This window comes from Pteropus medius, unplaced genomic scaffold, assembly GCF_902729225.1.
Source record: "Pteropus medius unplaced genomic scaffold, Ma_sr-lr_union100, whole genome shotgun sequence".
NCBI classification, from domain to species: Eukaryota; Metazoa; Chordata; class Mammalia; order Chiroptera; family Pteropodidae; genus Pteropus; species Pteropus medius.
The window spans coordinates 4,778,977-4,918,618 of record NW_024354503.1 but is presented as its reverse complement, the minus strand read 5'-3'; the positions used below and the strand labels follow the sequence as shown (position 1 = coordinate 4,918,618).

The 139,642-nt window shown below is 47.7% G+C and overlaps 7 protein-coding genes, 1 long non-coding RNA gene, 1 other non-coding gene and 3 pseudogenes across 15 annotated transcripts in view; 5 read left to right on the top strand and 7 right to left on the bottom strand.

The window, feature by feature from the left end:
- Positions 1-3,311: 3,311 nt before the first annotated feature.
- LOC120596421 (uncharacterized) lies at positions 3,312-3,430 on the top strand (annotated as a pseudogene).
- Positions 3,431-19,134: 15,704 nt separating this feature from the next.
- Positions 19,135-19,253, bottom strand: LOC120596414 (uncharacterized; annotated as a pseudogene).
- Positions 19,254-23,110: 3,857 nt separating this feature from the next.
- ZNF683 (zinc finger protein 683) lies at positions 23,111-29,095 on the top strand (the record flags this gene model as incomplete). Its single annotated transcript, XM_039854161.1, is given in 4 exon segments — positions 23,111-23,231; positions 25,454-26,145; positions 27,430-27,558; positions 28,605-29,095. Coding segments are annotated over 4 exon segments (1,266 nt in total), but the record flags the coding sequence as incomplete, so codon positions are not given.
- A 10,797-nt stretch (positions 29,096-39,892) lies between these two features.
- On the top strand, positions 39,893-56,806 carry CRYBG2 (crystallin beta-gamma domain containing 2). Its single transcript, XM_039854429.1, has 19 exons — positions 39,893-42,391; positions 42,812-42,859; positions 42,951-43,063; positions 43,231-43,360; positions 45,200-45,339; positions 46,145-46,271; positions 46,512-46,547; positions 46,902-47,038; positions 47,187-47,313; positions 47,569-47,708; positions 47,800-47,926; positions 48,177-48,209; positions 48,331-48,443; positions 51,355-51,484; positions 52,768-52,907; positions 53,323-53,446; positions 54,916-55,074; positions 56,219-56,378; positions 56,471-56,806. The coding sequence occupies exons 1-19, from the start codon at positions 39,893-39,895 to the stop codon at positions 56,557-56,559; spliced, it is 4,572 nt and encodes a 1,523-aa protein (XP_039710363.1). The 3' UTR covers positions 56,560-56,806.
- Positions 56,807-58,038: 1,232 nt separating this feature from the next.
- Positions 58,039-61,103, bottom strand: CD52 (CD52 molecule). Its single transcript, XM_039854193.1, has 3 exons — positions 61,086-61,103; positions 59,605-59,730; positions 58,039-58,434 (listed from the first exon to the last, which is right to left on the bottom strand). Exons 1-3 carry the CDS (start codon positions 61,086-61,088, stop codon positions 58,264-58,266), a joined length of 300 nt encoding a protein of 99 aa, XP_039710127.1. The 5' UTR covers positions 61,089-61,103; the 3' UTR covers positions 58,039-58,263.
- Positions 61,104-65,244: 4,141 nt separating this feature from the next.
- UBXN11 (UBX domain protein 11) lies at positions 65,245-86,928 on the top strand. 5 transcript variants are annotated; one of them, XM_039854903.1, is made up of 15 exons: positions 65,245-65,396; positions 69,127-69,232; positions 69,989-70,017; positions 70,642-70,740; positions 73,145-73,245; positions 73,725-73,779; positions 74,251-74,327; positions 76,672-76,798; positions 83,223-83,434; positions 83,742-83,819; positions 84,843-84,960; positions 85,085-85,188; positions 86,379-86,452; positions 86,525-86,665; positions 86,745-86,928. In XM_039854903.1, the coding sequence occupies exons 2-15, from the start codon at positions 69,162-69,164 to the stop codon at positions 86,887-86,889; spliced, it is 1,431 nt and encodes a 476-aa protein (XP_039710837.1). In that variant the 5' UTR covers positions 65,245-65,396; positions 69,127-69,161; the 3' UTR covers positions 86,890-86,928. The 5 variants fall into 5 exon arrangements, with proteins under 5 accessions (XP_039710837.1, XP_039710836.1, XP_039710839.1 ...); XM_039854902.1 differs by having other exon boundaries at positions 85,064-85,188; XM_039854905.1 differs by lacking the exon at positions 70,642-70,740.
- Positions 86,929-87,660: 732 nt separating this feature from the next.
- Positions 87,661-89,176, bottom strand: SH3BGRL3 (SH3 domain binding glutamate rich protein like 3). The gene is made up of 3 exons (XM_039854907.1): positions 89,018-89,176; positions 88,226-88,393; positions 87,661-88,110 (listed from the first exon to the last, which is right to left on the bottom strand). Exons 1-3 carry the CDS (start codon positions 89,063-89,065, stop codon positions 88,045-88,047), a joined length of 282 nt encoding a protein of 93 aa, XP_039710841.1. The 5' UTR covers positions 89,066-89,176; the 3' UTR covers positions 87,661-88,044.
- Positions 89,177-90,373: 1,197 nt separating this feature from the next.
- On the bottom strand, positions 90,374-116,828 carry CEP85 (centrosomal protein 85). 3 transcript variants are annotated; one of them, XM_039854899.1, is made up of 14 exons: positions 116,683-116,828; positions 112,622-112,697; positions 109,819-109,971; positions 104,442-105,136; positions 103,540-103,673; positions 102,999-103,116; positions 101,542-101,727; positions 98,693-98,845; positions 98,317-98,471; positions 97,340-97,451; positions 96,355-96,429; positions 93,795-93,902; positions 92,441-92,666; positions 90,374-92,066 (listed from the first exon to the last, which is right to left on the bottom strand). In XM_039854899.1, exons 2-14 carry the CDS (start codon positions 112,674-112,676, stop codon positions 91,906-91,908), a joined length of 2,331 nt encoding a protein of 776 aa, XP_039710833.1. In that variant the 5' UTR covers positions 112,677-112,697; positions 116,683-116,828; the 3' UTR covers positions 90,374-91,905. The 3 variants fall into 3 exon arrangements, with proteins under 3 accessions (XP_039710833.1, XP_039710834.1, XP_039710835.1); XM_039854900.1 differs by having other exon boundaries at positions 96,379-96,429; XM_039854901.1 differs by lacking the exon at positions 93,795-93,902 and having other exon boundaries at positions 96,379-96,429.
- On the bottom strand, positions 102,100-102,201 carry LOC120596464 (U6 spliceosomal RNA). Its single transcript, XR_005651158.1, has one exon. It is a non-coding gene; the product is annotated as a U6 spliceosomal RNA (small nuclear RNA).
- Positions 116,829-118,902: 2,074 nt separating the features above from the next.
- On the bottom strand, positions 118,903-121,674 carry LOC120595987 (uncharacterized). The gene is made up of 2 exons (XR_005651048.1): positions 120,788-121,674; positions 118,903-119,829 (listed from the first exon to the last, which is right to left on the bottom strand). It is a non-coding gene; the product is annotated as an uncharacterized LOC120595987 (long non-coding RNA).
- Positions 121,675-123,786: 2,112 nt separating this feature from the next.
- LOC120596398 (uncharacterized) lies at positions 123,787-123,902 on the top strand (annotated as a pseudogene).
- Positions 123,903-133,690: 9,788 nt separating this feature from the next.
- CATSPER4 (cation channel sperm associated 4) overlaps positions 133,691-139,642 on the bottom strand; it is a 13,749-nt gene continuing 7,797 nt past the window's right edge. The window contains exons 6-12 of the mRNA XM_039854825.1: positions 137,934-138,031; positions 137,663-137,783; positions 137,322-137,455; positions 135,815-135,986; positions 134,843-135,054; positions 134,360-134,525; positions 133,691-133,744 (exon numbers count right to left, since the gene is read on the bottom strand). Of these exons, the coding sequence (XP_039710759.1) occupies positions 133,691-133,744; positions 134,360-134,525; positions 134,843-135,054; positions 135,815-135,986; positions 137,322-137,455; positions 137,663-137,783; positions 137,934-138,031 (957 nt within the window). The remainder of the gene's footprint in view (positions 133,745-134,359; positions 134,526-134,842; positions 135,055-135,814; positions 135,987-137,321; positions 137,456-137,662; positions 137,784-137,933; positions 138,032-139,642) is intronic.

Genomic DNA, 139,642 nt, shown 5'->3' with positions numbered 1-139,642 from the left:
AACAACAAAATGAGAGCTAACATGTATACGTGTTTGCCATGTGCCAGACACTGTGTCAAGATCCTACATTAGCTCATGTAATCCCCCCAAAACTTCATGATGTGAGAATTCTTGTCTCCACTTTTGAGATGAGGACACAGGAAGTGTCTGATGCCATCATCTCTACTCTTAATTACTAGGCTACACTTCATCTCAGCGCTGCCATTCAAGACAGCATCAAACTCCACATAAGCCACTCCAGAGTCAAAGCCTCCAGATGACAAGAGACTGTCCTTTTCTTCTCCTTACCACTGGGCCCCTGTGGTTTGGCCATGGAAGAAGAAGGGCAGCAGAAGAACAGATGCATGGAAGCTGTCCCTTCTCCCCCTTTAGCCTCTCCTAAATGCAAGCAGCACTTTGAGATTCTGAGAAGAGATGCCGCCACTACTATTCCATTAAAGGAGGGAATATAGAGTGAAGAAGAGAAAGAAGATCCAGGAGCCTTGATTCCAAGACTCTCAGAGCCAAAACGGACCTTGCAAATCAGCTGATTCTTTCAGATCCCAAGCTTGATATCAATCATCTTCTAGCTTATAAACCTCCAGCAACAGAGAGAGCTTACTGCTTTTGAAACCTTGCCCATCTCCTGATAGTTGAGATTGTTAGAAAAGTTTTTTTTTTCTCCCATTGAATTGAAGCTGATCTCTATAGCCTTTACCCAATGGAATCTTTAGAACAAGTCCCTCCCACTTCTGCAAAGACTCTAGGGTCAAGCTTTCTGTTCAAACCGCAGTCCCGCCTTCCTGAGTTGTGTGACCTTGGACAAATTTGTTAGAGGCTCAATGCCTCAATCTTGGTTAATTTCTCACTGTTCCTGTGGAAGTGAGCCTAAGGTCAGATTTCCCCAGCTTGATCCTCAGTGATCTACGGTCTCTTTCCATTGTCTGTGCATTACTTTGTACAATGCTTTCCAACCACACAGTGTTTTCCCATATGTTATCTCACTAGATCCTGGAAAATGGAGCTGCTGGAAAAGAAAGGAGCCGAGATGGCCTGTGGTTATCTCAATTTTGCAGGTGAGGCAGCTCTCTGGCCCCAATACCAGAATTACCTCCAAACTACACTCCTCACTCCTGTTACCACTAGCATTCCAAAGCCTTCAGATACCTCGCTCTCTTTCTTCCTGGTGTTTTCCCCTGCATACCCTTCTGCCCCAATCACTGTTTCTCTTACTTTACTGATTACTATTCATTCTTTAGGCTCTAACATAGATGTCACTTCATCCAGGGGTGTCTTTGCTTCCACCCCACTCACCCAACACCCTCTCGTGTTCTTATAGAACTCTGCACTCCTATAACAGAGTGTTTGCCCCAGTTTATCATATTTGTTTATTTGTTCTTCTCTCCCACTGGCTACTAGAATGTAAACTCCATGAGGCCAGGGACGATGTCTTTCTTTTCATTGTGTGCCTAGTGCATAGCACAAAGCTTGGAACAGAGTAACTGTTTATTAAATTTTGGTTTAATGAATAAATGAATGACTTGCCTAGGGTTCCATGCCAAAATTAGAATCCAGGTTTTATTTCTAAGTCCAAGAATTCTTTTTACCATCTTCTGAACCTAAGCTAATTCCTACCCCTAACCCTGCTGTCAGCTCCTGTCCTCACTTAATTCCTTAGAATCTTAGATCATTTATCTGGAAGGAATGTTAGAGCTCATCCATTCGACCTTTTCGTTTTATAGATTAAAAAAAAAAAAAAAAAAAAACCTAAAATCTATAGAGGTTAAGTGATTTGCCCAAGGCCATGCAACAAATTGTGGCCATCCTTCCCGATTACTAGATGGCTGCTTTCCCACTGAGTTCACCTATGAGTTTATAAACTCCTGGGACTTTTCTTGGGGGTGCAAGTAGTAGTAAATAATTTCATCCAAGTCCTTGTTTTCAAGCTCTCTAGCACTCAAAAGTCCAGACACCAAGAATCTATTCTGAGATATATCCCAGGTAGAAGTTTCAGGCAGGACAGGATGAAGCTGTGTGTGTGTGTGTGTGTGTGTGTGTGTGTGTGTGTGTGTGTGTGCGCGCGCGCGCGCGCGCACACGCGCGCACGCTCACACGTACACTTGTACATGCACTGGGGGAGGATCGTGGGGAGTTAAGGATACGGACATGAAAACCAGGCGGTGCGGCACAGACCCACTGTGGTGGGGTCCCTTGAGGCTCCACTGTGGAAACACCACTCCCTCTGCCCCTGAAGCTGACCTTTTGGGGCCAGAGATCAATAAACTGGACTTTGGCTTCAGTCCCCTTTAGCCCTCCAGTGACCACAGGCTGCTCAGAAGAGCTAGCAGGACTCAGGGTCATTAAGTAACTGTCACTCTTCCCCAGCCCCACTTGGGGCACTGCTGGGGGAGGGGCCAGGGATGGGAATTGTTATGGAAACACACAGGTATGGTTGATTCTCCCTCTGCCCACCAGAGGAGGAGTGACCTCTGTGTCTCCTTGACACCCCCCTTCTCCTTCCTCTCCTCCTCTTCTCACCCAAGATTTCCTCTTGCCATCCTTGTCCCCTCAGCACTGAGACCAAACTCCCCTCATTGAATCCCAACCTCCTTTCTGAGCCTCCGTCCTGTTTGCTGCACCCCATCCCTCACTGAAACCTTGTATTTCTCTTAGCCCAATATCTTCCAGTGACTCCCCACACACCATTATGCTGTGTAATCTTGAGATAGACAGTTCACATTTTTTCAGTCAAGGCAGTAGATGGGAGTTCCTCATTCACCATTTTCTGTATATCTCATCGCATTAACTTCTCATCTTCCATTCTCACCCCCCACCCTCCAAGAACAAATCCACTCACCGTTCTGGACATAATATTAACAAGATTCTGTTTCAGAAACACACTCACTGCCCACCCCACTCCCATCCCACCAACTTCCAATGCTCCTTGCCCACCCTCCTTCCTTACATCCACCCCAATGCCCCAGCCCACTTCTGATTGATTAGGGAGGAAGAGGAAAAGGAATCAATGAAAGAATCCAGGCCTGTTCTTATTCAAAGCTAGAGATCCAGGAGGGAGGGATATCAATTGTGGGGAAGATCAGGTTATAGTCACCACAGAGCAGGGGCTGAGGTGGTCCGTAGCGCTGGGGAGGATGGACGCGAGGGTCAGGCTATGCTCTGAAGGTTGGGAGGAGAGCTGTGGTGGAGCCGATAGAAGTGAAAGAACATCAATCGGTAAGAGCTTGGACGTGGTTCCATAGTGTAGCAGTTAGCGCGTCTGCTTTACACGCAGAAGGTCCTGGGTTTCCACTCCAGTGCAGCCACGGTCCATGGTCTACGGCCATGCCACCCTAAACGGGCCAGATCTCTTCTGATCTTGGAAGCTAAGCAGGGTCGGGCCTGGGTAGTACTTGAATGGGAGATTACCTAGGAAGACCAGATGCTGTAGGCATAAAAAAAAAAAAAAGAAAATCCGTAGGAGTTTGGCATGAGGGTGGGGTCCCCAAGACTACCCCCTCAGATAAGAAATTTACCACCCCATTATTCTTCCCAGATCTGAGAGGAGTCCTGGGTCCCTGGTACTCCCAGTGTCCATCAGGGGGCGCTCTATGCTCGCATTTCCCCTCTCCTCGCCCATCAGACCCAAGCTTCTTTGTTTATTCATTTGCTGGAAAATATTATTTGAGCACCACTATGTGCCAGGCACTGTGCACCAGACACTATGCCATTGACAGCAAAAACTCAGGCACAGAAGAGACAGACAGACAGACAAGGTCTCAGACTTTATGGGGCTAGCAGGGTAGGATTATACTGAATAATCATAATGATTTAAGGGAAAGGGGATCAGACAAAGCCTTCCTGAGAAACTGACTTTTAAACTGAGACTTAACAGATGACTAAATCTTGACCAGGTAACAATTAGGTAAAGAGATGAGGATGGGGTGTGTAGGGGTTGTTTTTCAGGCAGAGAGAACAAAGTACAAAGACCCTGAGGCAGGAGAGATCAGGGCCCCTTCAGAGGGCAGGAAAGAAGCCTGCCTGTATCAGATTGAGCTTTGGTCTGAGGTTAACCCTTTCTATTGCAGAACACACACAGCTGGAGCCCTCGAAAATTTTTTTCAATGCTCAATTTTCTTGATAATTGCATTTTTTTTGGAGAAAGAGAGGAGAGCCAACAGGTCTCTGGGGCCTTTCTAGAGTAACCAAGCTTGGGAGGGAGAAATTCTATTCATCCTCTTCCTAAACTCAGAACTTTTTGTCCAGAAGGAGTAGAACAGAAGTAGATTTAGTATGAGCTCCAGGCCGCCCCCCCACCCCACCCCCAAGGCTTTGAGGGGACCCAAGTCCTGGGCTCACATTTTTATAAAATTGTGCACAAATGAGATAATTTAATTTGAAATGTGAAATACCAGTAGCTAGTCCATTAAAAAGTAGTATGGAGGTGTGCCTGGCCATTAATACAAATGTTTTATAATGTTTGTGATATTTTTCAGCTTTTAAAATTTGTAATTTATCATGACTTGTTTTCTTATTTCAAATAAACATTCACTTGAGGCTATACATTTTATATTTATAATTTTATATTCCTTTCCCTAAAGAGGGCCTCCTAAATTGTAAAAGCTCCAGGCCCCGTAAGAGCTGGATCTGCCGGAGCGGGATTCCAGAGCCCCGTCTGCTGGCTCCAGATCTTACCCTGCCCCTGGCCCCTTTCTTTCTCTTTGATCAGTCTCTCTTACCCCTGTGGTCCACACTCCCTGGGTGGGTGGCTGTTGGGTAATGGGGATGCCAAGGAGTTAGAGGGGTCTTGTGGTTCCTATGGAGAAGCACAGTAAGGGCTACAGAGAGTTGGAACTGTCCCTCCCCAGCTCCTCCTGAACTGGTCCCCAGAAGAGGAACCACCTTGAACTATCCAAGGTGTTAAGGCCGAAATGAGTGTGAGTGCTGTTGTCCATTCATTCATTAGTTTATTCCTTTATCATGTTGACTCATCCAGCAGTTCTAAGGGGCCTTGGAGACTTTGATGTCTACTTCACAGGTGTGTTTTAGTCCTGAGTCAGAGGCATCTCCACAGACCCATTCCCAGGTAGGGCTGAAGACAAGGGTGGGGCTATTTTTTCCCTTTGTAATTAATAAGTGTCTTGTAGGGACATACATTGAGATGACATAAATATCCTGTTTCTCCCAATAGTTTTAGTATCTATTGATTAATCCTTGCCTAAATCAATCATCATTTTGATGGTTAATAAACGATGACTTTCCAATTGCATTATTTCTCTACATTTACTAGGAGAGCTTTTCCTTCCCCATTTGTTTATTTATTTATTTATATCAGAATGGACTCATGGATGCCTCATTTTTCTGTGGGCTTTGATCCATTACTATTAATTATTTTGATGCTTAAATTGCCCCCGTTTTACCAGTGGGAATCCTTCAAACTGGTTCCTGGGTCCTTGTGTCTTCAACTTTCTTTTCTTTCTGGCCGTTCTACTTCAAGCTGTTCCGGGCTCATCTAAACCTTCCCGGCCTACCACTGAGATCAGCCATCTCTTCAAAGAACCAAGTGTTTTAAAAACTGAAAAACTGAAAATGACCCACAGGAGTAGTGTTTCTATTAGTTTCAAGCGTCAAGTTTGCAGACTCCAATATCTCATGTTTGTTGAAAAGCCTTTGGTCTTAGAAAGAGTTGAGCTCAAACAGAAAGCCTGCTCGCTGGCTTTGTGACCTTAGGTTATATAAAATGGGGGTAATAGTACCTACCCTCCCCCCACCCCTAAGTTGTGAGGATGTAAATGCCAAAAAAGTAAGGACCATATTTCTCTTCTGACTGCAGCACCAAGCGAATGCCAGTGCACTGTAGAGCAGAGGTCTCCAATCTTTTTGGCACCTGGGACCAGTGCTCCTATGAGATTTCGATGCCTGATGATCTGAGGTGGAGCTGAGGTGGTGATGCTAGCTCTGGGGGAGCTGCTGCAAATACAGATGAAACTTTGCTCATTTGCCTGCCGCTCACCTCCTGCTGTGCAGCTCCGTTTCTAACAGGCCACTGATTGGAACCAGTCTTCAGCCCTTGGGGGGCGTGGATTGGGGACAAGTGCTAGAGGCTTCATAACAGTCTTAAAGGAAGAAATGCCTGAGGTGACAGGTGTAAAGTGTTAGCATTGTGCCTGGCACAGAGCCAGCCTGCAGCCAGGGGTGGTCACTTAGTTATTGGACTGTTTTTGTATGCTCAAAGTTAGAGCTAAATGTCAGGAGTGCACTGGTGATAGGTTATCTAGGGCTCTCTCTCTTTTCAGAGTAAGGGTGGGTTCTGATTAAACAAACGTAAAAAAAAAAAAAAAAAACTGGCCTAAGTGCGCTGGGAAGGAGGTCAAAGACAGGCAGTAAAGTCTGGAGGAAGTTGCAGCTAGAAATCAGTCAGCAGCTCTGGAAGGAGCGTGGCTGGGCAGGACCCTGGGGTGGAGGACCATGTGAGCACCAGATAATAGGCAGGGGACACTGTTACAGGCAGACTTCTGGGAGACGGTAAGAAGAAGCTTTGTGCTAGACTTGGGGAGACAAGTGGATGAGACCCTGCATGAAACTCCCGATCTAATGCAAGATACAGAGCCTACCCTGTGGGGCCTCCCCATCTTAAGGGGAGACCAGGACACATCCATCAAAGAGCCCCAGTCAGATGGACGAGACAAGACCCTGCCCTTGGAGATCTCATACCCTGACCTTTCCACCACCAACACTTCTCTCCCCTCCTCATTCTACTCCCTGACCCCCATCTAAATTTGGTTGGATCTTCAGACCCTTGGCTTGTCCCCTATCTGTTCAGGAGGACTTATGATGTTGCACCAGGCTACATTTATAAAAGCCTCCTCCTTTACTCAGCCTCTGGGACTTTCCTAGAAACAGGGTGGTGGTGAGAGTCTAGTTCAAAGTGGCCACCAGACTTATTCCCTCAGGGGTTATTTTGGAAGGTGACACCTTCCCCCTACTTACCACAGCCCCTTCCCAAAGCCTCCCCACCTCCCAGCACCCACAGCTGCTATGACAACTGGCGGAGCAAAACCACAAGACCAGAAGTTGAGCCAGTCTGCTCAGGAGAAGCCGACAGTGAACGATGGTGGGACACGGCTCCTGCTTGGCGCGCCCAAGTGAGCACAAGGTAGGGGGTACAGGACCAGCAGGCTTTGATGCCACAAAAGAGACACTTTACTATAGAATCTTCTACCCAGGGGTCTGTCTCTAAGGGGAACTGAACGGCAAGTTCCCAGGGACAGGAGCCCTTCTTCCCTGTACCTATTTTAAGGTGTGGAAACTAAGGAAGTGACCTGAAGAAGCTCCCAGGGCACATCAGTGACAGAATTGGGCTAGAACCCAGATTTCCCAGTTCTGTCCTATGTCTTTTTACAATCCCAATCTTCCCTTTCCAGAAATCCATAGAATTCAGAATTTTCCAAAATGTTTCCCGAGACTTCATGAAGTATATCAAAAAAACAATCAAGGCTAGTGATATATTTTTTTCTTTTAAAATTTATTGGAAAAAATGTGTGTAATAAAACTAAACACATTTCAATGATTGGTCTTTCTGTGACATAATTATTGCCTTTAATAAATGGTACAGCATATGCAAGTGTTGTGTGTGTCCCAACCGGAATGACTGAAATGCATCACCACATTCTCTTTGAGGCCGCATTTCCCGTGGGTTACTCCCAGGCAGTGACTGAACAGGCAAGGACAGGACGGCAAAGCCATCCTGGGAGGTGAGGGAGTCCTGGGAGCTGATGGTCAGTTTTGGATGAAGGATTCCCCATTGGCTCTGCTGAAATTTTCTTGGAATTGCACCACAGTCTAAGACTTTTCCTACCTAACCTCTATTCCATCCTCTGTCCTCCATGGGGTCTCACCTGCACCGTGGTCTGCCAGCTCTCACAGCTTCCTCTGGCTCCTTGCCCATTATCCCTCACAGGTAATTTGCCCGATAAATCCCTCCCACATCTAATCCCCTCTTGACATTTCTTCTCAGAGGACCTGAACTAACACATCAAGAATTTCCACAAGGTTCATGAACTGTTCTCCAAGGCATAAATGCAGTTTCACTTCAACAAATATTTCTTCATTTTCGTATTAATGCATTTACCAAACACATACTGAGTTGCATTTAAGATATTTGATAATTTTAGTATGTTTTGTAACTTGTCTTATAATTTCAGCATGTGATGCTCAATGCTTATTATCTATTCAAAATAAGAAAAAAATGTTTGATCATTTCTTGTAGCAGTTAGTTTGTGACACTTCTGTTGTTTTGTGAAAGGCTGGGCTGTCTCCTTTAATCTGGAGGTCATGACCTCCTGGTAGTGTTCTGCTAATATATTCTTACTTTATAAGTGTTCCATAGGAAATGAGTTTGAAAGAAGCTGGCCTGAACCCATCTAAAATGTGCATACATTCTTAGTTTCTGACGCTGCTCAGGGCAGTGGGCTTTAGACAGCTCCTTCTGGCCAAGGGGCAGAGCAGAGTCTGGTATTGCCAGAGTTCACAGAGAACAAATATTCCAGAATCTGTGCCTGTTTACTCTGTCCAGAGAGGAAGACCCTCAGTTTTGTAGGCCACTTCATGTTGACCCTTTTGGTCTCATTTGATGTGTTAAGAGTGACCAAATCTAGATGTGATGATATTGTTGGATGTCTTGGGGGTTTTGATCAACGTGAGAATATTTTCAAGTTAACTTAAAAGATTTTTACTATGAACGGTGTCTCAAATTTCTCTCATACACTTTCCACAAGTTGCTCATTTAGTTCTTAAAATGACTCTGTGATTCTTAGAGCACAGGCTCTGGGGTTAGGCCTGGATTCAAAATCTAGCTTGTTATGTCACTTTGGGCAAATCATTTGAAATCTCTGAGCCTTATTTTCTTTTCTGTGAAATAGAGATGCTACCTCCTCTGGCAGGATGCAGTGAGATCATGTACATTTGAGTGGTGAACTGTGCAGAGGCTGCATCAGACAAAACCTCAGAGGCCGAACGGGGGGATCTGGGAAGCCACTGCAGCATTTTCAGTCATCAGCGACAGATGAGTTTGCTTTCTCTGCCACAGTCCAAGCAGAAGACATGCTCCTGCTCTGCGCTCCTTCAACACTTTTTCTGTTTGTCTCTCAAAGCTCTTCATCATTATCCTTTATGGGGGTCTTTTCTACCCAGATTGGGAGATTCTGGTTGGCCAGAGCAGGTGCAGAGTCTGTTGAGGTTCAGACATTGCAGGCTGGAACGGATCCTGGAAGCCCATGTGTGTGATGACCGAGGAGCCCACAGGAGGATGGAATGGGGCTCTGAGTGAGAGCCACAAGGTCTGGTCAGTCAGCAAGCTCACTTGTCAGAGTCAAAGGAGCTGCTACCACAAGGGGCTCTGATGTATGCCACTTCTGTTCCTCCACCCTCTGCTGACAAAGTGGGGCCCAGAGTGGACATTCTTCTCATCACTAGGAGCAGAAAGTGGTTTTGGTGAGGTGGGTGAATTTGCTGGTTCAGTTCTTGGGGAGTCCCAAGAGTGAGTATTGGAAGTCCACAAGTCCATCCCCAGAACCTCCCAGAAATAATGCTTCTAACACCTTCCATTCATCCAGCCCTTATTCTGGGCCAGGTGCTAGGTGAAGCACTTTCCATGCACAGCCTGCTACAACCTTCTTAACAACCCAATACCTAGATCTGTTACTATTCTTCTTCTGTAGATAAGGAAATGGAAACTAAGGAGCAAGCTACAGTGGCAGAGATGGAATTTGAACTCAGTCTGGTTGACTTTGGGGCCTTGGGCTATTAATCAAAATACTCAACTGCCATAAGAGAAATAACTGAGGGAGATTTCAAGGTTAGGTTGAAATGAAACAAGTAATTTCTATTAGCATGCTCTTATTTATTCCCAGGCCTGGCGAAGCTGGGTGTTTGGATTACTTTTGCATCCTGGCTATGCTAGGCACCTACCTGGCATCTGTAAACGTCTGTCGTGTGACAGAACTATGGCAGCAAGAGAAGCTCTGAGTCAGAACTGGGAGCCTTTCTTGTACCCAAGACCTGGTACCAAGAGGAAGCTGTCTGGCTTTGGCAGTGCCTATTGGCCAGGTCTCCGAGGTCCCCCTGACCTCCAACATGAACACAGCATCTTAGCATCACAGCATCCCACCTGTTGTCCTACATTCTTTGCTCTTTGTAGATAAACAAAGATGGTAAAAAGTTCAGCAGACTTGGCTTATAATTCAGCTCTGCTATTTATGGCTGTGTGGCCTCAGACAAGTTAATTAGCCTTTCTGAGCTCAGTTTATCATCTGTAAAATAGGAGGAAAAATATCCACCTTATAGAGTTGTAGTGAGGAATAAATGAGGGAATAGATGACTAGCACTTAACTCACTAACAGAAATCTATCACAATGGGAAAGTTTCAATTCTTCTCCTCATTATTATCATTATTGTTTTATATGCTTTCTCAATCTCATGGCTTCTACAGCCTGTTGAGGAAGATTCTGGGTCCCCTTCTTGGATTCAAAGGTTGAGAAACCCAGCTCAGCTGAGCACTTGTAGCCTGCACTGCCCATCCTTAGCGGGCAGAGATGCCTTCTGGCCCTGCAGCAAGGAGGCAGGTCAGAGCTGAGCTCCAGAGCTGGACACCTGAGTTCTCTCAGCAGGGCCACCCATTTGCTGGGGGACCATGGGCAAATCACTTCCCCTCTATAAAGGTCAGTTTCCCTATTGGTGAGCAGGGAGAATTGTATCTGCCTTGCTCATCTCATTGGGCTATTGTGAGATGAACAGGCCAAGGGGACATGAAAGTCTTCATAGGGGGTCAAGCCCTGTAAGGGGTTATTGTATCCCTTGAAAGAAAACAAGGGATGTAGGAACCCAGAGAAGCCAAGCTGCCTCCTGTCTCCACAGCTCTGACTAGACCTCTTTCTCTTCATTGCCTGCTTCATTCATTCGTTCAATATGTATTGATTGAGTACCTACTATGTACCAGGTAGTTTTTTAGGTGCTGGGCATACAGCAATGAACAAAACAAAAATCTCTGCCCTCATGGTACTTCCATTCTAATGGAGTAAGTGACAAAGACCCTAAATGTAATACGTGTTCATGAATCAGGCCAGGCACCACTGACCTCAGGAAGTTTTCCCTTTGCCCCCATTCTCCGAGGTTAGACTATTGCCTCTGGCTCCTGTAGCCCAGTGATCATACTGGACTGTAATGTTCAACTTATCTGTTTCATCACAGCCTGTGGGCCCCTTGGGGTTAGGGACCTTGTCTCCTTCTCCTTTCTATCCTTGGCACCAAGCGTGAGGCCAAGAACCTGGTTGAGACTCAAGACACATTTGTTTAACAAATGAATAAATGAAATGGAGTGAGCGATTCAGACCATAGGCTTCCAGTCACTGACTCATTCGTTCCAACAGATTTTGTTAGGCAGCATCCGTGTGTGTGAGATTGGGTGGGGGTGTGGATGGGTGTGGATGTGGATACAGAAATAAGGTCTGTCTCTGCCCTGAAGGATGCTATAATCTGAAAGGAAATGGCAGGAGGAGGAAACTACCATCTACTGAGCAGGAATCAGGCCCTGAATAAATCCCTTATGTGGGTTACCTCTTTTTACCTCTCCAGCAAGGTAGGTATCAGTAACCCTGCTTTATAGGTGGAGAAAGAGGTTCATAGAGGCTCCATCACATGCCAAGGTCGCACAAGTAGGCAGTGGCTGATGTAGGTTTGAGGTCAGTCCAGGCTACCTTTTCTTCCCACTGTAATGACACAGGCAGGACATGCTGTGCACCTGAGGAGCTATCTGTCTAAACTGAGGGCTGCAGACCCTCAGAGGTGGGAGAGGTTGCTGAACTGGGGCCTGTTTTTAGAGGTTTTAGGAGGAGGAAGTTGCCCACTGAACCTTAAAGGTGAGGTAGTTGTGGGATGGGGATTAGGTGCTTTTCTGAGGGTGTGAAAGCCCTGGGGCCCGGGAGGAGAAGGTCCTTGGAAGGCTCTGAGGCTAGCCGATGGGCAGGAGAGGGTGGAGTCAGGGCTCTACCTGGGCTCCCTGCTAGAGCAGGTGCTCCTTCAAGAAGGCTCCGGGCCCCTTTCCTGTTATAAGGCATAAAGAACACTGCTTACTCTTGGTTAATGTCAGCTAGGTGAATAGATCTTCCTATCTTGACTCCTGGGGTGAGTAATCAAGTTTGTCATCTCAGCCGGATCTTAGCAAAGGACCTGCAGCCCTTCAAATCTTCTTCGTGGTACTCAAATCACCCCAGTTTTCTAGGGCGGTGTCCTGCCCACTGATCAATTCAGGGGGCTGCTTGTTGAGATAATATCTTATTGAAACAATGCCAACTTCTTTCCGCCAGCTGACTGGGAACTGGATCCTGTGCTAAAAGTAAAAAGCCTGTGTCTAGAACGCTGATAAAAAGGCCCACACTCTGGAGTTAGACACGAGTAGCTTCACAGTCATTCTCTGCCTTCGTGGCTTGATGACCTTAAGCAAATTCATATCTTCTCTAAGCCTCGGTCTTCTCGTCTATAAAAGAGGGCCACTGGTACCTAGATCGTGCAAGTCCTAATGTGGCGGTCTTTCCCCTGCCCCACTCTCTCACAGCTGGCACAATTAGTCCTATAATGCTTACTTAGCTTTGTGTTTTAAGGACTCAGAGACATGGAAATCAGAGCACACTTCTGGGAGGAGGATGCAGACTGATCTGTTTGGTGCCTCATAGGGGTACAAGCTGTGACGATCCTGATAAAATAACACAAAATAGCTTTGGTTCATGAAACTATTGTCAAGTAGTGTGCAAGGTACTTAAAATACTTCATGTTTAATACCATTGAGGTATTCCTACTCCCATTCTAAAGGTGAGGGAACAGAGGCTCAGACAGATTACATGTCTTCCTGCAAGACGACTTGAGTGAGGCAAACATATTCGCCAGGACTATGCAGATAACAGAAACTGCTATTGCCAAGTGGAAAGGGAGGTAATATTGGGCATTAAGTGCTTCCAAAATAACTGGAAGGGACATGGAACTGGTTCTAAACTAGGCCTTCAGGAATAACTCCAGAACAACTCCACAGAACTGACAAGCCAAGGGATCTGCTTCCATTGCTACACTCAGAAAGGTGGAGAATCTGTAACTGTTGGCTCCTATGACCTATGCTGGATTCACACTAGAAAAAAAAGATGCCCTAAACTTTGACACTGGGTCCTCTGCTGACACTGTTGCAAAAATGGCTGACCTGGAGACTTCGACCTTTTCACTTTTAAAAGTGAAAAAGAATTTGCTTAAGGTCATCAATTTTCATCCAAATTTCATCCAAATGTATCTAGATTAGGAAAACCATATCCATACCCTGAGTCCTAGCTGCAAGGGAGTCTGGGAAATGTAGTATCACTTTCCACCTGTGTAATACAGGAAAGCATGCTGGGAGGGAGCAAAAGATGTTGAGTCTCAAGCCACCATTTTCCACCATTATTTCTGCCAGTGCAGTGCCTGTATCGAATTTCTCTGCTTAGGGCTGTTCACATACCCTTAGGTTGATGTGGGGATGCTGACATGAAGATTTTAGTGGAGACGTCACTTGAGCCTTAGTTTTTGGAATTTCTATTCCAGCAGGAGGCATTTATGGGAAATTCTAGGAAAGCATTCCAGTATCAGGAAAGCCAGAATATCCTTTTCTCTCTTTCTCTTTTAAACCACTTTAAGATATAATACACTGTATGCAGTTTATTCATTTAAAGTGTACAATTCAGTGCTTTAAAGTATATTCACAGAGTTGTGTCACCACCATGATCTATTTAAAAATATCTTAATCACACTAAAAGCAGATACTCCTCATTTCTCCCCAGAACCGCAAGTCCTAGGCAATCATTACGTTACTTTCCGTCTCCGTAGATTTGCCTGTTCTCGGCATTTCATATAAATGAAATCATACAGTATGTTATATTTGTGGCTGGCCTCTTTCATTTAACATAATGTTTCAATGTTCATATTGTAGCGTGTGTCAGTACTTTATTCTTTTTTATGGATGAAAGATATCCCTTTGTATGAATATACCCACCTTTCATTTATTTATTCATCAATTGATGCACATTTGGGCTGTTTCCACTTTTTAGCTATATAACTAATGCTGCTATGAATATCTGTGTACAAGCTTTTGTATGAACATATGTTTTCAATTCTCTTGAGTATATATATCCAAGAGCAGACTTGCTGGGTCATATGGAAAACCTTTGTTTAACTTTTTGAAGAACCACCAAAGTGTTTTCCACAGTTGCTGCACCATTTTACATTCCCACCAGCAATGTATAAGGGTTCCAATTTCTCCACATTGTCACCAACACTTGCCTTTTATCATTAAAAAATTATAACCATCCTAGTAGGTATGAAATGATAATTCATTGTGGTTTTCATTTTTATTTCCCTAATGACTTATGTGGAGCATTTTTTAACATACTTATTGGCCATTTGTATATTTTCTTTGGAGAAATGTCTGTTCATATACTTTAACTGTTTTTAATTTTTTTTATTGGGTTGTAAGAGTTGTTTATATATTCTAGATATAAGTTCCTTATCAAAATATTATTTGAAAATGTTTTCTCCCATTCTGTGGGTTCTTTTCACTTTCTTTTTTAAAAAATAATTTATTGAGGTGAAATTCCCATAACACAAAATGAACCATTTGAAAAGTGAATAATTCACTGGCATTTAATACATTCACAACGTTGTGCAACTACTTCCTAAATCTAGTCCCAAAACATTTCCACCACTCCAAAGTAAAATGCCTTCTCATTAAGCAATTTTTCTCCATTTCTTCTTCCCCTCAGATTGGCAATAACCAATCTGTCATTGCTATGGATTTATCTTTTCTAGACATTCATATCTGATTTCTTCCAATTAGCATAGTATTTTGGAGGTTCATCCATGTTGTAGCAGTATTAGTACTTCATTCCTTTTTAATTCATGAGTAATAGTCTATTGAATATATATACTACAATTTATCCATTCATTTGTTCATGGACATTTGAACTATTTTTACCTTTTGGCTATCATGAATAGTGCTACTATGAACATGTGTGTACATGTACTTATTCGAATATCTGTTTTCAGTTCAGGTATATGCCTAGGAGTGGAATCACTGAATCATATGGTAATTCTTTGACTTTCTTAGGAAATACCAAACTGTTTCCACAGCAGCTGAACCAGTTTGCATTCCCACCAACACTCCCCACCAACAACATATGAGTGTTCCAATTTCTCTACATCCTTGTCAACCCTTGTTAATTTCCTTTTTAAAAAAAGAATTATGCCCATCTTAGTCTTTTTCTTTCTTCATGGAATTCTTTGAAGCACAAATATTTTTTAACTTTATAAAATCTAATATACCTTTTTGTCTTTTGTTGCCTGTGTTTTTGGTAGTGTAGCTAAGAAGACTTTGACTAACCCTAGGTCACAAAGATTTGTTTCTATATTTTCTTCTAAGAGTATTATGGATTTAGCTCTTACATTTAGATCTGTGATCCATTTTGAGTTAGTTTTATATATGGTATAAGAACTTTGTATATGTATATACAATTTTCTCAGCAGCAATTGTCGACCTTGTATCCTGTAATCTTGCTGAACTTACTAGTTCCAATAGATTTTTGTGAATTCCTTAGGGTTTTCTATATATAAGATCATTTCATCTGTGTATAGAAATAATTTTATTACTCCTTTTCTAATCTGGATGCCTTTTATTTCATTTTCTTGCCTAATTCTCCTTGCTAGATCCTCCAGGCAATGTTGAATATAAGTGTTAATAATGGATATCTTGTCTTGTTCCTGATCTGAGAGGGAAAGCAACAAGGCTTTCATATTAAGTACCAGCTATGTGTTTTTGTAGATGCTCTTTGTAAGGATGAGGAAATTTTCTATTCCTAGTTAGGTGCATGTTTTTATCATGAAAGGGTGTTAAATTTTGTCAAGTGCATTTTCTGCATCTATTGAGATGATTATGTGGTTTTTGTCCTTTATTCTATTGATATAATGTATTACATTAATTGATTTTTGTATATAAACCATTTCTTATATAAATTTCACTTGGTCATTGTATATAATCCTTCTTTTCCGGTGTTGGATTCTGTTTGCTCGTATTTTATTGTGGATTTTTGTATCTATATTCCTAAGAGATATTAGTCTAGTTTTCTTGTGATATCTTTGGGTTTGTTATCAGTGAAATAGTGACCTCATAAAATGAACCGGGAAGTGTTCCCTCCTCTATGTTTTTTGGAAGAGTTTGTAAAGAATTAGTATTAAATCTTTGAATGTTTGATAGAATCCATCTGGATTATATCTTTTGGAGACAGCTGGAAACGTGGGAAGGGCTGGCCTCTGAGACCTTGAGCAGAGGCAGCTGAATCTGGCATGCAGATATGTCCTGATTGGTGTGCATTTTATTTTAAAACTTCTGAAACAACTTTGAAAAAAATAAAGATTGCACATAAAAATCTTGATTTTCAAATTCTCCAGAAAAGTCAGAATCTGGCAACACTGGCCCCTAATTATGCTGAGTCATGGCAAATGGCCCCTGCTCTCTGGTTTGCTTTACTTCCATGTTAATCCTGACACCAAAGCTGAATGTCAGGTGCCATCTGTATCATATTTATTCCTGGACCACTTTATGTTAACTGCACGGCTACTGTGGGCATTTGAGTTGATGCTACCTATTTACCCTTGTTGTGTGTGTGTGTGTGTGTGTGTGTGTGTGTGTGTGTGGCTCATCTATAAAATGAGGACATTAATAATTCTTACCTTGGAAAATTTTGAGGAAGATTAAATGAGATGATTGTAAAGAAGTTTGGCATATAAGAGGTACTCAATAAATTTACTCTTTGCTTTTTCCTGGCTGCATAGTATTCTGTTGCATGGCTGTACATAATATGTAGCATTCCTCTAATGGTGGACATAGGTAGACTTCAATTTTTTCAATTCACACAAGACTGGAAAGGACATCCATGCACATGGTATGCAGTGTTGCATGTTGGTTAAGAGTATATTAGCTCTAGTGGATTTGAATCCCAGCTGTGCAACCACTTTTTATCTCCTATCCTCTTGGAATTGTTGAGATGAGAGGTTGGGTGGGATGACCTCAGATGTCATTTAAAGACATATCTGCAATTTTGTCCACAGAATGACTGGAACGTTACAGGTGGGTGCAGGGGTAGATGCAAGAGTCTCGAGGCTTCTTCTGCAAATGTGAGAGTTGGAGCATCCTATCTCATGATCTCCCCACCCTAGGGTGTGAAGACAAAGGCCAACTCATTGTACCTAACAGACTGACAGCTGGGCTGTCTCAGGAAATGAGATAAGTGGGTGTCAGGCAGAGGGAGGGAGGTGTCAACCACAGAGCAAAGCAAGGTGAGAGTACTGTGGACTGGGTTGAGCTCCCTACCCTCAACCCTGTCCTCAGAGTCACATCCCACACACCGCTGCTTAACCCTCCTTAACCCTGCTGTACCAATGATGGTCCCAGATCCCCTCCTGAGCTCCTTCTCTGGTGCCCATCAACAGTCTTCATGCAATAGAGCTTCGGGATCCATGCACTGAACTGCCCTGGAGCACAGCTGGTGGCCTCAAGGTTGGAAGTGGCAGTAGTTATGGAATGGAGAGTTTTTGAGGTTTTCAATGAGGAAGTAGGGCTCCTGACTGTGGTTCCACTGCTTCTCTTTCTTACTGTACAAGCCAGCCAGACATCTCTGGCTCTGCATTGCTCCCCAAACCCCTACCCTAAAATAATAAGCCCTGATGGTTGCACACCACTTTTTATTTCAGTAACATCCAGTCAACTTCTGATAACTGGACTGTAAATTCCAAGGTTTGGGTCCTGTTCCTATGGGCTATATTTCCAGCAACTAGTCCAGGGCTTGATACATAGTTGGCAATCAAGAAATATGTGAATGAATGAGTAAGCAAATGAATGAATGAATGACTGGTTCTTGAAGTGTCAGATGCTATTTCCTCAGCTCATTTCCACAGTCCTTAACTTGGGCCTCTGTCCATCTTGATTTGATTTTTCTGGGATCTTTTGGCCCCTGAAGGGAACCACATTTGTGGCCCCTTTTACTTCTTCTTAGGTGTCCCTCCAGTAATTCTTCCCTGAGATCTCCTTCCCTTCTGAGGATGTCACTGCCCCAGCTTGGGCCATGTGATCTTGAGCTGGTTACTTTCCTTCTCTGAGTGTCAGTTTTCTTGCCTGTGAAACAGAAATATCATGATGCATCTTGCAGAGTCATTGTGCTGACTGAGTTTAACAAAGCGTGTTGAAATGCTTTGCAGGGTTCTTGACACATGGTGAGAGTTCAATGTCAAGAGCTATTATTATTGTAGTGTGTAGACTGGGGAAGAGGACATTGGATGAGAGTAGTGATCTCCAACCAGGGGTTAATAAATAAAGCAATAAAACTGAATGTAGTTTATCTCTCCAAGTGTGCTGCCCAAATCCTCATCTTCCAAAATGAGCCAGGAATATCCATCAAGTAGGAAGCTAACTTGCAGATACTTGCCTATCTAAGCGAAGATAGGTGTACAGCATGAATAGTAACCCAGTTGAGTGTTTGTTTTGGGCCAGGCACTGTTCTAAGTGCTTTACATGAATTATCTTGAAGAATCTTTAAAAGAACTCTGTGAGGAAAGTACTATTATTATCCTCATTTGACAGATGAGAAAAGAGGCACAGAGAAGTTAAGTGACTTGCCATAAGGTCACAGAACTGGGATTAAATCCAGCAGAGCTAATATTCTTAACCATTCTGCATATATACCTCTGTATGGTGGTCCTTGCCATTCTTGTGTGGACCAGAGAAAAATTGGAGTCCACCAATAGAGGAATGCTATGTATTATGTCCAACCCTGCAATGGAACACTGTATAATCAGATAAAAGCAGGAAGCAGATGTATGTGTTCTGGCATGAAATGATGGCCACAGTTGATTGTTGGGTAGAAAAAGCTGCAGAACAGTATGTATCATATAATCTGTTTTTGTATAAAAACAAATTATTATTATTATTTTTTAGGCCAGGCAACCCTTGGTTGACCTCACAGATTGCAAGGACCTTGTCAACTCACAATCCCTCGTGTGTTTATTTATTTATTTATTTATTTATTTATTTATTTTTTATACCTGCAGCACCTGATCTTCCTAGGTGGTCTCCCATCCAAGTACTAACCAGGCTTGACCCTGCTTAGCTTCCGAGATCAGACAGGATCAGGCTTGTTCAGAGTGGCATGGCTGTAGACTGTATAAAAACAAATTTAAAAGTCCATTTACCTGTGTGTAAGTTCATAAATAAATGTCTGGAAGGATAAATACAAAACAATTCACACTGACCACTGGAAAATTGTAAAAGAGGAGATTCCATTTTTTGTCTTTATATTCTCTGTTATTTGAAATGTTTGCCACAAGTATGTATTATTTTGTCATTAACGGAAAGAAGAAAGCAAGTGCACAATGAGCCAGGAGCACCCTGCTCCAGATGCCACTATTTTCAGAGGCCTCCTGAGTGTCTCCCACTCACCCTTGAAGGCCTGTCAAGCCCACTTTCCCTCCATGAACACTGCTGAAGCTCTCTCTGGTCACCGAGAACTTGCTTTGGCCTGAGTCTCTCATCTGGGTCCAGACGTCTGCTCAGGTCCCTGGTTAGAAGGCCATGGTCCTACCCTTGTGCTACCCTCCTGGGGGATGTGAGACATGGTGACATCATAGTTAGGCCAGTGACATCACAGTGGATCTGGAAGCTGACAGGACAGAGGACCCAGGAGATGGAAGCAAGAAAAGGGTTGACAGGTAGAGGCTACTTTGGATGGAAACTTGGGGGACTATCTTCAGCCCACCTCCTAGGACATTTTTAGCCAAGCCTTTCAGGGATGGGAGATCTGGAAATTGCCAAGGTTCTTTATGTTTCTAATCAAGACGTTGTACAGACTTTTCTGAGTGTTGGAAGCAGAGTATAATGCCAGAAAGGGGTGGAGTTAGCTTACAGAAGCCCAAGTGTATGTGGATTCTCTCAGAGATGTGGGGCAGGGGTGCTTCTGTGGGTACCCAGAACCACCTTTGCCCCCTGTGATTGCAGCAAGGCTGTTGTGTGGCCTGGGGAGCTGGGAGGACTCTAGCTTTGGGGGAGTAGAGGTTTGATGGATCATGACTACAAGGGATGCTGTCGGGGGAACTCCTCTACCAATCTGAAGGATTCGAGAGGGCAGCTGGGAAAGAGAAAAGGCTGAGGAGGGTGGTGTGGGCACTGGGAACAGCATGTTGGAAGAGAGAGTGTGGGGGCTGAAACGGAGCAGTGGGGATGGCAGTGGGGCTAGCAGTGGGGTTGGGCCGACATTGCCAAGGATTAGTGGAATCTGAGGGTTGGCATTTGTTGTGTGACTGTGGGTGAGGTGCTTACACTTCAATTTCTTCATCATGGGGATAATAAAACCAGCCATACAGGCTTATTGTGAATGAGCTAAAGCTTATGAAGCCCTTAGCACAGTGCCAGACATATAAGTAAGCTGCTTGCAAAAGTAGCTACCTACTCCGATCCTTGGAATACTCCAGCCTGAACCCTGTTGCTTTATCTTCATTCTGAGCATGTATGATGCAGGATTCTTGGTTGTAAGCTGTGGAAACCATTTCAGGAGGGTTTAGGGAGAAAAAGAATTCATTTAAAAGATGTTGGGGAAGCTCCCAGAAAGTCTGGGAAGTTTGCGGAGCCAGACTTGGAAAATAGGATGGATTAAGGGAGGCTAAGAGCCCCAGAACCACACACCCCAGGACCAGCTTAGAGAGGACTCAGCAACCCTCTCTGAACCCCTTTCTTTCCTCTGCTGCCCCAGAAGCTGATATGACACTGTTTACAGAGTGGGGAGTCTCCAGTCACCTGCCACACCAGGGCTACCGGCTTCTGGTCCACAGTCTGAATGGGGGCGTCTGACTGACTAGTCCATGTTGTGCACCTGTATCATGCTGGGTCAGGGAGGTTGGAATTAAGCATGTGGCCCTTTCAGTTTTTGTAGTGAGAGATGCTTTCTGCCTCCCTTCAAATTTATGTGGGGGGAAGTTCTAAATGCTAGGCATCTAAAAAAACCCTGACATGCCTACAGGAGAAACAAAAATGAGTAGACAGTGACTCCTGTTCTTGAGACGCTCATAGACACATAGGGGCCAGCTATGTGGGCAAATAATTATGATAGGAAGTGATAGAGGCCACAGTGGAGGTAAGTACCAGCCAGGGGCTGAGCTGGCAGAGAAATATCTATAATATGCCCCGACCCACAGGGGAGAGTCTGAGATGTCCTTGTGTGTTCCAGGCCACCTGGGTGGCATGGCTGGGGTGGAGTTTGATGAATGGTTAGGGCTCTGTCACACTGGACCAGGCACTGCACAATGCAGGTACACCAACTGGGCAGAATTTGCGTGAGGCCCCAAGGGGGATGGACCACCTTCTGCTCACAAGAATAATGACATTGCTTGGCTTAAAAAACTGCTGCCTGGCCAATGGGACCTCCCCTTTGGTATCTAGTCATGTCTTACAAGCATTTTGCTGTGTCCTTGAATCATCTCTTGCCCTGTTAGGGCCTCAGTGCTCCATCTAGATTAGAGAAAAGATTCCCAGGATAGGAAGATCAGAGATGGGACAGGAGGAGGAAGACATGTTTGTTGCTTCCTGTCTTCTGCTCTACAAGTTCAGATTTCTGTCTTACCCTGGATCATTCTATGTTGTCTACTGTTGTCTCTGCCTGTTCCTGTCCTAGCCATCACTGTCACTGTCTTCTCTGTCATCATAACTGCCTGTCTCCAATGGGCCCCCATCACCAGAAGGACCCCAGGTCCATCTTTTGAGCCCTCTGTCGCTCTCCTGCTCAGCCATCTGAGTTCTCTGAGAACCAGAGATAGCAATGCTATACCTCAGCTCACCCTCACATACTGAAATTCCAGTGACCCAGTTCACAATGGCCCTCAAATTAGCACATTGTTCAGTAGAGTTGCCACATGTAGGTAAAGGATGGTGGATGGCTCCCCCTATTCAGGTCTCATGGGTCCCCAGCCTGCCTGCCTGCCTCCTCCTCCTTATTAGTGGTAACTTCAAACGTAGCACCTTCCTGTCATCTCTCACACCCCCTGGGGCCTCAGCCACAGGCAGCGCTGCCCACTTGCCAACCTCCTTCCTTCCCCAGCCAGAGGGGACTTCTGCAGAGCCAGGTGAAGAGCCTCATGAAGGTAACACCTTTTTTGGGGATATTTGTTTTGAGACCTGGGGCTGGGCAGGAAGGAGTCAGGAAAAGGGAAAGGAGTCTGGGTTATGCAGGACTGAGCCACTCGAGTGAGGGTATTATGGTCTGAAGGGCACTTGGGGTAAAGAGGAAAGCGTGGTTACTGAGGGGGAGCGGAGTGGGAACTGAAGTGATACCTGTGTTGTGTGGCCTTCAGTGAAAGGTAGCAGAGAAACCAGGTGCTAACTGAGCAGACAGCTGAGCCACTCAGGGCAGCTTCCTATCAGGCCAGTCAGGGGACCTGGGGGACTCTTGACTTACTCTCTCAGACTGTCCCTGGTGAGGGAGCTGAGTCCAGGAATTCTGGGTGGCAGGACACAGGGGTTTCTTTAGCTGCATAGAAGAGCTCTGTGGATGAGTTATGATGCAGGGGCTCCCCTTCCTGGGTGGGGAGTTCCCCTTAGTGGATAGCCCGTGGTTGATAGAATCATGGATGGAGTCATGAGTCCCTCCCAACATAGAAGAGAGTGGCTTCTCAATTCCCTGTGGCCCCTCGGATCTCTGAGCTCACTTGGGAGTAACCTCCATGAAGACCTTCCTCTCTCCTTTCTTCCTCAGGGTGGGGATCAGGCCGGCTCTGCTCCTCATCTCTCATTGTCAAGTCTCCATTCAATCCTCTTTCTGCACCTATGAGGAGAGCACCATTAACTTCTAAATGTCAGCACTGAGAGCCCTCACACGTCAGCCAGTTCAACCCTCCCATTTTGCAGATAGTGAAACTGAGGCTGGGTGGCACAGTGACTGGCTCAAAGTGTAGTGGGAGAGCCAGCCCTAGAGGCCAGGCTATTTGGAGAACCTTTGTTGCTCACCTGTGACTGACTTGTCCTAGCAGGTAGTGGGGGCATGAAGGGGGAACCCACTCCAGAACTGGATTGTTGCCACAAGACCAAGCCCTGGAGGAGCACAGGGAGCTCCCTGTCCCCCAGCCTGGACTTCCAGTCTTGCCAAGAGCACCAGGTAAAGTGGAATCTCAGCCCTATCTTTTGAGGCCAGCCTGCTTATGAAGGGAGGGAATGTTAGGAGGAAGTCGGAGAAAATCCGAAGGGACCCTGGATTCCTATTATCCCTTGGTCCTGAGCACCTTTACCCTGGCACATCATGGGGATGGGCCTTTGAGGTGCCAGAGACACTCTCCCACGCTCTAGGGGCCAGAATCTCATGTGGATCATGAGTAGGAACAAGGCCATACAGGAGGCCTTGGCCTTAGGACCCATCTTGTGGGGTTCATAGTATTTAATGAGGATTTTCTCCAAGTTCATTTTCGCTCCATTCAAAACACAGTAGATGGTCTGAGACATGGTGGACCCAGAGTGGTCAGGAAGGGCGCTGGAAGGGAGACTGTTAGGTGAGGGATTCTAGCAGCAGAGGGAAGATGATCCTGGGGTGGGCACAAAAGTCTCTGGAGAAAGAAGTCTTTGGATGAAGTAAGGGGAAGCCATTTGAGTGCAGACATGATGGGGGTGAGTGTCTCTTCCCCCTTTGGGAACCAAACCAGGGGTAGTATCATTCTAGGGACCCAGGAGTCCCCAGCCCCCATCCACTTCCCCCCTGCCCTCCAGGTCTTCCCAGTCTGCAGGCCACTTCCAGATACAGTAGATGTCCATGGCCCATCCCGTGTCAGTCGGCTGTGCCCTTTGCCATGGGCACCAGCCAGATCTGCCCTGCTGGCCTGCCCCCAGGGCCTGGACCTCTACCTATGCTCCCTGCAGCTGGCACCCCAGGGTACATCCCCACAGGGCCTCAGAGTGGACTCCTTGAGCAAGAGTAACCCCAGGGCATGGGGCTGCACCTTGGTGGAGGCTGAAGGTGAGGGGCACTATTAGATTTTGGGACAGGAAGGGGAGAGAACCCAGTGTCGCTGGTGAGTACTGAGCCTCAGGCACACTTGACTAGCACACTTTGCCCTGGAGTTCTGCCCTAGGTGTGCAGAGGGCTTTCAAGGTAGTGACACCTGAGCCAGAGGAGGTGGGCAATGGCTTTCTCAGGCATGGGTGTGGGATTTGGTATTGGTGGTGGTGCGGAGAGGGGGTGGTGAGGATGGAGCTTGTCTACCTGTTTGAGCTAGGGGGATCTTTATTATGAGAAAGGAGCACGGGCTAGGACTCGGAGAGTTGAGGCGGGGTTTTGGTGCTGCTCTTTTAGCTCCGTGATCTTGGGCACATCACTGAGGCCAGTTTCTTCTTTCATAAAAGTAGGCTCTCACTATCCCTGTGTCTTAGGCTTGTTGCATTGTAGTACCCCATTTCCTTATGCCACTGCGACCTCCTGGAAGGCAGGGACTATGCTGCTGTGCCCTTTATCCATCCCCCCAAACCTCCGCAAGAGCACAGAGCAAAACAGCTCAATAATGTTTGTTGAGTGAATAAATGAAAATCCAAACAGACAATCCACTTTCTATTTTTTATTTTTTAGTATTTTACTTTATATCACTCCTGGATTTTGCATCTCAGTCTCCCTTACTAAGCTCTTCTCTACTTACCTCCTAAATATTCACCTGCTCTGGGACAGTCCAGCCTCTTCCCTTCCCCTCTCCTCCTCCTCTCTCCTCTTCCCCTCTCCTCCTCTCTCCCCTCTTCTCTTCTTTCCTTCCTCTGCTCTTCTGTTCTCTTTACTTAGAGTAGCACTGTTTGATAGAACTTCCTGCAATAATGGAAATATTCTATACCTGTGGTGTCTAACAGCATATCTATTGAGCTTTTTAAATGTGGCTAGTGACACTGAGGAACTGAATATGTTATGGCACTTATGTTAATTAATTTAAATGTAGAAATATGTGTCAGGTGGCTGCCATTTTGGACAGAGCAGATCTAAAGTCACCCTTATGTGATATCATCTGGGCCCCTGACACCCAAATTTATGTCTCCAGCTCAGACATCTCCTTTAAAGTCCAAACCAATTCATCCAACTGCCCACCTGACTGCTCCACATGGACATCTAATAGGCTTTTTGAATCATTTTCTCTCCCTAAAATTGTTAAGCACTGAGCAAATACTAGCCACTTTTATTGGCAAGTGCAATCACAGACCAGGAAAGCCCAGAGAGGGAAAACGCCTTGCTCAAGTCACCTAACAGACTTGCAGGCGAGAGTTCTCTCCCAACACTGAGTGGGGCAGGTTAGATGGGGAGCGGAACTGTACCCCAGTCTGTGGGATCCTGACCATCTTCCCTTTCCTGCTCAGAGCACCAGCCACCAGGGCCACAGGCCAGCTCCACTGATGAAGAGAAACTCATAGCCAAGTACCCTCCAAGCAGGGACAAGATGGGAAGCCAGCCGGAAAGAGTTGGTGAAGGGGCTTCCTGCCTATCCTTGTCTCCTCGCAACAGCTCCTCTCCACCCCTCTGGCAGAATACAAAGAGCCCCAGCTCCTTGGCTTTCTGCTCCTGCCACCCGTTCACTCCCGGCTCCAAAGAACTTCCATTCTACCTCCGCCCACTCTATCCTGCGTACCCACTTCTGCCTCCACCTTACCTGTTCGTCTATGGGGAACCACCTTCTAGCCAATGCTCCCCCGCCTTCATGCTGCCCCAAGACACCTTCTACCCCACCAGGGCTATGCCCAGCATGCTGATGAGTATCAGTGAGCCTGGGCACCACAGCGCCTGGGGGGAGACCTCGCGTCTCTACCCAGGGGTTTCCCAAGCTTCTGGCCAAACCCAACCCTCCCAGGCCTGGAATCCAGGTTCTGGAGCTGCCAGGACCTATTCCCCAGGGCCAGAGCATGCTGGCAGGGCGGCTCCGGAAAAACAGGTCCCATTGGGCTCCAGAGCGGGCACCGCAGCCCTGCCTTATCCGCTGAAGAAAGAAAATGGCAAAATCCTATACGAGTGCAAAGTGTGCAGCAAGCGCTTCGGGCAGCTCTCCAACCTCAAGGTATCTGCCTCCCGGACCCCGCTGTCCCCTCAGCATCCTTTGATGACCCCCGCTTCCCATCCTGCATCTAGAATCAAAGACCTTAAAGCCGGAAGGAACAGCTGGGCAGCGTCTTGGCTGTGAACTTAGGTGATTCATTTGGCCCCTCAGTTTTACATCTGTAAGAGAAGATGTAGGATGACTACCAAAGTCCTCTCCATCCTAAAAGACTATGAGATCATCTCATTTAGGTTAAAAATGGGGGAACTGAGGCCTTTTGAGCCATACTTCTCTTGCTCAGGCCCGCTTCCACTTCCACTTTCCTTTCTAATAAAATCTTTTCTACTGTAAAAAAAAAAAATGGAGGAACCGAGGCTCCTGATGGGAAGGGTTTGCCCAAGATCACTTTGATTTGATGATGGAGTTAGGCCTTGATCTCAGTCTCAGAATCTAGTGCAAAGACCTTTCTTGAACAGTCATCCTTTCTGGATTCCCAGTTAAGCCTCCTTTTGTTTGTTCGCAGTTCAGGTGGGGGAACTGGTAGATTTTAGTGAGTCTAGACCACAGACCTGATAACCAATCTTTTTCAAGTGGGATCCCACAAATCAGCGCCAGTGCAGTTGGCGTCCAGCAGGGGGCAACCATGTGCGCATACCTGTGCGTCATCAAAGAAGGGCAGCTATGCGCTATTTGGCACCTGCTGAAGTTGAGGAAAAGTTATGGTTATTGGGAACGGTCCCTTCTGGATCCTCTAGGGCACGAGTTCTTAAACTTTAACGAGCCTCAAACTACCAGGAGAGCTAGTAAATATGTAGATAGGCTCCAGCCCCAGAGATTTTAATTCAGCTCATAGGGGCAGGGCCTGAGAATCTGCATTTCTAACATGCTGTCAGTTGCTGCTAATGCTGCAGATCCATGGACCACACTTTGAGAAGCCCTGCACAGGGTGTGTGTGTGTGTGTGTGTGTGTGTGTGTGTGTGTGTGTGTGTGTCCGCGTATATATATGTACACACATATATATATATATGCATACATACATACATTCATATATATAATACACATACATAATCCCTTATCTGGCCTTCAGACCACTGCCATCTCCCCTCTCACAGGGCAGCAGAGAATGGGGTTCTCCTGGAGAATGGAAAAGGGGCCCTGAAGGGGGTGACAGAGAGGCAAGGAGATTGAGAGGCCTCAATGCCAAAAAGGGGTCCTGTGAGGCTGGGGGTAGAGATTCGGAGAGGTTCCCAGACCCTGCTGGGGGCTCTGGGAGGCTGACAGCATTTCTCCCACACCTGGCTCAGGTCCATCTGCGTGTGCACAGTGGGGAGCGCCCATTCCAGTGTGCCCTGTGCCATAAGCGCTTCACCCAGCTCACCCACCTGCAGAAACACCACCTGGTGCATACTGGGGAGCGGCCCTACGGGTGCCTGGTAAGCCCCTCTTCCCCTTCCTTGTACTTCCGCAAGCAGGTGAAGGAGTTCCAGGCCCCCAAGTCTCCGTTCCTGCAGTCCCCGTCTCCACCTATAGTCTCCATTCCCCAACCCTCCTGAGCACGTGGAGACAGTATAGGAGATGAGGGTGGGGACAGGGAGGGAGGTGGTGAAGGGCGAAAATGACCCCTCTCAGCCTGGAAGGGCCAAGATGTGATATTGGAGGTCACCCCCGGAGTCCTGTAGCAAGGATAGAGATGTATGTCTGGTGGGGCAGGATAATAAAGTTGGGGGACCCTGAGGCATAAATACCCACTACCTTCCTCCTAGCCTAGCTGGAGGGTTAATGCCATAGTGTGAGTAAAGTATACAAGCAATTTGTATAACATCAGCTTCATGTTTGTTCCTTCCCTCTTTGAGCCTCACCACATCCTTTGGGACGTCAGAAGGGCAGGGACTCCCTGTTTTACAGGGACTCTTTCTCTGTTTCACCGAAAGCAGTATAGTGATTATAAGTCTGGGCTACATGGGTTCAAATCCTCATTCTGTCTACAAATTGCTGTGTGACCTTTGGCTAGTGGTTTCACTCCTCTGAGCCTCTCCTTTCTCATTGTTTTTATAGGAGTTGTAGTAGTATTTAATCATACTACTACATGAGACCAATTTCTGGCATGTGGCTGCTCCCAATAAATGTTAATTATGCTCACTGAAGTTGCAGCGCCACTCATAAGGGTTCTATGTGATTATCTCATTCAGTCCACCACACCCATGAGGTTAGGTATTAATAGTCGCATTTTACCAATAAGGAGAGCAAGGATCAGAGAGGGGATGTCACCTATACAAGGTCATGTGGAGAGTAAAAGAACCAGGATACTAACCCAGGTCTGCCTGGCTCCAATGTGCTAGACACTGTGGGTCCCAGGGAGGAATCTTGGGGTTGGGGAAGCTTCTGGGCCTGCGAGGTGGGGATAGGGAATAGGGAGGGGGAGCAGAGATCCTGAGTCAGCCAGATGGGCAGACCTAATGCCAGTGCCCTTTCTCATCAGATGTGCCACAAGCGCTTCAGCAGCTCCAGCAACCTCAAGACCCACCTGCGCCTGCACTCAGGGGCCCGGCCCTTCCAGTGCAGTATCTGCCCAAGTCGCTTCACCCAGCGCATTCACCTGAAGCTGCACCACCGTCTGCATGCTCCACAGCCCAGCAACCTAGCTCACACCCATCTGCCTCTGGTGTCTCTCTCCTGCCTTGCCTAGTGGCACCAAGGGGCACTAGGTCTTATGATAGCACCATCAGAGGGGCAGATGGGCTGGGATGCAGACAAGATCAACATGTCCTCAGCATTCCAGGGAAAGCAAGGACAGCCAGCCTGAGGGTGGTGGCAGGACTGTCCTGGTGGAGGGGGAAGGGCAGAGCAATAAAAGGATTTTCTTTACTACAAGTTGAGCCTTCCCGAGCTTCAACAATGAAGGGAGAAGTCCTCGTAGATTTGCCAAACTTCACACCCCATCTTGGAGCAAGTCAAGACATAGTTAGTGCTGCCCACACATGGGGTAGGTGCCTGCAGCCATCTACCTCCAGCTGGGTTTGGGTTCTGCTTCCTCTTGGGACCAGGCCTTCCATCTCAGCTCACCGATGGACAGCCCAGCCTTCTAGGACTCTGCAAGGTGCAGACTGTGCTGAATAGATGTTCTAGCATCTGTCTAGATGTGTCTCTGCTGCTTCTACCACCACCTTGTCTCAGTTATAAGAAGGCCACGGGGCCCCTCAGCTGGTACTACCTGCCATGTACATGCCAGGATCTGAGCCCCCTTTGGGGATGGAGGGGCAGAAACACAGAATATCAGTGTCCATCATGACCCAGAAGCATGATGTCCCATGTGCCAGGACCAGTCACCACAGAGGGCAAAGGGCTAGGGAGGTGCTGGGCTCAGGGAAGGAGTAGAGACCCTACAAGGAATACAGGCAGGGAAGAACTGGCGAAGAGAGCCTGGGGAACTGGGATCCTCTTGGTGGCCTTTCTTCCTGCAGTGCCAGAGGGTCCCCTCAAATGTGCAGGTGTTCCCCACCCCCACTCGAGAATTAGAGAGGCAGCATCAAGTAGTGAAGGGCATCTCCTGGGAGGCAGGAGGCCCAGGTTATATCACAATAAACAGTAGTTATTAAATAACAATAGCTGCCAATTTCCAACAGGGGACGCTGTTCGAACATCTGTAGGTTTCAGAGCGACTTTCCCACCCGGGTAATAGGCGAGATGCTGGCTGCGTTGTAGGCTGTCCAAGACAGAGAGGTAGAGGGAGATGATGAGCTATAGGGAGAGAACTCAAATAGGAAGTCCACCGTGGCAGGGCAATGGCAGGGTCAGCTCCCGCCCCTACGGGTAATCAAGGTCTGTGTTCCAAGCCTACCCAGTCACCGCTTTGACCTCAAGCCAGATGTCAACCATTTGGTTAGGCCCCGCCCCGTCGGCAAGACCACACTTATTGCCGTACCCTGTCCCCGCCCTTTTGTCCTTCGTGGGGAAGACCCTTTGCTCAGCTCCGCCTTCTAGCCCCTCTTTCCGGGTACGCCTCGTTTATACCCGCCTTGAGGGGTGCCTGGCACCTCCCGGAGACCTAAAGTAGCAGCGCGTGCAGGGCCGAGGGCAGGGCCTTGGGGAGAGGGGGCTCAGGTAGAGCGACCCCCGCTGCAGCCCAGGGTAGGGGCGGCCCCTTCAGAGCCCTTGGGAGCCCTTGGGAGCCCTTCAGAGCCCTTCAAAGCGCACCCGTTGTAACAGGGTTGGTCCCCTGCTCCTGCGGGCGGAGCCACTATTTACTCCGGGGGAAGGGCGGGAGAAGGCGTTTCTCCGCAAATGAGCGGATCCGGGTGGCCCCGCCGCCCGGAGCGGTCAGTTGCCCCGGGGCTTTTCCCTCAACATGACTGAGCAGCGCAAGGGCCTGGGGGCCCGCCTGACCCGCCGCCTCGCCTGGCTAGGGCTTCGCAGGGAGCACAGGGGGAATCAGACCCTGGACAAGGCCAGAGGCCGGGATAGGTGAGGGATTGGAGGAGGGCTGCATGGGGCGTCCCTGGTGCCTAGGGTGTGTGTGTGTGTGTGTGTGTGTGTGTGCGCGCGTGTGAGAGAGAGAGAGAAATAGAGTGTAGTAGATGTTCAAATAAGTGTATGAGGGTGTGTGCGTGTGTGTGTGTGTGTGTGTGAGAGAGAGAGAGAGAAATAGAGTGTAGTGGATGTTCAAATAAGTGTGTATGAGCATAAAAATATATGCATCGATTTTGGATATGTGAATGTGAAACCGGTCTTTATAAAGTCCTCGTGATCTTTCAAAACTTTAAAACGACGATTACAATCTCCTAAGTCAGGCTAGCCCCTGCACACAATGATTTCCTCTCCGCCAGAGACAGTGTAAAGGCAAATGGAGTAGCTCTTGCTCCTCTGTGGACTTTGATTCTCACATCACAGGCCAGTTTCCCTCTGGTCTTCGTGTGTGTTTGTCATAAGTATGACCGATTCCTGAGTCGTTTTAGCCTTCACTGCATTTGTCTTTAGATGTCACGGAGGGATTCTCCCTGTCATCCCAGATTGTAATAACAATCAACCTTTATTTGCCTCTTGCTTCCTGCCTTACCTGGATTAACTCATTTAATCCTCAGAGCAGCTCTGTGAGACAGGTATTCTGGTGATTCAGATACGAAAATGAAGGTTCAAAGAGATGAAGTCACCTACTCAACATCACATAACTGCCAAGTACTGGAGCTGGGTTACAAGCTTAAGCAGTCCAACTCCAGAGCTCACATCCTGAAGTCCTGGGCTGCTCTGTTGCCTTGAGAAACCACGGAACTGGAAGCTGGAGAGCCAGAGCTCTGTCCTAACTCTAGGTGTCTCTGGTCATGTGACCTTGAACAAATTGCTTTGTCTCTCCAAGCCGGTCACTGGTAACTGATGTTTGAGTGGAAGGCTCTGTGGATGGCTGGGTAGAATGGCTGGGAGGGGGAATAGTGAAAGGGACCCCAGTAGCTCCCTGGCCCGATATCTGAAAAGAGGGTGGGGTGTTTGTGTGTCTACACAGTTACCCAGCAATTTGTTCTGATCTGAGCTTGACACAACTGTCTTCAGTTAACCCTGTGAGGGAGGGGGTCTGGTGAGAGCAGAGTAAGGGGAGGGGTTTGTGCTGTCTCTCATTCCAAAGAGAGAGAGGAAGGGAGGGCCCAGCCACCCTATGCCAGGAAGCCTGTGTGCCTGGGAGGTGCCCACACCCTGCCAGGGCCTTGCCTGTCCCTGCTGGAAGACACGCCCTCCCCCTTTACCCTCTCTGGCAGGCACCTGCCCTATAGGCCCAGGTAGTACTGCCCCTCCCTTTCCCCATTTGAGAGGAGGTGGGGTTGGAGTGCAGGTGAGTCGGGTGTGGAAGGTAGAGGAGGGATTGCATAGGCTCCTGTGCCAGCATGATGACACATCCCATGTGTGCACTTGGACTCTGTTCTCACCAGCCGTGGGAATAGGATTCAGGTACTGAAGCAGAGACCTCTGATTTCTGCTGATTTCCTGGGGTGGGGGGCAGAGTGCATACAAGAGGCAGCCAGAGCACTTCCCCATCTTGCCACCATTAGTGTGGTGATGTCCAACTAGCCTTTGGAGTGGTATGGTCCTAGTGTCTTAATGCCAAGGCATGTTAGCTGTGTGACTCCAGGCAAGTCACTTCACCTTTCTGGGCTTTAGTTTCCTTATCTGAAAAACTGAGCGCTAATACACACCTTTTAGGATTATTGTGAGGCTTAAAGGAGATCATGTGGGTACAATACCTAGTGCTAAGCCTGGCATAGGGAGGGCCTCAGCAAATGGTGAGTTTTTGAATTATACAGACATTGTCCTTTTACTATATCCTGGCCCTGATATAGGCCTAGTCCCCACTTTTGTCCAAGTGCATTCCTGTCTCTCTCTCTGTCTCTGGGGGTGGAGTGAACAGTTGGGGGAGGGAGCAGAGAGGAGGCTGCTGCATAACTACCCCCCTTCCAAGGTTTCAGGAGCTCATCCAGCCTGTGGGCTCTGAGAGGAGTGTGAGGTGGGCCTCTGGGTCCAGTCTTGGGATTGGAGAGGAGGAGGCTACTTCATTCCCTTCCCCCTGTGCTTCCTTCCCAGGCACTGGGGTGGCCAGAGCTGCCCTGACCTGGCCCAAGATGACAGCAGCTCCAGCAATGTCAGCTTCAAGGTAGGAGAGACTACAAAGAAGAAAGCTCCGGAAAGGGCAGGCCCTGAGAACCCTGACTCATAAGTCAGGCAACTGGGGTTCACTAGTCCTCCCTCTGCCACTGATTCACTGGGTAACCGTGGGCAGATCACTCTTCACCTCTAAACCTCAGTTTTCCCCTCTGCAAAATGAAAATAATAATGCCTTTCAGGGCTGCTGTGAGAAATGAGGTAATGGATGTGGAACATTCAGCCTGGGGCCTAGGTGCTCAAGAATCATGAGCTTTTTATGCTGGGGAGGCATAAAGGGTCAGTGCCTGTTCCTTGGATCCCCTTTTTCACACTTCCTGGTATAGCTTGACCTCCTCTCATCTTTGGCTCCTTTTCCCCACTTCCTGGCATGGACCCCCAGGAGGTCCATGGACCCCCAGTAGCTTAAGCTTCTGGCCACGGTTTTCCCACCTCAGGGACCTGAGCCATGGATTGGGCTATACTGGGTGCCCTCCCCTTGGAGGAACAGAGGGTCTCCTCTGGAGGTGACTCAAACAGCCGTGTATCTCTGTAGTTCTGAATACCATTAATTATTACTAGCGCTTAATTGAGTACTCGTTATGTGCCGGTGCTCTGCCTGGATTATCTCATGCAATCTTTATAGCACTCCCAGAAAGCAGGTACTATTATTATCGTGCCCGTTTTACTCATGGGGAAACTGAGATGCAAGAGGTATTGCATCTAGGAAGTAGCAGAGCTGAGATTCAAGCCTGGGTTGCCTTGCTCAGGCCCTCACATGAATCACTGTCCCCTCCTATCTTTTGAGGTGTTCAGCCTTGGAGAATGAGAGGCTGCATCTATTTCATAGATGAGTAAATTAAAGCATTTGGGATCGGTGGCCCCTGCTCAGAGATGTTGACCCCAGACTTGGCTCCTCTGTTGCCAAGAACACAAACCTGTCTTTGAAAACTGGTGGTTTGGGGGGACGGTGTCCATATGGGTCTGGGATCCTGGGCCCTTTCCCCTCTCCCCTATAACCAGGCTTGACCCCAGGGGAAGACAGCAGACAGAGCTCAGGTTTGTCCCGTTTTCAGAGGAACTCTCTTCCCTGGCTCCCTCATGTCCCAGGTACATCTCTATGGCTAGGTACCTCCTACCAGGCATGCCTGGGAATCTCAGTGGGAGGGTACTGGGGAGGTAGCTGCAGGCTCTCTGGAAGCCTGGAGCAGGAAGAGGCCATGGGCACCCGTGGTAACCCCTAATCTCCAGACAGTTGGTTCCAAAGGACTGGAGATCTGTGGATACCTGGGAAAGCAGCCATGTCAGTGTTCTCTCTGGGCCTCGTTTTCCTCATATGTAGAATGGGAGGTGGTGAGTTAAATGCCGAAGGGCTTTCCCAGAACTCTGTCCCTTTGTCCAGCTCTCATGGCCCTGGCATCCTCTCCTGAGGGCAGCTCTGTTTGGTGTCTGAGCTCTGCTTAGCTTCTCTGGTGCCAAAGAGGACAGGTAAGGGTGATTAGGGGTGCCTGAAGGCCAGGTGGAAGAAGATGCTGTCACCAGGTCCCTGCCTCTGCTTTCCCTCAGACCCAAGCCCAAAGCTGCTCAGAATGGGACCTTCGGGAAGGGAGCCTTGATTCCTGGCTTTGGAAGCGAAGACGACACAGCTCAGGGGGAGCTGCTCAGCCCCTGGGGCGCCTACAGAGGCCAGCTGTGGGCAGTGCCTCTGACATGGCCAATTATACCTCCATGGGGCTGGAGAGCCCAGCATTGGCAGCAGAGCCTGCTGGTGCCGGGCACTCCTCATGCCCAGTGCCAGCTCCCGGATGTTTGGAACAGGGAACCCCAGACTGTGCTTGCCTGCAACCTCCATGCACAGCCCCAGAGGTCCCGCTGAATCCTGAGCCACCCAGCAACCTGGAAAACATGTTGCCCCGCCCAGCATCTTTCCCCATGGCAGAGAGGACAAAGGTCCAGCCTGCTACCCCAGGGTCAATGCTGCCAGAGCCAGCCCAGATCCTACCTGAGCGTCCCTCTTCCAGGAGGACTCGCTACGACATCACTGTCATCCTGCAGGGGTGTGGGCAGGCACCAGGGGAGGAGGGTGGGGAGCCCAAACCGGCCCAACCAGCTCTCCACCCCTTCTGCCCTGAAGAATCCAGGGGCTGGCAGAGTCCTCCCCCAGGGCCCCGCCCCATCACGGGGTGCCTGACTGACCCGCCCCAGGAGCCCAGGCTAAGGGCCCCACCACCTCAGGAGAGCCCGGCCCAGAGGCAGGAGCTCCAGGCCCGCTGGACACCTGAGTTCCCACATAGACGGTGAGTACAGGTCACAGGTCGGTCCCCATGTAGGGCAAGGGTGGGAGGAGAAACTGGCCCGGCTGCCTCTCTGGGGTCTCTGCCTTGTCTCCAGACTTCTTCAACTCCGGGCCCATTCATTTGTGAGCAGACTCTGCCAACCTCTGTCTACCTAGCCTGCCTTCCTCTCCCTCCTCTCACCCACGGCCTACCCCTCGGAGCCCACTGCTGCTCTCCTCCCTCGTTCACCTGAGGAGGGGGACATCCTGTCATAGAGAGGATGAGGGAGGGCCACCTTCTCCTCAGCAATATCCATTACCCCCTGGTTCTGTTCAGGAGACCACAGACCCTGCCTGGGAATAGGCACCCAACCAAAGTGCTGAGTGTCCTGGGGCAAGTTGCTTAAACTCTCTGGGCCTTGTGTTGGAGTAGATTTGGCAGCTGAAGGTGGTTACATGATCATGCTTTGAACTCCAGAGAACTAGGTGGCCAAAATAGCAGGGATGCTTATTAATAATGCCTCAGTCACAGCAATAATTACCCCATCTGGCTCTGTGTCGGCGCCAAGGAATAGGCACCAAGATTCTCAAACCTTGGTTTTTATTTGTGTTGAAATGACTCTCCCAAATCTGTTTAGTGGGCTCAGAGGTGAAAAGGTGGGTCCCCTAAACCTCACTGAGGAGGGGTGAACATGGGACCTCTCTAGGACCACTAGGAAGGGGCACTGGGCCTCAAACAGGGCTCTGAAAAGTTCCTAATGATGATGGTGGTGGCCGTCATTTGTGGTTTGTTTTCTAATTTAATAATCCTATTTAATCCTCACAACAGACCCATGGAATAGGACTAATCCTGCTTTGCACCCCAAGGTTATAATAGGCTCAGAGAAGTTACACCATTTGCCCAAAGTCAACTAGAAAGTGAAGGGGCCACAATTTGAACGTGGTTGCCTGTGCTCTAACCACTTCTCTACCCTGCCTCTCACAGAGGTCTCATTGGCTCAGTGCAGAGAGGCTGAGTGTGCTTGTTGTACAAATTCCAAGATTTTCTGTGACCCTGTGGAGGTGAGTTTGGCAGCACTGTGCTAGTAGAGGCAGCATCAGAAATGCCCAGGCCTCTGGGCAGGAGTCAAAATACCTGATCTTGTGTCGAGGAAGAGGGAATGTGGGACCCGGACTGACTGAGACCTACCTGGGTGCCCCAGCTGGGAAAGAAGGGCTGAGAGAGGGAAGGTGGTGGAGGAAGCAGACCTTGGAGAGGGGCAAAAGAAGCAGTAGGTTTTGCTGGGGGGACTGGGGATCTACCTGCCACCCCCTGGCTCTTTTGGGCACAGGCGGATAATGACAGACTCTGGCTGGAGGTTAGAGCTCACTTAGGAGGAAGTGGACCTCTAGGGACCCTATTGTTTTATGTCCCTAGGGCTCTGGGTGCAGGATTGGCAAATATAGCGGGGAGAGAGGTAGGACACAGTTGGATCTGCACGTGAGAATGTGTATGCATCCAAGAGTGTGCGTCTATGTTCAAGTGCATGCAAATTTCAAGAGGAGGAGGACTTGGAGCCGCGAATTGACTGTGTGCGTGTATTGTGAATGTGTGCTTGTGTCATTGTGTGTGTGTTCTGTGTGTCGCTGTGTCTCTGAGTGTGTGTAACTCTTACTCTGTGTGTGTTTGTATGTCTGACTGTGTAGTCTACATAAGTGTCCGTATATGTTTTTGTGCTTGTTCAACTCTGTGGGTCTGTGCAGGGGTCTGTCCATGTGTCAGCGTGTGCCTGTGTGATGCAGCATGTGTTTGTGGGCATGTGAGCCTATGGACTGGTTTGGCCTAGTTTGAGGGTGACTCATGGGTAAGCGGGGAGAATCCAGGACTTGTTGGGTTAGATAGAGCTCTTTCCCACACTCCCCCCGCCCCTTCCTCAGCCTCTCCCTTGCTGGCTCTATACACTTTATTTGGAGGTCACAGGTTACTCTGCCAACAAATCCACTTCTGAAGTGGGCCTTGAAGAAGAGACTGCTCTGCTGCTTTGGGAATGGGCACTTCTGCTGGCCAAGGAAAAGCATCCTGGCTCTCTGGGGTGTGTCTTCGGAGCAAGGACAAAAAGGGGGAGCTATATAGGCAGGCAGATTCCAGCATCATTTGAAGAACATTCTAGCAGTCATGACTGTCCAAGATTCAGACAGGTCAACTCTCAACTGGTGACCTCCCTGTCCCTAGAGGTATGCAAGCAGAAGTGAATGATCACATATTTATGGAATGACTGACTGTCAGGGGTGTTGTCCAGGGGTAGGGTTGGGTTGAAAGAGGCATTGCTTTCTGATTGTTGGGAGGTTCCTGACAATATCTGATCTGATTATCAATAGCTTTCTTGGAAGCTGCTCTCCTGTTGCTTTGCCAAAGCCTATAGGGCCTTCCAAATGTGGTTCCTGCTTGTATGTCTAATTCTTTGACCCCTGGACTCCTAGGATACCACCTTCATGGGAAAGTTGGCTTTGGATGAACCTAACCAGGGTGTAGGGCATCACCTAACACAATTAGCATTGAATAAGTGAATGAGTGAATGAATGAATGACTTAGAATCCAGACCTTGCCCTTTACTATTAACACCACCAGGGACTGGAAATCTTAGCAAATAACCTTGTTATTAAGGTTATTCAGAAGTGGAGGGGAGACATGGGGGCTCAGCAAGGGAGGGAAGCTCCATGAGGGGGAGTCCCAGTGAGAACAGGGGCTCTGTTGGAATAAAGGGGGCTCCTCAGTGAGGACAGGGGAGAGGGTCAGGGCCTTGGCGAAGGGCTGCACTCCAGGGCCTCAGGTGTCTGATTATGTCCTGCTCTCTGGAATTCTGGCCTAGGGAAAAGATTTGGGCCCCCCACCTTCCCCATACACAAGCCTTTTCTGGAGCCACTCAGACTCTGTCCTGGGCCAGGCTACATGCTGTCATAGCCACAGTGAGTCCCGAGTCAGGTCAGGCTTCCTTGGGCCTCAGCCTCTTTCATCTCTGCCCCTCATAAAACCTGAGTCATTGCTGGAGCCACAGGGCAAGGTCAGAGTTCTGGGTTCCACCAACTTCTTAAGGGGGAGGGTGATAGAGATGAGAGAGGGCAGTTGTGGGCATGGGTTCATTTTTGGCCTTAACTTCCCTTATCAGGGTATGGGTGCTGCCTCATGAGAGGAGGAACAGATCTGAAGACAGGCTGGAACTGAAGCTGGGGGTAAACAGGCTGACCTCTTGGGTCTTTGGGCTTGAGAATAGGATCGCCCTTGTCAGTGCAGCCTGGAAGGCATAGTGGGGGCTGGATGGCCCCTCCAGGACTGCTGTGGCCCCGTTTAAAAGTAAACTTCCAAATCATAGAGTCTCAATTTACCAGGTAAATACATTAGGAAGTTTGGTATGGTAGTTAAGCACTTAGGGCTAAGATTCAAATCTTGCCTCTGCTACTGTGTGACTCTGGACAAATTTCTTAACCTCTCTGAGCCCTTTTCCCCCTTCCTCTTCAAAATGGGAATGTTTGTTTATAATTCATTAATAATTTATTCTTTATGAGGTATCAAATGCATAGGATTCTTTTGAGGATTCCATGAGACAATGCACGTAAAGCATTTAGCATGGTGTTTGGCACAGAGTAAGCCCTCAACCAATTGCTGTTGTTGTTGTTGTTGTTACTATCAAAACAGAGACTGACTGGAAAGTTTCTAGGGAGCTTAAAGGTCTTCTCAAACAGTTATTACTATTCCCTGTTTAGTAAAGGAGGTAATGGAAACCCAGAAGGATCAAGGACAGTCAGAAAAGAAATAACCCTACCCCTAAAAAGAGTGAAGTTGAGAGGGAGAGGACCCCAGGAATGAGCTCAGAGCCTTGGCCTCAGGTGCAAGAGGGAAGATGCCTGGATATGGATTCAGATGTGAATTCAAAGCCCAGCTTGGCAGCTTGACGGCTGCATCACCTGGGCCAGCCACTCCTCTTTTCTGACCCTCGGTTTTTTTCATCTGTACGATGGGGGAAATAATCACAGAGGAGAGAATTGAGAGAAAGTGCATTCAAGTTCGAAGCGCTGGGTCCTGAGGGGCTTCATCCAGACCCACAGATGCCTGCTGACATACACATATGCTCTAGCAGTCACACCATGTGCTCATGCTAATGCACACGTGTGCACACTTGCTGGTGTTTGGTCACAATTCTCCAAGGAGACAGTATGAAGTTTATGAGCCAGCATTTCAGTTTATAAGGCGAGTTTTTGTTCTTTCTCACTTATTGGATCCTGACGATAACCCTATGAACCAAATACTCTTATTATTACAGTTTTGTGACTGGGAACCCTGAAGCTTGAAGGGAGGAGTGCCCTGCCCAGGGTCATCCCGCTAGCGAGTGACAAGGCCAGGGGAAACCCACCTTTGTTTGAGGCCAAAACCCATTTTATAATGGCAGGAACAGGGGCAGAACAGCTGACAGGTTTTCAGCTTTCTAGTTTTGGGCTCCCGGAGGACTAGATCCAGGGCTCCTTGGACAGAGCCCAAGCCCTGTCCGTAGGCCGGTGGGGTCAGACCATTTGCCTTTCTGCTCTCTCCCTTCCCTCTTTTTCCAGGCTCAGGCTTCAGCTTCATCCCTGGAAGGACCCTGGCATAGGGGATCACCCGAAAGTGGGGAGAGGAGTGGGAGAGCTGAGAGTATCATGCCCATTTTACAGATGAAGAAACAAAGATCAAATGATTTGCTTGAGGTTACCCAGGCTGACCTCAGCAGGAGTAGTTATTCTGCACTATAAAGAGCCACACTTACTACTCTGACCCTGTCTCTCTCCTTCCTGGCACCGTCTGCAGGGAGCTGGGCCACAGTGAACAAAGGATGCTTCAGAACAGGTTGCCGGGGCCCAACATGGAGGAGGCAGGAGGGCCCCCGGCTCAGGGTGAGGCCCGAGTGGTGAGTACCAGGCTGACATGGCGACAGCGGCCTCCTGCCCAGGAGGAAATCAGACACCGTTTTCACAAGGTGTCCCTGGTGTCAGGGTCCCGGATGCAAGCCCCCCGGGAGGACACGTGCGATTGCGATCACAGCAACCATGGAGAGAATGTCAATGGCTTTGCTGCACAGAAAGAAGAGACTGTGAATCACCAAGGCCCCCAGGGAGGGGCTGGCTCCAAGAGCTTCCAGAGCCATGGGCCTATTTTCTCCAGGAAGTACACATTACCCCACAGGGAGAAAAGGCTGCTGGGGAGGCTGAAAGAGGCTGTGGACCAGGGCAATGGCAGCCCCCAAGACCCCAGGACTGAGCCACCAAGCCTGGGAGCCACGGCCAGGACTGAGTTTTCGGTGCCTTTGCCTGGGCCCCGTGAACCGAGCCCCCACCCAGGTGTGGGCCTTGAAGAACGGCAGGTGACACGCACTGTGAGGACCACTGTGGTGGTGGGAGGACACGTGGACCGACGGGTGAGCAGCTCTGTGACCTTGGAGCCATCACTCCCTGGCAAGGCTCTGCCAAGGGGCCGCAGTGCTGTGCGCACGGTCCATACAGTGGTGGTGAGCCCCAGAACTGAGGGCTCGCCAGGCCAAAGTCAGGCCCGGGAGCTGCTCAGTAGCCTAGTGCCTACTGAGCGAAGCCCACCGGCCAGCCGGCTTCCCAGGCTCATGGCTGCTGTGCTGAGGAGTCCAGGTCTGGGCAGTACAGAGAGCACAGCCCTGGGGCAGCTGCCTGAGATGGAGTCAGTGCAGCCAAAAGACAGATCTGCCCTGGCCCCTGCAGGCATCTCAGAATGTGCCCACCCACCTCAGAACGAGGATGTCCCTGCCGCTTGCCTAGATCAAGACCAGGGCCGAGCCCTGGTTGCTAGGGCCCATGAGGTCCCAAGGGTGCAGGGAGCCTCCAGCCCCACGCAGCTCCCTCTCCAGACCTCTCAGGACCACGTACCAGTGCCCTCCTCTCCCAGACTCCAGACCCACACCTCCTCCCTGGGCCTAGTCCACCCCCCTGAGCAGCCTATGGTGCCTACTCACCCCAGAGCTCAGCTCACTCTTGATCCCAGGGAACCCCAGGCCCTGCCCTCTGTAAAAAGGGAAGGGCTCACAGATCCCATGGTAAGGAGTGAGGTTGTTATGGTCCCTGATATGGTCCCTGGACAACCTCTTGCTCCATCCTCTACAAGAAGGAAGGCTGTCCCCAGCCCAGGAAATCTTTCTGCTCCATCTTCCCCAAGGAATAAGGTTGTTCAGGACTCTGAAAATGTCCCTATCTTCTCCTTTACCCAGAAAGAGATAGTGCAGAGCTCTGATTTTCCTGCCGAACCATCCTCCATCCAGAAAGAGGCTGTGCAGGGTCCTAGTGCTCCTGCTGCTTCGTCCCCCAAACCAACCAAGGTTGTTCAGAGCCCAGAAGGCAGGCCTAGCACCGAGAAAGAGGCTGTCCAGGGCATTGAAGGCAGCCTTGTCCCTTTCCTCACCAAAGAAGTGTCTATTCAAGACCTGACTGCTCCTGCTGTCCCACTCCCTCAGAAGGATGAGGTTGTCCAGAGACCTGAAGGGAGCCCCATCTCATCTTCCACCTCAAAAGAGGTGGTCCAGGGCCCTAGTGCTTCTGCTGCCCCATTTTCCACTGAGAAAGTGGTTGTCCAGGACCCTACTGTTCTCCCAGCTCCCTCCTCAGTGGGCAAGATGCCCCCCAGCCCAGGGGGTCCCCCTGCCCCAGTGCCGATGGGAGCAGAGGCCAGCCTGGAGTCCCAGCTTGTTCCTGACTCCACTGAGGGCAAGGTGGTCCCAGAGCCATCGAGGGAGGAGGAGGTGGCCCTGGCGGCTGACCTGGAGATTTTCTTGGATACCCTGCGGAGCATGGAGCCCCCCAAGATCCTCCACACTCACCGGTTGCCACGAGCCCCCCGCTCTTCTTACTTGGCCATGTATGCCACGCTGCCTGCCATTGAGGAGGACCAGCCTGGACCATGGGTGCTGGAACACAGCCCTCAGGAGGTGCCCACACCGGAAGAAGAAGAGGAGGAGGAGGAGGAGGAGCCAGAGAACCCCTACCTGAGCGATGACGAGAAGCTCCAGCGCAGGAAGGAGAAAGCTGGGCCCAGCCTCTCCTGGGACTCCCGCCCGACCCGGCCCCCCCAGGCCTCTTACTCTCCTCTGGAGATGATGAAGAAGCATGTCACAGATGCTAAGGGCCCCCACTCAGAGCCAGAGTGGCAGGTGGGCAGCAGGCCCACTTCCCGTCTTGGAGGCAGCCTTCTCTTTGGTGGTCTGGAACCACTGGGCACAAAACTATCTGCTCTGGCCCCCCACGGGGCACCAGGTCTCAGGAAGGTGCCAGGACAGCTGCCCCTGCTCTGCAGTGAAAGGCCACCACCAGAGAAGCCCACATGTACCAGGCCCCCTGAGGGCTGGGTGAGTCAGGCCTTGGGTGGGCAAGGGAGGGTGCCTGGCCTCACCAGGTTTGGATGGTGTGAGGATCATGATTCTGGGAGGAAGAGTCTCCACAGGCCCGAGGTTTGGACCTGAGGTCTGGTTCAGTGTGACCCTGTGTAAGCTACATCTCTCTGGGCCTCAGTCTCCCTGTCCAAACAACAGGGGATTTGCACTGTGGATTCCAAAGGGCTCAGTGGCTCCGATCTCTTGGAAGCTGGGGAAAGGGAGCAAAAGGAACTGAGCTCCTTGGACTGCATGATGAGGCCCCTGGTGGCTGGGGACAAGTATGGCATCCTCCGTAGGGGTGGAGGCCAATAGAAGGGATGTGAGATGCTTGGAGTGGTGGGAGGCAGTAAGGAGACAACCCTATAAGACTTCTTACCACCGCCTCCATTCCAGAGTCCAGCATCGAAGACCCAGGGCAAACTGAATACCAGGCCTGGAAAGGTAGGGGGGCGGGAGGCAAGTATGTGTGGGGGGTAGCAGGAGGTGGCAGCCTGGGGACAGAGCTTGAGGACCCCCTCTGTGCCTTCTCCAGATGATCCTCTTCTCGGAGCCCGGCTGCCAAGGCAGCAGCAGGGAGGTTTGGGAAGACACTGCCGATGCCTCCAGCTGGGCCCACGTGGCCTCCATAAGGGTGGTTCGAGGCTGGTGAGTGCAGAGTGCTCAGGGAGAGACGGCCTGCTTGTGAACCTGGGGCAGTGAGGACAATGAGACGTACCCAGGCCGAGTGGCAGAAACTCCTTCAGCTCCCCAGAGACCCTGTTTTGTGGGTACATCCTCTCTCACCCAGTGATCCTGGGTTTCTGTGCCCACAGCTGGCTGCTGTATGAAGAGCCGGAGTTCCGGGGCCAGAAGCTGATTCTGCCTGAAGGAGATGTGGAGCTCGGAGCCTCAGGGCCAGCGTGGAGTACCCAAGGCATCGGCTCCCTGAGGAGGGTTGTCCGAGTGAGTAGGCCAGGGTGTGGGGCGGATGCTGCTTTTTCTACCCTGGGCCAGGGGCCCTGAGAAGGGAGACAGCCTCAGGTTGCTAGAGTTGGAATCTCTGGGAGAGAGCATATGGAGTAGGGGGCTGAAGGGGGATATATTATGAATTAACCTATAGATTCCTGACCTTGGAGCTGACTGGGGAGTGCTCAGCCTGGCTTGGGGAGGCAGGGGCCAGGCAGAGGCCAAGCCCTAGCTTGGGAAAGCAGCTTGGGAAAGTTCGAGCTGGTGCTGGAAAAGGATTCAGTTAGAACAGCAGAAATAGTTGGGGGTGGATGTGGGTGCTCACTCACTCCCAGGGCCCAGGCTCAAAGGTGCCTCAGATGTTTGTTCATTCATTGGCTCAAGGATGCTCGTTGATGTCTGTTGTGTGCCAGCCACCATGCCAAACAATGAGGGTTTGGCAGGGAGACCTGCTCTCTGCCCTGCAGGACTCAGGGTCAAACTAGGGTATCAGGGTGGGGTTTGCAGCAGGAAAGCCATATAATCAGATTAGGAGTTTAGAAACACATCCCTCTGGCTGACAGGAGATAAAAAGACTGGATGGGGATCCCAGAGGCAGGAAGACCGGGAACGTCTGGGATTTCCAGCTAAGGCACACCTCTGAATTTGAGGGAGGGAGGCGTGGTTTGAAAAAGCATAGTCAATTTTATAGTTTCATGTCTGTAAATTGGGAAAAAACCACCGTTTTCATAACACCAATTTACAAACTACAGAAATGAAGCTTGACAAAATCATGTTGGCCACTAGGGAGAAAACAGGGCAGATGGATGTTTTGTTTGGTTTGGTTTTTAATGAAAGGAGGAATAACTCCGAGTCCAGAGCTGTTGCAATCCCCCTGGTAAGAGAGGACAAGAGGTGACGAGTCTTAACTAGGACAGTGGCCCAGCCATATAAAAAGGGAAATAATTTTCAAAGCCTCTCCAGAAACACACAAATGTTTGTGGACAGTTTATTGTGAGCTTCTCACGATAAATTCATCTTTGTGTGGGAGATAACAAAGTACAAGAGGAAAACAAGGACTTTGAAGTCAGGTGAACCCAGATTCATTTGATTCATTCAGCATTGACTGGGCACCTACTGTGTTCCAGGCACATGGGAGGTACTGGGTTGCTATGGTGAACAAAAACTAAACTGCTCTATTTTTGGCCCTGCTACTTACAGACTGTGTGCCCTCAGGCCACTTAACTTCACCAAGCCTCACTTTCCTAGTCTGTGAATGGAGTAATAACTCCCAATGGGAGGACTAAGTGAGATGGGGTAGGACATACCCTTAGCACTGTGTCTTGCACTCAGTCGACACTTCATAAAGCATCTGATGGAATAAGTGAATGAAAATAGTCTTGGTGAGGAAGAAATACCCAGAATGCAGAGGGTCTGCTGCTTCCTGGGATGAGGTGCAGATGGAGCCAAGCCTGGACAGGGTCAGGAATTATACATAAAGGAAGGGTCAAAGTTAGACCTCAGGAAGCAGCTGTCCATCCCACCCATCCCTCCACCAGGCTGGAAGTCAGGCTGCCCAGAAGCAAGGAAAAATGCGTGGCACTAGGCAGGTATCTGCTAGGAACTTTGGTCTCCTGAAGGTCTAGTGCAGAACCAGCATGGTCTTTGGTCTTGGGCTTGTTTGGCTGACCTTGAGAGAACACCCCAGTCATCCTCCTGGACCCGGGGGAGATGGCCACAAAGGTTTCCCAGAAGCCCCCTGAAACCCTGCTGGACAGACTTGGAGAAGCAGATGCAGGCTGGGGTAGTCTCTGAGGGGTTTTTGTTACACTTTATTTTTCCACCCCTCTCCCACAGAACTATATTACCTCGGAAATCAGCCTGTACTCTGAGGAGGGTTTCAAAGGGGAGCAAGTGAAGCTAACTGAGGCCTTGGAGGACCCCCAGAGCCTGGGGAGGCCGCTACAGGTGTCATCTGCCACTGTCTCTGCAGGACTGTGAGTCTGGGATGTTCTGGAATCCCTTCATTTCATATTCACTGTGCTGACATGACACAGTCCCTGCCCTCAAGAAGTTCACAGTCTACTGGTGGGGACAGACAAATAAGCAGACGGTGGCAATCCAGAGTTCCAGGGCTGGGGAGCACGGAGCTGTGGGAACACAGAAAAGCACCAAACCAGCCTGAGGTCAGAGAAACTCTCCTAGAGGGGGGGACTCCTCAGCTGGGTTGAGTTGGCTCCAGAAGAAAATAAGTTCCCTGATGGCAGGGATTTGTATGCTTTGTTCACTACTGTATCACTGATGCCTGAAGCAGAGCCTGGCACAGGGTAGATGCCCCTAAATATTTGTTAATTGAATGAATGGGGAAAAGACTATATCTAGCAGAAGAAACAACACCTGCAAAGACCCAGAGATGAGACATCTTGCTTTGAAACTTCAGTCTGGCCAAAGAAAGCAGCAAGTGGGGAGATGTGAGGCCCAGCAGGAAGGCAGGGGGACAGACCGAAGGGCCTCTAGTGCAGCTGTGCTGTATTGTGAGGCTAACTGGGAACTACTAGGGGTGTTCAGGAAGGTATGTGTACTAGAAAAAACCCTCCAATTGCTGTGTGGGGCCAGGCCAGGGGAAGGGAGACTGATGGAGTAGCTGCTGCAGATTATGGGTGCCTGAAATGTTCTCCAGAGTCCACATGCCAGGGGCCTCTCCCCCCAAACCTCCTCCACTCCAAACCTTCTCTTCCATTCACCAATCTGTGTCCTGAGCATCTGGGGAGCAGCTGCCTCTCTGCCTCCCCTCCTCTCCAGGTGGCTGCTGTACCCCAAACCCTTCTTTGAAGACACTCCCTGCATCTTGGAGCCTGGAGAGTACCCCACCTCAGAGGCCTGGGGTACATCAAGCTCCAGCGTGGGTTCCCTGAAGCCCATGAGATTGGTAAGGAGTAGGTGGTCTTAGGTAGCCTTGTCCTGCAGTCTGGGGAAAGAGGCAGGACCTGGGAGCTCCTTCTCGGAACAGGATTGAAAGAGAGGGTGGATTCGCTCAAGGGGTGGCAGATAGGGAGGATATGGGGTTGGCCATTTTTAAGGATCTCAGGATCAAGTAAATCCTAGGTCACCAGCCCCATCTGCCTTTCCCTACCTCTGGGCCAGTGTCTCAGCTCTGTCTCCTTTATAGGGCTGCCCAAGAGTGGAGAAGCCAGGGGAGCCCAAGGTAAGAGTTGAGGCTTCAGGGTCAAAGAGGGCCTTTGGGTGAGGTGTGTATGTGTGGCTATCTCAGCCTGACTAGAAGATGGGAGAAGAGGGCTCCAAGGGTCAGAAACTGGGTCTGGGAGGGTGGAACCCAACAGGCTCACTGGGAACTGGCTTTTGATATGCAACTACTAGGTCAGAAAAGAGACAGGAGTTAAGTAAGGGTGGGTGTGGGAGGTTGGGGGAGGGGGGCTCAGTGAGGGAGTGGGAGGGCTTATCTAGCTCTGGGCTGGTGCTGGACAGAGCCATCTTGGGCTGGCTGGGTGCTGTTGGGTTCAGATCACTCCCCACCAACCCAACTACTCCTTTCCCCCAGGCTGTGGTGTATGAAGCCCCAGGCTTTCAAGGCCGGAGCTGGGAAGTGAGCAGAGACATCTACAACCTTCAGCAGCCAGAGGACAGCCACAGCCCCCACCTGGCTTCCGTGGGGTCCCTACAAGTTCTTGGTGGCTGGTGAGGACTCAGGACCCTTCCTTCTACCATATCTCCCCTCTGGCCTCTACCTTGGGGGTGGGGAGTGATCTGGGTTGCCTAGGGGTGGGGGCAGCTGTCTTACACATCCAGGGGTCTCTTGTGACTGAGTGTCTCTGTTTTCCCACAGCTGGGTAGGCTATGAGAAGGAGGGCTTCCGGGGCCACCAGTATCTGCTGGAGGAGGGCGAATATGCTGACTGGTCACACTGGGGGGGCTATGATGAGACGCTGACCTCCCTGCGGGTCATCCGGACGGTAAGCAAGGACAAGTGGTCCATCTCTCTGCCTCTGGCCACAGCCATACTCCGGTGGTACAATTTGTTAAGGGGAAGAATTTGTGCTCTATCAGTGTTCCCTGAGGTCTAGCCTTTCTCCCTGCAGCTGCTCCTCCCCAGGCCACACTGATCACCTCACCCCAAAGTCCCCTGGTGGGCTGCCTCCCAGGGGTCTGGGCACTCTCAGGGGTTTCTGTTGATGGGCGGGGAAAACCTGACTGTCCCTGGGGCCCAGGACTTTGCGGACCCGGCCGTGGTGCTGTTTGAGGCCATGGACTTCGAGGGGCACGGCGTAGAAGTGAGCGAGGCACTGCCGGACTTGGAGCTGGCGAGACACGGCCCACACACGCAGGCTATCCACGTGCTCAGCGGCGTGTGAGTGACCCCGGGAGCGGGGTGGGACCCGGGTGGTTCCAGCGTAGGTGCCGGCTCCATCCCGCTGACCCGCGCCCCGCCCTTCCTGCAGGTGGGTGGCCTATCAGGAGGTGGGCTTCTCCGGCGAACAGTACGTGCTGGAGAAGGGCGTGTACCGCAACTGCGAAGACTGGGGAGCGGGCAACAGCGCCCTCGCCTCGCTGCAGCCGGTCCTGCAGGTGCGTGCGGGCCGCCCGGGACTGAGCATCCGGAGGGCGGGGCTTGGAGTCTGGGATAAGCCCACCGTAGGAGAGTGGGACTAGGACGCGGACAGGAGCTTGCGGGGGCGGGGCCTCTGGGAGGGACGGATCTAATACCGACCTAAACTCTGCGAGAGCTACAATTAAGGGCGGGAATATTGAAAAGCAGAGGAACTGAGGCTAGCGGCCGATACACTCCTTAAGTTTCGAAATTGGTTCCTCTCTTCAGGTTGGGGAGCACAATCTGCACTTTGTCTCAAAGGTAAGGAGCTGGTGGGGACTTATGTCTCTCCACTCATTTCAAATCTCTCCCCCTTTCCCCCAATCATTCTGGCTCACTCCATAGCCCTCCTGCACTTATTTATTCCTGTCTCTGGCCCCAGATTCAGCTTTTCTCGGGCCCCAACTTCTTGGGAGACCACATCTCATTCGAGAATGACCAGACCTCTCTTCCCGCCTCCTTCCAGCCCCAGTCCTGCCGTGTCCACGGCGGCAGGTGAGGACGTAAGGGAGGGGAGGCTCAGAGGTGCGGGAGAGGGGGCCGGGGGAGGGGTGGGGGGAGGCGGGGCACACCTGCTCTGAAGTGCTTAACTCAGTATGAAAGTCAAGGCTGCAGAAACAGTCTTTCTTCCAAATGATTTCCTTACTCTGGCTGCCTTGAAATGAGCTATTCTGTCCCGAAACATTAAATTTTAAAATAAAGCAAAGTTTTAATGGAAAACTTTAATAGAAAATGTAAAACTTGTAGAAAATATAGTATAAAGAACCCCAGTCTTGGTTTTTTTTTTTAGTGTATTTAAAATCCCTGACTCAACATAAAATTTCACAGGTAAATATTTCAATGTGTATCTCTGATAAGAAAGGACCCTCCACACACAGGCACACATAGCCACAAGTTATTATTACATCTAATAAAATTAATAATTTATTAATGTTACCTAATCCCAGTCCATGTTCAAATTTCTCTTATTGTCTCAAAAAATGCTTTAGTAAAATCGGTTTGTTTTTCTCAGGATCCAAACAAGGTCCACGCACTGCATTTGGTCAGTTTGGTCTCTGGTGTACACATGCCTCCCTTTCTCTGTTATATACCACTTATTTTTTCGAAGAAACTCAGTAATTTGCCCTGTGAATTTGCCATCTTCTGTATTTGGCTACTGCTTCCTGGTGGTGTCTTTTAACTTGTTCCTCTGCGTCCCATATTTCCTGTAAACTGGTAGTTAGATCTAGAGGCTTGATGAGATGGAGGGTATTTTGTTTTGTTGGCAAGAGACTATATAGGTGGTGCTGTTTACTTCTTACTGAATCACATCAAGAGGCTTGTGTCTGCTTGTCCCACTTTTAATGATATTAAAATCTCTACATCATAAGAGTCCCCATTTACTGTTCATCTAATGGTTTTATATCCATCGATGATAATTGCCTACATCTGTTACTTCTTTAGAAGTTACAAAATGGTGATTTTCTAAAATTTGTTATTCCTTCTACACATATTAGCAGAAATACTTCTACAAAGAATAATTTTCCTTTTCAACTATTTATCTGAAATACTTTATACAAAAAAAAAAGGCATTTTATCTTTCCCAAGGATCAATGTTTGCCCCTTTCTCCTGATCAGTTTTCAGAATAATTTCTGAATTGGTGCCATAACAACCACCAAAGCTGACCAATGAAGATTTTTTTTAAAGTATTATTATGAACTCATGGATTTTTATGAATTTGTAATGCTTCAGTACATTGGAGTCATGGTTCTTTTGTGTACTCAAATTGTTCCATCTTTGGCAAATGGGAGCCCCTTCAAATTGCCTCCTAGGTCCTTTTGACATGACCTCAGTCTTTTTTTTTAATATATAATTTGCTTATTTTTCTGGTACAATTAGATGCTCCAGGATAATTTTGCATTTTTTTGTCCAAACTTGGAATTGGCCATTTCCCGAGGAACTCTGGTTCTTTTTAGTGGGAAATGGTATTTAGAGACCAAAAATCTGCCTGCGAGGTGTTTCAAAATTATAATACTAATATTACTACCAACAGTGAAACCCAGTGAATGCTGTTTGAGGTTTCTCTGTGGTTCTTTTTGTCCTCAGGACATTCACGTACATCCCATTTGGTATGTACAGTTCAAAATATTGTGTTTTTAAGACATTTGAAATAATGCGTGGTTTTTCTGTGTGGTTATGCCATCAACCTGATACACAGATTTGTTTATTTTATTTTAATTTTTAGGAATATTTTTTATTTTTATTTTAACATTTTTTAATTACATAAAATATTTACAGTGTTCCTGTCTTAGCATAGGCTGCTGTAACAAAATGCCATATACTGCATGGCTTAAACAACAGAAATTTATTTTCTCACAGTTCTGGAGGCTGGGAAGTCCAAGATCAAGGGCTGGCCAGTTTGGCTCCATGGTCAGGGTCATCTTCCCTGCTGGCAGCCGGCTGCCTTCTTGCTGTCACCCCACATGGTGGAGAGAGAGCTCTTATCTCTTCCTCTTCTTACAAGTACACTAATCCCATCATGGGGGCTCTACCTTCATGACCTAATTACCTCCCAAAGGCCATTATTTGAGGGTAGGGCTTTAACATGTGAATTTTGGGGAGATACATTCAGTCCTTAGCAGTTCCAAAGTCAAGTCTTAAACAACTTAGTTTCCATCTCTGTCCTTTTTCCTTCCTCCTATACGTGATTTTTATTTTATTTTTTTAGCAGTTGGTTTATTCGTCCATTTTTTTTGGAAGACGTAAGCAAATATACACTCATTAAAGACTTACATATAACTATAGAAACCAAATATATTTTGTTTTCCTCCTCCCTCATGTTCTTACACAAAAAGAAGCGTACTATAACCTGGTGAATATACTAAAGGCCACTGAATTATATACACTTTAAAAGTGAATTTTGTGTCGTATGAATTATATCTGTTTTTAAAACAAAGCATACAAAGTCACTTTATATCTCTTTAAGAGCTGTTTCTCATTCCCTTTTACTGCTATATTATACTCCATATTTTTAGTGCATTCGACCAATCTCCTGCTGATGGCCATTTGGGCTGCTTCCACTCTGCTAGTGCACACAGTGCTGTAATGAATGTCCTTGTGCATATGTTATTTTATGTTTTCTAAGGGGGTCATTGGGATAGATTCTGAGAAATGAGATCGCTGAGTAACTGCATAGAGTTTTGCTTGATATCGCCAAATTTCCCTCGATGAGAATAGTCCTTTCTTACGTCTTACCTCAGTTCCTGTTGCTGCAGTGCCTGTTCCTCCTTGACCTCCCCTGGATCAGAGGGGTCGTGATCAAGTCTGTGTCCACCCTGCTGTATCTCAGGGGGCCTGGCCAGGCTGAAGACAGGGCAGGCTCAAATATCCACCCACTCACATCCTCCCACTCTTCCCCTTCCCCAGCTGGATCCTGTTTGATGAGAAGAACTTTGAGGGTGACCAGCACGTTCTCTCCGAGGGCGAGTTCCCCACCCTCACGGCCATGGGCTGCCTAGCCTCCACAGTCCTGGGCTCTCTCCGGAAGGTACCCCTGGTAAGTGTCCCTGTCTAGTTCCAGGCAACCCCTGAGGGAGGGGGTGCTGCTGGGGGGGCGAGCATCCTGAGCCTCTTCTCATTGTTGAGGCTTGAATCCAGTCTTCTTCAGAATCACCCCAGGTCCCCCTGACCCCAGGGCTTCAAAGCCAGTTCAAGTTACTAGAGATTTATTGAGCACCTGATGAGATAGGTCCTGGAGACACTGAAATAAATCAGCCCCGCTTTCAAGGAACCCATGGTCACGCTGACATACAGATTACAATGCAGAGTGGTGTGTCCAGATACAGAAGTGGTACGGGACAGGAAGGAGTAGCACTCAGGGGTGTGCTGGGGGACAGGGGCCGGACTGCTAAGGCAGTGGTTCTGTGCAGGGAGGAGTGACACAGAAAGATGGCTTCGCTGCCACGTGGAGAATGGGTGGGTGGAGGCAAGGCAGTGGGGTTGCCGCTATAGTAAGCCAGAATAAATCATGATATCTTAGACCAGGGAAGATATGGAGAGAAGTAACAAGAACCTTATTAAAAATCTGAAGTCTGTGTAGGACTTGGAGACTGACTGGGTGGGCCAGCAGCAGCTGCATGAGCAGAATGTCTGGCCTTTACTGAGCACACATCATGCTCCAGGCAGTATTTAAAAGACTTCCTGTATGCTAAGGGGTTTAATCCTTACTACAACCCTATAACCTTTGTTACTATTACCATCTCCCTTTTCCAGATGTGAACACTGAGGCACAGAGAGGTCATGAGACTTGCTTCAGGTCATACAGCTGGTACCAGGCAGAGCCAGGTTCTCCCTTACGCAGCTCATCTCCTGAGTCCAAGCTTTTTATAACTATATGCTGGGCTCTGAAGACAGATAGACCTGGTTCTGAAGCCCAGATTTAGGGCCTTGAGCAAGTGGTTTAATCTTCTCCAGCCTCAGTTTCTCCTCTGCTAAGCACATACCTCATAGAGTGGTTGAGAAATTATAATGAGATCAGGTAAAGTGCTTAGCACTTTACTGGCATGTAGTAAGCCCTGAATATTTGAGAACTGCTATAATTACCAGTATTATTAGTATACTATTCTTAAAAGTGCCATTTACTGAGGAGGGGGTTTGAGGGACAGTGGGGTGCCCAATCTGGCACATGCCATATCTGAGAATCTGAGGGACATCCAGCTGGCAATTTCCAGGAGCTCAGGATGAAAGAGGGCCTGAAATACCCATCTGGGAGTGGGGGGACTGACTCTGGGGCTAGAGCTCTTGTGGCCTTACCCCTTCTCCATGCTCCCGGGCCCCCAGCACTTTTCCGAGCCCTCCCTTTTCCTGTATGGCCTGGAATGCTTCGAGGGGAAGGAGATTGAGCTCAACGGGGAGGTGCGGAGCCTGCAAGCTGAGGGCTTCAACAACCATGTGCTGTCTGTGCGGATCCAGGGGGGCACGTGAGTGGATTCTGGGGAGGCACAGGGGATTGGGGGCTGCAGTGAGTGAGGGCTGGGTCCCTGGCCTCTTCCCCCTGCCCACTTCTACTCCCCACTCCTAGCCAAGGAGGAAGGAGAAGTGCAGACTGAGGAGGGTCATTGGCTCTCAGGGCTTGGACGCTAGCTAGCCCTGGGGTATGTTGATGGGGAGTCTCCTGGACCCTCCTCTGTCCTCCAAACCCCAAATTCACTTCCCAGCCTCCCTTTCCCCCCTGGAGACCTTAACCCCAGGCAGAGGAGTCCCAGCAGGAGAAAAAAGGAGGGATAGAATGTTCTGACATTTGTGCCTCCTCCATCTGTCTGTCTATCTCTCTGTCTGTCTGTCTGTCTGTCTTTCTCTCTGTCTCTCTGTGTCTCTGGCACTTGCTGGGCCCAGCTGGGTGCTGTGTGAGCACAGTGACTTCCGAGGCCGCCAGTGGCTGGTGGGCAGCTGCGAGATCACCAACTGGCTGACCTACAGTGGGACCCAGAGGGTGGGTTCCCTCTACCCCATCAAGCAGGTAGGTAGCATGTTGGGTTGAGTGTGTCTGTGCCAGCCTGTCTGGGTGTGTATTTGTGTGTTTCCTATGTTTCTCAAACTCAGCATTTGTGTGCGTTTGGCACAATTTTGCCACATCATCATTCCTCTTGAACCATTATCTACTTAGTATTTTTCTCTAAATCAGTGGACTTTTTTTTTTTTTTACTCTAACCTTATCCTAAGGGATAATATTGATAAAATCGTGGGTTTGATGTGGATGTATGATTTTTCCTTAATAGACACTATAATAAATATAAAATTTTAACAATAAGTTTATCTGTGTAGGACTGAAAATTATCTCATGCACCACCCAGTAGTAGTAAGCACACTTCACTTTGGGAAACGCTGAGTCTGCATATCTGGACATGTGTCTCATTTCTGTACATGTGCATGAATGCGGAAGCACAGCCCTGTGGGGGGTGTGTGTGCGCATGCACGTGCACACGCGCAGACGCCCGTCTGAGAGTATTTCTATGTTGTGTCCATGTATCTGCGTGCCCTGGAGGTGGTTGTGTGTGTGTATACATCTGTAAGAATATGTTTATGGCTACATGTGCCTACGTTTGTGACACTATTGAGAGTGCGCGTCTTTGTATGAAGATATGTGTAGTCCCTATATTCACAGACTCTTATAACATCAGTGCTAAAGGAAATCTTGGAGATTATCTCCAACCCCCACATTTTGCAGATGGGGAAATAAAGGCCCAGAGAAATGGACAAGGATTTCCTCTGCAGTCTTGGGCAAGTACTGTTGCTCCACAGACCTCAGCTTCTTCATCTTTAAAATGAGGGTAACACATATGATCAAGTTGTTTTGAAGACCGAAGATAGTGTATATAAAACTCTTGAGTGCTTACACACTCAACAAATGTTTGCTGTGATCCTTATTACTATTACTACCATCACCAGTATCTGAGGCCCCAGCTGATTTGTTGCAGAGCCCAGTCTGGTGTCTGACGGTACAACGCAGTGTCTGCCCTGCTATGGTACCTCTTCAGCATGGGTGCGTGTGTGCATGTCTGTATTCTTACATGCATCCAACTGTTTAGCAAATACAAGTGCTTGGCGTAGAGTAGGCTGGGGAAACCCATGCATTGCTTAGGAAGTGTGAGTTTGCTTGGCTGTGAGTGTCTGTGTGTCTGTGTCTGCTGCAAACTTCTGTGCAATCATGTGGACCTTGTGTGTATATGCCAGTGTGACCCTCTACACATGTTTGTGGGTATTTATGGACACAGAACCGTGTGAGTGTGGGTGTGTACCGTGGATGTGCCCTAGTCTTTGTATGGGAAAGAAGGGATGACTTAAAGCAGGATTGAGGAAGGATTAGAGGCAGGAAGGAGGGCTTGGGACCTAGAAATACTGCAGAGTCCAGTGTCGAGGGAGTTGGGGGTCCAGGTGGGAGCATCCCTGCCCAGGGAGCTCTGACTCTCAGCTCCTCCTACTCACCAGCGCCGGGCTTATTTCCGCCTCTGGAATGCGGCACTGGGAGGCTTCCTGGCAGTGCCGGACCACGTGGAGGACATGAAGGCGGGCCGTGTGGTGGTCTCTGAGCCTGGAGCCGGAGGCAGCTGCATCTGGTACTACGAAGATGGGCTGCTGAAGAACCAGGTACCGGTTTAGGGGCGGAGACATGCAGGCCAACCTTGGGGAGTCCCAGCCTAGTCAAGAACAGGACCCACCCTTGGACCAGAGAAACAGAGACACACACAGACAGCAGGACTCTGGGGAGGTGGAGAATGCAGCCTGTGCACTCCTGGGCAATTCAGGCTCTTCTCTGAGCCTCTGTCCCCCATCAGCAGGAAAGAACATTGAACCAGATGCTTCTAGGGGACTGCCCAGCTCTGATAACCTGTGACAGAACTTGGATCCTAGTAATGATAGATTCACTCCACAAACATTTCCTGAATACCTACCGTGCGCCAGGCACTGTTCTAGGTGCTAAGAATACAACAGTGAGAAGCCAGAAATGACTCCTGCCCTCCTGAAGCTTACATCCTAGTGGGGAGAGGCAGAAACAAGTTAAATGAGTGAAATATCTTAGTACTTTAGATGATTAAAAGTACAATTGATAAGGGGAGCCGTTTCTGGGAGGGCGACATTTGAGGGAGGCAGCTGTACAGATGTCTGAGGGAAGAGTATTCCAGGCAGAGGAAATAGCACGTGCAAAGGCCCCGAGGCGAGAATATGCCTGGTATTTTCCAGGACTCGCAAGGCCACCTGAACGGCTGTAGTGAAGTGAGTGAGGAAGAAGTAGCAGGACATGAGATCAGAACGATTATGGGGGTGTAGGTCTTTCTAGGCTATTAAAGGGTTATCTTTTACTTAGAATGAGAGGGAACACTGGCTGTGTCCCCAGTGGTGCATTAAGCCTTTCGCGTGAATACCTCATATCATCCTTAGCGGGCACTGCGGGCAGGTCCTATTTTACTCTCCGTTTTACGGGCGAGGAAAGCAGAGCACAGAGGAGTTAAGTAACTGGCTGAAAGTCATGTAGCCAGTAAGTGTGTGAGGCTTGTCTGATGCCAAGCTTCTTGGAAGAGCTAATATTTTTTCAGCCCTTCCATGGTGTCTCACATTGAACCTTTACAACAACCATCCCAGAAAACCAAAGCTCAGAAGGATTAAGAGATATCCCCAAAGAGCCATAAGAGCAAGGATTCAAAGCTGGGTGTGACAAGGGTATCTTGGGTTTGGTGGAGTCTCTGTGGGCTGTGGGGGGAAAACAGTGCCTGATGACCCCCTGGGGCCTCAGGTGGCTCCCACCATGAGCCTGCAGGTGATTGGGCCCCCCAGCACAGGCTCCAAGGTGGTGCTGTGGGCTGAGAGCCGCCTGCCCCGCCAGACGTGGAGCATCAACGAATCGGGCCACATCTGCAGCCAGATGTTCGAAGGCCGGATCCTAGATGTGAAGGGTAAGGTGGGGGTACCTGTGGGAGAAGGCGTCTGGGGGAACTGAGGACATTGTCCCTCTGACCATCTCCCCTTCTCTTACCCCTTCCGCCAGGTGGCCGGGGCTATGACCAGGACCATGCAGTGCTGTGGGAGCTGACCAAGGACAGGGTGTCCCAGATCTGGACTGTCCATGTGCTTTGACACTCCCCTTTTCCAGCCCTGGCGGCTTTCCCTGGGACGAAATGTTTGTATAGGTTTTGTTGTTGTAAAATAAGTTGTTTTCTAATATGCTGTCAGTATCCTCATCTCTGTGCAACTTGATATTTGGGGGTGGGTGAGGATTTGTTCACCCGCCTTCTTCCCCTACACTCAGGCTGGCTTCTTCCTTCCCTTCCTGCTCCAGTTCTGGGGCTCAGATGTAATGCCTTCCTTTGCCACCAGAGGGACCCCTGAGACCAGACTAACTGATGAGTGTGTGGTGGTTTGTTTTTTTATAAAAACACAGCCACCCCCAAACGATGTGTTCTGAGAGACTGCTCTGAGCCAGGTCTGGCACTGGTCTGTGGGGGTACACACATGAACCAAGTCCCTCCACAGGTCCAGTGGAGGATTCTGATGGGTAGAGCAGTACGCTAAGTAACAGGGTAAGAACAGAAGTAGAGGGATGCACAGTGCAGGAACCCAAACCATTTAGGGCTCAGGGTGAGCTGCTCAGCTGAGATGTGGAGGATGGGAAGGAGTCAGCCAGGCTAGAGGGGAGCAGAGGAAGTATTCTAGAGATGCAGACAAGTCCAGGGGTGAAACTGGGAAGTTCAATGGGATGGATGCACAGTGGGCCGGGAGGGCAAGGTGAGTGGGAGCCACACCCCAAGGGCCTTGCCCACTGGGGCACCTCTCAATTTTCCCTGACTCTGGTCTCAAGGCCTAAAGGTTTGGCCTTAGTCAAGAAGCCAGGACAGAGGGTCTGGGTCCCTTGCCCAGCTCAGAGAGGGCATGACAGAGAAGAGCAGCAGCTCCTCTGTCCCCCAATCTAGCAGGCACTTTTTGGCCGCTTGGGCAAGGTCCTCAGAGATGGTTAACACCCTTGTGGCCTTCTCTGGGGTTCCTTTTCCTCTCCGCAGCCCTTATTACCGCCAGCCCAAAACTCAGGAAGGGAAGGAGTGGTTAGAGCCGTTATTTGTCCTTCCTGCCTTCCCAGCACATAGGTGGGCAGGACGAAAGTGGACAGCTGCCTCCTCATCTTCTCAGCCCCTCATGGCTGGAGATGTGAGGCTGGGAACCTCTCGAGACTGGGAGGGGGCTTGTTCTCTCTGAATCCGTCATTCTGAAGACACCCAGGTACTGGGTTTGGGGGTCTCTGAACCTCTGCAACTGGAGGCATCCAGTGGGTGGGTGGGGTTGGGAGGTCCACTGGAACCATCATTTCCAAACACCCAGGGACAGATGAAGCAAATGCAACTAAAGGGGACGGCGAAGATGGCAGGTTCTGGCCCTGGGCCTGTCCCTGCGAAGTGATCCTAAGGGGAGGGGCCTCCGCATTTGGACTTTGGGGCAGGGGAGCTGGGGCGGGAGCCCCCTGGCACCACCTCCTGCTAATGGGGCATGGGAGGCTCCTTGGCATTGCTGCAGACCTGGTTCTTGGGGCCCAGTGATGACCAGTAACCACACATAGGACCCCACTCCAAGTACAGGACAACTTTATTGACTCCCAGTGGGTGATGCTAGCCCCTCCACATCAGCAGCTCCCTCTGTTGGCCATTGTCCCCAAGGCACTATCTGTCCATTCCCACAACTGGTGATCTCTGGCATCAACCCCTGCCAAGGATTGATGGGAGGGGGCTTCTCTTGCTAGTGATGGTGGCAGCCATCTCAGGGGACACAGGGCTCAGGCTGAGGCATGTCAGCTCAGCTGAGGTGGAAGAGCTGGATGAGGGTGTTGGTCAAGAACAGAAGGACACTGCCGCTGCCCAGGCTGCTGAGCGCTGGGGCTGCACTCTTAGTTCTCCTGTTGCCGAGGGGAGGGTTGGTGGTGGTGGTGGGGGGTGTGGTCCTGTTGCCCAACACTCCAGTTTGTATCTGCAAGAGAAGTGGCGTAAACTCAGGGCAGGCGCTCTTGAATCTCATGTTTGTTGTTTAGAGATGCAGTTCCCCCACTAATATGATAGTTCTCACTTCATAATCGTGACTTCTACCACAAGGTCCTGTAGAGATGATTGACTGCTTCCCGCCTTCACACAAGCAGGGTCAGAGGCCCACCTCTCATAGAACCTTCCTGTCACCTCCATCAGCTACCTAGCTCCTCTAGCCTGTGGAAGAGCGGGGAGCCTGTGCTGTACCCCTTAACCTTACTAGCTGGGCCAGGGGCTTCACCTCTCTGAGCCTCAGTTTCCTCATCTTCTGAATGGGGAGAAGAGTCCAACAGAGTTATGGTGAGGGAGGGTCACATGAGACAGGGCTTATGAGAAGGCATCTGACAAAGTGTGTGTGAGTGGATGGATAGGTGAAGAAATGGCCAGATGGTGATAAAACTGTTCTCAATGCTTTATCAAGCTGCAACTAAAGCTGCTCTTGATGGAGAGTAAACTGTTCTTGATGATGCTCAAGCTGTTTTTGATGCTTATCAAGCTGTTCGTGATTAAGAACTTGATGTCTTCTGTCTCCTATGCTGACTACAACCCTCTAGGCACATGGGATGCTGCTGAGGCTGCCTCTTAGAATAGCAGATGGTTTTGAAACTCCAGCTATTTCTGGAGTGGGAGGTTTCTGCCATCTCTGCATTCCTGAACACCCAGGTTTCTCTCCTCAGGAGTCCCCTGCTACCTCCAGAGCCGGAGCAGGCTCCACTTGAACATTTCCTGGCCCCCCTCCCAGTAAGACCATTTCCCCAGATTCTCTGTGGGCTGATGCCATTCTCACTCAGGCCGCCTTCCTAAGTCTTTTAATTCTCTATCACTCCACAGCGCCTCGTGGGTCCCTCAGTGTGCCTGGCACCCTGTAAATGCTCCCTAGCCTTGGATACAGGCTTCTGTTCAGGGGTGGCCCTCAAGTAGTCTGACCCCAGCCAGAACAGCTAGAAGGCTGGGAGCCAGGACCCCCTGGGTCCTTGGTTCCCCTGCTAGAGCCTGTTTGCCTGTTTTCATGGGAGAAGACTGGGTGCCCAGGAGCTCACATTTCCTCCCTCCCATTCCAGGCAGGTCTGGGGAGTCCTCCGTGGTGGTACCAGGGGCTCTCAGGGGCTGTTCTTACCTGAATCATAACCAGGAGGCTGATGGTGAATAGGAGGAAGAGGAAGCCCTTCATTTTGCAAGGATCTTGGTAGCAGCTTTTGGAGATGAGCACAGGGCTGTCTGCAGGCCCCTTTTGGCTTGGCTGCTTTTGAATCAGGGAGGCGGGGTGGAAGGAAGAGGAAGGACGGCCTGTTAGGTGTGATTGGGTGGGGTGCGGCTTCCTTCTACGGATCTCCAGGTTGAGGACAACAGCCCCTAGGTTCTAAGGCCCTGGCTGATGATGCATTCTAAATTGAGACCCAGCCAAATCCCAAGGGATGGGAGGTGGGCAAATCAGTGGGACAGTAAGTAGGGCCCTGGGCTTGGAGTAATGCCTACTGGAGATTGAATTTTTGTTTAATCACCTACCAACTCTGAGACACTAGGGCAGAAACCGTACCTCTGAGCCTTTGAAAAAAGGATGCAGTATAACCCATTTAAATGTGCCAATACATAGTAAATAGTATATAAATATATTTTAAGAAGTAGGGTACAGGAGCTGAAACAAAAAAGTTAAGGTTGTAGGTGCCTCCACAGGTTCGGAACATTAAGACTCGGGGGTGGGGGTGGGGTGGGATGGTAGATTTCCGTGAAAATGAAGGAGCACTGCACTAGAAATCCGGAAACCTAGCTTCTAGGTAGGTCCATTCCTTTGGGCCTCATATTTCTCATTTCAGCTGAGAAGACAAGTGAATTATTTCTGAAGTTTCTTAAAATCTAGCATTTCGTGATTCGAGTAAATAGCAGATAGGTTGTTTGTGTCAATTTAGGATGGATGGGAAGGGGGCTAGTGGAGGGACAATCAGGTGACTAAACTGCAGTAGGGGATGGCTGTGAAGTCCCAGCGAGGGGTGGGAGGATGAGGTGAATCACGAAGTTGCCTGGAGGGTACTCCATTCTCCATTCTTTGTACATTCTATTGTCTCAGTGGGGCTCTGCAATAGGTTTTTTAGCTATCCCCATTTCCCTGATGAAGAAACTGAGGCTTAGATATCAAGTGGCTTTTCCAAGGTAATAAAATAAACGGTGGAACCAATCTCATTTGAACTTGAATCCAGGTCTGTTTGAAGCCACAGTACGTATGTAACCTCTGGGGCCTAGAAGCCACCAATTAAGTCTTGATTCCCTGCCCCTCTTCCTCCTGGAGGATCCAAGGATTGGCTCTGTAGCCTCACCCACTCTCCATTTCTTAGTCTTTTTTTTTTTTTGGTCTCATTTACATGCCAAATAGTAAAAGAAAACCCTCTCACTTCCCCTTCTATGGTTGTGGGCCTCCTGTTGCAAGCTTCCTACTTACTGTAAGCCTCAAAATACCTGAGCAGGCCACTGGGAGCCCCCAGCTCTGGCTAAAAAGAACTGAGAGTCCGCTGGTGAGAAGCCAGGAAGAAGGAGGGGGCAGGAGTCTTGAGGCCCCTGAGGGTCGGGTAGGGAGGAAAGTAGGAGGAACTCTCAATTACTCACCATTGCCCACCCCCATCAGCTCCTTCACCAGATGTCTCTCCCGATCCTGACTCATCTCAGCCGCCTTTGGTGTTCCTGTGGCGTGGGTGATTCTGAGGGTTCTTGAGAGTCAGGGAGGTAGCAGGTGCTGAAAGGGCACTGGCCCAGGAGGCCCATGTTGAAGTCCAAGACTGCTCTGCTGAAAATTTGCTTCATCACACTGGGCAGTCTTCTCCCCTCTGACTAAGAGGCAGCTGGACAGGCCAGGCCCTGGGGCCAGCTGGGTTGTATCTTAATGCTGCGGATGCGTGTGAGGATACTTAAATGCTAGGCTCGTACTTGTAAAACTTTTCTTACAAACCTCAGACATTTCATTTCCACATCCTGAGCCTCTGCTGTGGTCTGAGCCTGAGCTGCTCATGGTAGTGAGGTCTTGTGGGTGCTGGAAGGGTCGTTAAGGGCCATCAGGACTTGGGGCATGGATGGACATCTGGCGTCTGTCAGTACCTGATGGAAGTGGGGTTACACACCTTTTCCTCTCCTGCCCTCTGATCAATTTTATTCTGTCTTGACAACAACTAGAGAGACAGAACCCTGGTCACAAAGCTTAAAGAGAAACCCTCATTCTACAGATGGGAAAACTGTTACAAAGGGACCAAGAAGGGCAGGTTAATGGCAGAGCTGGAGATAGAACCTAGTCTGTCTCTCGACTTCAGTGTCCTACTGTACACCTTCTCCAGACCTGACTATGGAGCTTTTATTAGCAAGATGGGAAATCTCAGCCCACATCCCTTATAACTGTCCCCAGGGATCAAGACCAACCTCCTTAGTGTGACATATAAGGCCCCTGCCTTCCTTCCAGTCTCATGTTTTGAGTTCCATAACATCCTTCTCCCACACCCTAGTCCTTCAGCCACACCCAACTTGCATCTCAGCTGCTGCTCTAGGCTCTTTTATACCCCATGTGTTATCTCTCCAAGGAAAGCCATTTCCAGTTATTTTATCTGGCAAACTATTTGTTCTTCAAGACATAGCTCAGAAGCTCCCTCTTCCCCTGGGAAACTTTCCACTTCCGCTAGGAAACTCCTTCAAAAAGAGAGAGTTCTTTAGTGTTCCAAGAGCTCCTTCTGTTGACCTCTGCTCTAAAGATTGTGTCTGGTCCCTTGAGGGGATACTAGGTCTTGTCACCTCTACAACCCAGCATAGCACAGAACATGGCATAGATTAGGGATAGTTGAATGAATGAGTGAATATAAGGCAACTACTCCCACCTCCATGCCTGTATTCATTCAGTCAGTAAGTATGTATAATGGGGCAACAGCAGATTTAAGAATTGGGGAGTTACCAATGCAGAATATAATTAAGGGGAAGAGAGAGGTGAGCCCTTCATTTGCGGTTGCTTTTCCTCTAAAAGTCTTTGCTGCTTCCAGAAGAGACAGCTGAGAAATAGAGCTTTCTACAAAGAAAAATCTATAGTTCAAGACCCGCTAAGAAAAAAGGGCCATGGTAAACGGCCCCACCAAACCAGGCCTTGGGTTGGGACCATGAAAGGTTACACCTGAGAAGTAAGTGAACAGGAAACAACAACCTAGCCCTTACAGAAATTGAGGACAATATGACAAATACATACATATGTACATACGTACATACGTACACACACACACACATATATATACATACATACATATACATACACGAGAGGAGCAACAGATAATAGAAACAGTAACACAGAAGATCCAGATGACCAAATTATCAACCAAACTTTCAAATAACAATGCTTAGTATATTTAAAACATATAAGGCAAGATCGAGAACTCAAAATTATAGAAAAGATTCAAATAGAAATTTGTGAACTTAAAAATACAAGAATAGAAAAGTCAAAGGGGAAAAGTCAAAGGAAAATGTTCCCATTTGGAGAGGCTTGTATATACGAAAGAGTATGATAGTTTCTGGAACATGGAGAACGGTAGAGGGCAGGACTCAATATGAAGGCCCTATATGTCATGCTAAAAAGGGCTTGATCCAAGGCTGTGGTGATGTGGGTGGGAAAGAGCTAGGCATTTATTCTGAGGGAAAGCTTGCCTTTAGAGGAACTCTCTCTATTTTTTACCTTTCCCTCCAGTGGCCCTCACCCCAGATGTCCAGAGGGAATCCTGGATGCGCTTGGAAGCTGAACAGATTGGCCTCCAATGTCCTCTCAACACTGAAATCTTACGTGAGCCTGAGACCTAGGAAAGATTTCCAGACCCCTCTGAAATGGGGGATAGAGAAATATAGGTCAGAAAAATAAATATTGGATGAGCTTAGACTATTGCTGTGTTTTCATAACTTTGTTTTTGGAAAACACTTTTTAAAAGATAATAATGTGACAATGTTACGAAAAACTTAATTTGCACAATAATCCTGTGAGGTAGATTCTATTAGGATCTCTATTTTACAGCTGTGAAAACTGAAGCTCAGATGAATAAAGTAGCTTGAGCAAGAACAGCCAGCTAGTTAAGTGACAGAGCCCGGTCTCATAGATTTGTTAAGTTATGCTGATCCATAATATATTCTCAAACGATAGCTATTGTTATTTTCCAAGTTTCTATAATGAAAATGTATACTTTTGTAGTAAGTCTCTGACTTTCCCCAATAAATGTTATTTAAAAAATAATAAACTGGCCCGCCAGATTAGAGAGCTCCCATCTCCCTCACACAAACTTGGTGTTTGCCTGCTGCAGAATATCAGGCCAGGCTTTGGGCCCTGGGTAGGAGGAAGGCATGTGGTAAATCCTGATGCCTGGGTAAATGCCAGTTCATGCTTTCCAGTCTCGCTGAGGCAGGAGGCAGTGGGCAGACCACAGCAGGTCTCAGGAAGCCAGAGTCCCCTGCCTCCCATGTTGTTGGGCCTTGCTGAAGGAACATGACCAAGGTGACGGTATGAGGTTGCTAATCCCCTGGCCATGGCCTCGACACCCCAAAACCAGTTGGCCCCAGTATGACCTTTCTCATCTCATATACCTCAAGCTTTAGAGAACTTTCTGACAGCAGCTCAGTGGCAAGAGAGCTCTCCCACCTCCAACTTCCAGTCATGCTTTCCACCTGAACCCCTCCCTTGGCACCTGCGACTTGGTTTTGCCTGCCTGTTTTACTAAAATGGATGCTTTTAGAAAGAGCACGGACTCCAGAGGCAGGCAGTTTTGGGTTCTAATCCACTTCTGCTTTTTACCTGTGCAGTCTTGGGCAAGTCACTTTACTTCTCTGAGCTTCAGTTTTCTCATATGTAAACCTCATAATATTAGCACCCAGCATTTGGAAGGCACTCATTAATTGGTAGCACCCTTTGGCCTCCAACTGAATGCAGAAAGTCAAATGGAAAATATTAAAAAGTGCTGTCTGAGACATGCAGAGAAAGGGCCTTGGTGGTTGAACCCAGGCATAAAGAAGTGGTTGTCTGAGATCAGAAGACATAGACTCCCAGACTATCACAGCTGGAAGGCTGAGGGATAATGGTAATGACAGTTAAAAACAGGAAATGTTTCTGAAAACATACTCTGTGTGAGTGTTGGGACAGGTACTTTGCATATATTACCTCATTTAATCTTCACAGCAACCCTGTGAGGTGGGTATTATTTCCATTTTACAGATGAAGAAGCTAAGGTGAATAATTTGCCCAAGGGCACACAAATCAGGAGCCAGTACTCCTGAAGCCAAAATCCATGCTCTTAACTAAACTGCCTAGTTGCTCTAATCTAACACCTTAATTTTACAGATGAGGCTCAGGGAGGGGAAGGAATTTTTACACAGAAGAACTAGAATTTGAGCGTCCCTTCAGAGAGTCACCCATCCTGTCAAGAAGTTAGAGAAATTCCGATTTAAGAAACATTTATTAAGTATTTTCATCATTTCAATTCATGCTCAAAACAGCCCCACTCAAGTATTGTACTGATCAGATGGGGAAACAAGCTCAGGGGGATAAGTAATTTTCCCCAAAATCAATTTAGCAAAACAGTGGGACTATCGAGATTACACATTCAGGTCTGGAGGCTTCCAGCATTTCATGAATCTAACCCCAGGTTCTTCGCTTTCTGCGCCTCGGGGTGGTATTAATGAACCCTCCATTTCCTCAGACCCTGAGTACTCTCAGAGCGATGGATTCTGGGACTTAGAGTATCCCGGGAAGAGTTTAGACTCTCTTGGCCAATAGAATCCGAGCACAGATGCCTCCGCTGCCTACTGGTTGCTCAGGGGCGCGAATTAGCCAATGAGAAGCGCATGGGTTTTGGTCGCCTGGGAAACCGCGTGACAACAAGATGGCGGTGCTGCGGGACGGCTACAAGGCCCTGCATGGTGAGTCGGCAACCGAGGCCTTTCTGCCCGCGGAGTCCCCTACACTGGCTGGGGCCTCGCCCCGAGAGCCCAGCGGACCCGTGTCCCGGCTCCCCAGCAGGCCCACCGTGTCCTGGGAACTGATTCGGGCCCCTGCCTACCATGGCTACGCATGGAGGCGGGAGGGGGCGACGCGGCTCCCAGGGCGGGGTTTGGTGGTGAAAGAAGTCGCGCAGTGAACGCTTCCAGCTGGGGATCTAGGGAATGAAAGTGTGCAGCCTGCCGGCCCCTGTAGGCGCTAGAGAGCAGTCTGACCTGGGGGAAGCAAATATGTCAAGGAGGTGTGACGAAGGATGTTGTCAGTCAAGCACAGTCCTGGCTTGGGTCCCAAAGGCGTAGAGGGACACAGCTTTCCCCGCACAACCGAGTATGAAGGGGAGGACAATCCAACTTTTAGGCGTCTCTGGCCTGAGGGAGAATGCAGTTTGCCTCTGCAAGCCCCCCAAGTGAAGGGAGCAAATATGGCTCTGTCCTGAGGAAACCCCTGTCTGAGGGAATAGAAGACACAGCCCGGCACGCTCAGGAGTCCCCAGACTGATGGAAAAATACAGTCGTAGCCCTCAGGGGTCTCCTATGATACATGGGAAAATTGATCAGGAGACAGTGTGTTTTGGATTGGCCTGGAGTTAGACTAGAAGAAATAAAGTCAATTGCGGGACACTGTGACAGCCTCAAAGGGCAGCGAGAGCCCCCTAGGATGGCTAACAGTGGTCATAGAAAGGAGAATCTATGTGTGAGAGACTTTACAGAGTTTAACCTGCAGGGTTTGGTAACTAATGGAATTAAGAGGGAAGGACGGAGAGAAAATTTTTGTGGTGGATGATGGGGTCCCATTAAGAACCGGGAAGTAGGAGGAGCTTATTTTAAGGGCTGATGTTGAGTTGGGGGCCAGGTCCTTTTTTTTTTTCTATGATAGTTTTATTGAGATATAATTCACATACTATATACTTCACCTCTTTAAAATATAAATTTCAAGTTTTTAGTATATTCATGGAGTTATACAACCATCACCACAATCAATTTTAGAACATTTTTATCACCCTAAAAAAACACCTTAGCAATTACTGCTTCCTCGCCCCATTTACTCCTCAGCTGCCCCCAGCCCTAGGCAACCACTAATCTACTTTGTGTCTATAAATTTGCCCATTCTAGACATTTCATGTGAATGGAATCATAACAACATGTGGTCTTTTATGACTGACTTCTTTCCCTCAGCATAATGTTTTTCAGATCCATTCACACTGTAGCATGTATTTCATTCCTTTTTTTATTGCCAAACAATCTTCCATTATAAGGATATAGCACACTTGTTTATTCATTGGTTGATGGACATTTGGGTTGTTTCTGCCTTTTGGCTACTGTGAATAATGCTGCTATGAACATGTGTACAAGTTTTCGTGTGGACGTGAGTTTTCGTTTCTCTTGGATATATACCTAGTAGTGGAATTGCTAGGCCATAAGGTAATCGTTTGTGTTTAAACTTCTGTTGAACAGCCAGACTGTTTTCCACAGCACCATTTTACAGTCCAACAAAGGTTCCGGTTTCCCCACATCCTCACCAACACTTGTTAATTTCTGTCTTTTTGACCATTTTCTTTTGAGGGGTCATTATGGCAATGAGACTTGGAAGAAGGAAGGGATAATCAGGTCTGGTGGGAATTCATGCAGGACAGTTTGAGCCACTAAAGACACAGTGCCTGGGGCTTTTTAGCATGATGAAAATGTTCTAAAATTGATTGTGGTGATGGTTTCACAACTCTGTGATATTCACCATGGTAACTATGTCTCAATAAAGCTGTTTTTTTTTTTTGAAGTTCACATACTGTATGATTTCATTTATATAACCTTCTTGAATTAAGAAAATTATAGAGATGGAAAACAGAGTAGTGGTTGCCAGGGGTTAGGGATGATGGAGAGAGGATCATGGGCAAGACTATAAAGGAGTAGCATAAGGGAGATGTAAATGGTGACAGAACAGTTCTGTATCTTGACTGCAGTGATGGTTACACAAATGTACCCATGGGATGATATGGCATGGAAGGATACACACATATAATTATGTAAAATGTAACTATCGTGGGAAACTAGGTGAAAGATACAGAAGACCTCTCTACTGTTTTCCTAAGCTCTTGTGAATCTATAATAATTTTAAAGTAAAAATTAAAATATAACTAAAGAACAAACAGAAACAAACTGAAAAAAGTTAGAGGGAATTAGCCCAGCCAAAGGAAAGGTGTAGTTAGGAGTGGGAGACCATTCCTGGAGGGAGTTCCAAGCAGGGAGCCATGTGCACAAAGGCCTGGTGCCTTTGAGGCCAGGCTGGCAGTTCAGAGTGGCTCAGATGTGGGAGGGGAGAGGAAGGATGAGGTCAGGAGACACGGGCAGAGACCAGATAGATCATCCATTTTAAGGAATTGTGAATGTCTTTCTGTGAGTGAGAAGGAACCACTGGGAGCTCTTAGTAGGGAAATGACATGTCAGTTTTGTGTTTAAGAAGATCCCTCTGGCATAAGATGGAGATTGATCGAGGGAATGACAGAGGCTTTTACACTTGGCCACACAAACCATGAGAATGTCCGGACAAGACAGCAGGGGTTGGGGCAGGCTGGGGCAGATGTGGGAGGCTGGATGGTCCGGGCAGGGAAACTCTGGGCCTGGTTCTTGGAGGGCTTCTGTGAGAAAGGGGCTGAGCATGAATCTTAAACTCCAGAATGAAGTCAGAGGAGGCTGCCTCCAGGCGGCACAGGTCCCCTTGCTGGGCAGTTTCAAGAGCAGGGTAGGGCCGGCCAGTGCCACACATTTCCAAAGTGGTTCTAGGATTTCTAGATACCAGCCATATAATATACTACTACTTAATTCACTGAATAGAGTAGTGCCCTTTAATTACGTCCCTGATGTGCATTCATCTTTCCAAAAGGAAGCAGTAAAGGAGGGAAATCAAGATTAATGAGTGTCCCTCCATGTTCCAATAACAATAAAAGCAACAACAGCCATAATTCACATTTGTAAGTGCTTCCTTTGAGTGCAGTGCTGTGCTAAGTGCTTTATGTATGTTATCTCTGAACCTCCTGGGTAACCCTACCTACCCGGTACTATTACCATACCCACTTTACACTAAAGGAAACTGAGGCGCAGGTTACACTGGTGGATGTAGAACCTGTCCAGAGCCTGGACTCTTGACCTCCCTGCCATGCAGACCGTGTCTTGGTAGAATTCTGCACTCAGATTGCCCCTCCCCGACTCTGAGATGTTGCAGTAGCACCTGAGTTCTGGTAGGAGGGGAGGGGACACCTGGGCTTTGTGTCAACCAGTTCCTTGATGGATGGACAAAAGCCCCATGCCTCCTAGGTAGTCTCATGCCTAGGCTCTAAGTTTGGGGAAGTTCCAGGCTTCTGGCCCATCTCTGCACCCCAACCTACCCCCATTGCCTGTTCCCAGGCACAACCAGGACAGAGGCCTCCAGGATTAGAGCAGAGAATGGTATATCAGAGGAACAGGCAGATATTGGGCACAGGGATCCTGAGGCCTAGCTCCCTCCAGAAACCTCAGCAAGGGCAGAGGGAAGCAGTGAGGGTGCTGCTCCCTGGACAGTCTTCCCTCAGGGGAAAGTAACCATGGAAGAGAAAGTTTCAGGCCACTTTCTGGTCCTGAATGAATGGCCCCAAGGGCTGACTTTCTTCTTTTTACTCAGGGAGTTCCTGACAGCTAGAATCTAGAAGGAGAACTATGAGCTCACCTTTGGCTTCCCTTGGCAAGACTCGGAGAGTGCCTCTGCAATCGGAGCCTGTGAATACAAGGTAAGGGGCTGGCCTCTGGGGCCCTTGTGTCCATGCCCCTGCCTCCTCCTGGCTCCTCCTGTGGACTAGGAGAATGACTCCTAGTGTCTTGGGGAGAACAATAAGGAGTCACGTAGCTCTCCCTGCCACCTTATATTTATACCTTCTAGGAGGCTCTACGTTGTGTCAAGCACACGCTGGGTTGTACCCTCTAGTAGGGTATGGGCCCCATGGGAGTGGCTCAGCACCCATCTACTTATTAATTTGCATGAATTCTGCCAACACTGTTGGTGCACCTGTCCTAGGCCCAGCCATGTTCTGGGCTTTCAGCAGAGGGAATCCTTTACGTCTGTCTTTCATCTTTTCAAAGCATTTTTTACTTCCCTGCTTGCTCTTCTGAATACCACTTGAGTCATTTGTAGGCCAAAGAGATCCAGAGAGGTTGAGCCATAGGCCTGGGGTCCCACAGTTATTTCAAAGCAGAGCTGGGGCTGGGCTCCTGGACCTGGGGACTTTTGTTGTCTTCTACCCAAGACTCTGCCCTCCAGCTCTTCCCCATCCTTCTCTGTTGGGAGGAGTTGGGCACCCTGAAGCCTGCCCCTTGGCTTGTCCCAGGGCCGGGATGGGATTTGAGGATGGATGTCCTCAGGAGGCAGAGGCCTAACCTCCATCGCCTTAAGGCTCCCTGGGGCTTGCTGCCCAGAGAGTCTCCCCTGATGACACTCCAGAGGGTCCTAACCTGTCTGTCTTCCTTCTCCTTCCTGCCCGGCTTCCCAGGAGGCGAGAGATAAAACTCTATGGAGATGGTAAGTGTGGGCTCTGCCCTTGTGTCCGCCCCACGTCCCATCCGCTGCGTCTCCTTGCGGGTAGGCAGAGAAAGAGCTCAATGACCACTCCTGTCAGCCAGAGCAGCTGGTGCAATGCCAGTGTTACCTACAGCTGTCCCACTCCCCACTGAGGATGGGGCTTCCTCCTGGCAGCTGTCAGATCAGGAGGCCCCACACCCCTAGTGGCTATGTCATCACTAACATTTGGGGTTACCCAGTGAATGCCGAGAATCCGTGAGGGGGCAAAATCCCAGCCCTCCTTCCTTTGGCAGCCTCCTCCAGCCCATAATAGCCTTTTCTCCCTAAAGACCTGTCCTCACATTGCTACCCTGACTCCTGCAGGCTCAGATCCTTGCATCCCCACCCCACTCTTGTACCCACTGAAGTGCTGGCATTGGTCACTCAAGTGCCCCCAGGAGCCAGGCTGGGAGAACTATAAGAGGCTCGTTTGGTTGGGTCTTTGTTCACTAACACCCCAAGTTTCCTATCCTCATACGCTTGCTGGGGCAGAGTACAGGCTGCTTCATCTTGGCTAGGGCCCAGGGTCCTAGTTTCCTCTGGGCCTTAGCGCCAGAGCAGCGACCTGGACACCCTTGTCTGCAGAAGATGAGGTGGATATGCCAAATGATGGACACAGCTCAGAAGAAAGGATCTCTGTCCCTTCCTGCTATGGCCGAATAGGTGCTCCTGTGAGTAGGCAAGGTGAGGAGCAGAGGCCTAAAGGGGTCCCAGCAGCAGGAGAGGGCCCCAGAGTAGCGAGGCCCAGGGAGGCATGGCACCTATCCCCTCCTGCTGAGTCCAAGGCAGTTGCTCCCATTTGAGGTTGATCATGGCCATGTGCCTGTCCAGGGCCTGGTTTGGCATAAAGCTACATGGGCCCTGTCCTTAGCTTGGGAGGTCTGGCCAAGCCATAGGCCAGGCTGTAGCTAGTGTCTCTGGAGTGGACCTGGCTATAGTCACCACCAAGTGTGATGACAGTGGTTCCAGGACTCAGCGTCTGAGGAACGAAGGGCCTGAGGGTAAAGCTCCGTCTCCAGACATCTGCTTACTGCTTTGCAGGGCTCTGGGCAAAGCCCAAAGTCTTCTAGATAGCCCTCGCCTGACCCATAGCATCCACAAAGGGCTGTGGTTTCACTGTGGTCATGGAGGTGCCTGACGTGGGATGGGGTTCAGCAGGAAGACTTCCCAGAGGAGGTAGGATTGAGCAGGCCTGGGCAGAGGGGAGACATGGCAGGCAGGATGAGCTGTGTGGAGCGCAGGGTCAGAGTCTGAGCTGGGAGTCTAGAGGAGCTGGGGAGGTTAGAGTTCTCCACTAGCTGTGATACTTGGGTGAGCAACTTCCTGTCTCTCCAGCTCCATTTCCACCTCTTTGAAGTGGGAATGGGAACACTTAGGCCAGCACTCATTCATTTAACAGGTAGGGAGGGAGATTGAAGTGGAAGCGGAGACAGAAAGAGCCTGGCCCCACAGCCATTCAGTCACAAAAGATCTCCTCACCTCTGCTGGAGACACTCAGAATAGTAACCATAATGAGCAGGTCCTCCCCTTAAGGAGCCATCCACCTACTCTCTAGACCTCAACTTTGCCATTCACTCACTCCTCACCCCACTCTCAGCCAGTGTCTCCCCCGCCCCCATATGACATATAAGGACTTGCCTGTCCTATCTCACTGCTCTGCACAGCAGCATTCCAGTTTACCATTCCCTCCTCAGAACACCCCAGGCTCTTGGTCGCCATGACACCCCTCTCCCAGATGTCTTCCTGCCTCCTAAGTTTTTCCTCTCAGCATTCTTTGCTAGCTCCTTCTTATCCTCTAGCTTTTCAGTGTGATGTTCCTCCTGCCTGGGTTCTTTCTCTCTGCTCTGCCTTGCTCAGAGCTCTGAGTTCCCAAACATCCATGTATCAGTCAAGAAGCTTTTAACTGCAAGTCAAAGAAAATCCTTATTCAACTAGCATGAACATCAAGGAGAACTTACCATCCCACACACCAAGAAGACCTAAAGCAGCAGCTCCAAGTTTATGTTACGCCAACGACTCAAACACCTCGTCGAAAGCTCAGGTTTCTCTGTCTTCCCACTGAGCCACCTGTCACGTCAACCCCACGTGGCTGCACGGTGGCGTCTGCCATTCCTGCTTCACACATACTGACGACATGCAGGGAAAGAAGAGCACCTGCTTCTTCCTATGTCTCTCTTCTTTTCTCAGACTTTTTAATTTGAAAAATTTCCATTATACAGAAAAGTTGAAATAATAGTACAGTGAACACTCTAGATTCGACAATTACTGACATTTTGCCACATTTGCTTCCTCTCTCTCCACACACACACACACATGCATGAATGTAAATGTATTTCCTCAATGAACCACTTAGAAATCAATTACAGGTAGAATGAAATTTCACCTCTAAATACATCAGTGTGCATCTCCTAAGAATAAGCGTATACATAAGCACAATACTGTGATCACACCTAGGAACGAGCGTGATTCAGTAATCCCCGCTAACATCTCTTCTGCGTTCACATTTCCCCAGTTCCAAAATATCTCTCATAGCTATTTCTTTTTTTCCTGATCTAGATGCCAGTTGAGGGTCATGTGCTGCTTTTGACTGTAATAGAACAGAGTCCCTGCCTTTTTGAAAATGTAGAACTTTGTAGAACAGTCCCTGCCTTTTTGAAAATGGCACTGTTTGAGGAGTCCGGGGCCCCTGTCTTGCAGAATGTCTCACGCTGTGGCTTTGTCGGCTGTTTAACTTGCTTCACTATCCTCTGTCTTTCCTGTAAACTAGGGATGAGGTTTAGAGGCTTGATTTGATCGAGGGTGAACTTCAATAAGATGTGACCCATATGGTATCCCACTTACTCATACACCTTGGACAAATTACAGAATCTCTCTGTGTCTGTTTCCTAAAGCATTTCTCCTGAGGCATGTTGCGAAGATGACATGAGTTGATTTATGAAAAGTGTTTAGGATGGTCCCTATTGTCTAGGTGGTAGCTATTGTCATTACTCTTATTTTCACTCCTGGGGATCCCTCTCCCCCTTCCCTGGACCCCCATACTTCAGCCTCAGCTTGAGGCCTGGGCTCTAGGACTTTATCTGGTTGGCAGTCCCTGTATCCCATGACTCGGAGCTGGTGGCCACCATGGCAAGGAAGGTGCGGGATCTGGAGCGGCAGGTGAAGGCCCAGGCTGACGAGATGCTGTGCAAGGTGGGCCCCCATGGGGAGAGGGCCAGGGTCTAGTCTGAGGGTTGGAGGGGCCCAGGCTGGGGTGGTCAGTGAAGCTACTGCTGCAACAGGCCAGAGTGGATGGGTTCTAGAACCATCTCCCACCCTGAACTGCCTAGTTTGAGGGCCAGAAGTGGCCTGGGACTGTCCTGGGTACCTGTCACCTGAGTAGAGAGGCTAGAGGTCTTCTCCACGGCTGAGCAAGGCCCATAGACCTCTGACTGGGTGACAGCAGTGGCCGCTGAGTGCTGGGCACTCAGGATCGCTCCACCTTAGTGGAACCACGAGGGCCATCTTAGAACGGTGCCAAAGGGTGGCAAGGGCAGGGGCTCTAAGTTCCCCAGTGCTTCCACAGAGGCAAAAATTCTGGATCGTTCCTTCTGGAAGGGGCTTCCTTGGGCTCTGGGAACCACCAAGCCTGCCTGCCCCCTCCTTCCCTCCCCCACATCTTGTTGCCGTAGGATCGGAAGATACGGGCCCTGGAGGAGTTGGTGGAGACCCTCCAGGAACAAGAGGGTAAGAGGCTCTCTCAGTGGGCTGGTTGGCCCTCCTGTTGCACCTCCCCTGGGTTGGTGACCCCTGAGCATCAGGGCTTCAAGTGCATGGAGCTGAGTCCTATGGTCGGGTCTCGACAGCTGAGCTCAGATAGGGGCAGTGACATACCCAGGATTCCGCCCTCCTACGTGGGAATGAGTCTCCTGAGTACAGACATAGCCCAGCACAGGGTGCTCCACCAAAAGCCTGGAGGGAATGCAGCCCCCTCAGAGGGTGAAGCTTCGCTCCACGAGGGTGGTGGTCTCCTCATAGTCAGCCAGGGCATCCCCTCTCAGGTAGGGGGAGAGGCCAAGAGGCAGTTTTGGGTATCCTTCAAGTTCTCAAGGGGCAGCTTCTCCAGATGACCCTCAGGGAAGAGCTCTGAGCAAGGCCGGAGGTGGCCTGGCAGCCTCCGTGCCGGGGCAGCAGACCCTCTCTCCATCTCTACCAAAGACCAGATGTCCCCGCAGCAGCAAAAAGAGCTGGAGACGATGTGTGCACAGCTGCAGCGGCAGGTTGGGGAGATGGAGGTGAGAGAGGCAGCTGCCACCTCAGGAACTGGGTCAGAGCCTACCCCTCCTGGGCCCCCTCACCACACAACCCACACTGAGGCCCTGCTCTGTGTTCCCCCACTCAGGAGTAACCCAGAGTTTAAAGAGCCAGGAAGGTGCCCGGGGCGGCACACACCCCTCCTATCTGCCTGGGCTTCCTCTTCAGTCTCACCTTGAGCCACTCTCCCCTCTTGCCACTGTCCCTGCCTCTGATTCTTGGGCCACACTGTGCTCTTTCTCACCTCCAGACCTTGGCCCATACCGATCCCTCTGCCTGAAATGTTTTTCCTACCTTTCCCTGGCGAGTTTTCACTCATCTCAGTCTCAGATCAAGGTGGGGGCCCCTCCTCAGGGCAGGCTGCTTCCTTAGAACACCCCAGGCTCCCCGGGGCTGTGGGGGAGGCGAGGGGAGGGGAGGGACCGCTTTCCCCCTGTTTAGTGCTTGGTGCTTGGCCATATGTTTACCAAATTGGTCACAGCTATCCCCAGCCTCTGAACGTAGCATCTCAGTCACTCACTGTCACCTTCCTTGTTCCCATTCATATAGCAAGGCTCAAACTGGAGGGATCCTTCGTTTAAGGGAGGGCTGGGCAGGTGTGCTTCCTCAGCACCCACTGCTCCCTCACTGGCCCTACCAGAAACCCTTCCTGGGGTCTAACCTCTCCCTCTCCACACACAGTTGGTTTTCAAAGTCCCAGCCTAATTTAAGACCACAGCAGCAAACTCTCAAGCCACAGCTGCAGCTGAGCTCCCACCCCACCCCACCCCTGCCCTCCACTGCCTGTTCGAACCTGGGACTGTGGGGAAACATAGCTGCTTCCTGAGCAGCCTGGCGGGAATGCTGGCAGCCCATGGGTCTTCTCTGAGTAGCTGCCACAGGGGGTGAGGGCTATGCCCCAGAACCTCAGGGCAGAGGGCATTGGGGTCCCCACATTCAGAGCCTTCCCACATTTATTGCTTCATTAGTTTAACAGACTCATACAAAGTATCTCCTGTGTCCCTGTCATGAGGCAGCCTTGGCCATGAGGCTGACAGTCTGGACTGGACAGAGGCGTAAACAAGTACACAGAAAGATACACAAGTACAGAGAATAGATGAAATATTTCAGTGGGTGACACAATAGAGACTAGCTGGGGTTTGGGCCATTCTGCGGGGTAACATTGGGCAAGAGATCTGGAGGGTGCAAGGGAGGCTGAGAAAGAGGATCCAGGCTGAAGAAATGAAAAGCACCTCCCACCACGGAAACTTGGCTTATGGTAGGCGGTTGTAGGAACAAGAGGGAGAACCAGATGAGGCCACAGGGGTCACATTATGGGGGGCTCGCCGACGGTGTGGGATCAGATTCAGGTCTTCAAGAATGGGAAACTACAAGAAGCTTTCAGTTAGAGGAGTGGATGGAGAAAGGCAAGTAGAAGCTCACTTTAAATTGTCCATGAGGACCGTGGCTTGAACAAGGGTAGCAGCAGAGGAGTGTGGAGTGGAGTGGACGGATTTGAGCCTGGAGGTGGTGCCCATAGGCCTTAAAGGTCGTGGGGAAACAGGAATGGGTCATGGGCAAGGCCTAGGTGGAGGGGGTGCCATTGACTAAAAGCGGAAGACCTGGAGAGGAAGAGGTTGGAGATAGGGGCAAAGAGTAGTGACCATTTGAGATGCCTGTTACACATCTACGTGGAGACGGTTGGAAATGTGAAACTGAAAAGGAACCATGTGTTGCAAGAGATGAAGACAGAAGTGTGCCCACCGGGTTTGGCACAGGGCGGGTGGCTGGTGGCTGCACATTAGCAGATTCAGTGAGTTGTGGAGATGGAGGCCAGGTTGGAGTGGAAAGGGGAGAAAGGGGGTTGAACCAGCAACAGAAAATGTAGACAGCTCAGAAGTTTTCCTGTGGCAGAGATGTGAAACCCAGCCTAGGGAGGCTGCGTGCAGGTAGCCACATCCTCTCAGTCCTGCAGAGTGGGGCGTCTCTGCCCCTCCCCCTCCTCCTCAGGCCAGACCCCTACGGTTCCCCACCACCATAATGGCTGCCTTCAGTGAGTTCTTACTTGTGCCAGGCACTGTGCTAAGTACTTGACATGAATTATTTTACTTAGTCCTCCTCACAAATTTATGGGGCAAGTGCTGTCATCTTCATTTTATAAGAAGCCCGAGGCTCTAGGAGGTGAAGTAGCTTCCCAAGTTCACAGCCAGAAAGTAGCCAAGACCCCCAGGCCCATCTCATCTGGGAGCTGAGGCCTGAGGCTGGGGACTGAGCAGATGCCACCTCTTCCCTGGCAAGGGGCTGAGCTGACAGTACCCCCTGCATCTATCCCTTCTCTCCCTCCAGCGGTTCCTCAGTGACTACGGCCTGCAGTGGGTGGGCGAGCCCATGGACCAGGAAGACTCAGAGGACCATACAGACTCAGAAGGTAGCAAGAGGGACTGGATGACGGTCAAGAAGTTCTGGAAGCCAGGTAGAGTAGAGGGTTCACCCCTAACTCCTACAAAGGGAATTCTCCAGTAGCTTTCTTTTGGCCAGCAGCTGTCCAGAGCCCATCTCATTCATGTCCCAGCCTCCAAGCATGAGATGTCCTGAGACATCCCACACCTTGCCACTGACATAGGGCAAGGAGGAAAGGCCTTAGACTCCATCACTGACCACCTAACCTGCTGCCACTTTCTTCCTCTGGTCTCGCCTCAGAATCTCTGCTTGTTCATCTTTCAAAGATCCAGAGACTCAGAGATATAAGATGTAACAAGACCTCACTTGTCTCAGGCACTATAGTTTACAAAATGTCATCCATCCAAAAGCCGTTGCCTTTAAAAGCAATCCCGCTGCTTTGGAAGCTGCCCTTTAATTCCAGGACTTGGCTTCCCCTTGGGCTCCCTTACCAGGTTCATTTATAGTCAGACCATTGAAATCTACCTGCTTCTATGGGACTCACCACTTTGTATTTTTAACTTGACTTTTAATATCCAGAGGGATGTGCCCCATAGATTTGGGACCATAGAACTGGCCATTTCTCAAAGCCGAGACCATTCTCTTTAAAGAGTGGAGGTTGTTGCCCAGCAGGTACTTCTCCAGGCTCTGGAGCTGGTCAAACCTGGGTCCTCATCTCCACTCCACCGCGATTCTAGGTGTGACTTTGGCACATGACTTCCATCCTCTGAGCCTCCAGTTTCTCATCAATGGGAGTATGCTCTTCTCCATGGATTCAGTGGGTTAGACAAGAGTACCTAGTACTGACCTTGCACGTCATCGGCCCAACAAGTGGGCCGGTCAGTCGGAGGCAGTGGCAGCCTCATTGGAACATGAGCATGGCTTCCCAAAGAGACTGTTTAGAAGATAACCTCTCGATCTCATAAGTTTCCTGCTGGATAAAAACCCAGACTCAAAACATGAGAGTCCTACCTGCTCTTCGGGCCTGAGCTTTGGCCAGATCCCCCGTAAATCATAGGGCACAACTCCCTCACTGCTTGTTCTGAAAACACCCCTTTCCATTTGCACAACACTTGTAGCTTTCAAAGTATTTTCAGACATGGCCTCGACGTGGGCCAGGGGTTATTCCATTTTACACATGGGAAAACTGAAGCACTTAAGACGTCTGAAGACTGTTGAATGAAGAGGGGCGAGACTCCCACATTTGGGAGGTAGTTACAGTCATGCAGGCAGAGGTGAGATGATGTCCAGTATAAGGGCGGTATGGACCGAGATGGCGAGAAGGCGCAGAGCAGAGACTTAGGCGGTAGAATCCATGGCCTAGGTGATTGACTGACTGTACATGTGGGGAACATGGCCGTGAGGGAAGATGCTGAGTCCATTTGGGACAAAGATGGGATGCGGTGTGGCTCCCGGGCCATGCGAGCAGAGGTGGGGGGCAGGGGGCGGCATGGCCCTGCTGCCCAGGACGACGTGGGCCTGGCCATTCCAACCACTCAATGCACTAACAGCCCTGGGCCGAGTGCTGTGGGAAGAGTTCTCCAGGGAGCCCCCTACCCAGGTGAGAGGCGAGGCCCTGGCAGGCCAGGTGCTATAAGAATGTGTGTTCCTGAAGTCTGGGGCAGAAGCCCCGCCAGCACTTTGCCCAGGGCCCCTGCTGAGGGGAGCTGGGTTCAGGCCTCACAGGACCCTGCTGACTTGTTGGAGGGCAGCTCGCCTTCTGGCTGCTGAGGGCCTCTCTGTGCCTTTGGGGAGGGGTCAGACCAGAAAGCTGGTGTCCATCCCTGGCTCTGTAGATTCCTACCCTCTGCCCTGCTCCACCCCAAAAGAGAGTAGCCCCCAACTCTGCTCTGTGTTGTTTATTTGTGCTCAGAGTAAGGGTGGCTCTGGAGCTGACTGCTTCACAGCTAAAGCAGCTCGTGAAAGCTACCTGGCCATATGCACGCTCCCTCTGTGCGTCCTCTTCTTTTGCTTTTTGATTCTTCAACCTGGAGGGGCCTCCGTTTAGCTCTTCTGCCAGATGAACAACATATTTTTCATTTCAGCAGCTTTTCCTTCTGGGAATCCCCTGTCTCCTGGCTTTTCCCTTCTCTCCCTCACTGCCTTGTCCCCAGATGCCAGCCTGCTCCTGCCCCAAGGGCCCCTGGGATCCACGAAGTTGGCCTCTTGCCGGCCCTGATGCTCTGGTTCTCAATCTAGGACACCATGCCTCACAGGCCCTGTGGCCTGCCAGGGCACTGTATTGGCCTGAACTGGGACTGATTTTGTTCTAGAGCCTGGGCCTCTTGCCTTGGGGAAGAAGGTCTCTTGGGTCCACAAAGAGGGCCCAGTAAGGGGACAGGCTTCCAAGGACTTGGCCTCAGGCTGGATCATTCACCTCTCCCTACCCTCCCTACCAGTATATTGAGTATCAAATAGGGTTTGGTGCCAGGCGCTTCAGGGTATGTGGACACATGAGAGGAACAGTTAGTTCTGCTCTGATCCCACCATGTGTTGAGCTTCAGGGCTGAGAACGCTTCCCTGTCCCCCTCTGAGCTGCTCCCTCCCTCAAACCCTCCATCCTCACTGAGCTTCTCATTTCCCCCACCCCTCATCAAGGTCCAGTGCTCCTACATCTCTCCCCTTCTCCCTGCCGGTCACCCCCTGCCTCGTCCCTCCCCTGCTCAGGAAGCCACACAGACGTTATGGGCTGCAGAGGCTTCACTTGACCCCGGGCCCCCTTGAGCCCCTAGAAATGGCCTGGCTCAGACTCCAGGCAGACTAGGCTCCTCCCCATCCTCACTTCCCCCTCAGGCCTGTGCTGTGTCCCTTAAGTGCCTTGCCCCTTTTCCTCCCCTCCTTTTAACCTGCCCCAGCAAAGGTACTTTAACGCTGTAGCTGCCCCGGGGCATGTGGGGAGGGGCCCTGCATTAGAATCCTCATCTGTGGAATGAGGAGATGGAATGTGGAATGACTGACCCCTAGGCCATTGAGAGCACCGAATGGAGCGAATGGAGCGTTCTCACAGGCTGCTATGTGGTGGATGAACAACGACCGTGAGCCACTGTTGCTTACCCCTGCGATGCCCCAGAGTGCCCAGCACAGGCCAGGGCATGTGCACATGCACGTGATTGGCGGGTGGTAGCCAGGCGCCCAGGCCTCAATGATCAGAGTATGTTGGGAGATGCAGGGACAATCCCCTGCACAGGATGAGGTGGGAGCAGGCAGCAATTCTCAACTGTAGGGGTCAGAGTGTTGGTTGTGGCCCTAGCAGAGCAGAGCGAATGCAGGTAAAGTCCCCAGAGCAGGTGTGACTTGCAGGTGTGTGGAAATGGGTCCATTTTCTGTTCAAGGTTCTTTGCCAGAGTAGTGGAGACGGGGCATGCCAGGGCGCCTCGGGCACTGTATTTCACAGCAGCAGACAGTCCAGTGAAGGTGTTCACCTGCTGATAGCGACAGGGTCTGCCCTCTGGGCTCCCAGCCCCCACAGTGGCGCTTAACACATGCCATTGTCATTGTTTTTTTACCTTGTCTCCTTCACTCAGTTATGAGCCTCACATGGGCAGGACTCTGAGCATGGGCATAGCCATGGTTCTCTGGGCCTAGCAGAGCATGGGTGCTCCAGACATATTTGCTGGATGGCAGGATGGAGGGATGGAGACAATACATGCTTCTCGAGCACCTGCTCTGGACCAGGCCCAGGGCTGGACGCTCTAGCCTGGGCTCAAGGAATACTTGATGTATTTGGAAAGCCAAACAAGCAAACAGAAAATGACAACAGCCTGTGACGAGGGCTAAGGGAATGACTCAAGGTCTCCAGGAACCCAGGAAGAATAGGGGCCCAGCCTCAGGTCGGGTGGGGGGCGGCTCCTAGCAAGGCCTCTCAGAGGAGGTGAACTACCCTGAGCCCCGCAATGAGCAAGAGGATAGGAGTTAGTGACGATAGCCACCATCTGCCAGGCATTTCCCTGAGCCTCACAGCAACCCTGAGAAGTGGGGACTGTTATTGTTCTTATTTTATAGAAGAGGAAGCCGAGGCCCAGAGAGGTTGGCCCACTTGCCCAGGGTCACACATCAGTGTGACTCTAGAGCATGAGGCGGGGACCGTGTTGAGGGGAGGCTGGGGAGACCAGGCTCTAAGGGTGTTGGGAGTTGGGCCAAGGAGCTTGGACTTGATCTCCATGCTTACCTACTCCCCTTTTTAATAAAATCATGGGCTCTTGAAGTTGAATGAGGCTTCAGAGATGATCTCGGTGCACTGCACCCCTCCTTGGAAAGGGACCCCAGTGCTGAAGAACCAGCACTGAGAGGCAGCCTGCGTGGTCACTGAGAACAGAGGCTTAAAGTCACCTGGACCCTGCAAGCTTCGTGACCCAGAACATGTTGCTTCACAAGGCCCAATTTCTTCATCTGTAAAATGGGAATGGCAGTATGTGTCTCTGGTGCTTGGCACGAAGGAAACATTCACTGAGTCATCATTACAGTCTGTTCGGAGCTGGGTTTGGTGGGCAGGACGGAGGTTTCTTTTATCGACCCATTCCATGGAAAGGAAAGCTGCGGCTCAGAGAGGAAATGGCCTCTGAGCTGCCTTACCCCATGTGACCCCGCTGCACAGGGCCAGGCTTCTGTTGAGCTCTTCCTGCTGTGTGGAGGCGCATGCCAGGCTCTTCCTGCCTTTTTCTCTCAGCCCTGCTTTGCCCAGAGTCACAGTTCTTTCTCCTGGGCCCCTTGCCACACCTCCGCTCTGCTGCATCCAATTCCTGCCCAGCCACACTGCTTTCACTTCTCTGCGTCCTAGTCCACTGGCTGACAATCTTCAGGCTGATTTTTTCTCTGCAAACTTCTCTTTTCCCTCTCATTTCTTCTTGGCATCCACCTATGGGCTTCTTGCCCCTCCCCTGGTGACCACTCCATGCCCGTCAACTCCCTGAAAAAGCCGTGGTCCCAGGACTCAGCTGAATTCCAGTCAGCCTACCCAGTGGTCCTCCTGGCTCTGCTGGGTGTGGTTTGCTTGGGCCAAATCGTCTGACCTTTCTAGACCTCACTTTCCCCATCTGTGAGAATATAAGGACCAGGGCAGGCGTTGAAGGAGATGAGCTTTTCTGTTATTTTTAGGTTTACTAATGTGTTCTGAAAGGAGTTGTTAAAGGCAAATAGTGTCTTAACATTGTTCTGACTCATACCAGGGATGCTGTGCTCTGTGAGTTTTTCCTGGGAATCTCAGGGACTCCAGGGGACCCCATGAAGAGGTAGGGTGCAGGTGCAGCCCCTACAACAGTAGGAAATGTATGGGAGAGGGGGAGGCCAGTTGGGGTCTACCGTTTCAGCAGTGCAAAGGCAACAGGAAATAGCCACTATATTTGTACTTCCCCAGACAGCCACTGTACCTCCGTGGGGAAAGGAATTGGGTCTCGAGAGCCCTGACCCACATCCTGTTGCAGCCTGGCTATCCTGATGAAAAACAGCCTCCAAGAAGGCCCAGAAGGTCACTAGTGTTTGGTGGGGTTACAGCCTAGTAGATGACTTACTTGGGAGCCAGGTCCCTTCAAGGACCAAGAATAGGACCCTCGCCTATCTCCTGCCAGCATCCTACCTGCCCTCTACCCTTTCTGCTCTGGTATCTGTCGTGGCTGTCCCACTACCCCATCTGTACCCCCTGAAGCTTATGCACAGCTGTATATGCAACACATTTTTCAGAAGAGGAGGCCGGAACTTCTGTCAGCTTCTCAAAGGGGTCTGTGACCCAGAAATAGTTGCACAACCCGAGATCTGCCTCACATCTGTTCTGTCCAGCAGCTGTCCAGACATCCTCCTTAATAGCCATCTGTCCTTATCCCAAGCTCTCTCTCCTGATGTCGCAGATGGGCGGGAGAAACAGACTCTAAAGTGAACCCCTCCTCCAATTTGCCAGGGGGCCTGGGGCAAGGTATTTTTCATCTCTGGGCCTGTTTCCTCATGTGTAAAATGGAGATAAATAACCTCTGCCTCAGAGCCTCTGAGTTGTCCTGAGGTCCATGTGAGGTACAAGGTAGAGTTGGTAACAATAATTAACATGGACAGAGTGCTTGTTCTCTGCTGGCTCTTACATGGTCGTCGTCTTGGACCTCAGCTGCTAACCCTGTGCCTGACACAGACAGACCTGGGATTATATTCCGCTCCTGCCACTTTGTGCATTCCTAGGCAAGCCATTAGCCTTCTATAGCCCTCAGTTTCCTCATCTGAGAATGGGGTTGATTGTAGCCTCTACAGCGTGGGGTTGGGATGGAAAGAGAATAGGGCAATAGATATTAAACCTCTAGCACAAAGTACACGCTCAATAAAAGATAGCTATTATTATCTATTGTTAGTTGTCCTTCCTCCTCCCTGGGTGGTCATTTAAGGAGATGCTAAGCCCACCACCCATCATGCTAGGGGGCATGGAAGCCAGGGCACATGGCAGCCATGAAGAGAGGTCCATGGATGTCTATCCTCTTTGCTAGGGGATTCATTGGTGCCCCCTGAAGTGGACTTTGACAGGCTGCTGGCCAGCCTGAAGGATCTCAGTGAGCTGGTAGACAGTGACACCCAGGTGACGCCAATGCCCAGTGGAGCGCGGCTCTGTGCCCTTGAGCCCATCCCACTGAAGCTCTACCGGAATGGCATCATGATGTTTGATGGGCCCTTCCGGCCCTTCCACGATCCCTCCACACAGGTAGGAGTCGGGGGTGAGGGGAGACAGGCCCGTACACACTCCGGCCTCTCTAGTGCTCCCCACTCTGTTCACCACTGGAGATGGTGGTGTCCAGCTCACTTAGGGCCCATCCTGCCCCCCATGGGCACCGAGGTCCACGTTGAACTTGCAGGGCTTCCCCCCGCCCCCCCCTCCCACCAAGTCCTGGGCCAGAGTGTAATCTACTAGGTAAGCCCACAGCCCAGGGCCTGCCATCCAGACAGGAAGCAGGGTGGGGGCCACCACACAGATCTAACTGGTCCTCACCCTTTCTCTTCTCCCTCTGCAGCGCTGCCTCCGAGATATATTGGATGGCTTCTTCCCCTTAGAGCTCCAGCGCCTGTACCCTGATGGGGTCCCTTTTAAGGTGATGGGCTGCGCCTCAAACCAGCCACTCTCTGTGGGGATTTTGGAGGGCTGGGGACAAACATCTTCCTTAGGTATCACCCAGTCTGAGGTGCAAAGCCACTGTCCCACCTCAGGGTACCCCAATCTGATGACCTCCAGGAGGAGGGTGAGCCTGACACAGGGCTGCGAAGGGAGTGGGGAGGCTGCCAGGGCCACAGTTGCCACATCATCATCATCAGCAGCAGCAGCCTGTGGCTAAGCAACAGACAGTACCCCCTGCTGGCACCATGAAGGCATAGCCTTCAGCCACTTGTACCACTGCCCCTCCAGCATTCAGGACACCTTGACAGCCTGGGGTCCCTGAGGAGTCTATGCAAAAGTGACCCAGCTTCCCCCAGAGGCTCCTGGAGCCATCTGGTTGGGGTGGAAGGTAATGCCACGAGGGGCAAGTGTTGGGACTAAAGGACATGAGATGAAGCCAGTCCACTGCTGGGCGTGAGATGAAGGGTGCCAGGATGAAAGCATGATAGTGTCCCAGAGGGTAGTGTGTGAATTCCACAATGAGGGCACATGAGGGGGTGTGTGCCACCATGGCTTGGGAAATAGCGTGTCGTGATTGGGGGTTTTTGAGGCAATACATGCCAAGATGGGCCCAGGAGGTATGCCTCGATGGGGACAAGGGAGGTGATGTGCAATGATGGGGTCTGCACTGCAGACTAGATGACAGCAAAGGCTTAACCTTTTCCTAACACCCTCATCCTTCCCCTCCCTGTGGGCTCCTGAGGGGCTTTCCAAGGATGTCAGTAAAGTGGCTCCAGCTGGCACGGAGAGGGGTGCTTGCAGGAAGAGCAGGGCCCAGGTGTGCGACAGCAGTATGAGCTGCAGCTCTCCTGCTCTGTCCCAGGGCCTCCGTTTCCTCATCTGTAGAGTGGGGATTGCATCAGACCATTCCTCGGGCCTAGTCCCCGGGGCCTGGGCAAACGGGGTGGGGTGGGGCCCAGGGCTGAAGAGCTGGGCCTGCCACTGTCTCCCTTCTTGCCAGGTGAGTGACCTGCGCAATCAGGTCTACCCAGAGACTGGGTTGGACCCCTTCCCAGGTGAGGGCCGCGTGGTCGGCCGGCAGAGGATTCGCAAGCTCTCAGTCGCAGTGGAGTACCCAGGTGAGCTCGGCCCTGAGGCTGAGCCAGGTGGTTGGGGGTGCTGTATAGAACAAGCTCCAGATGTCCTCCTTCACTATCACTCACAGACCCTCTCTGGGCCAAGGCTCCAATGCCCTCCCTGCAGGTTCCAGGATGACCCCCGAGAAGTTCCTGAACCGTCTCCCCAAGTTTGTGATCCGTAAAGGCGAGGTGATTGACATCCGGGGCCCCATCCGGGACACCCTGCAGGTGAGGCCAGCCCTAGCTCCTCCAGCCTCCTTGGGGGCTTTACCATCAACCTTGGCCCAGCCTACCAGAGCAGTGGCTTATGTGGAGGCTCAGTCTTGGGGGCCCCTGAGGAGGGCCTGGATGGAGAGATGGGTCCTTCAGAGCTATCCCACTGTCTCCTAGGATCTGTGGAGCTGGGTTCAGGGGGGTGGCTATAAGAGGAGGAAGGTCAGAGTCTAGGCCAGGGTTGAGCCCAAGGCCCAGGCCACCCCCTCGAAGTTCAGACCAAAATATCCAGTTTAGTCCTGGAGACCCCTTCCTGGCCCTCACAGAATTCATCATCCTCACGCCCCATCCTGCTAATCCTCCCACACTTCCATCTGTGAAAGGTTCCAAACCTGAGTTTCCCAGGACTCTCTACCTCCTCCTCATATTGCCAAGTCCTAGTTGATCTGTTGATCTCCAGAACTTCTCCTGAATCCATTCCTTCTCTCCATTCCCACTACCTACCATCCTAGTCTAAGCTCCAGAGTGTCTCTTTCAGACAACTGAAGTTGTCTCACTGGCCTCCCCAATCCACTCCTGCCCTGCCAACTATCCTCCCCCAGCAGCCTCTGCACTTTTAAAAATGCAAATTGATCTTGGCTCTTCCTTGTTGAAACCCTGTGGTGGTTCTTGGGTAAGGCTAAGCTTTTACCCCAGCACTCAAGGCCTGTGCTCTTTCCACCTCTAACCTTTTCTTTCTTCCACTCCAACCTGATTCCCAGCTTTAGCCCTACGAACTGCTGACACTTTTCCAAATGTATCACCTCCTCTCTGAAGCCTTCCCTGACCTGGAGACCTTTGCCCATGGTGCCTAGAATATCTCTGCGCTCCATCCCATTTCTAAGGACTCCTATTCCTTCAGTCACAGCTCAGGTGTCATTTCTCCAGGGAAGCCTTCCAGCTAGGCATCCAGCCTGGTCATAATCAGTGTGGGGTTCTGACTTCTCCACTACGTTTCCACACCTCAAGACCGTGGAGGATGGAACTGCCTCCCAAAGCTTCCCTTCCATTTCCTCTCCTTGGGCATTCCTTTACACAGAACACCCTGCCTTAGGCTCATTGGTCTCATCCTTTTCTGGTCAGGGATGTTTCCTCTAAGGGTTCGGGGTGGGGTATGACTCCAGCAGGGCCCAGGGCTCTGTCCACTTTCCATCGATGCCTTCCAGAACTGCTGCCCGTGGCCTGCCCGGATCCAGGAGATTGTGGTGGAGACGCCTGCTTTAGCTGCTGAGCGTGAGAGGTGAGGGCAGAGTGGAGAGGTGAGGACCTGGGGGATGGGCCATGGGGTCACTGACAGCCTCTGGGCCCGCAGGAGTCAGGAGTCACCTGAATCACCATCGCCCCCGCTCTCCATGCTACGCATCAAGTCTGAGAATGGCGAGCAGGCCTTCCTGCTGATGATGCGACCAGAGGACACTGTCGGTGATGTGCGCGCCCTGCTCGCACAGGCCAGGTGGGCGCGGGGCGGGGCTGGAGGCCGCATGGGGCTCTGGTCCCATGACGCAGCCTGATTCATTATGCCGGGTCTCCAGGGCCGTAGATGCAAACACCTTCGAGATCTTCAGTACATTCCCGCCCACGGTCTACGACGACGCACTCACGCTGCAGGCTGCGGGTTTGGTTCCCAACGCGGCACTGCTCCTGCGGGCGCGCAGGGCTCCGCCGCCAGCCCCCTGACCCGGCCCACAATGCGAATAAAGCTCCCGCCCACCCACACCGGCTGCTCCACCAGGCTCTCATGGAGGGGCAGCCCAGCTGGGCGCCAAGAAAGATTCTCCAGCCCAGCTGGGCCAGGGGAGGGGGAGGTGCCGAAGGCCCTCATTGTAACTTGAGCTCCAGCTGGCAGGCCTGGCCGCTGGGTCTTTGTCCTCTAGGTCCTTTCTCCGCAGAAGGGCTAAGCCCATCCAGTGAAGGCCGGGCCCCAGCACAGGCATAGCTGGGGCAGCAGAGCCTCAGGTGCAGGTTTGCAGCCAGCAGATCCCTGAGCACAGATATGCACAGAATCACAAGCACGTGGAGATACTTCCTCGACACTATGCACAAAGCCACGGCCCACAAACTGGCAGAAATGTGGCTGTGTACCCACTCCCGTGACACACCCACTTAACCAATCTGCTGGAACACAGGCAGGCAGCCAGCCACATGGCACAGCAACATTACTGACAGGAATGCAAATGTGCAGTACACACCAAGGCACAGACATGTCAATGTGCACTATCGCATGTGAACTGGAGGGGGACCCACCCCCAGTTTCCAGAAGCCATCGGTCCACACAGGTATGTGTATGCCAGACATATATCCAAACACATGCACTATCACACACAGGTGCCACACAGGGAACAGCACAACCCACCTGCCCACAGGAGCACAGCTTTAGCACACGAACATCTACCAGCCTCGCTCAGACCAGGGACCCAGGATTTCCAGGCCACACCAAACAGACACAGCGCCAGTGGAATGGGACATTTAATTGTCTTTATGGTGCTCCTCCCGAGTTGAGGACTGCGGGGCCTTTGGCAAAGCCCTGGCTAATGGAAACAAAGGTGCCCATCAGCCAGTGCCAGGCAGGGTAGAAGCCTCAGGGCCCGGCTGAGAACAGCCAGCACTTGGGCTGTTGCTTAAGATAATTTCTGGGAGTACTGGGTAAGAAGGAATGTTGCCCCTGAACGGAGGAGAGGGGGCTACAGTTGGAGGAGGGGGAGAGGCTGGGTTTGGGGGAGGGGCTCCAAGGTCAGGTTAGGAATAACAGGGAGTTGGTCACAAGGTCCTTCATGGCCAGCGATGGCTGGGGGAATGTGATGGTGAAGTCCAGTGGGCTGGTTTGGGCTTGGCTCAGGCCAGTTTCAGGAACTCCTGCAGCGTGTTCTGTTCCACAGCCTCCACGAAGAGCTCATAGTCCTGTGGGAGGGGATATGAGAGGTGGTCCCCTGAGTGCTGGTGCTTTGTCTCAGGTCTGACTCTGGCCTGAGTCCTCCTACAACACTCCCCCCTCCCACAACACACAGGACCATACCCCACAGTACTGGTCCCCGTTGACAATCTGAGGTGGGGTGGCCTTGGGGTTGCCTGCCAAGGCTCGCATCTCTTCCCGCAGGGCGTTGTCCTGGGAGATGTCCACTAGTTGGTATTGGATGCGCTTCCCATCCAGGATGCGGGTCACCTCGCTCTGCTGGGACTTGATCTAGGGGCAGAGGGTGGGCAGAGGTTAGTGAGCAGGCTAGAGGACTTATGGGTGGAACGCTGGGCAAAGAGGGACTGTGGCCAAGAGCTTTTGTCCCCCTATCCCTTTCTGCACTATAGGGGAGGGCTCTGGCCACTAGGACTTTGGAAGATGATTCAGGCTTGCTGTGGTGCAGCATGAGAGAGGGACCACCATCCCTGGGGAGGGGAGTCAGAATGAAGGGAAGTGGGATAAAGTTCGGAGTGGAGCGAGCCAGTTCTGGGAGGAGAAGGTAAGGCAGGCCTGGGTGAAGGCTGGTAAGGGGCCGCCCTGCCCCAGGTATACACACAGTAGAGGAGAGGAAGGGCAAGATAAGGACGCGGTCGGGGTCCTCCTGGTAGTGAGAGCGCAGAGAATGGAGTCCGAGTAGTGGGGGGATGGGCGTGGGCAGTTCAAATTGGGGTTGCTGAGGCTCCAGGATGCCAATGAAGGCATTCATGATGAGGCCGCGGGGCACACCCTGGGATCCGACCAGGGAGGCCGTGCCCCGAGCCTCGCCGCCCCCACCCGCCCCCACCCTCGCCCTGGGGGCGGGTCCGGGCACCCCGCGCTCTCCTTGAGCGTGGGCCCCGGACACACACTCACTTCGCGGGAGCCGGTGACCGACGTGCTGTAGACACGCAGACCACTCATGCTGCGGGTGGACTGATGGACAGGCGGCGGTAAAAGCAGCTGCACGGCCTGGAGACGACGCCGCTGCTCTCGGAAGCGGTTTCCTTCCTGCTCAGCCCGCGAGTCACCGCTCTCGGGACCAATGGGAGGCGCGGGCAGGGGCGGGGGCTAGGGGCGGGGTCTACGCTACCCCGCCCAGCACACAAGTCCCCTCCCCTCCCCCTCGGGTCCTGGCGCGCAAAGGACCTCAGTCCCATGCAGGGCAGCGCCCTTGGGCCCTTCTCTTTTCTGGGTTCACAGTGTAAGGCTGGGAAGGGTCCCGGTAGCAAGAAAGGCAGGGGCGAGGGTTTGGCAAAGGCTGCTGCCTCAACCTTGCCCGAGTTTGCCGCACCCAACCACCCACCCCCAGTGCCACGACAGCGCAGCTCAGCTGCAGGCGTTAAAGGCTGTTTTCAAACCTAAAGCTCCTAAGCGAAGGAACTTCGTTCCAAGGGACCCTTCCCCATAGTCCCCTGGGGGATACCCACACATGGCTAGCCCATCAAGATAGGAGGCACACCAATGCACAGATAGCCCCTGCTTAGAGATTTTCTCCGAAGTTCCTCTCCACTCAGGCAGGTTTAGGCAAGGAAGGGTGGTGGCAGGAGACAGGGCCACACCCTCAAGAAGCCAGATGGAGGCCAAGATAAGAGGCTGTTAGCTCTGGAAAGGATGGAGGCAGAGGTCGGTGTCAGGACTTCTTGTTAAAGATCTACAGCTGGTCTTGGGGTGGCTCCAAATTAACCCCAATTCCAGGTAGCAGATGGCACTGCAAAACCACTCCTACTAGTCCCCAGCAAAAATTCAGGGGACTCAGAGAGAGCAGACTCCAGCAACCAGCTCAACTTTGGAGACTCTGCTCTCTCTGGGTTTGGACATGATGCCCCTCAGAAGTTGCCCCAAGTCCAGGGCTTAGAGAGTGGCCCAGAAAGACAACCTTAGCCTCTTGAAGCAAACAGTGCTACCTCGCACTGGGCATGGGCAAGCAAGCCACATCCTCACGGCAACCCAGAAGCAGCTGACTTCCTCTTAGAGGATTACTGAAACTCTTCAATGACAAATTTGTTCTATGACTTGGCAGCTTCACTCAATATAAAGTTGTATGGGAAGAGATCTTATTTATCCCCACTGAACAAGAGGAGCAGAAGTGGTATAGACATGAAATTGAACCTGCCAAAAGTCCCTCCTTGTTGTTGTCTGGCGAACTTGGCTAAACACCCAGGCTTTGGCTTCATCAACTCAAAATGAGGGGTGGAGTAGGGTGGTGACAGAAGGCAATGGAAAACTGAAGTCTGTTAAATTTTTATTTTGTAATCAAAATAGGCAATACAAACCAGTTGACATAACAAGAATTCATATAAATAACTGCTTATAAACTTTAGAGGAAAAATACCCGTGAGCATGGTGGCTGGGCTCCCAACACAGGGTGGAGACCAACCAGGCAGCTCTGCTTTTAGGAGGCAGGAGCCCAGAGGCTGAGGGGGTGATGGCTGGGTGGGGCTGCTCTGAATGGAAGGAATAAGTCACTCCATAAATAAAACACACTTGTAAAAACACTTAAGGAGTCTCATTCAGGCCCAGGACTGAGGTCCAGGATGTTGCCCTGAAAGCCAAAGCTTAGCAAGAATCTCGTGGTGGCTGAGTCTGGGCTCCTGAACTGCGCAGTGCTCCCTCACAGCCACACACAGCCTGGCTTGGCTCCAGATCTAGAGGTCTGGGGCCAGCCCAGCAACCAGATACAAACAACTGTGAGAGGCTCCCTAATCGAGGAGGCAAGAAAAATCAGAAAGCAAAGGGTCAAAAGGCCCCAGAGAAACAAAAAAAGCCCCAGAAAACACTGAAAGATATGCCTTAAAAGCTGACCTGTACTGGGTACTCTGAAATCTCAAGGAGCCCAGATCAGGAAAAGGAAAGGACTCCCATCCCCAAACACAAGAGAGGCACAAATCAGAGGGCTGGGCACCAGCACCAGCCCCGGGGACGGGGTGAGCAGCTTGAGTTGCCCTGTGGTATTCTGGGGGAAAATCCTGCCCAAACCCAGATCCATAGAAAAGAGTTTGCATTCAAAGTCCAAGAAGGAGGCTATCTGGACAGCCTGAGAACAAAGGAGAAGGCGTCTATGCTAACCACATGGCCAGGGCCCCAAGGGTACAGGGCAGCTGGAATGGGGTCTCCTATAAAATGGCATGGCAGCACACTTGAAAGAGCCCTGGCTATAATCCCTAGGCCACCAATTCTAGTGAGTACTTTGCTAATGAGTAGATCACCGTGAGGCGTCTGTGTGAATAAGAGCCCTGAGGAAGAAGCAAAGCAGTGGGACTGGGCCTAAGTAAACCCAGAAAGCCAGTTCAGCTCCCAGGAAGACTGGCACATGGGGCCCGGGAATTCTCAAATGCCATTATTACTGGCCTTTCCAGGACCCTTTAATGAATTCTGGGCATCAGCAGAACCAAGGTATGGAGTGGGAATGAATGTGAATCCATCCCAAAGGATGGAGAAAGGAAGTGAGCAGCCTGTCTCTGACATCAGCTGGGAACAGTCTGTGAGGACTTATCAGGTGACCTGAAAAAGTTAATTAGTAACTCACCCTCAAAGGACGAATCAGGATGACAGAACCAATGCAATCCAACAAGGCAAAGCCAGTGTGGAGCAAGGTAGGCAGTTTCCTAGTCAGCCCTTGGCCCCAGATGCAGGCTCTTACCTCCCTTCTACCCCTTCTCTCTGGGAATAGCAGCAAACAAGAGGCAAGAGACTGTCAGGGTAGGGCCTGCTGGACCAGATCCTCCCTCGGGGAATATAGCATGTCCCATGCCTAGCATTCCTTACTGTGTGACACAGTTTTCTCCCATATCCTGGGCATATCTGTCTGACATGGTGGTCCGTAAATCCTCGATGTCATGACGCAGTTGTTGAACCTCTTCTAGTTTCCTCCTGATCACATCTGGCTTCTGCAAATCTAGCGGAGTCCCTGGGTGCTGAGAAGCTGGGAAGGAGAGCATTTCAAAAGAATGTTATAAATCAGGAGATGCTACTATGTAGAAGGGGCAGTAAGCACCTTGAGGCCCATGGTCCTGAGACACAGCACTTCCAAAAAAGCAGCTGGGGATGGTGGGCTGAAAACTTGCTGCCTAAGGGCCACATTTTGTCTGTCCTGTACCCAGGCACCCCATAGGGATGCCTGTTCCCAAAACAGATTTACTGAACATCTACTTTTTGAAACACGTAACTCCCAGAGAGCAGTGACCAGGCCTCCATAGCCCTGGTCACCCATTACCATAAATATGGGGAAGGTGGATGGGGGTGAGAGAAAAACAAAAGCCACACTCTCCTGGGTCCCAGACTGGCCTGAGGACTCACAGTGAATGCCAAGGAGCAGGGAGAGATTGGGATCATGGCCCTGCGCCCTTTGGGTCACAATGCTACAGACGGCCTGCAGATCTTGAAGACAATTGGCCAACTCCTGGTGCAGTTCAGATGCCAGCTGGGCTGTGTCTGACGAAGATGGGAACCCTGGTTGAGCCTGGCGCAGGTGTTCCTGGAGTGTCAGATTCTTCTCAATCAGGTCCTGGTTCTGTGCTGAAAGCTGAGTGGAGAGATGAGCAAGCACATTAACCCAGACCCAGGGAAAGGCAAGAGTATCTGTATCTGAGTGCGGTTATATGTTTATTTGTGTGTGCAGGGGAGGCTATAAGTCACAGGCTTAACATTGCCACCCCCTCTTAGTATCAGGCCTAGTTCCTCCTGCAGGTAGGCTAGGCCACAGGGCTTCCGCACTGAAGAGGAAACTGCTGCCCAGCAGACTCTGAGTCATCAGCCTCCAGGTTTCTGTTTAGGAATCAGAGATGATACTCCCGCCCCTCGGAACTCTATCTGAAGCCAGTCCCTCAGCCAACTCTGTTAGCCAGGCTATTAGAGAAGGCTTAACGTGAACTGTGAAATCTGAGGAGACACTGGTTTCAATCTCTCCCTGCCACCCTGACAAAAGTGGCCACCAGCCAGCCTGATCAGAGTCTGTTAGAGAAATAAAGGAAACAATGAAAACATGACAGCTAGTGGCCACTGAGGTGGTGTGTGGGGTGGGGTGGTTGGGGTGGGCAGTGCTGCAGGAGAAGCTGGGGACCGGGAGGACAGAGCACTGGAATGTGTCCTTTTCAAACCTTTACCTCAGTGGAATCAGGCTTCACTACATAGACCAGTTATTCTTATATATCTGTTTCTTTCCCAATCTCTCCCTGAACAGCTTAACCCACTCTCTTTCCCTCCCTACCCTCAATTCTGTTTTATAAACATAAAATAGAGTTCCTTCTCTAGTACTAGGCCTTCACTCACACTGGGTCTTGTGACAATCCTAGTTCTGGGAGGTTCCTTCCTAAACTCTTGGCCAGTGAACTGGGTCGCCCCCTGCTGACAGCTCTGTTTACTGCATGAAGACCACCAAACATGTCTTCTTGAACCCGTCCCTCCCCAACCCCACAAATTTGTGGCTGCAGCAAGACAAAAAGAGAGAAAAAGACTTTCCACGCCCAAAAAGCACTCCTGGGTCATTATGGCCACTCTAAGACAGGCTTGGGATCTTTAAAATAATGGATGATGCAATGTTCTTTCCTATTCTTCTGCTGAAAAAGCTCAGCGGGGACCTCAAACATGAGGGCTTTTGTGGGAGAAGGGACACCAGAGAAAGAGTACCAAGAGGCCTAGGTGTGTTGCTAACCTCTTTCACAGCTGTGCGAAGCTGCTGCAGGGCTGTCTCCCTCCGCTGGGCCTCTTCTTTTAGGGCCTGGCTTGTTCCTTCTTCTTGAGCCACTTCCTGCTCTAGGCTCTGAATTCCACAGCAAAGAGTGGTGGGAGCACACACCAGGGGTAACAAGTTCAGAGCATATCACTTTCGGCCTGGACTCTACACTAAAGCCCCATCCTGCCCAGACTGCTACTTAGAGATTATTTAACAACAGCCCTGACTGAAACCCTCCCATAGCCCCTGACCATGTATTAAAGAGAGGCCAGTTCCTCAGTAGAATGATCCAGGCCAGTCTGGCCCTTACCTACTTTTCTAGTCATACCTTTTTTTAACCCTCCACACGACCTCCTCTCCAGCCACATCGAATAACTAGCCATCATCCCCAAAGGCTCCAGCTCTAATACTGTTGCTCACTCTTCTTCTCCTTTACCCAGACTTCTCTTCAGCTCAGGAAACCCCCAAGGCCCGCCTGAGCTTTCCTCAATCTGCAAATCGGATTCAGTTAATCCTAATCTGGCCCTGCTACTCATACTTCCATCAGAGCTCAGGCGTAAATTTGCGGGTTGTGCACATGATTCCCCCCTCCAGTAGACCATACCTTTCTTGAGGGCAGAGAACATCTATTTAGTTGAGTTCAATATTTATTGAGCACTTACTGTGATAGGGACTGAGGCTACTAAAAAAAATACCAGTCTTTAAGGAGCTCACAGCCCAAGCCTTTGATGATAATGTTTTAAATACTTCTGACAAAGGGGTAGGAGAGCACTCCCACAGGCACTAAATCTAGTTAGTAATGTGTATGCATGTGCGTGTAGGGGTAGACGAGGGGAGAGATTTATATTTGTTGTCTTTTACCTCTCATTCTATCCATTTCAATTTCTCCCCAATTTCATAAGTGATTTGAACAAATTAAGTCTAAAAAATATTTCTGTAATTGAAAAAAATTTGATTAGTTTGTTCTTTTTTTGTTCTTTAGATTAAAAACAGACTCACAAATATAGAGGGCAATCTGGTGATGGCCAGAGAGGAGAGGGGTTGGGGGGCTGGGAGAAAAGGGTGAAGGGTTAAAGAAGTACATATTAGTAATTTATAGATGAGCATGGCACAGGGAATGCAGTCAGCATTAATGTAATGGCTAGGTGTAGAGCCAGAGGAGAGAAAAAGCAATCAAGGGGATCGTTTCATAAACTATGTAAATGTCTAACCAATGTACTGTGTAGTTGAAACTAGTAATAAAATAAAATTTAAAATTCAAAATAAAATTTTTTCCCTGAATTTCCCCATTTTGTATTAATAAAAAAATGTAACTTTCAAAGAGAACATCTCATCACCACGAAATACTCAAGGCAACAACCATTATGAATCCATCTAATTCCAGCAAAGTCTCCTGACAATTTGCTTGACCACGGCTAAATGTACCATTTAAAATGTTGGGCTTTTTCAACCTTTGTGGAACCTCAGTGTTCCAGAAAACATACTTTGAGATCCATTAAAAACTCTACTAAAAACCTGGAATTTTAAAAGGGTATAAATGTTCATTCACTAGGCTTGACTATATTCTAACAGGACTTGGAATAGGTAAACTAAATAGATACTGCCCAACCCATGTAATGGTAAAGGCAGGATTGCAGCTTTTGTTGCTCCCCAGAATCAGTGCATTTTACCTGTTTTGGTGTAAAACTTCTTTTAAAGTCCAAAGAGAACCTGAGTGAACCTGCTTTACCTAGGATTTCTTGGAGAATTCAATTAAGGACACTCCCACTCTGGCCCAAAATAGAAACCAGGACTTATCTTTGATTTTTCCTTATTCTTCAACCTCTTATATTCTGTTAGTCACTGATTCCTCTCAATTCTGCCTCCCAAAAGTCACTTAAATCTGTCCCCTCACATCTCCTCCTTGCTATGCTGCCTTATGCCAGGTTCCTGCATTATTTCTTACTAGGATTTCTGCAACAATCCACTGGCTTCCAGCCCTGCCTCTCTCCAAGTACCAATCTTGCACGCTCAAGCCTGAGCTGCAAACCTGACTATATATAACACACTCCAATTAAATGCTATATAAATTCCCATCACCTATCTAAAAAATAAAAGCTAACTTAATTGGGAAGACAAAGCCCTCTCATAGCCCAGTTCTCCATTCACCACCTTACTTCAGTATCAAACTGCTTACAGCTCCATGTGCAAACTCTACTGTTTCATGCCTCCATGTTCCTACCCATGCTGATCCTCTAGCTGGAATTCCAATACCATCCTATCCAGATGCACTTCTTTGCCTAACTCTTCTTCCCCCTTTAGGGGTAATGACCTTCAGAAACCCTTCCTTGACTTCTCCCTCTCTCACTTTCTATGCTCCCACAGGGTAATATGGACATTGTTCTCAGAGTACTGTGCTAAGACCCCTTCTCAACAAGACTGTACGCTAAAAGCACTGATTGGGTCTCATCCTCGTATTCCTAACACTGAGCAAAATTGCATGGCAGAAAACAACAATGTTGGCTGAATTCTAGAGATTCCATTATTAAGTCCTGCCCACCATGTCCCAAGGACTCCAGTTCACCTGTACTTGTGAACGCAACTGATCCATCTTCTGCTGTTGCTTTTCCACAATCTGAAAGGCAAAGTTATCAAGGAAGGCTGTAAGCAAAGGCTGATGATATAGTAGGAGGCAAGAGGGCAAGAGGCTACATTAGGGTCTGTGGTCTGGCTATTAGCCCCACTGGTTACAGCCAGTTAATAGTGAGACCAGGGTGAAGACATGTTAGCTCTACCTACAGAAATATAACCCAGATTCCCTAGCCTGACTAACTAGCTTCAGACTCTTGTGCTCCAGGCACAAAAAAGCATATAGTCATAAAAAGGAATATAGTGTGGACTTATAACCACTACTGGGTGTGGGGTGGAAAAGACAGATCAGTGGAATTAACATTATATATAGCAAGCATACATTCTGGTTCTTTGGTAAAGGACATTACTAAAAATTCAGTTTAATGAAGCCTGCCCTGTCTAGGGCTGTGATGGTTGTTACTTATAGCTTTTGTCACACTGACTGTGCAAGGAGAGGACCTGAACAGGCTCAGTTTCCTGTCCTTTGAGACCTTAGGTAGTCTCTGAACCTTTTCTGGGTCTTCTTTTTTTGCTGACCTATGATCAGCAGGCCCTGGGCTCCTCTTTCTCTGCTGAATCAGGGCCATCTCACTGGTTAGAACTCTGCCCACTGCAGAGGTTCAGTACGAGGTCTGAGCCATGAATGAAGTGCACCAAGCTTCAGTGCACCAATTTGGAGCATCTAGTCTGGATGGTCAGAGGCATGTCCTCCCCTCACTTTGCTTGCCGGTTGTAAGGATGAATAACTAAAATACAAACTTACTATGAGGGGGTGACTTTTTGAAAAAAGAGAGAAAAGTAATGGGTAACAGATCCTAGGTGGCCCAGGACCAGAAATTCATGCTTCCTTCCCCATACATAATCTGCTCTTTCCTCTCAGCCTACCCCGTTACAGCCTGGATATTCTCAGTCACCTTTCGGAGAGAATCACATTCCTTCTGCCAGGACTCCATTTCCACTTTTGGACCTTCTTCATGTTGGACCAGACCTTCTCCATTGGCTTCCACACACTGCTTATCTTGCAGGCTGAAAAACAGTGTCCTCTTCAGGAACTCTAAAGTCAGAGAGATGTGGCTCTGACTCCTGATTCTGCTATTTATGTTTTAGGGAAAGACACTTAGGCCCTTCTGAGCCATAGCTGAGGCTACGTGTTAATGTGTTAGTTCTGTTATAATGTAGGTTATGCCACACAGAAGTTCCCTTCCCTAGAGGCCAACATCTATATGATGGCCACTGTTCAAAGCTCTTGTTTTGAGCATTGTTTTGATATCTGAAAAAAATAAACATCACCTGTATTTAGACTATAGAAGTCATACATGTATACTGTAGAAATTTTGGAAAATTTTTCTTGGCACACGTAGTTTGGGGCAGAGTCAACTTTGTCCCTTAACCTTGCTCTGACTCCAACCAATGGTCTCCTCCAACTGATCCCCACAATCACTTTCACCACAGTCCATCTGCTAAGTTAAATAACAGGGTCATTTGGTTGAATATGGGATGAGAAATCTAATCCGTCCCAGTAGAAACTGGATTTGGTCCAAGAGACTGCTGAAACAACCATCACATTTTCAGAAAATGCTATTAATATGGAGGAAGCTCCCAAGACAACCTGAAAGTACATTATGGCATCTTGTTTTGTTCTCAGAACCTGTTGTGGCAATCGAGAGCAATTCTTAGGGCTGAGGAAAAAGAGATGCTCTTGGTAGCCTTTAGCTTACAAGGCTCAAAATGTGGATAACCCCCGGTTCCCAGCACCAGGATCTACTTCTGCAAATATACAGATAACTCAGAAGTAAAGTGATTTGCCCAAACTTACACAGGGAGTAAGTGGGGTAGCCGGGACCAGAACCTAGCTCTCCACTCCTTTCCTCAACCCCACAGGGATATTTACCTATGTCTAGTGGAGGAGAATGCTGCTTCTCTCTGTCTCACACTTTCCAGTTGAACCTCCTTCTCTCTGCAGGCTGCCCGTGTCTCCTCCAGCAAATTCTCCAGTTCACTCACTCTCTCCTGCAGCTCTGTGCTCTTCAACTCAGAGTCCTTAAGCTGAGAGACAGGATGCCATGCTTAGGTCAACCCAAACTGTCTGGGTATTTCAAACAATTTGCAGTCTAGTTGTAAATTTGACGGATGTGAGTCTGGACATGACTCTTTTGGGATTTTCCTTTCAGGAAACCATGGGGGTAACCGCATAGAGCAGAGGCTGAGAAAGTCCCCTGGCTTGGCTACTCCCTGCTTGCCCAGGGAATGCCCTGACATTGCACTACCTGCTGGCTCTGCTTCTGATGGTCTTCCAGGGTGGGAAGGTCAGCTAGGTAGCGCTCCAAGGTCTCAATACGCTGCTGCTTCTCCCGATTTTGCTCTGATTCCTTCTGACATTTCTTTTTCAAATTATTGATATGTTTATCACGACCCTTGACCTAAGGAACAAATGTCAAGAATTTGTCTCCATTTGACTTCTCTAGAACCCTGAACATCAACTTTTTTCAAACAGACCCCTGTCCATAAGGCTGTAAATATTGTTCTACTGCAATGAAGGCAAGAAGCTGATCAAATTTTGCCATTTGAGATTAGGGCATAAATTGCAGAGTTAACACACCTGGACTTTCCAATCAAGGGCAAAGAATAAGGGCCCCCTGGGCAGTTTTTAAAAAGTGCCCAAGCACTTCTACATAATAAAAAATTTGTTTGGCCTTTGTCCCAGGTTCCTGGGAGGTAACTTCTAAACTCTTAGAATTATCCAAATAATAGAGGAAATCTATTCTCTCCTTCCCTCTGCTATTCATATTGCTACAGAGCCCGCCATTTATGCTAATGAGATTACTCAGAATGGGGGCTGGTCACTAAAGACCAAAGGAATTGAGCTCATCTTCCTGTAAGGGGGTGGGGCAGTTGTTCAATCATGCCTACATAACAAAACGCCCAATAAAAACTCTGGCTACTGAAGTTCAGTAGAGATCCCTGGTTGGTGAACACATGGATGTGCTAGGAAGGTGACATGCCCTGATTCTATGAGAAGGCAGAGTGTCTGCTTTAATGAGCTTGCCCTATTTGTCTCTTCATTTGGCTGGCCCTGATTTGTATCCTTTATAATAAAACTGTAATCCCAAATATAGCACTTTTCTGAGTTGTTCTGGCAAACTAGTAAACTTGAAGGGTTCATGGGAACCCCTGGATTTGTAGCCAGTTGATCAGGAATATGGGTGGCTTAGGGAACCCAGAACTTGCAGTTGGCATCTGAAGTAAGAGCAGTCTTATTGAGGGCTATGCCCTTAAAACTGTGGAGTCTAATGCTAACTCTGGGTAGTCTGCATCAGAACTGAGTTGCAGAAGTATATTCAACTTCCCCGCATACATATAACCAATCTGGTCTGTTCTGGTTAAGAGGCAATGCATTTCTCCCTAAATACCACACATGATATAAAGCTAAGCAATCACCTGGAAGGGCTAATGAGACTGTAAACTCATTGACAGGAGGGGCTGTGTCCATTTTCCCCATTATCATATCCCCAACACATAGAATAATGGTCGGCACAAGTTAAAATTTGGAAAACAATGTGCCCATCACAACCTCCAAGAACCTCTGTACTCAAAGCACCAGTTACCTCTGAATCAGGTTATTAGCCATAGACCTGAAAAATAGGAGGATTTGCTTAAAGTCTATATATAGGCTAGCTGGATACCATCTTCATCCTAGGTTTCCCCAACAGGGGACTGGAGATTCATTCTCTGTAGAAATCAAAGAGTGATTCCAGATTCAGGTAGAGGGAGAGTGAAGCACTGAGTTGAAAATAAGTAAAAAATCTATGTACAGAAATATAGGGCTGAACCTAATCTCCTCAGTGTTGAGAACCTAAAGGTCAAAAGCATTCCTGCTCCCAGCCTCCCCATCTCTCTTTACTAGAGAGAGTGAGATAAGACATTTGGACACTGATATTTGAGGATTTCCAAGTGAGACGACAGTTTAAGTCTGATCATCCTACTGTGGAGTCCATCAGGCAACTACCATGAACCCAGAACTTCCATTCAGCTTTCAAATACTTCATTCTTAAATATGAATGGCCACTTATTCAAGGATTACTAAGCCTCTAACATAAAAGACACCAAAACAAACAAAAAAGTACCTGAAGGAAACAAGAAACAATATTATAAGCATATGTAGACATCCCAAAAAGTATAATTGATACAGTCAGAAAAATGATATATTGTATCCATGAAACTAAAACAGCAAAAAACACAAGAAAAGAATACTATTCAGAGATAGAGAGGTATATATCAGGAGAAAAAAAAGAATTGAGGATGGATCCCTTTGTGGGGTGGGCCAGGCACAGAACTACTAATTTTTATTATAAACATATGGTATTTGATTATTTTAGATACATGTATTATTTTGATTAAAAGTTTCTGTTTTAACAAGCCTCTAAGTCCTTGTTGTAGCAATGGCACCAACATCACCTGAGAGCTTGTTAGAAATGCAGGATCTGCATTTTTACAAGATCTCCAAGTGATTCTTAAGCACATTAAAGTTTAAGAAGCACTTCTCTAGTTGATTTTGATACAAGTGGTCCAGAACTAATAAACATTACTAAACTTGTCCCCCAAGAACATCTGCATCAGAGCAAGCTATGAACAGAAACAAAGATTTTAAATTAGCTCCTTCTATGATGACCAATCTTGCCCTAAGGCAATTCTAAGAGCACCAGCAAACATGTAAAAACTCCCAAACCAGCTGCACACAAAGAATTCTTCTCTCCTTTTAAGGTAAAGTGAGGAGAAACCAGGCTGAATGACGTCAATTTACCACAGGTCTTTAAACATCTTGCAACAGTACCATCCCGTATGACTACTCAGGCTGGTTTTCTACCCAAGCCAGCTGGTGGCCTATTACAACTTGGGGCAGTGAGGGTTTATATTGTGGTAGTTCTGTGGAGATAAAGCAGAAAGAAGGGTTTCATTCCTAGCAAACCAGTCCTGCCTGAGCAGCCAGTGTAGGGTTTAACCCAATTGACTCCTCCTGGTTCCAGGAACGAGGGCCAGAAACAGCTTATAGTTTGCCTGGAGAGGGCTGACTGCCAACTCTTTTGTGAATTAGAGAGCTATCAGCTCTTTAGCTCACCCTTTCTTCTTGTTTCTTTCCCTCCTCTGAATGCTTCTGCAATGCCACTTTGAGTGACTCTCTGATGAGCTGGACTTCAACTTCTGAAGCAGAGAGTTTCCTTTCGAGCTCGATCTTTTCTTTGCTCAAGGCTTCTGTCTTCTGTGCAAATTGTGCACGTAAGAAAGTGTTCTCTCGCTGCAATTCCTGCAAAGATTCTCAATATATAACTGTTCCTTACCCTTATAGTTCCATGTACTTTACTAATTCCAGCAGACTTTGTGGTGAAATATCTTTCTCTAAGAATTTCTTCAAGCAGTCCTTCTCAAAATGTGGTCCTAGAACTAAATGCATCTGTAACACCTGGGAATTTGTTAGAAACGCAAATTCTTGAGCCTGACTCCCAGGCCCACTGAACCAGAAACTCTAAGGTTGGGTCTGTTTTTCTTTTCTTTTTTTTTTTTTATGGCAACATTAACAAAATCCAATAAGTTTCAAGTGTACAATTCAACAGTAAGTAATATATATATATTGCACTGTGTGTTAACTGCCCATAGTTAGATTTCTTCCTGTCACCCTAAAAATATGGAACACTTCACGAATTTGCGAGTCATCCTTGTGCAGGGGCCATGCTAATCTCTGTATCGTTCCAATTTTAGTATATGCATTGCCAAAGCAAGCACAATAATCTGTTTTAAAAGGCCTTCCAAGTGATTCCAATGCACTCTCACAATTCAGAACCCCTGCCTTAAAGCAATATCTGAGGAGTTGTAGTATAACTGAAGGAACATGGGACAAGACATCTGAAGACCTGGGCTCGAGGGCAAGTTTTTTCTCCTTCTTGGGCCTTAATTTTATCATCAGTAAATTAGAGAACTGAACTAGATTTTATCTAAGGGCCCTTCTTACTCTATCACTTTGATTCTACAAGATGGAATACTGTCTTAACAGGGCCACTAGGTGGCAAAGCCAGTACTATAATCTAACACCCATCACTCAAAAGCCCAAATTGCAGAGAAGCTTGGTAAAGCAGGCTTCTTCTAGAGCCACTTGACTTGAGTAAGAATATGGTTTCCTTCAGTTGCTCCTAGACATAGAAGACAAGAATGAAAATGGCTCTAAATCCCCCATTACCTCTGCCTCTCCTTCCATTTGGCCAGGGCTGGTAGATTAAGACTTCTCAGGACATCATCCAGCTCTGGGACCTTACAATGTACTTTGCTCTGCCTTTCTTTTCTCCCAAGTTATGTCCCAACACCAAGGCATCTGGACTTCCACTCGATTCTACCCTCAAGTCTTTTCTGCCCCAAAAGGGCAGACTAAGGGATGCTTCATAATTAAGATGCTTACTCTTTGAGGGCAGGGACACTTTACATCGCTTGGTCTTTTTTCTCTCTCCTGGATACCTAACAGTGCCAAGCAGAGGGGAGATACTGAGTTATGGCAAGGAGAATGCCAACCTGACTGCCAATGCTTACCTGTAGCCTCAGCAAGCAGACGTCCCCAAAGGGGGCAGGACGGCCCAAAAGAGCACTGTGGACCTGTATTTCACTCTCTCGCACTTTCTGCTCCAGCTGAGAGATGTGTTTCCTCTGCCTGCAAAAACCAGCAGAATGAGGTCCAGAGTTCTGACACTAACCGAGCTACAGTATGAGCCTTTCCTTTCTTTTGATAGGTAAAATCCATACTATGAAAACAAGGACCCTGGATTCTGGGAAGTACTGTTTTGCTGAAGGAGGGAGAGCAAATGAAAAAGCTGAATGAGGGGAAATGACAAAATATTAGCCTCAAAGAACCAGCTGCCCCCTTTAGGAACTCCCCAGAGGCCCTGAGATACACACAACTGGCTTATCACATTAGTCTGACACAGGATGGCTGCTTATCAACCCAGCTTTACCATGAGGCAAGGACTGGGCCTAAACAGAAGGCATGTACTGCCCTTGAGGAGACCTCATTAGCTGCCCTCAGTGGGGGCTGGAAGGACAGAGGCTGGCCCTATGGCACCCCTTGTCCTCTTACTTGTCAATGAGGAGCTCCTTTTCTTTCAGAAGTTGTTCATTACTGTTCAAGATGCTGATCCACTGTGCTGGTTCTAACGTGGGCAGTGAAGGAGCAAAAGCAGCGGGATGGTGGCAAATGGCTCCATTCTGAAGCTGAAAGACAAGCAGGTCCAGAGGGACTTGATCTTGACCTATAGGCTTCTGAAAACATCTGAGTAGTACCCTGGGTACTAGCACAGCTGGGTCTGTAGTCAAGGCTCATTTTGGCTCAGCCTGAGAAGGCCTGGTGTTTATGAAATAATTTTAGCTCTGATGCATGACTGGAAAGAACCTGCCAGGGAGACTCCTGCCAACTGGACACTGCTCAGAAAGGCTTTAGTTTCTAAGAAAAGGTCAGTTATCTTTCATTATCTGGCAACAGAGACAAACCAAGAGCTAAGATGTCCTCACTAACCAGGAAAGAATATGTCTAGCTTCTTTCCTTCCCACTCAAGCAGCACAAGAACTTTCTTTTTTAAACACAAAAGTGGTATAATGGAAAAAGCATAGATTCTGACTGTTTTTAAACCCTAGCTCTGCCACTTACCAGCCTTGTGGACATATTACTTATTCTAAGAATCTAGTAAATTTCTACATATACCTCATCAGGGTGCTATAAGAATTAAATGATTGTGTTGCGAAAGTACCTAGCCGAGTGACTTTTCGGGTTTTCCGCTGTAACCCTTTACTTTGGAGAACCTCAGTGGTGTGTAATCAGACCACCAATAGACTTGAGATGGCATTCACAAGCTTTCATGTCCTATCTAAAAACATCTTCCCTCTTTCTTGCAAATGTTTTATTTAGAGCCAAAACTTATAAAAACTTTACATTTCTAAGATCTGCACAGAACCTGCAAAATCCAAGGAAAGAAGGTCCTCTACCTGCATTTGCTCCATCTGTAAACGAATCAACTCTAGCTGCTGCCGACAAGTGCTGAGCTCACAAGATCGTTCGCGGGGATTCCAAGGGTCAGAATTTGGCTGCCACACCTGAGAGGGTAGAGGCTTAGAGAGCCCAGGAGCAGGCTGGAGTCCCAAAGGCAGCAACCCACTGCTGCTGGGGTGTGGTCCATTCCGCTCACATACTGCCCCACTGCCTGGTGCCTTCTTGGTCTCAGGCAACACTTTGTATAACTCCTTGTTTGGGTCGGTTCTTAGGTTGTGAAAGTGGACTCGGTAGTGAGGATCTGAATAAAGTGTCTCCATCATTGCTGACTGATTGAGGGTAGACTCCATACTGGGAATATCGAACTTCCTCATCTCTTCTTCTCTTTCATGGCCCACTGCTGGAAACCAGGACTGCTCAATTCCATTTTCTCCAGGAGCACCACAAAGATACATGAAATCTCTAGACAGGCCTGGAGAACGTTTCATTGCACCGAGGTCTCCATTTCTTGTCATCCCCACATTTTCAGCCAACCCTGACAAAGGGAATTTGGAGGAAGAGGGTCCGGCAGGTATAGAATTTGGCTTGGCAGGAGAGGTCCCCAAAGTAGAAGGTATCACATGAGCTGTTGGAATGGTTACGTGGCTTTTGATGGGCTGGAAAGGAGGGCTGCTACTTGAGCTGCAAAAATCTGTAGAGAGAATAGTCTTCCATAAGTCAAAATTGAAGCATCAGGCTTTCTTAAGTTTGGCTGCTATTTCAGACATTCTCTGCCTGTCCTGAGACCAGGAAGAGAGGGCACTGTCATCACAAGTTATCAGACAGAAAGACACAACAGCCTAACTGGGAGATGTGTGTTCTGGGGTCTCTAATGCCATTCACAAGGTAAACCAGCAAAAGGCAACACTAGCTTCATTTTTAACTTACACTCTTGTCCCTTGTATTTGAATAAAAAATCTTGCCAGTCAACAAACCAAACTGAAAAACTGAACTTAAAAAAAAAATCACTTACTTAATAGGTCCTACTCTTCTGGGAGCTGGGCATCTCTAAGCTATAATCCAACCTAAAAAAAAATATCCTTCCCAAGGACTGCGACAATCCTCTGTGACCTCCAAAAGCTTCCCAGTGAAGGTAAGCAATGAATCTAAACTATCTGAAGAATAAGGCAAACTGGATAGTGCTCTCTGTATCCAGGGCAGGGAGTACAGCATCTAAATCAGGATTCTGTTCTCTCCCCCACACACCAGAACTGACTGCCTGGATATGTGAAGTTATTCTTAGTAACTCTCAAGTTTCACTCCAGCACAGTAAGCACTCTCAAGCGGGTACACAGTGAAATCCTCTATTTCATATTTTGCCTTTCGCTTACTCCTTGTTTGTATCCAACTGTGACTTTTCCTTCAGACTGGACTTATGTTTCCTTTAGCTCCTTCCTACTGTTGAGTGAACTCTCTGATTAGCCCTTCTACAGAAGGTTCACATTTCCACATATTTCCAACTTTGAAGTGCTACTCTGAAGAGGACCACAAAGTCAGAGAACTAATGTGCTGGGGTAGTAGGCTGCAAGCACACAACAAGAAAACATACCTGTTACCTTCAACAGAAAACTGAGTCTTCCCTTTTCAATCATGTCCAGTACTCTTTTCCAAACCAAATACATCTACCATGAAGAAGAGTGGACTACCGTTTGTTTTTCTTTTTTCTTTCCATCAACCAACACAGAACACACTCAGCTAATGAGGACAGATAGCAACCTTTCCCAGAATTACATGAGCTACTGTTTTCTCATGGGCGTGTAAGCAGCTCTTTGAAAACACAGGCAAACCAAATTATCTCTTACAATATATGCAGGGTATCTAATTTTCTATACTCAAATGATCTTGAGGATATATAAAAGGCCATACTAAAAATAAGCATACAAAACAAAAACCCCGGTAACTTCTGATAACATGCGTCAGCCTCTCAGACCAAGAGAGAAGGACATTCCAGAGTCAAAGGACACAGTTTTTGATGTCCCACAATTTAAATATAGGCCTAATCAATGGGTTAAAGCAGACTTGTGGTGATAAAGACTTCCAAGACTAGTAAGCTCTCTACATGAAATCCTCCATAATGGCATCATAATATCCACTCTGACCAATGGTCCCTCTTCCCAAAGTATAATTATGGAAGACAGCGAGATTGTGGCATATGAGGGGCTACTACTACGCTGAATTTAGTAACACCTTCCATTCTCTATTCACAGCACCACTTTCTTTCAACACTCACCAAATTCAATTTTGAGCCTATAATCCCCAAAGTAGTAATGCCAAAACCAAAGCCAAGAGGAAAAGTATCAACTGATCCAGGAGAATATCATTTTTCTAGTTTTCTAATGAGTGTGGTCCACCTATGAATGACAGAAAAAGTGAGGTCTTTGTCAGCTTTTGTCACTTGCCCATTGGGTTTGTTTATTTATATTAAGAAAACTGCCTGATTCTGATAACTATTATAAAACATCAAGTTATACCTTAAGTCTGGTTTGCATTTTAGAACATTTTGAAACGAAATAGCAAAGGGTCATTATCTTGTACAATTTTCAAAAGTTTTCAAAATTTAGTGAATGGGATATGCAGTTTTTATTTAGAGAAGTCTATGGTTCCCATAATCATTGGGTTTTTGTCACTTTAAAGGTATATTTCTAAATCTCTCCTCTCTTCAACCACATCCTCCCACCTCATCTCCCTCCCCCTTCAAAAAAATTCACAACTTTCTTTTTATCAACCCTTCTTTAGTTATTGCTAAATCTTGATCACTGTCTACATCCCTTACCAGTTTATGAATTATGGTAGTCTAAACTAAGCCACTATTTCAGTCTTTAGTGAAGAGCTGAAAGCCTTTCGAGCTCTCCAGTATCTACCTCTACCTGTCCCTTGAGAATCTGCAAGGTAACACACCTTAGTGGAGCATGGAATCAAAAGCAAGCCTGTTCAATTTAGAGATGCAACAATTAACTATATACGAGTTGTAAGGGTTCTTGTCAACTGGGCTCCAAGTAAACCAACTTAGATTCATCAACAAAATGAGCAACAATTAGAAAATATATATAGCTCCCCAAAGGAATGAAAAGCACAGAGTCATACACAATCTATGTAGCAATTTGACTGAATTAAATAGAGCTAGTCAATTTAATTGTGGTAAAAATCTAGACCACTGATTTTTAAACAGACCTATTATTTAGACAAAATGAAAAAGGTCCCATGACAGCACGTATAAACAAAACTTTAACAAATCATAACTGAATTACAGTAACACTTTTGATTACAAAAGAACAATACAGCTGGGAGATCCAAATCTGATAACTAGTTGTGTGACATTAGGCAAGTTAATCACTTAACCTCCTGGGGAAATTTTTGTTATTCACCAACAAAAAGGAATGAGATTAAGTGATTTTTAAAGCCCTGTCTACCTCAAATCTATAATTCAACTCTAGTCAGTATTTACTGAGCACTGTGCCCATGTACACACATCTATCAAATGATTAAAATGAAATGCTAGGAGTCTAGGAGTTAGCCCTAGTAGTAAATGAGTTTTTCCCCCCTTTTTATTCCTCTTTTATTTTTTCCCAAACATTTCTATTCTTTTTTTTAAAAAAATGTCTTTACTAGGATATAATTCATATACTATACAATTCACCCACTTGAAGTGTACAATTCAATGGTTTTTAATACATATATTCACAGAGTTGTGTAACCACCTGTTGTGTAATACAATCAATTTTAGAATATTTTCATCACCCCAAAAAGAAACCTCTTACCCCAGTCATGCAACCATTTAAGCAACTACTAATATACTTTTTGTCTCTCTATGTATTGAACTATTCTGGACGTTTCGTATAAATGGTATCATACAATATGTAGTCTTATGTATGTGGCTTTTTTTTTTTAACTAAGCATAGGTGTTTTTACAGTTCGTTCATTTTGTAACACGCATCAGTACTTCGTTTCTTTTTATTGCCAAATAATATTCTAGTGTATGGAAATACCACATTTTATTCATCCATTGTTAATAGACATTTGAGTTGTTTCCATTTTTTGGCTACTGCAAATAATGCTGCTATGAACATTTATGTACAAGTTTTTGTATGGATGTATATTTTCATTTCTCTTGGGTACATATCAAGGAGTAGAACTGCTGAATCACAATGTAACTTGCCAAATTGCTTTCCAAAGCGGCTGTAACATTTTACATTCCCACCAGCAATGTATAAAGGTCCCAATTTCTCTATATTCTCACCAACACTTGTTATCTTTTTGATTACAGCCATCTAGCGATGTCACATCTGATAAAATACCATAGTTGTAACTTTAACCAACTAATTTAATCACTTTGAAATTCAGCATTCTCATATGTAAAATTAAAATGTTTCATTTTATAGTTTATTATATAAAGTTTAAGAACTCTTTATGAAAAGAGTTCAAATATTTCATAGAGTTCTTAAAGGCATTAATGAAAAAATATTTTTAAAATTTAGTAGAGGATTCATCACGAAATATTTAATAAATAGTAATTAATTATTATCATTAGGTCTTCTGCCCTCTTGGAACTCACCATCTAAATGAAAAACAAAATACTCTTGTAAAGTACTGCTTGGCAGTTATTACTTAATTTTAAGTCCTCAATCAAGTGGAAGAAACAGTAAGGATATAAGTTTGTAAAGAGAAAGATCAGTAATGGGTGAGAGGGATAGGAAAATTCTTATTTATCCATTCGTCGGTTAATAGACATTTGGGTTGTTCCATTTTTTGGCTACTGTGAATAATGCTGCTATGAACATCTGTGCACAAGTTTTTGTATGGACAATTCACTAAATCTTGAAAAATAAGATTAGCATAGCTGGGAGGGGCAAGAGGAGATGGGAACAGCACAAATAGACCCAGATTAAAGAAGGAAAGAGCTCAGATATAAAAAACAAAGTTCTTCACTTTCATAGTATAGTAAGACAAGAAATCTGATTATAGTAAGAAATATGTTTGCCTAGGTGGTACAAGGCCAGATCAAAGAAGAACTGAGGCCTCTGAATTTTATTCTCCAAATAATGAAAACAACTGAGGATTTGCAGGAAAGGGAAACTATGAAATCAAGCTTTTAGAAAGATTAATCTGGCAGTAGAGGGAAAAATTTGAGGGCAAGAAATCTATCAGAAAGTTGGTTGAGACAGGACAAACAAGAGAAATTAAGAGGAAAGGATCAGCTGTGAGAAGCACTGGGTAACAAGCATACTCCTTCTTGTATAAACTGACTTATGAATACTTTAGAAATGACAATACACCTCGAACACAATCTGAAAATGACAACACATACTGGTAATCAAATCATGAATCCAAACTTACCCTCCGCAATGTCTGAGCACGATGTGCCAATGGCTGTGTCCCCACTGTCAGTTACACTTGAACAGCGGCTGAAGCGGCTCCGAAAGGCCTCCGAGATAACTGGAGTCTGCCATTCAGTCCCCAGGGAACTGCCCTTCTGAATCACACTGGAACCTGAAACAAGTGGCATTTCCCACCTTTAGTGTGATCCAGCTGATGTAGCCCAAAAAAACTGTTTTTAAAAAAATCATTTAAATCTATGAAGGAATAGCAACCCCCCACGCCTTTCTCTCCCCTGTGCCTAGTCTAGAAACTGAGTTTGTTAACTTTAAATGGAAATTGCATAAGAGGTAAGAATGTTCAAAGACAGAAATAAGACCTACTAAGAATCCAAGAGAACTGGACTAGAAAACAATATTTAACAGCAGCTACCATTTTTTGAAACCTAGAGAGCAGAGTACTTTACAAACGTGATCTCATCTACCTACTTACTGAAAAGTATTATCACTCCTGTTTTACAGAGTATAGAGCTGAGATTTGAACCCAGGTTGTTCTGGTTCCAATATCCACATTCTTTCCTCTTAAAAGATTTCTCAACAGGTGCTTTTAGCATTCTGGTAAGACAGTTCTTCAATGCATAGTCTATACATTGCAGGACCATGTAGGATTCCTGGTCCCCATTAACTAAATGCCTGTAGCAGCTCTCACTCTATCTAACCATCACCGTGAAACCTGAAAATACCCCATATATTTTCAAATGCTGCCTAGGGTAACAGGCAGTCCAGTCCCCTGCTGAAAACCACTGCTTGACTGAACTACGGTATCCTCATGGGCAGGGTAAATCCAGATCAAGATAAATCTTAAAAGTCAATCTGAAGAGCTTTTAAAGGCAATTCAAAAAAACAAAAACAAACAAACAAAAAACACCAAATGATTAAAATTTCTGAGTGGGTAAGATACAAGACTGATGAAATTTGACTTTATTATCTTGCTGATTAAGGGCTAGTAGGAAGTGTTCAATAAAGAGTTGATTTACTAACTTACTAGCAAAGACTTAAATTCAAATGATTTCCTAAAAAACACAATAATTTTTCTAAATTGTATCTAATGATACAAAAAGGTAATGGAGGCTTACTTATTCATTTAAAGTATCACAGTTTGAATTGAAATCAGAAAATATGGTTCTATAGACTCTTTGATCTAGTGAGAAACAAATGATATTTGAACACAAATCATCTTATTCCCTTCTTCCAAATTTAGTGTTCTTTCTTTTTAACCTAATTCCTTCTTCTTTGCTCCTTCTTTTTGCTACCCTTACATCTGCTTTCTACTGAAGTAAATCTAATTTTCCCCAAGGACTCCTTTTATTCTTTGGGTCACAGTGGACTGCCTGATTTGAACGAATCTATATACACACAGTAATCTATAATAATCTTTAATAAAAGACACAGCCAATAATCAGAGCTTCTGATCAGCGTAAGATTAGCCAGTGTTACTAAATTAATGTAATTCTAGCCAAAAGCAAATAAATTTGACCTCTTTGTGAGTCTATATGGTATTATCTCTCTAGTCATTATACAATTTGCCAGGCCTTTTGAAACAGTAAAAATTGATTGAGGGCCTCTATTACCACGTTCTTGGCCTCCTACTGGAAACCACTCCCTGTTACTACTACTAACCTATTCTTCACCTGGACCACCACTACTTTTTCCAGGCACCCGCTTCATACATCAATTCTAAAGAGATATTTGCTAAAATTAAAGTATGTTTTGGTATAGTTTATAGAGGCTTATGCTTATTTCAAAATTCAAGTTTGAAAGCTAGAAATTTTTTGTTACGTCGTATGTCCTATCAGCAAGCATCCTTATCAATATTAAACCATTATTAACTGAATGAGACTACCAAAGACAAAACCATCAGAAAAGCAGTTGAGCTTTGTTAGAAATTGCTACATTCCAAAAACTTGCATTATACATATAACTGTCAAAAGAAATTGTACAATCTAGCCCTAAGACTGTGCATTGCACATAACAGATGATCAATAAATATTTGCTGAATGAATCTTGAATTGATTCAACAAATGCTTTTCAAAGTGCCTACTATATGCAAGGCAGTATGCCTGGGAGAACATATTATCAACCAAATGTCTGCAAAAAGGCACTGTATGATTTTTAAAGGTAAATAAAACACATCCTTTGTTGAATAAAATGTATCCTTTTATTCATAAATGTCACAGAATTCAAAGTTATGTCTAAATGCTACTTTCTATTTGAATATACATCTATTTAAAATGTCTATTGAATGTGTGCATATTTTTATATATATTTAATATATACTTAATATATCCACTTAGTATATCTACTAAGCTTTCAAAATCTTGTTAATCCATTCTAGAGATAAATTCCTGAGTCTCTAGTGACAACACAACTGAGATTGTTGGCATTCAAGAATTCCAACCTTTGTGGGCTAGCAGATGACTGGCTCACCCACATGACTACAAAGACAACATAGTACACAGTAATTTATGCTGTGTTTTTCTGATTTCAAATAGAACTATGTTCCTAAGTCATTTGTTCCAATCCTTTATGTGTCCTCCCCTCACAATCATGTGGTCTTGTTGGAAGCTATGTAAGACCAGAGATAAATAATTGTTCTCTCAGACAGATCTGTTTTTCTATTCAATACAGCCCCATGTTATTTTTGTTTCTTTAATACTGTATTTCAGTGAATGCTTGTTTGCTCAGTATGTTCTTTAAAGGAAATTTCTGTTATGAAATAACAGAGCAAAGGTCAGAATTTAACCTAGAATGCTTTGACTACTCACCTGGTGAAGTGGCATGAGAGAGCCTCTCACTTGGATATTTTTCCTGCATGGCCATTGACACAGTTATGTGAGCCAACTGTAGAATGAAGAAGTATACCAGTCAGATGTCTCCACTATCTTTTAATTCCCTGTAACTCATTCCCATTCAATTGAAACTGTCAAAACCACACAGAGAATTCAAGTATTCTTCCACATGTTTTACTCATAAGAATATTTTTTAAAGCAGAGCAAACTCCCAATACTCCACCCTACTTTTCTTCCTAAAACAAGGACAGAAAACCTAGCTGGAAAGATAGAGAGTCCCAATACTGATCCTATATGATCCTAGAATACCTCCAATTGTTGCAAAAATTAAAAATATTACTTTTCATAAACTTTGCCACAGATATTCTTCTTAGCAATGGGGACAGGATAGGAGGATGGCATGAAGAAAGTCCTAAATAACTAAACCAACAATTATGAATCATGGCTTCAATTATGATTAACATAAAACAAATTTTCTGCCTCCAGTAATAAAAGTTAGTCATATGAGGCACAAAGATGGAGAGAATTCTCAGTCATTAGCAGAACCCCATCTTCAGCAGGGGTTTCTTTCCATTTCTCCACTCCTTAAAACATTCATATTTACTCTAATGATAAGTTCTGAGAATGCAGCAGAAGTCTGATTACTACCTGTGTAAATAAAAGCTTTAATTAACTGTAACTCATAATGGCAAATAATATCTTATACTTGCACAGTACTCAAGAGGCAGTACAGAGAAGTGGTTCAGAGTATGGACTCTTGATCAGATAGCTTGGATTTAAAGTCTGACTTAGCAATTTATTTGCTGTATAATCTTGGGCAAATTTCTTAGTATTTCTGTACCTCAGTTCCTTCATATAAAAATGATAGAGACAGGACCTAATTCATGCTAATTCATTAGGAATTAACTTAGAAGAATGCCTGACACACATTATGTTCTTTGTTAATATTTTCATAATTTTACTTGACAGTTTATATCAATAAATAGTGGCACAGTATGGTCCCTGAAAGATAAAGTATAAATTTAGAAACTCTGCATTTGTAAGAGCCCCAAAGAGTTTGGGACAAACTATGCCAACAGAACAATTCTTAGAAGTAAAATTCAAACTCTGGAGGTGGGAAAAAAGGATATATGGTAGTATTTCACTAATGTATTTTACTGACCTCTATAGCTTTCTCTTAGTAACAACAACCCAAACCTACACTAATTTACTGCTTTTACAATGGAAATCCCCAGTCTTCACATACTGGGTAAGAGAAGCTTTGTTCAGTAATAAAAGCTTCAATTTACAGTGAGTATCAATCAGTGTGTTAATGGTGACACAGAATGGTTAGATCACCTACCTGCTAGTGATATCAAATAGTCAATATCAAAATCCTTTTCTTCACTCTTTTCTTTAAAGTAGAACAAAATGATAGGCCCACTGGATTTTGAGACCTTTCCAAATTCATATAAATTTAAAACAGGATGACAATAGAACTCTCAGTTAAACAGAGGTACCCTATGACTCAGCAGTTCCACTCCCAGGTATATATATTCGAGATAAATAAAAACACAGGTCCACCTAAAATCTTGTACATTAATATTCAAAGCTGCATTATTTATAATAGTCAAAAAGTAGAAAGAACTCAAATGTTCATCAATTAATGAATGGATAAGTAAATGTGGCAATAAAAAGGAATGAAGTACATTCTACAAACATGGGTGAACACTGAAAACATTATGCTAAATGAAAGAAGCCAAACACAAAAGGCCACTTATTATATAATCCCATTTATATGAAATGTCCAGAATTGGCAAATACAGAGATAGATTAGTGGTTGCCAGGTACTAAGAGGAAGGCAGTGGGGGAATGGTAGGTGGATGCTAATGGATGTCAAGTTTCTTTCCAGGGTGATCAAAATGGTCTGAGATTAGATAGTGGTGATGGCTGCACAACCTTCTGAATATATTAAAACCATTGAACTGTACATACATAAAATTGAATTTTATATGTGAATTCTATCTCAATTAAGAACTCTCACAAGGAGTGAAACAGTACAGAATAAATAATTCTTGACTGTTTTCTACTAAGTTCAGAAGTAGATGGGATACTGGTGGAAATTTTTAGGTCCATTTGAAGGAGACAGAGATAAAAGAGAGAAACGAAGGTACAAGAAGCAATGCAAATAACTAATTATACAGCCAAGAAAGGTAGGAGTGCATGAAGGCAGACAAAAAAAAAAGCACCCTACATTGATGGCTTCCATCTTCTAAGCCCTTTAACTACAGACATATTCATTCGTTCAACAAGTTTAACATGTTTTCAGTACTTCCTACCCAGCAAGCATTGTGTTAAACAGTGTATCATGTCTTATGTTTAATATTCACATCAAATCTATGAGGTAGTTACCATTATTATCCTCTGGATAATATTTTCTGGATGAAAAAATAAAGATTTAGAGTGGTGAATGATATATGGCTAGGAAGAAGCTTCAAAGCCAGGGGTGTGCTCTAAAGCTACAGAAGTCTAATCAGCAATTTTTCTGTAAGTGACAAAGAGAAATAAAGGAAGTAACTAAGGCATAAGTTCCAGCCTCAGGAATAGCCAGATCTGAAAGCCAAAGGGCAGTTAGGGGCAGGGACAGTTCATGTAATTTCTTCAGTTTGCCCAGGGCTCTATACCCCAAGTTGCTATCCAAGAAATAAATTTTTACTGTTATAAGTATTTCTTCCCTTGAAGAATTATAATCTTAGTGTGGAACATCACACTTGGCAGTTAAGAAAACCACATGAAGACAGGAGAGGATGTGAAGGGATACACAGACAGCTGACACAGACACATTAAGCTCACACCATAACACTATTTTCATGGCCTTGATCATTCATTAAACCAGATCTAAAGAAAGAGAAGCCAAATCATTGCCAAGAAGTTGCCTTTACAAAGAATAAGTCTTGAAACATACACCACCACCAGACCATTATAAAATAGACAGGCCTAAGGACAATTAATAAGGCATGATTATTTTACTCATCCTTGTATCACTCCTCCTCCCTACCTAGCACACAGTATTCAATTCATCAACTAAAGTTTACTGAGTGCCTATTATTTGCCTGTCTCTGCGCCACGTGGCAGAAATATATTGGTGTAAAAGAAAAACAGGGATCTGATCCTCTCTGTTTACTGTAATGAAATGATCACCCTCTTTATTGAACAAATAAGCTTTAATACACTAAACTTTCAGTTCATCTAAAATACCAGCTCCTCCTTGTCTAGAGCAGGTTCCTCAATCTCAGTACTACCGATATTTCAGGTATAGGATTAGTCTTCGTTGTGGGGGCTGTCCTGTACATTGCAGCATGTTTAGCAGCATCCCTGACTTCTACCCACTAGATGCCAAGAGCAATCCCCGAGTAGCGATCAAGAAGCCTGCAGACGTTGTCAAATATCCTGTAGCGAGAAAAACAGCCCCGGCTCAGAAACTCTAGCCTAGAGCCTTCACAAATGCTCCCGGTCCCCTAACCTTCTTTCTCTATTCATCCCTTCAAATCTCAGCTCAAACTTCACTTCCTCAGGGAGGGAGTTCTGCCCTCAGACTACGCCACCGCCTTCGGTTCTGCGCTCTTTGTACTTCTCTACCCTACACTATCGAGTGCCGAGTATTCAGTCGCTTAAAGTCCACTTTCTCCCGGGACTGTGAGCTCGAGGAAGGCAAGGACTGTGCTCCCCACCGTCCTCCTGGAGACTGGCACAGGGCCTGTCCTTTACACAGGTACAGCAACAGCTGTGGAGTGAATGACGGACAAAAGAGAAAACAAGGCGATAAGCGCGGGGAAGCGATCGAGACTCGAGGGGGCGTGTGTGGGGCAATATTTTAGAAGCCCGTACGGCGAGAGAACCAGAGACAGCTTATTCGCTCTGCGCGTGCGCTTTCGCTCCCTGCACCGCCCCCCGCCCCCACGGAGGTAGGTCTTGCTTGTCTGAGGCTCCTCAGGGGCTCCCCAAGGTGGGGCAGGGTCTGTCAGTTCGACAGGGGCCCGGAAGAAAGTAAGACTTACGTGGGCCTGAAAGCGGGCGGCGAAATACCTCACTCAAGAACACCCACTGTGGCCACCACGTCAGCTGCAGGCGGAGAATCGATCCTTGAGCTTTCTAACGGCCGTTACACGCCCTCCAGGCCGCGCGCTCAGAGCGCGCGCTCCCTCGGACCCGCCCCTTTCTGCCGCCTGTGACCAATCAGGAGTCGGGCTGTGCCGGTGTCCCGGCCCCGCACGCAGTCCTCCGCGCCAAGAGCGGACGGATCTCTCTGCGCATGATCCCACCGTCCCTCTGAGCCTTCTGCTCTGACCCTTGCCAGGTTTTGCCTCTGGGCGGAGCCCTCCTCACCTATCCCTGGAGTAGCTTGCTGGGCATGTGCAGATCTAGAAGCTGGAACATAGGGCAAATCATTCGGTAATCCCACCCAGCCTACCCCACCCCCTGTCACTACTGCCTCCTGAAACTGGGAGTCAGGTTGTGACCAAGTGTTAGGGCGTGGCCTGGGTCACTGCCTTGTCAGTTAGGGCTCAGTCTGTGGCTGGGGTCATGGCTGGGTTCGTCAGTGGTCCGTCTGACCAGGACTCAAGTTGAAGGATCAGTCTTGCCTTCCTACCCAAACTTGGTCCTCAGGAAAAGGAACTAATTCATTTGCATTAATATGTATTTAAGAATCATACTTGGAAATTGTTTAAAAGAAGGAACAAAGCCATCAGCCAAAGGGTAGTGAAATTCCAGATATCTGGAAACCTGAAGGGAGAGGGGGAAGGGGAGATGCGTTAAAAAGTTGTGATATTTTTAACTTCGAAGAACTATATTAAAGAGCTTTAATTATTGGATCAAGTTCACTCTAAAGCAGCAGTCCCCAACCTTTTTGGCACCAGGACGGGTGCTCCTATGAGAATCTAATGCCTGATGATCTGAGGGGCTGAGGTGGTGATGCTAGTGCTGGAGGAGCAGCTGCAAATACAGATGAAGCTTTGCTCATTAGCCCGCTGTGCTGCCGAAGGTTGGAGACCCCTGCTCTAAAGGAAGGACTCTGGGAATGTGGGCCGGAGTCCTATCTCCCATCCTCTCATAATATTTTAAGAATAAAGAAGGAATAAAATAGCAGATGTCATGGCTAATGAATTTTGGATAATGAATAATGGTAGATGAATTTAAGGTATTGTTAAATATAAATGATAAAGATAACTGTCTAAATAAATAGACTTGTGCACTGGTGGGTAGTAAGTAGACTGGTGGGTGATGGAAATATCCACTTGATGGCTTCCATTTCTTTTATGAAAAGAATCTGTGAGGAGGGAGAAAACAGCATGGAGAAGATTGCAAAGAATGGGGAGGATAAGAAGAGCTGAAGCAGAAAATAGAAGAGAAATCTGACTGGAAAATGGTGAAAATGCTGAGATTTAAATTTACAAATGGCAAACAGTATATTTACAGTTTTCTCCAATGTACATTTATATTTGAAAAGTCATTCTATTATCATACTACCAATTTAAAAATGTGAATTTTTGTTTTAATATAGAGTTGGTATTAATTTCAGAGAATATCCACAGTCAATTTTTAGGTATGAGATATTCTTAAATCTTTAGTTACTTTATTTTAAAAAGAGTTGCTGCATATTTTAATAAACTATATCAGTGGAACTATCACCTAACATGACTAAAAATGGAAGAGAGGGCCAGATACGCCCCATCCCAATTTAATCAAAGAAAATTAGAAAATAAACTAACTGCATCTTAGTTATAATCATATAATTAGAGCTACTGCTTTCAAATGCATTAAGTAGTGTCTCGTGGTTTATTTAATTATCATCTATTGTTATGCAGCACAGAGGCTTTTTAACATGGTCAACTAAATATAGGTAAGTTCAATAGCATTGCTGTTAACTTAATTTTGTTTCATTCTATTTTCTTTTTGAGATGTTTAAGCATAGTAGAGTCAATAATATTTTGCCCTTATCCTTCAGGATACATTTTATTATTAATTATTATTATTTTTTAATGAAGCTTTCTGATCCTAATTTCAGAGAATATACCTTAAATGAGGGCTATTTAAACAGTCTACTTCAGACCTATAAAGTCAATATTAATTCCCAATGAAATGTAATTAATTGTATTGATTTAATAAATATGTGACTGATATATATGAAAAAATAATATGGATTGATCATTTGACTTAATTTTTTTCAGGAGGTGTCAAAGCATTAAATGACAAGAAAAGTTTTTGCAAATGAAACGTTAAGACTGTTAAATTTAACTTTTATTTTATTGCTTGTACCACCATATTTTCCCAGGAAATTAATTTCTAAAATGATTATAGATATCAATAAAACATCATATTTCAAAAGCAAAATAACAAAATGAGGTGCAGGGATCTTAGGATTTTGTGAAAGTGCCACCTCCTTCAACTTATAAAGCCTGTCCTGCTTCTGGTCCACACCACCTACTTCCTGTATTCAGCTGTCCTCTCTATAAGGTCAAACAATATCTTGTGTACTGTTGAATCCCCAGGGGCTAACACAGGAACTGCTACACAGTAGATTCCAGACTATTCTTTGAATGAATAAATGATAGCACAAACATTGCTGTCTGTATTCTCCCTCTCTACTAGAAAGGAGGAGTTTATGAATTTAGAAATAATTAATGGTCAGGATAATATTGTATGGATACATTTCAACCTAATTCTGAAATTGACTAGCTCTTGCCCATTCTGCAGAAGAAAAGAGTCTTTTTTTTTTTAAGAAAGGAGTCTTAGGACCAGCTGGCCAAAGCCCAGAAACTCTCCCTGGAAAAAGAGTCATTGAGTTCTCATGTCGAAGCAGAGATCATCTGGTCAGACTCATTTTACATATGGGGGAACTAAGATCCATAGAGAATAAAGTGACTTCTTACACATACATACCCCATTCCTCATAAAGTACTGAAGCTTTGTGGCCAGCTTGCACCGAAAAGGAGTCAAAGTAGGTGAATTCCCTGCTGTTCGTTGGCCAGGCCATACTCCTTACCAGATAGTGTAGTTAGCTCCCCCCTAAATCTTCCTCCATGCCACCCTTGCCTCAGGCAACTACACTAGGCCAAGGGCTAGAGTTAGGGGAAGTGTCTAGGCAGGATTTTATCCCAGCATCCACCTTATCACTATAAGAAGAAAGACAGCTATCCAGGCTCCTGCAGGAAAGAAAGAAATAATTATAAAACAGGATTTGAGAGCCTGGACATTTTTTAGGCTTAGATATTCCACTTCGGGAGATTATTTAGTGATCCGTTCATGAAATCTTTCAATAAAGCTTTCCTGAGACTGTGTGTCAGTCCCTCATTAGATTAGGGGTGAGGCAGATGGAGATATAGAGATGACATGCACTCTGTAGTTCAATGTGGACCCTGCTCAACCCCTCACTTGCCACCTGCCTGACCCTGTATCTTAAAATTTCAGCCACTACTCTAAATCATTTCTGGATAGTCTCAGGTTCTGATGAAGTATACAACTCTAACTATTGTGGACAAAAATGGGGTTCTAAGTAACCTCACAGGGTGATAAGATCATAAATACCTAACTGGGCAGGTCATGGTGGGTTGTCATGCCCCAGGCATATAAATTTAGTAAAAGCTCTATCTTTGCCTTAAGCAAGCCCTGTTTTTGTGCATCCAGAGTAACACATCTTTGAAATAAGTGATAACCACCCTCAGGAGAGCACATAATTTTGTTACTACCCAGTAATCCAATCCCTGCCTTGCTTTCTCCCACCTTCATTTACTCCTCCTCACTTTCCCTCTTTAATTTTAAATGCATAAGAGAAACTAGAAAACTGTAATTCTCAAGAGCATTTGTGATTTGCTTCCCAGCAACTGTCATCAATTTAGGCTCAAATAAACTCTTATAAAAATTCTCTACAGGTTTGGGTGTTCTTTGTCGACACCAACAACAACCCCACAATGACAACTCTGCCATGTACTGCTATGGAAGCTGAAACTCCAAGAGGGTAAATGACTTCTCCCAAGTCACAGGGTAGGGCAGAAACAGGATCCAAGACCAGCACCTGCCAGTACCCAATGTGCACCCCCAGACTCTGCTCTGAGCCCCCGACCCTTCACTGAGCCCCCTTCATCACAATCCCTGTGTACCAACCTGCTAAACTCCTGCTGCTGGAGGCATTGGACTCTAAAACCACAGAGAAAGAAAGATTAAGCTTGAGGAGCCATCCTGACAGGACAAAGCCAGCATGCTCCCATCATTTCCTCAAGATTGGGCAAAACCGCTAACCCCTTGTTGTAGCTGGGACTCAGAGGGGCGTGATGATGAACTTTCTGCCTCTAATAAGAACAGACTCACTAAGGAAATGGGCTTTCCCTTGAGAACGGAAGGACTGTCATGGAATAAAACGGAGAGACTGTTCTAAACCAGCAAGGAGGATTTCCAACACCACGCTGGCACAGGGGACCAACAGACTGGGAGAAGAGTGATCTGGTGTGCTGGAAAAGTGAGAATGGGAGAAGAGACGACTCAGACTAGAAGTTTAATGAGTAAGAAAAGGACCGGGTGAGGAAAGAGGACCTCTGCAGAGCAGAGGGGTAGTCCAGGAGGCTATGGGCTTGGGTAGGAGACTTGGATTTGAGAAGGAGTGAGAGGGCATGAAGATAGGAGGGGGCTCAGCGAAGGATCGGGGGCCAGAGCAGGGCAGTGGGAGACTCTAGAAGAGGTGTTAGAGAGGCTCCCTTCACCCAGTGATCCAGTTACGGCTTATTCCGATGGGCCGGAACACCATCTGGCCGGCGCCGCTCTTCAGGTCCTTGCGAGGTCCAGTCTTCCAGGCTCCATTCCTCCCAGGAGGATTCTTCTGACTACAGGTCTGCCGGGAACACAAGCACAAAGGGTAGCGAGGCCCCTACCCCCCTCAAGCAGGGTGGGCCCTTGCGGGAGATTCCGCATAGCCACCGCGAGTTCACCAATCCGCAAGACTTTAGGCTCCAAAATATCGTTAAGTCAATCATCTCCACAAGCCCCGCCCTCGGCCTTAACGGATAGGCCAATCCCGCAGACTGCCAGGTTCCTCCTTACTCCCGCCTGGAGGATGACTGCATTGCGGAGTCTGGCTTCCCGCTGGCCGCGCCAGAGCTGTGGTAGATGGAGGCTGCAGCGACGGCCAGGATCCCCCCAAGGATGCCCCACTCACTGGCTGGCACAGGCATCCAGCCCGCTTGTCACACAGGGTCAATTGGCCGTGCGGTAGAACGTATCGCTGGTCAAACGGAACAGGTTGAAGGCCAGCGTCACCTCCAGAGAGGCCCCGTTGGCCCTCAGGCCCTAGAGCAGCCAGGGAGAGGCAGCGTCACCCGCTGTTAGGAGCCGACGGTGTAGATGAGCAAACATCGATTTCCCCTTTTGTGCTTGGCCTGCGGCACGTAGATGCTGTGTCTCTTGCTGAGAACTTTACATGCCTTATTTCACTTCATCCTCATATCAATCCTAGAAGGAAGACAATACTTTTATCCCCTTTCTTTTCTTTATCTTCGTTTTTAAAACCTCTCTCTCCCTCTGTTTCTGTCTTCTCTTTCCTCTCTTCCTCCTTACTATTAGTATTATTTTGATGGTGTGGCGTAGTAATTCATGACGAGGTGACCTTTTATTTTATTTTTCTTTATTATTATTATTTTTCCTTATGCTGTCTCCTTTTAATAAAGTTTGTTTATTGACTGAGCATAGTTTATCAATGATCACTTATCAGCAACAATTGCTCCAAGTTTAAAAAGGAAACCTCAGTTCCTGGTGGCAATGTAGGGATTGGTGGCAAACTCTGACAGACATCAAAAATTCTGAACTAAGGAATTCAGAGATAGTGATCTGATCTGTCCACAATACTATCATGGTGACTTTTTTTGGGATGACAATCACCTAAATGTAACCCCATCGTTATAACTGCTAATATTTAGATAGACTCGTGGTGTAGAGTCCATGGGCAGAAAGAAATTCTTACTATACATAACTCTGTTCTAGGTGCTTGGGAGGATTGGGGAACATGAGTGAACAAAACAGACCAAAACCTCCTATTCTCTCGTGGGTGCAAGGAGACAGACAATAAATAATAAAAAAAGTAAATGGTGTGTAGTAGTATAGAATGTAGTTAGGAAGTGATAAGCAGATGGAAGAAAGAAATTGGGATCTAGGGTGGAGGCGCGCAGGGTAGTTTGCAATTTTAAATAGCATGGATGGGGTAGAATTCATTGAAATAGTGGCATTTTAGCAGACTTAAAAGAGATGAGAGTGTTCCATATGGTTATCAGGGAGCTGAAGGTTCTAGGAAGAGAAACCAGCCAATACAAATGACTTTCCCACTTAGTTACCTGTCCACTCAAATGTTATCTCTTAGGTATTGGGGAGTCACCTCTCTGATCGCTGTCTCTTGTACTCCCCAAAGCTTATTTAGTCTTTTTACCCTGGGGCCTTTATTCTAGATCTCAAGCTCACCATTAATCAATCCATTCTACTTTCTTCCTTAATGGACCTTATCTTTTTTAAAGATGAGAAAACTGAGGCTCAGAGAGGTTAAGTAGGTTGTTTAAGTTTCTTCAAGTAGCAGCCTGGCTCCAGCATCCACTCATACTCTAACCACTAGGTTCTATTTCCTCTTGACAAAGGAGGAATTACATGCAAAGACAGACTTGGTGGTGGTTCAGAATCTGGACTTTGAAGCATGAATAGACCAACAGTGTGTCCTTGGTCAAGCCATTTAAACTCTCTGAATCTTCTTTAATCCCTTTATCTGTAAAGTGGGAGAAATTATACTTCATAAGGTTGTTTTCCAGAATAAATAAGGTAATGAATGACTCACTGTGCTCTGTGAAGAATTGTTAATAGTAATGAATTACAACCTAGAAGTCAGGAGACCCAGCGCCTTCTCTATACCAGGAGCTGTAGAGGGTAAGGACTTCGCTTTACTTATCTCTGCCCCCAGCACTTATCAAGATCAGCCACTTATCAATTGTGTGAACTGAGCCTCAGTTTCTCCATCTTTAAAATGGGAATGAAAATATAACTATATGGTTGTGGTTTCATAGTGTAGCAGTTAGCATGTCTGCTTTACACACAGAAGGTCCTGGGTTCATGCCCCAGTGGAGCCACAGCCCATAATCTGTGGCCATGCCACCCTGAACAAGCCCAATATCTGATCTTGGAAGCTAAGCAGGGCTGGGCCTGGTTAGTACTTGGATGGGAGACCACCTAGGAAGACCAGGTGCTGTAGGCATAAATAATAATACATAATAATAATAAAAAAGAAAATATAACTATCTCATACAGTGTGTTATGAGGCTTAAACGAGTTATTATATGTGAAGTGATTCAAACAGTTACTTGAATGGAGTAAATGCTGTCAGTATTAGCTATTAAATGTAAAGCATATTGAATGTATTACATAGTGTATAGCATCCTGAATGTTTGTTTTTGTTTTTTACTTTTATCATTGTAGGCCTCAATAATTGTTTGAGGAAAGAATAAAAGGAATGAATGTCATTTATTGGCTGTAATCTTGGTCAGGCCCGAATTTCCCTGTGCCTTAATTTACTAATCTGCAAAATGGGAATAATAATAATACTTGAATTCATCCAACAAACATTCACCCAGCACTTACTTTCTCCCAGTGTTTATATACCTAGGATACAGAGGAGAGTGACAGGATCTGTGCTCATGGGTACAAAAGCACCAAGCACTGGCAGGAGGTTACTAGTGCCTGACAGACACTTACATCTCCTTCACAGAGTGGTGGGTGGCCTTAACAGCACTTATCCCGGAGATGCTGGTACTGGCAAAGACCTCATTGGCCACCAGGGCAAATCTGTCTGGATCATTGCTTGTGGCTCTGAGGACCACATAGAGAGGCTTGCCAAGGGGAACTGTCTGTTCTCAAGTGGAGATGAGAGCTGAGGGTCTGTGAAGATGCCCAGGATGATGATGGTGTCCCCAGTACCCAGAACATGAATGGTGCTATATCTGGAGAGGGATGGGGGTCAGACTCCAGAGGGAGGAACAATTTTTATTAATTTCTTGCCATGTATTGTGGGTCAAAATCTTTTTTACATGCATGATCTCATTAAATATTTACAACAATTCTGTGAAGTTCTCATTTTATAGATACGTAATCTAAGGCTCAGAGAAGTTGAGAGATGTTCCCAATTCTCACAGCTGGTTTGTGTTCCTAACTGTTCAGCAGTACTGCTGCCTCCTTTCTTTGGAAATTGTTATGGTTATTATTTTAATGGGTTCAGTGGTCAACAAGTTTGGAAACCAATATCCCTATCCATCAAAATGGCACAATCTATAAGGGCATTCCCATTCTGATGGGGGAGTGGTCTTTCCCAACAAAAAGACTGATCCGATTGATAGCTAAGATGTAACTCCATTATGGAGAATTATTCCTCTGCCGGATGGAAATAGTCAGGGCTGGTGCCCAATCATTTCTTTCCCAGCCCTTCCCGACCACATACACATACCGCCCCCTTCCTATCGGGCCAGCCCCAGCTTGCTTATAGAGAGGTGGAGTCCACAAGTACCAGCCTTCTTCTCTATCATGAAGACCTGGACATGGTGACCCTCCTCTATTTTGGTGACGCTGGAGCATCCTGAGAAGGTGCCTTCCTTCAGGATCCAGTGGCGAGTCTTCAGGAAGCAGCTGCTCAGGACCACCTCAATTTTCTGCAGTTTACAGTGCGGGGCCACCAACACCCTGGACAGTTCTACAGGAGGACAAGAGCCAGGACAAGGGCCTTGTGAGGCTCTTGGGATGATGCCATGGGAGGGGGTACTAGTTCTAATATGGGTGGAGGAGACACTGTGACTCCCTTAACACACAATGACTCCCTTAAATAAAGACTCCTTCATGAGAGGTGAGACCTGTATGCCATGGGACCCTGATCCCTGGCCTTAGCTGATCCACTCATAATCTCTTTCCCAGGAACTGGGCCTAAAAGGTGGTAGTATAAAGCTTGAGAGTTGTGAGAAAGACATTTTCTGCCACGCAGGCTGAGGGGCAATGTGTGGAAAACGGAATAAAGCAGGTGCAAGTGCCAAATGGGAGAAGCAGGATTGAGAAGAAAGGTGAGTTCCTGGTTCCTGCCACTTTCACAGTTCCAGGTGCTAGTCCTTGGAGAACTTGGTTCGAACCTTGGCCTCCATCAGACACCCTTATGATAAATTCTCCTGTTTTCTCTTAGCCAGCCCTGTTGGTTTCTGTTACCTGTCTGGCAAGATTATTTTTGGAGATATTGTTTTGTTCTTTATTTTTCCTTTCAGTTCCAACAGGTAGCCTGGGGTTTGGGGGATTTACGAGGGGCCTAAATTCCTGAAGAGACAGAGCTGAGAAAGGGGAGAGAGGGAATACCTTTGACAGCCACCAGGGAAAGGGGTCAGTCTTCAAGTTCTCTTCAGGACTTTTTAGTTTCAAGAGCCAACACATTTTGTTTTGCTTCATATTTTCCAATTTTTAAAATTTATTTATTTTGCTCAAGCCAATTAGAGTTGGTTTTCTGCCACTGGCACCACAAGGTGTCCTGATCCACATCAAACACCAGGACTTTTCGGGCGATGAATGAGAAGCTAATACTTAACCCTTCCCGTGTTTCTATGCCTGCTCCTTTCACACTTTCTAGTGAATTTGGGATGAACTGCTTAACAGTTACTCATTAAAAAATAATGGAAATACTAGTGTAAAACATTTCTGGACTTGTTTTATCACTTTGAATTTAAAGATTTTTCTTCTTTCCTTTTTAAGAAGCTCATCGTTTCTATCTCGTCAGGCATGTTTGGTCAGAAGGGCAAATTAAGAGCAAATGCTTTGTACCGGTGTATGTTGGGCAGGGGTTGGGGGAAGGGTGTTGGGAGGCAGTGTTTAAACCAGTGACATAAATTTCTGCTATTGCAATCAATAGTAAATTGTGATATGGAGTGCCAAATAATAATATTAATAAGGGCTAAACTCCAGCACTAACACTATGAAGTAAGTGTGCTCTTATTATCCCCAGAAGAAGAAAATGAGACATATTTCAAAACCAGGCAATCTGTCTTGCAGAGTTCATGTTCTTATTCACAGGAGAAAAAATTAACATTAAAAAAAAAGCTGCCTCATTCTCCATGCATGAAAACACAATGACATACTTTCTATTTTCTGTGGAGGGATACATTCAGCATTATACAAGTGGCCTCATAACCCCATTGTCACCAAGAGACTTTGTTGACATGAGACAACCCTCTAATGAGCCAGCAGCATCTATTCAGAGTTTGACTAAACCTCCCCTGGGTTGGACTTGTCATGCTGGTCACTTCTACCTCCCCAGCCCTGCTCAGCTCCCCTCCTCTGCAACAGGGTATATTCCAAGGTGTTGCATAAATGTTCCTCAGTATGAGGATTCTAGGGACAAACGCTCTTGGAAAACGCATGTTAAAATATACTTTAAAAATCTAACCTTTAATATTAACTATTAAAGGCCCTGAAGAGTTCTGCAGTCAAGAAGCAGTTTTGTATAATCTAGGATTTTCCCAATGTATTTATAATAGGACATTTTGTGTAACATTTTGAAATCCCATAGCATTGATGCCCTGCAAAATACATTTTGGAAAATACTAGACCATAAGTTAAGCACTGCCTAGTTTTAAAGGTAATAAAAGCTTTATCCAAGGCGAGATTATCCAATAAACCAGAGCAGGAATGCCAAAGAAACATTTTTGAAGGAATATGATATTTAGGAAAGCAGAATAGTCATTTTAGGAAAATCAGAATTATGTTAAATTTAAAGGTTTCAGGGGATAGATTTATTTAAACTGTGGAGGACACACGTTTGAGGAACACCATCATCTTTTTGGTTCTCAGGACCCAGCTTCTGCCCTGCCAGAGGGTGGACCTGGGAGTTAGTTGCACCACTTGGGGGAGGCCCTGTGAACTCAGCTTGCTATAATATCTGCCACGCTGGTCTTGCCCACACTGGTTTTGCCTCAGTTACCTGGCTTAGCCTTCCAGGACTCTGCTGGGGCTACAGCCTCTCTCTTTGGTGGATCATCAGCTCCTTCTCTCAGGAAGGTTTAACTTCTGGTCAGTAGTTGGAGTCCTGGGGGTTGGGGGTTGACAAACTATCCATTCAACCTCTGCTTTAGACTGAATGTTTGTATCCCCCTCCCCAAATCCATGCATTAAACCCTAATACCCAATGTGATGGTATTAGGAAATAGGCCCTTTAGAAAGTGACAAGGTGAATGGGATTAGTGTGCTTATAAAAGAGGTCCCAGAGCGTTCCCTTGCCCCTTCCACTGTATGAGGACATAGAGAGAAGACAGCTGTCTATGAACCAAGCTCTCACCAGACATCTAATCTGCTGGTTCCTTGATCTTGGACTTCGAGCCTCCAAAACAGCGAAGAATAAATTCCTGTTGTTTATAAGCCAACCAGTGTATAACATTCTATTATAACAACCCAAACTTACTAAACACTCATGCCCAGCTACCTGGTCTTTCACTAGAACACACCTCTACCTAGATGGACTCTTTAGATGCCAATGTCTTACTAAAGCCCATGCCCTTTGGACACACATTCGCCTGGGCCTTACAGAGTTATGATGTCTACTCTGGTCCCCACCTCTTCTTTGCTATATTGACACTGAGTTCTTCAGACTTACCCGAATGGATGTAGTAGCTGTCATTACACATACAGACTTTATTGCTGACTGGGTACCCGTCAGAAGCACAGATTCCTGCTCCGGGACTACTGCTCTGGGTGTGTTTAGGGGAAGCTTGACCGGCCCCAGTCATGGCAGAAGATTTTGTTGTCCCTGAGGAGCTGGGAATAAGGGCTGTTGGACGAGTAGCTGTTGTCTCAGGTTACTGGGCTGTTGCAGTACCAGCTTTAGAGGCTGATTCCACTGCACGGGAAGGTGTCTGTGGCAATGGTGTGATGCATTGCAGACAGTGTGCTCATTGCAAGGGTTGTTGGGATTGGGGGTGCAGCTATAGTTTCCCCTTCCTGAGTCCCAGACATCACTGTTTCGAGAACAGTTGTCCCTAGGGCAATCAGGATTAGTGACGTGATGTGGATAACTGCACTGGTTGTGGTGGGTAGAGATACTCTCACCTCAGTGATTTTGTTTAATATTGTTGGGGATATCATTGTAGCTGACTTCTCAGAGACAGTGGTTGTCATGGACCCTGCTGATGTAACGTCAATGTGTGGTATATTAAACGTTGTTGGGGCTGTATTGGTGGCTGACTTCTGAGAGTAAGTAGACACTGATGTTTCCAATCCATTGACCATAGAACTTGATGCCAAAGGGCTGCAGTTACATCTCTCTGGTTCTGTTTTGGGGTCTCAGCTGAAACGACCATGCTGGATAAGGCTGTCCCTTCTTGGTCCTTCAACATAGAAGTCATGGAATTTGATGGTGTTGTACTCTTAGAGGTTGTGGTGATAGGTGTATGTAATCTCTCCTGAATGTCATGTGTTGGGGTTGTCTGCTCAGTGGACCCAGCAGAACTATAGGCTGGTGGTAAAATTGGAGTTGGAGCTGGTGTTGTATGGTTCTGGAACTCAGCCATTGCTGCCCTCCTGGTTGTTGGTGAAATGCTAAGTGGAACTTCAGGGACATTGTCGCTCCCATTGTTGGATAGAGCTGAGGTTGTGTCTGAAAGAACTATCTTTCTCTTAGGTGTGGAGGTTGTTTTACCTGACTCAAACCCCCAGGTTGTAATAATGCCTATAAAAACAAACAAATAAACAAAACCCAACATACCTGTTCCCTCCACCAATTCGGAGTTCTTCTCAGATGTTTTCACTTACCAAGTATTCTTATTAGAAGATTCAATAAAAATAATGTTAACACCAACTACATTATGACTGCCTCACATTCATTTATTTGTGTGCCAGCTCTATGCTAATAGATCTCAGCTGATGCACGCCAAAGCTCAAATTTAACTAGTGCAGGCAACTATGTCTCCTTTCACTCAATGACTATTCTAAAGATGGAATCAACAAAAGATGGAAATCTGTTATTGCAGATGGTCTTTGATTTCTTATACGTTTTTGATTTGAGTTTCCTACTTCATTGAAAATGACTCTACTATTTAAAGATATACATTTTTTTTTTGGTACAATGTGACCCCTAATTGCAAACTAACAGCTTCATTTAGTGCAAAAGCAGTTGAGGATAGTTTTGACATTGTTCAATCTTCACCTTGTCCAGGTAAGGTGCTGCTCCAATGTACAAGAATTGGCTCATTGAATTCTCACAACCAACCTGAGGAAATCACTATTGTTTCTATTTATAAAATGAGGAAACTGAGGCTCAGACCAGTGAAGACATTTGTGCAAGGTCGCATGGCTAGGAAGTGGTGGCACTGCATTTAAAACCAAGTCCATCAGACCTCAGAACCCAGTGTCTCCCCTACTACGCCATATTGCCTCACAAAAACATAGCTTCATTCTCATGGCTAAGCCAGCCACTCTCTCTAGAGAGAAGGGCCCAGATCGGATGTGCTGAGCTGGATCCCTTGGAAACCTTCCTCTTTTCTCTTGGACAATGGGCAGAAATAGGTCTATCACTTGATGCTCTTCTTCATTGCATCCTTGGTAGTTGTTAAAGAACTAATTCAGAAAACTGGAGGTGACTGGCTCATCCTTCGCACAACCTATCCTGAGGAGGTACTGACTCTTGTCCTCAAACCTGCCTCCACCTGGCACTTGCTCCTTTCATACCCCACTTTCTTCTATCCTGGTGCAGAGCTAAAGGATCACAATAGGGCAGAGAGCTGGCCAGTCGACATGGAAAGAATAAGAGAATCTAGGCTCTATTCTTAACCTGCTGTGTGACCTAGTGGAAGATTCCACCCCTCTTGATGCCTCCATATCCCCCTCAGAGCAATGAGAGACAGGGGCTCAATATCAGAGGAGCCCTCTAAACTTTAGTGATCCATGGGTCATTTTGCTATGAAAGTCCAGGCTTAAATGAATAGATCTCTTGTTACAGGGCCTCAAATTTTATATTAAGGGAGAGATATTTCCTTTGGATCTAATTTTGTGTGTGTGTGTGTGTGTGTGTGTGTGTGTGTGTGTGTGTGTGTTTCTTTCCCATGTGGTTAACCAGTTGTCCATGTCTCCTTATGGAAAAGTCCATTCTTTCCCCAGCAATTTGCCATGCTACCTGTCATTATGTATCCAGACCAATTTCCATGCCCTCTTTTTCACTCTATTGGTTTGCTCACTTAACACTGTACCAATGCCACATTATCTTACTGTTACTTTAATGTAAATCTCAATTACTTGGTAGAGTCTCCCATCTTGCTCTTCAAAATTATCTTATCTATTGTTGGCCCTTTGTTCTTCCTTACATATGTTAGAATCTGCTTATCAAGTTCTATAAAGAATCCTGTTGGGATTTTGATTGGAAGAGCGCCATGATTATAGGTTTGGTGAGAATTGACATCTTTATGATACTGAAGTTTCCTGCCCATAGCATCTCCTTTGAGAAGCAATAGAGTGTGGCCTGGGCTCTGAAGTCAGACCTGGGATAGAAGCCCAGCTCTGTGATGTGGGATAAATCATGTCATGTCTTTGGGATTCAGTTTCCTCAACTGTAAAACCAGGATGGCAATAGTATTCACTTCACTGATGGTCGTGAGGATTAAATGAGATAATGTACGTGAAGCATTTAGCACAGTGTTAAGCATATAGTAGGTGCTCAATAAGTAGAACCTGCTATTGGTAATAATTATCCCCTCTGCTCCTCTCCCCAAAATTGTTATCTGCTTCCTGGGTGCTTTGTCAAGGTGCTTTCCTGTCCCTGAAAAAGTAATGGACTCATGGGAGTGATGAGACATGCAATTTCCTGCCACCTCCTGACATCTTTCTCCATACTGTCCTAGGACCTCGGGATCCAGGACTGCATTCCAACCTCAGGCTTAGCGAGGCTCTTTGCTGGAGTAGGGCAGGGGAGGGCAGCAGGGGTCCAAGCCCCTGGGCCTCCTCAGCTCTAGACCAGCTTGGGAGAGAACGAGCTTGCTGAAACCCCAGATTATTGGCGTGGCCCAGATGGGAAGGACAGACAAAAAGGGGGGAAACAGTTGAGATGACCAACAAAATGGAGGGAGTAGACAGGCAAAGATAATATCCTGGAAGATGAGCAATGGATGAGCAAAGCCAGAAGGCCCTTGGAGGTCATCCCATCATGCTCCTGCCTTCAAACTCATTGGTGCCCCAAGCCCTTCAGAGGATTTAGGGGTGGGGTGAGGGATGGCTGTGCTCACATCAGAGGATCTTCCTGTGGATGCTATTCAATCTTCCACCACCTTCTTTCCCTTTCTGGCCTGCCAGAAGAAGAGCTGTGAGAGCCCCCAGAGAAGGATCGATGAAAGAGTATATATAGATACTCACCAGGCAGATTGAGGGCTCTGTCCTCAATAAATAGCAGCAGCAGCAAAAGCCACTGGCTTCTCATGGCTCTGCTGGTTGATGGTCCAGGAAGACACTAGGAAGCAGTCCTAGCTAGAACAGGGAAACAACAGTGGCTCCAAGATAGTGAGGCACTGCTGGCACTGGTGCCACCTCTCACCTGCTTGCTGAGTATACCACCTCGTCCCCAGTTGTCTAGACTCTTTCCCAGCAGCCCCCCGGGGGCTTTTCAGAGCTGGAAAAAGAGCTGTTGGGAAGCGCATGGAGGGTGGAGTTTCCCATCAACTGCAATGAGAGTGCCTCTGGGGATACCCATTCTAATTGGTAAATATCCCCAAGTTTCCTAATTGTCAGTCTTTGCTGAACAGCTGGGCAGAACTCTGGGCCTTCCAGCCTTCCCCCAACCCAACACCACGAAACCTGAGTCTCAGTGACATGGCTGATCTCATCAGTCTCCCAACTCCCTGGCCATTTGATTTCAGAGCTGGAGATCAACCTCATCCATTCCCTATTGCATAGATGGGGAAAATGAGGCCCAGTGACTTGCCTGAGGACCAGAATCCAGGTCTCCTATCCTCCAAGGCAGTTCTTCCTATTGCCCATGACTACCACAGCTTTCTCAGACTCTCTGCATTGCCTAACTCCTGAAACTGCCGTGGCTCTCAATGGTGTTTGTTGTGAAAGTCTCAAAGGGGCCTCGCAAGTCACAAGTTCCCCTCCAGATTTCATTAACCCGACCCACAAACTCTTCTCACTGTCTTCCAGTAAGCTTCAGTGCTCCTCTCTTCCAGAAAGCCTGCCAGGACCCACACTTGGTTCAGACATTCTTCCTTGCCCCAGGATGGGGCTTCTTGTATCTGCACAACTTGGTACAGAAAGCCACATCAGACAAGGGCTCCCCAGAATGAGGATCAGTCTCCTTCACCTTCAGACAAAGAGAAAGGGTAGGGCTATCTCCTGCATCAGACAGGGGTTTCCATGAGGACCAGACTTTTACCTCCAAAATTTAGGACCCTAAGAGTAGAGATTAATCTATATGATTAAGTCAGAAATGTTCTGGGTGCAGATTCTCTCTCCCATAGACTGACTCTCCCATCAAACAATCAGGCTTTTGTGGGGTAAGATCTGTCTTGCCCATCGGACCTGGGGCAAGGTTGCCCTAAGGGGTTGGGTATCCATCTGTCAGACGCATTGATCTCGACACAAAACTTTATTGTCAATACACAGATGCCCGGCCCCACTGGCCTCGCCTTTCTTCTCTCGGTGCTTGGGCCCACTTAGGCCCCATCTAGCTCTGGTCTAGAGCAGGGGGCCAGGGATGCCCTTCCTTAGGCCAAATCCTGGCTGCCTTAGCCAGCACCTCCTCTGTGCTTATCCTTGCTGTAGGGCTCCCACTCTCATCCAGCATCCTGTTCCATCCTGGCACCTCTGGACCTGGGGCTCGCAGGCACAGGCCCTAGAGATGGCTGCCACCTCCACAGCACCAGGCATCTGCCCAGGTGCAAGGGAGAAGATTGGCTCAGGCCAGGCTGAGCCAAGTCATGCTAGGGATGCAGGAAGCTGCAGCAGCTGGGTGTGTGTGTGTGCAGGCCCCTTGGCTCCGGTCCTGCCCTCTCAGCGGCTGGTCTTGTGCTTGTTAAGGAGTATATTTGTGTTAGAGTCATGAACCTGCAAACAGAGACGTCTTCTTGTCAATACCCTACCCTGACGTGGCAGACTCTTCCTTATTCTCTTCTCCAACTTCAACAGGGCCCCATCCAGGCCTCCCATGGAAGTGCTTCAGATGCCTAACTCTAGCTTGCCTAGAATCCTCTCTGAACTTGGGAGCCTAGGCTGTGGACATTCACAGGCTCCAGGTCATTCTAGCCCAGTCAGATGGTGTGGGAAGAGGAAACTAATATAAGTGTGTGCCTTTTTCCCCCCAGAAGCCTCCTCCCTTAGGCTTCTTATGTACCCTTGACAGGACCCAGGGATCTTTTGCCATCAGTGGGCCTAAGTATCTGCCACTAAGCAGGAACTGAGCTGGCTCAAGCCATACTAAGAAAGGGTAGGTTTGAGGGCACTAGTGTGGCATTGGCTCAATGGGTGAGGCCTGATGGAGCGGAGTCTCTCAGAGAAGGACCATAACTCGATTGGCAGATTGGTGGTAACTGCTGGACTGTGTGGAAGTCTAGAGGGCAGACCAGATCTTGAAAGAGACAGAAACCTTGACCAATGCGGCAGAGGCTGGACTGGGCGGGGTGGCGGGGTGAGCATAGATTGGATCGGAGAAGGAAGCTGCACCTTATCCATGCTGATGAGTGCAGTGATCAAGTCTTGCTGGCAAGCCATCTCACGCAGGTCCAAGGAGGATCTGCTCTCAGTCGACAGGCTCATCGACATCTGTTTGTGCAATATCTCCTCCTCCTGCTCCTGGTTGAAGCGGATGGAGCGCACCTCCTCCACTATTCTGGGGGTGAAGGAGTGAGTGCATTCCAGGGTGGGGAAGAAGGCGGCAGCTCTCCGAACTTCTTCCCTGGTGTCCACCCGCTTCATCCTGTCCCCTCACTCTGATAGAAACCCAGACAGAGATGTGTGCTCAAAACTGGAAGGTCTGGATCCCAGCTCCTCTACCAACAAGCTGGGGGGGCCCTGGGCAAGTCATTTAACCTCTCTGGGCCTCAGGGTCCACATTATAAAATGGTGAAGACATGAGGCCAGAAGAATCTGAGGCTCCGCTCAGTCCTAACTTACGGGACTCGAGAGTACCTCCCGTACCCACTCTACCTGTTGAGTTCATCTCGTATCTCCTTGTACTGCATTAAGTTTTCCTGTATTGCCTCGAGCACCAAGCAAAAGTTGTCACATGTGTTTTCCGAGAGGTTCGACAGGGGGCCCCCCATAAGCGGTTCCTGGGGCAGGCCAGACATCTCCAAGCGGGCCACTGCACAGTGCACCAGTGGCAGCTCGTTATCATAGTACTCCTCCTCGTCACCTGTCTGGGGAAGTGGAAATGGAGAGGGAACAGAAAGCTTAGCTAGCATGCCCTTCCTCAACCCCTTCCTGCTTGGCTTCAGGGAGGGTGAGTTTCTTAGGGTACCAGGGTTCTTATGCCCCTCATTTAATCACCAGCCAATCTTAGCCTCCTTACTTTGCTGCAGGAGCTCAACTCTCTGGAAATTTTTACCCCTCTTTAAAACTTAGCTCCCTAACCCCCCACCCTTGCCGCCATTTTCACTTCTGGTAAATTCTACCTGACATACTTCTAAAGCCAAATCTATCCTCAAGTCACAGCCCACAGCCCTCAACACTTTGAGAACTACTCCCTCCTCCATCTCCCCAAAATTTTGGAAGTTCTACCCCTGAATTAATAACACCGTAGCTAACATTTATTGAGTTCTTAGTATGTGTCAAGTACTCTTCATTTACCCATGTAGTTCTCATAACAGCCCTATGAGGTAAGTACTATCATGATTTCCATTTTAAGAAGAAATCAAGGCTTAGATTGGTTAAATGCCCTAAGGTCATCCAGATGCCTAGTTTTGATCTGCCATAGAAACAAGACATTTAGGATATTCACACCCCTCGGAAGCCCCAATTGTTGAGTCGGCTCGCAAGGTGGGAGATGCTGCCTCCAAGTCTCTGGCCTGGCTTTCTCCAGGCCCTTGAGTGTGTGAGCACACACACATACACACATTTTCAAATCAGCACTCACACACACTCCCTCTTTCCTCCCTCTGCCCTCCCCATCTCACTCACCTCACTGAACTGTACTTGAATCTGTTGCCCCTGCTCTGCTTTCATCATTTGCTCCAGGTTGGTGGTCACCACGACGACCAACAGGTTGATGCCAATGAAGGCACCGATGGTGATGAAGATGACAAAGTAGAGGGCACCCCAAATCTCCATTGTGTACTCCCTCGTCTCTATCCTGGAGATGGCAGGCAGGGGCCCTATCACCGCCCTGGCCCTTTGAGCCTCAGTTTCCTCATCTATGAAATGGGGAAATTATCTCAAGGCCTACTGGGACTTTTGCTGCCTCACTGCTGTTATGCAGATCTAATGCCTATTCCTAATTGTCACAGCAGCTGCTCTTACTGAGCACCTGCTGTACTGCCAAACAGTGGGGTACTCAAGCCAACTCTGCAAGGTAGGGATTTGTACATCAGCATTATCGAATTTAATCTATTGACTATATTCTTTATTCATGTTTTTCTTATTATAAAAAGTAATTCAAGCTCATTATAGAAAGATCAGAAGAAAAATATATAGGAGACAAACCTCACCCACTCTTAATACCTGTTATAAATCTCCCACAAAATATTTTACCAAATAATAGTTCTCTCTCTTTCTCTCTCTCTCTCACTGCGTGTGTGTGTGTGTGTGTGTGTGTGTGTAAACTGTGTCAAGCTCTATGCTAAGAGATTTATATAGATTTTCTCTATTGATCTTCACAGCAACCCATGACACAGTTAATATTGTGTTATAATCCCCAATTGATGGATGAGAAAACTGAGGCTTAGAAAAGAGATAAAGTAATTTACACAAGGTTGCATGGCTAGTGTGGTGGAGCAAAGACTCAAAAGTCCAGTCCACCTTTGTTGGGCACTCTATGGTTTCTCCACTACCTACATCATAATGGATAATGACAGCAGAAGCCCTTTACCAACTGGGCTTCTACTCTCACATAAAGGGGATAAAAAGAACTCAGTCAGGGGGACTCACTCTCTGGAGTGGACTGGAAACAAATAGGGTTTAGATTTAATGGGCAAGAGGTAAAGAACAGAACCCAGGCAGCCATCTAGGACCAAAAATGACCTTGGTCAGTGGGTCTTAGAATAAATGAAATGAGACCCTAAGTTCCTAGAGGTCTAGGCTTGGTGGTCTCCAGTGTGGACTGGAAGGCTGCCCTGAGACCTAGTGCAACCACAGATGGCTCCCTTGCCCAAGGTCTGGCTATCCAACTGTTTAGCATGATGAGAGAAATTTCCATGAATAGGCCTGTGGTGGTACTGTGGTGGAGTTTCAAGGGAGACAAGGCTTCAAGTAGCCCACAAACCCAGAGGTCCCAGCCCTAGGGGTCTCCCTTCCTCCAGTGTAAAGCCCCAGGTACCCTCTTCCTGCTAGGCCATCCTCATCCCCAGCCCCTGAGCTCCACTCCCACCCAGAGCCCTTTTCCCTCCCCAGTCAGTATTTTGCTGCATGGGAGCCCAGCCCCTGCCTTGCTTGGCTGGGCTAGGGGCCCAGAAGCCCCACGGGGACTCACTGAAAGTTATCGTAGATGTCCACCCAGCCATCCTGGGTGATGCAGATGAAGAGGGTGTACAGGGCAACCTGTATGTTCTGGAAATGCGTGGGCACAAATGCACCAAAGAGAGTGACCCCAAACACGGAGAACATCTGTCAGAGAGACCAAAGACCCACCTTGACTTCACCCAAGAGCCTTGGAGACAGGACATGCAAATGCCATGCAAATGAATGTTGCCAAGGGAATCACAGGGATTCAGGCCCATAGGTCTCTCCTCTTCTCCAGACACCCCTATATTCCCAAAGACCCTGGGCCTGTTCAGGGAAGGGCAGCAGCTGGGGGTGAGGGAGGGCACTGACCAGCATAAAGAAGAGGATGAGGGCCATGATATTGGTCATGTCGGGCACCGACTGCAGGATGACACGGATGATCCGGGCCAGGGGCTCCACTGCCATGCACACATGCACTAGACGAAGCACCCTGTGGGAGAGCCTCTCAGGGGTGCCCCTTGGCCCTTCCCAGACCCCTCCTCCTCATTGCCACCCAACCCACACAGGCAGAACTAATCCCCAGCTAATAATACCCCCCCTTTCCCAGGGTCCCCTCTTTTCCCCAAAATTCCAAGCTCACCTGAGGGTGTAGGTGATAGAGATGATGTTGAGTTCATTAATGAAGAACCCCAGAAGCAAGATAAAGATGATAAGGAAGTTGAGGATGTTCCAGCCGTCCTGGGGAGGCGGGGCCAGCCCCAGCGGGGTCTGTCAGGCCCAGCCCATGGGGACATCCTGGGTCTGGTGTCCCCATACCCTAAGGATGGGGGCTCAAGGTTCTTCTCACAGCAGGGTCAGTCATCTGCTATCCACTGCTGTTTACTCATCCTGCTGCCCCCAAAACATGCCACCCAACATACATGCACTCACTGTCTCATACATGTGTTAATAGCCAAGTGCAGTCTCAGAGACACACGGTAGAGATTCACATACATATAGCTAACTCCTAAACTGAGCATCCACCTTGACTAAGGCAGTGCTGAAAATGGCCTTGTCCTACAGTTAAGTGACACGAGAGTTTGGATGCTCCAGCTTTTGTATGACACACATTCCAATTAATAAGAAAATTTAAAAAAAAATACTAATACAAACATTAAATACCATTGCTTCAGTAGCCAGTTCGGAGGTAAACTAGCTCTCACTGTACAAGAGAAACAGAAAATTTTTACAAGTCCTTTATCTAATAAGGGACAAACTCATCTAGAAGTGGGGATGGGGGAAGGTGTGGGAATGGGGGAAGGAAGGTCACATATATGAAAAATTCAAGCACAACCCCCAAAGAGGGGAATTTGCTCTAACAAATAAGAGAAGCATTTACCTTTTGACTAGTGATCCCACTTCTAGAAATCTGACCCACAGAAACTCTGATACAAGCACAAAATGATATTTGTATAAGGTTGAAAACAACCGAAGTGTCTAGCCATTGGACCCAGGTTGAATAAATTATGACACAATCATTTCAATGGAGGACTGTGTAGCCATAAAAAGAAAAATGAAAACATCTCCATGTACTAACACAGAAAGTTTGCCGAGATCCGTTAAGTGACAAAAGCAAAGTGCAGAACAGTGTTTATAGCATGCTACTGTTAGAAAAGGAAGGACTAAAAATATATACACATTTGCTTATGATTGCAAAATAAACACTGGGAGGATAAACAAGTGACTATAAATATACAAAGATTATCTAGAGAGGGTTGGGGTGGGGAGAAAGGGATGAAAGGAAGGAGTGAAAGCTAGAACTCTGTGTGTACTTTTCAGTATAGTTTTGACCAACATGTATCTGTATTAAATATTCAAAAATAAAACTTTTTAAATGAAAAAAATGTTCTTAAATTTATTGAGCAGTCCAATAAACACAAACTCTCCTGGTGGGTGTCCCACATTCAGAGTATCTGTGTCTACACATATACAAGGAGACACAAGTCTACCTGTCTATGGATCCATCCCTCTATCCATCCAGTAGTAAGCTCTACTATATGCCAGACCCTGAACTGGATTCTGAAGATACAGGATTTCTGCCCTGCTGGGCTTACAGATTATTTTATTTTGAAAAAGGTCATCAGGCAGTAAATTTTAACTCAAGGTAAGAGAGATAAGTACATAGTATTAGGAAGACACAGAGCAACATGTAACCTAGCCTGGGAGAGACAGGACGACTTCCTGGACGAGAGGACATCTGAATGAATCTTAAGCTGTAAGTAGAAGTAAAGCAAGTAAGTAAGTGGCAGGGAGCTTATGTAAACTAGGGGTCAGTGTGGACAAGGGTGTGGAAGTGAGAAGTAGCAGTGA

What these genes read in the sequence shown, in the direction of transcription:
- CD52 (XM_039854193.1), bottom strand. An exon ending in GCCTCCTGGTTATGATTCAG is followed by an intron (nt 58,435 to 59,604) that starts GTAAGAACAGCC and finishes CTTCTCTTGCAG; the next exon opens with ATACAAACTGGAGTGTTGGG.
- CEP85 (XM_039854899.1), bottom strand. Translation starts at nt 112,676, where the DNA reads ATGGCCATGCAGGAAAAATATCCAAGTGAGAGGCTCTCTCATGCCACT. An exon ending in AATGTGATTCTCTCCGAAAG is followed by an intron (nt 96,430 to 97,339) that starts GTGACTGAGAAT and finishes TTTGCCTTTCAG; the next exon opens with ATTGTGGAAAAGCAACAGCA. An exon ending in CCTGCTCCTTGGCATTCACT is followed by an intron (nt 92,067 to 92,440) that starts GTGAGTCCTCAG and finishes TCTCCTTCCCAG; the next exon opens with CTTCTCAGCACCCAGGGACT.
- UBXN11 (XM_039854902.1), top strand. Translation starts at nt 69,162, where the DNA reads ATGAGCTCACCTTTGGCTTCCCTTGGCAAGACTCGGAGAGTGCCTCTG. An exon ending in GATAAAACTCTATGGAGATG is followed by an intron (nt 70,018 to 70,641) that starts GTAAGTGTGGGC and finishes CCTTGTCTGCAG; the next exon opens with AAGATGAGGTGGATATGCCA. An exon ending in CTGACGAGATGCTGTGCAAG is followed by an intron (nt 73,246 to 73,724) that starts GTGGGCCCCCAT and finishes TTGTTGCCGTAG; the next exon opens with GATCGGAAGATACGGGCCCT.
- SH3BGRL3 (XM_039854907.1), bottom strand. Translation starts at nt 89,065, where the DNA reads ATGAGTGGTCTGCGTGTCTACAGCACGTCGGTCACCGGCTCCCGCGAA. An exon ending in CGGTCACCGGCTCCCGCGAA is followed by an intron (nt 88,394 to 89,017) that starts GTGAGTGTGTGT and finishes CTCTGCCCCTAG; the next exon opens with ATCAAGTCCCAGCAGAGCGA. An exon ending in ACGGGGACCAGTACTGTGGG is followed by an intron (nt 88,111 to 88,225) that starts GTATGGTCCTGT and finishes CCCCTCCCACAG; the next exon opens with GACTATGAGCTCTTCGTGGA.
- CRYBG2 (XM_039854429.1), top strand. Translation starts at nt 39,893, where the DNA reads ATGGAGGAGGCAGGAGGGCCCCCGGCTCAGGGTGAGGCCCGAGTGGTG. An exon ending in CCCTGCGGGTCATCCGGACG is followed by an intron (nt 47,314 to 47,568) that starts GTAAGCAAGGAC and finishes CCTGGGGCCCAG; the next exon opens with GACTTTGCGGACCCGGCCGT. An exon ending in TGCCGTGTCCACGGCGGCAG is followed by an intron (nt 48,444 to 51,354) that starts GTGAGGACGTAA and finishes CCCCTTCCCCAG; the next exon opens with CTGGATCCTGTTTGATGAGA.